This window comes from Phyllobates terribilis, unplaced genomic scaffold, assembly GCF_046119375.1.
Source record: "Phyllobates terribilis strain yellow unplaced genomic scaffold, ASM4611937v1 Scaffold_2__4_contigs__length_985480577, whole genome shotgun sequence".
Classification (NCBI taxonomy): domain Eukaryota; kingdom Metazoa; phylum Chordata; class Amphibia; order Anura; family Dendrobatidae; genus Phyllobates; species Phyllobates terribilis.
Window position 1 is genome coordinate 114,003,895 of NW_027362762.1, and position 144,179 is coordinate 114,148,073.

General features: G+C 45.5%; 1 protein-coding gene across 2 annotated transcripts; it reads right to left on the reverse strand.

The window, feature by feature from the left end:
* Positions 1-551: 551 nt before the first annotated feature.
* Positions 552-47,134, reverse strand: LOC141195822 (uncharacterized). Of its 2 annotated transcripts, XM_073662514.1 has the most exons (9): positions 46,998-47,134; positions 40,007-41,331; positions 33,151-33,275; positions 31,716-31,804; positions 31,518-31,594; positions 28,566-28,706; positions 7,023-8,266; positions 5,717-5,802; positions 552-797 (listed from the first exon to the last, which is right to left on the reverse strand). In XM_073662514.1, exons 1-9 carry the CDS (start codon positions 47,040-47,042, stop codon positions 768-770), a joined length of 3,162 nt encoding a protein of 1,053 aa, XP_073518615.1. In that variant the 5' UTR covers positions 47,043-47,134; the 3' UTR covers positions 552-767. The 2 variants fall into 2 exon arrangements, with proteins under 2 accessions (XP_073518615.1, XP_073518616.1); XM_073662515.1 differs by lacking the exon at positions 28,566-28,706 and having other exon boundaries at positions 744-797.
* Between the last annotated feature and the right edge of the window lie 97,045 nt (positions 47,135-144,179).

Genomic DNA, 144,179 nt, shown 5'->3' on the forward strand with positions numbered 1-144,179 from the left:
GTTGTTACATCGCATAAGACCTGTGCCCAATCAGGGTAGTGTACAACCCTTTTAAAGGCAGAAAGACCCCCAAACAGGGAATAGCTGAAGTCAGCTGCAGTAAAGGCCGGAAAAGCATCACAAAGGAGGAATTAAAAGCATTTGGTTACATCCATGGCTTCCAGACTTCAGGCAGTCATTGCCTGCAAAGGATTCTCTACAAAGTATTAAGAATTAACATTATATTTATGGTAAATTTAATGTCTGCAATTACTTTTGAGTCCCTGAAATGAGGAGGCTTTCACGTTTCACATGATATTTTTGTTCAACACGTTTAATTAAACCTGAAAGCCTCCACTTCAGTTACATCTCAGTTGTTTGATTTTGAATCCAAAATAGTGGCCTGCAGAGCTGAAATCGCGAAGATTCGGTCACTGTCCAAATATTTCTGGACCTAATTGTATATTTAAAAAAAAACACAAAACCACTTTTTGTATTGCATTTTCCTATTTACTACCAGCTAAAATCTGGCCACACTGCTTTATAAGTGAACAGGGTGATCTATATTCTATGTACGCAGCGGTGCATGATATACTGGACAGTAAAGTGAAGAATCGGTCCAGGCGTAGTGGAATTGCTACAGATTTGCAGTGACTATTTCACACCGCATGGCAATGCATCTCACAAAACATATATCCGGAGGAGCAATGAGGGCCTCTGTGATTTATCTCCAGTAAGGGAGGCAGAAGCTTTATACATTGTTTTATAGACTTTATTATTCTTTGTCTTTACTTTGCGGGAACAAACTCGTACTTCACCTGTAAGGAATACAGAATAAAAGTTTGCTAAATTACAGAAAATATTTCCTACTGCTATTATAGGAATTGTGTCGTCAGAAAAATATTCCAGTGTTTGAATGGAATTTATGTTAAACATACCTTATTTTTTATTTTCCAAGTCACTAAAAAAAATACATCCAGCAGTTTTTACTCTCATCACTAAACTAGTCTGGCACTTCTTGTTCTGTAGTGTTCGCTTTCTTAGCAGTCTCATTACAGGCAGGATTATTACAATTGGTATCACGTGTGTGTATATGTGTGATATTATATATATATATATATATATATATATATATATATATATATATATATATATATATATATATATATATATAAACACACACATACAGTACAGACCAAAAGTTTGGACACATCTTCTCATTTAAAGATTTTTCTGTATTTTCATGACTATGAAAATTGTACATTCACACTGAAGGCATCAAAACTATGAATTAACACATATGGAATTATATACTTAACAAAAAAGTGTGAAACAACTGAAAATATGTCTTATATTCTAGGTTCTTCAAAGTAGCCACCTTTTGCTTTGATGACTGCTTTGCACACTCTTGGCATTCTCTTGATGAGCTTCAGTGTGAATGTACAATTCTCAAAGTCATGAAAATACAGAAAAAAAATCTTTAAATGATAAGGTGTGTCCAAACTTTTGGCCTGTACTATATTATATATATATATATATATATATATATATATATATATATATATATATATATATATATATATATATATATATATATATATATATATATATATATATATATTATAATACAGGATCAGTTCACAATAGCTGATGGTCACCTTCTCCTTCTTCCCAACCTCCATTTTATCAGCTTTGGGCCAGATTTCACAGTCGGTATAGGGATCAGAATGCACAGACTGACCGCGGGTCCTTTCTTGAAGTTGCAGCCTCATAAATTCCCACTAAGTCAGAGTCAGGCGGCTGTATAAATCGGACAGAGATCGGACCGCAATGCACAGACTGGAAGGTGGCTACTCTAACTCGAGCGGCACAGCTTCATATATTTCTATGAAGTGGTCAGGCTTGGGTCGGGAGAGCTGCCGGCCGATCTCTGTCAGATTTATACAGCCGTCTGGCTGCACCTGTAGGCCATATGTTATGGTAATTTTGTGTTTCACGGACGGTGAAATAAAGCCGGCTGAATCCGGCCTAACTCAGGTGAGCCAAGTAAAGGAAAAGCTGATAAGAGTTAAAGGGTTGGTCCCAATTTGGCACGAAAGTATATGTGACTGCAGACTTGTAAATCCTCACAGTGCGCATAGCGTGCACTGTCAGGATTTTCTATCCGCGAGACCGCAAGTACATTATATTTGTATAGTCCTGGAAACATTCCAACTAGATATGCGCAGCCTCACTCAATTCACTAGTATTGAATGAGGTCGCACATTTCTAGTCAGAAAGTTCTCAGGAATATGCATATTGCATACTTGTAGTCACACGACCTCCCGGCAGCAGAGAATCCTGACAGCATGTGTTGTGCGAACTGAGGATTCACAAATCTGCAGTCACATAAAGTGACTTTTGTGCCAAACCTGGACAACCCCTTTAAAAGATTCTACGTGCCCTAACAAGCATTTTAGCAGCTTTATGGCTTGGGACTTTAACTGAAGAAGATATCGGAAACATTTCTTTGTAAACTTATCAGTACTGATGTCTAGACAATTCCAAGAGCCACACTGTGAAAGTGGTAGGGTTTAGCAAAAGGGGATATTTTGGCGGACATTCTTAGGCATCCAGAATTTGGTAAGTATTCTCTATGACAGCTGATCAGTTTTCCATAACGGCATATAGACTTCAAAGTTATACAAACCATCAAACCTCATTTTGTCGGTGCCCATTACCTCCACATGTTCCGTAGACGGCTGCACCTTTATAGGGCTCTCACCTGTCCCATGTTCCAAATCCGATCAGTAGAATAGCTATTGTTTTCCTCTCCAAAAACTGGATGCATGTATTAAAAATCGAGATGGGTGGATCAATTTGTGAGACTCCGGTCCCCTTCTGTCAGGAAGGGGGCCTCGTGAGTCCCCATCTTTATATTAGCCAGGCTGGCATTTCGACATCATCTGTGCGTCAGGCTGCAATGATGACGTTGTGCCAGTCCTGGCTGTTCAAAAGCCGCATCGGAGCTCCTAGAAGGTTCCTAAGCCGTCCAGTGGCCAGACACTACCGACTTGACCAATGGACCATAGCCCAGCGAATAGATCTGCCTATCTCTAATTAAAATACCCTGCAACAACGCGGGCACAGAACTGCATACAATACAATGCCACAGGAGCAGCCTCCTATGGCCAAGTTTACACTGCACAGTTGTGACGCTTCGCAATTCATGTGGGGAAAAAAAATATTATACACACACACACACACACCTTTTACATTTATAAATTTACCTTTTCCAAAATGTGGTTGGTTTTAAAGCAGATTTCTTAACAAAATTCACAATACAAGCTGCATATATTAGATGTAATGAGACTGGTGTAATTACTCTGAAAATCCATACAGGAAAAATATATCTTTGTACCGTGTTAGCCAGTAGATAGAAAAATATTAAAGTTTGAGCGTCCTCAGTGGTTGATACCTTTTAATGGCTAGCTGAATCAGATTTTCTGTTATACTATGCCTGATGGAGTAGTCTCGAAAGCTTGCTATTTATTACCATCTTTTCAGTTAAAAAGGTATCAACTTTTTGAGGACTCACTTTTTAATATTTTTCTGAAAATCCATATATCAGAATGGCTGTATAATCCAGAGATTCTAGGAGTCTAATTATAAAGAGTGAAAAAGCTCATGAGTCTAAATGTATACAGTGGCTTGTGAAATAATTCACCCCCTTTGCTTTTTACCTATTTTGTTACATTACAACCTGTGTTTAAATATTTTTATAATCCAATTTGTGTGTGATGCATCCAGTATTAAATAGTCTAAGTTGGTGAAGTGAAGTGAGAAAAATATAGGCAAAAATTAAATTTATGGGATCAAATAACTAAAAATTGGCATGTGTATATGTATTCACCCCTTTTGCTATGAAGCCCCTACACATTTCTGGTACAAGTAATTCCCTTCATAAGTCACATGCTTAGTGAAAGATTGCACGAAGGTGGACTTTCTAAGTGTTACATGGTCTGTCAGTATATACACACCTTTTCAGAAAGGCCACAGAGACTGCAACACCATTAAGGAAAAGGCACCACCAACCAAACAACACCATGAAGACGAAGGAGATCTCCAAACAAGTCAGAAACAAAGTTGTTGAGAAGTACAAGTCAGGGTTGGGTTATAAAAAATATCCCAATCTTTGATGATCCCCCGGAGCACAATCAAATCTACTATCATCAAATGGAAAGCACATGGTACCACAACCCACCTGCCAAGAGAGGGCCACCCACCAAAACTCTCAGCCCGAGCAAGATGGGAATTAATCAGAGAGGCAGCACAGAGACCAAAGGTAACCCTGAAGGAGCTGCAGAGTTCCCAAGCAGAGACTGGATTATCTGTCGATATGACCACAATAAGCTAGCTGTACACTCCATAGAGTTGGCCTTTATAGAAGAGTGGGCAGAAAAAAAGTATTTACTTACACACAGATGAGGCCAAAATGTAACTTTTTGGCCACCAAGGTAAACACTATGTCTGGCGCCAAACCAACACAGCTCATCACCCCAAGGACACCATCCCCACAGTGAAACATGGTGGTGGCAGCATCATGCTGCGGGCATGTTTTTAGGCAACAGGGAGAGGAAAAATGGTCGGAGGCGAGGGGAAGATGGATGGTACGAAATACAGGGATATTCTTAAGGAAAACCTGTTTCAGTCTGTCAGTGATTTGAGACTGGGATGGAGTTTCACCTTCCAACAAGACAAAGACCCAAAGCATACTGCTAAACAACACTCGAGTGGTTTAAGGGCAAATGTGTAAATGTTTTGGAATGGCCCAGTCAAAGTCCAGACCTTAATCCAATTGAGAATCTGTGGTCAGACTTGAAGATTGCCGTTCACCAGAGGAAACCATCTAACTTGAAGGAGCTGGAGCAATTTTGCCTTGATGAATGGGCAAATACCCCAGTGGCAAGTTGTGGAAAGCTCATAGAGACTTATCCAAAGAGACATGCAGCTGTAATTGACGCAAAAGGAGGCTCTACAAAGTACTGACTTCAGAGGGTGAGAAGTTATGCACACTGAAGTTTTCAGTTATTTTGTCCTATTTGTTGTTTGCTTCACAATAAAATGAAAACCAAATGTTCACAGTTGTAGGCATGTTCTGTACATGAACTGATAGAAACCCTAAAAAAACAAAACAAATTCCAGGCTGTGAGGTAGCAAAACATGAAAAATGCCAAGGGGGTGAATACTTTTGCAAGCCACAGTACAGGCTCAGTCCACCCAGCGTGACTGACAGCTGCAGCTTGTACTGAGGAATGGCAGATCTCAGCAGAAGCAGGGAGGAAAGATGCTGAGGAGCTGTTAATCAGGCTAGATGGGCGGAGATTTAATATTTCAAAAGGATTATACAGGCATTCTAACCTGCATTGTCAAGGTAAGTATACAAGTCTCATTAGGTATAAGATTAATGTAATAATGTATATAGTTTTTATTGTGAAATCTAGTGTTTGAATTTGGAAAAGAATGCAATAAGCATATTTTGGGCACTTTGTAATAGTTTCATTTTTTTTTTCATTACGTTACTGCAAAAACCTTGGGTGCACCTAACAAATGTGCATTGTTTGATGCATCTTTATGAGCCAGAGCCAGAAGTGGATTAAGTTGGAAGCAGAAGACCCTCCTCTAGATTTCCCATACTTTTAAATCTATCTCTGGATTTTGTTTGATAAAAAAAATTCCAATAAAAAAAAAAAATTACCTGCAATGACTTCTTCCATTGAAGATATATTCTTTGGGCCAGGTCATATCCAAGGAGCAGAATGAAGTCCTTTGCTTCCAATGAATCTGTAGTATTAAAATAAAAGGTTTAGTCTTTTGGATGACTGTCTTGATCTGCTAATCAAACAAGCACAAAAAGCAACAGCACACCGCAGGCGACAAGAGACATGGAAATAATCACTATTAAATGGCATTACTAGTATATATGTATTCTATACATCATTTGTGAGCTTCTAGGTCCGTGTTTCGATCTCATAGTCAGCACAAATAAAACTGCATAATTCACTGCAGAGTTCGTGTTGATCTAAAAACAAAAATGATGCTCTGAACACTATGTCAGACATTTTAAGAAATTACCATGCACATAATTTTTTAAGTGTTAAAAATAAGACTAACTAAGGACAGGCGCTCGGTGCTTCACGGCAGGGTCAAACATTTAAATCCACCTTCCCATCAGCTTCTTTTCCCTCCATCTCCACCCACTCTTCTTTGATTGACAGCTCTGGCTTCATAGAGTCAGAGAAGGGCAGAGATAGATGGGAACCAAGCATGTGGGAAGGTGGATTTAAAATGATTGGCCACATCATGGAGCACTGAGCGCCCGTCCTTGGTCTGAACAGTCATTCTGTGCTGACGGAGTCCCTTTAAAGGAGCTTCCTATTCGTGTAAAAAAAAATTACATATGGACCCAGTTTGATTGATTTGTGGTCACTGCAGCTGTCAAGCATCAACCACACCAGGAGAAGGAGAGGAGACTGAAAGGGGGACACTGCTAGTGACGGGCGATCAAATGGTGACTATGGTTTTTGTTTTGTTTTTTTTGCCAAGGAGAGATTAATGCCGCACTCTCAGTATAGTAAGAAGTGACGTAATCACTCCCCTGCACTGCCCAGGTGACTCGGAGAGAGCTCCTACACTGAATAAAACTTCATTTTCTTGGTGTACTTAATCAGCCAGCTACACTGGGTTTTAAAGCTATTTATCTGCAGATTAATCCCAAATTTTATCTCAAGTAAATAGAGTTTTTGGTGATTTTAGATTCCCTCTAAGCTCGTTGCCTTATGCAGGGGTTTTGGTAATGCAATTTGTGTTATTGGTAATGATCACATGGAGCAAAATAAAATAATGTCTTATAGTCTAGATTTTAAATCAGACATGTCACTCTTTCTCACCCACGGCTTTATTTAGCTGGGATTTCACTTGGATCGAATCCCCATTTTTCACTACAAAGTGAAGTAGCTGCTTGTTAGTAAGAAGAAACTAAAAATATTCGTTAAAACCTTTACCTAATTCTACACCCGGGCATCCAAATAGTTCCACCAACTGTCTGGCAAATTGCTCTGGTAACCCGAATCCGGCACAAAACTGGGTCCTTGGAAGGAAACTTGAATAACTTCTTGTTACTGAAATCTGACCATAGGAGCAAATAGAGGTAATTTTATAGAGGTCATCTTCAGAAATAGCGGTTTCGCCTACACTTGTATCTTTTGACCTACAACTTGTACGTCTTCTGGTTAAATCATCGTTACATTCATCAGTGACTGATCCTTTTATATCATTATCTTCTAGTGCATTCTGCATTAGCAATGTTGCATCAGTCCCTTTATAAATAAGGTTTGCTCCATCTCCATACTCGTTTTCCCAAGTTGCTGAGAACATTCTTGGATGCCAAAACGTTGGCGCCAATTTGTAGGTTTTCCTGTGACACTTATGGTATCCTGGCGTTGTCCTCTTAGTTTCCACATGAAGAATGGTATTGTACATAATCTGAAGACACTCATGTTCACTTATCTCCGTCATCAGATCGGGCTCTTCCAGTCTTTTGCACTCTAAGATGTTTTGCTTAAATTTTACAACTTGGTTTTCTTTTATATTTTTGGTAAGTTGATGCTTTGGGAAGTTACAATTTTGAAGCTTGAAACATTTCATAAAATAGAGGCGCAAAGTTTGTGCTGCTAAATCATTAATAAGACTACTGTACAGTTTATAGCCGGAGTTAAGGAAGTCCTGGCCTCTAGAATGGGCCTGGTCTGTAACATGAAACATGGAACCTTTGGAACATGCATGGAGCCAACTGGAAAAAGGTCTTACATGGTTTGTTCTTTTACATAACATACCACTGACCACCAGAAAAAGCAGATAGAAAGAAAGCAAATACTGTCTATGGGTACCTAAAATTTGCACCTCATGTATAGTTTGAGTCTTAGGACTGTCCATAAGGTCTGCAAATCTGGAAATCGATTCAAATAATACAGGCGTGCGAAGAATTGAGCAGCACGACAGTAACGCTGCTAGAGAATCTGATAAATAGGTTTCTTTTTCAAAATAAATATTCTTCACTTGTACTTTTCCAATTTCCTCAGCATCTGTTAGACAATCCCTCATATTATAGTCACTTCTGGTCTCTTCTGCTGCCAGGTTCTCTAGTTCTTCATCCTCTTGAGACGACAAATCATGTTTCTTACTCATGACTTTCCTTCCATTCTTCCGATACCTTCTCCTGTGATGTTTCTCTTTCAGCTTGTAGGTCCTTTAAGAGATGAAAAGAAAAAGCTTAAGAAAAAGGAGAAAACAAAATCCAAGAAGCCAAGGAAAAGATCTCACTCCTCAAGCGAATTGAGTGAAGACAGTTCTAAATCAAAGAAGGAAACGTCACAAAAAAAGTAAAAAAACAAAACACCACAAGAAAGGAAAAACAAAAGGAAAGCGAGAACGTCACTCTCCCTCATCCAGCAGTTCAGAGTCCTCCAGCAATGACTGATCTAACTCGTGCTGATCTAATTGTGCTTTCCATAAATATATGCAAAATCTACGTATTCCACAAGGAACCAAGTCCGAGGATCAAGGTTAGAATTACGCACAATGCAATGTTAAGACGCTGGAAGGATCAGTGGGAACCCCAGCACAGTTATGATTTGCTATATTTTTTATGTTTTTCCCTCAAAAAATTAAAGAAATCAGTAAAAAAAGGAAGAGTAAAGTACTTTTTTTTCGTAAATGTTCAGAAGACTTTTTGCATAATTAGGTTATACAATTCAATTTCTTTACACCTATGATTCAATAGACATCTTTTCTCCTGGACGAGGAGAAAAGATGGCTGGAAAAAAACAAACCCATTCCTTAGACCATCTGTAAGAATTATGACTAGCAGGACAGAACCCCACCGATTACAGAAGCAGCTTCCTTACACAAATACTTCTGGTCATTAGTTGTTCGGTACTGTTCTACCACAGGTCAAGAACGGTCATGAGGACATCAAAATCTACAACTTCTGCAATGTGCCTACAATAAGGAAGAGCTCATGACTCCCAATGGAACTATGTAACTGGGCCATTCACCATTTATACTACTGCGGTCTTGTGCCTCCTCATTCACCGGGGCCCATGTGGCCACTGCTACTTTCTTCCATATGTCTACACCCCAGATTAGGATGTAGATAGTTATTTTGACAAAGGGGTCTTCTGCAACAAAACTAATCATTAAGACCAGACTCACTAAAGTGATTTTTTTGCCTTTGTATTCTCTGCTCAAAGAGGTGTGAATTACCTCTATGACGGACTCCTTGCCAGAGACGGACTACACCTCAACAAACCCGGGAAACACACATTCGCCAGGAGACTCGCAACACTCATCAGGAGGGCGTTAAACTAGAAGAAGAGGGGATGGGAAGAAAAACGCCGGACACGAACATGCAACCAGAGAACATACTAATGAAAGATATGAAGTGCGACAAAGAAGGTCCAAGACAAGATGCTTGGAAGGGAGGTAAGAAAATTTCTAATACAATCCACAGGGAGAAGATTGGAACAAAACAAAATCGTGTAAACTGCATGCTAGCAAATGCCAGGAGCCTGACAAACAAGATGGATGAACTGGAAGCAGAAATATCTACAGGTAACTATGACATAGTGGGAATAACCGAGACATGGTTAGATGAAAGCTATGACTGGGCAGTTAACTTACAGGGTTACAGTCTGTTTAGAAGGGATCGAAGAAGTCGGAAAGGGGGTGGAGTCTGTCTATATGTAAAGACGTGTCTAAAGCCTACAATACGGGAGGATGTATGGGAGGGAAATGAGGAGGTCGAGTCCTTATGGGTGGAGGAGATACATGGGGCAAAAAACAATAATAAAATTATCATAGGAGTCTGTTATAAACCACCAAATATAGCAGAAGCCACGGAAAGTCTATTAATGAGACAAATAGACGAAGTAGCAAAAAATAACGAGGTGATTATTATGGGGGACTTCAACTACCCCGATATAGACTGGGAAACCGAAAGCTGTAGATCTCAGAAAGGAAACAGGTTTCTGTCAATTATCAAAGACAATTATTTGTCACAACTTGTGCAGGAACCAACTAGAGGGACGGCCCTTTTAGACTTAATATTAACTAACAGGCCAGACAGAATAACTGAGGTGCAGGTCGGGGGTCACCTGGGAAATAGTGACCACAACATTATACAATTCCACATGTGCTTCAGTAGGGTGCCCAGCAAGGGAGTCACAAAAACACTGAACTTCAGGAGGGCAAAGTTTGATCAGCTAAGAGATGCCCTTCACCTTATAGACTGGGATAGTATCTTTAGTAATAGGAGCACGGATAGAAAATGGGAAATTTTCAAAACAGTCCTACATAGTCACTGTAGAAGGTACATACCTTATGGGAATAAAAGGGCTAGGAATAGGAGGAAGCCAATGTGGCTAAATAAGGAAGTCAAGAGGGCAATGAAAACCAAAAAAAGGGCTTTCGGTAAACTTAAACAAGAAGGCAGCGTGGAAGCGCTAATATCTTATAGGGAAAAAAACAAAATCTGTAAGAAACAAATAAGAATAGCAAAAGAGGAGACAGAGAGACTAATTGCCAAGGAAAGTAAAACGAATCCCAAACTGTTCTTTAACTATATAAACAGTAAAAGGATTAAAACAGATGGAGTTGGCCCATTGAAAAATAACCTGGGTAAAATCATAGAGGGCGATGAGGGTAAAGCAAACCTACTCAATAGCTTCTTCTCCACTGTTTTCACGAAAGAAAACAATTTATCGGAGGAAATGCAGAGTGATAAAGTAAACCCTCCGCTAAATATCACCCACCTAACCCAGGAGGAAGTTCAGAAACGCCTAAATAATATCAAAATAGACAAGTCACCAGGCCCAGATGACATACTCCCCCGGGTACTAAAAGAATTAAGTAATGTGATAGACAGACCGCTGTATCTTATATTCAAGCACTCTTTATGGACAGGGACTGTCCCACTTGACTGGCGCCAAGCAAATGTGGTACCAATATTCAAAAAGGGGTCTAAAAGTGACCCTGGGAACTATAGACCAGTCAGCTTAACGTCTGTTGTGGGTAAATTGTTTGAAGGATTTCTTAGAGATTCTATTGTAGAATATCTTAATGATAATAACTGTCTAACTCCATATCAACATGGATTCATGAGGGATCGCTCCTGCCAAACAAACCTAATGGCCTTCTACGAGGAGGTGAGCTCACAGCTGGACCGGGGAGAGTCAGTGGATGTTGTATACCTTGACTTCTCCAAAGCGTTTGATACCGTGCCACACAAAAGGTTGGTATATAAAATGAGAATGCTTGGTCTGGGGGATAATGTGTGCAAGTGGGTAAATAGCTGGCTGAGTGATAGAAAGCAGAGGGTGGTTATCAATGGAGTAAGCTCAGGGGGTGTCAGGGTTACTAGCGGGGTGCCTCAAGGGTCTGTCTTGGGCCCTATATTATTTAATATATTTATTAATGATCTAGTGGAAGGGTTGCATAGTAAAATAGCAATATTTGCAGATGATACTAAACTTTGTAAAGTAGTTAATACAGATGAGGATAGGGCACAGCTACAGGAGGATTTAGATAAATTGGGGAGTTGGGCCAAAAAATGGCAAATGGGGTTCAATGCCGATAAATGTAAGGTCATGCACATGGGAAAGAAAAACAGCAGTCACCCATACATATTAAATGGGAAACCGTTGGGGAAATCTGACATGGAGAAGGACCTGGGCGTCTTGGTTAATAGCAAATTAAATTGGAGTGCCCAGTGTCAGGCAGCAGCTGCAAAGGCAAATAGAGTCATGGCATGCATCAGAAGAGGAATAGGGGCATATGATGAGAACATTGTTCTTCCTCTGTATAAAGCGCTGGTAAGGCCGCACTTAGAATATTGTGCACAGTTCTGGGCTCCGGTGCTCAGGAAAGACATATTGGAGCTAGAGAGGGTACAAAGGAGGGCGACTAAGGTAATAAAGGGAATGGAGGGACTAGAATACCCAGAGAGGTTGTCAAAATTAGGCCTATTTACGTTGGAAAAGAGAAGGCTTAGGGGAGACCTCATAAACATGTATAAATACATCAGGGGGCAGTACAGAGATCTCTCCCATGACCTGTTTATACCAAGGATGGTGACAAAGACGAGGGGGCACACTATGCGTCTGGAGGAAAGGAGGTTCCTGCACCAGCATAGAAGGGGATTCTTTGCGGTCAGAGCCGTGAGACTCTGGAACTCTCTGGGAGAGGAAGTGGTGATGTCCAACTCACTTAATGAGTTTAAGAGAGGCCTGGACGCCTTTCTTGAGAACAATAAAATTACATCTTATGCTTAGTGATAGTTAATTAATCCAGGGATTTAATCTGACTGCCAGATTGGAGTCGGGAAGTGAATTTTTCCTCAATGATGTAAATTGGCCTATACCGCATGGTTTTTTTTTTGCCTTCCCCTGGATCAACGCTGCGGAATAGCTGCAGTGCACAAGAAATAGGCTGAACTCGATGGACGCTTGTCTTTTTTCGGCCTTATAAACTATGTAACTATGTATGTAACTATGTAAGCTGATATTTAAGGCTATGTTCACACATAGCGTTTTTGCTGCGTTTTTTTTTCTGCAGCAAAACCTGCTCTCTTGGCAGTGAAGAAGCAACGTAAAAAAAAACAGGTTTCGCTGATTTTTTCGTCTCACTTTTGCTGCGTTTTTTACTGCGGTTTTGTAAGTCTTCCTTTGTCTCTTGTACATGCTGCTAACTTTTAGTGCAGAAAAAAATAACGTAATTCAACTTCCTCAGGTTTCGGCAACAAAAACGCAGCAAAACCTGATACCCGCGTTTTTGCACTATCCATTGCTTTCTATGGGTGAAAAACGCTGCAAAAAGCTGAAAGAACGCTGAAAGAAGTGATATGCTGCATTTAGCAAAAACAATGGTAAAAAAAAAACAAAAACCTATGTGCTTGAAATTTCTGAAATCTCAGACTTTACTGGTACTGCAAAAAAAGCAGCAGAAAATTAGCATAAAAAAATGCCACTTGTGAACATAGCCTAAGCGGTCGCTTGGGTTTCTTGGCTATTTAGGACCCCCAATAGAAGTTAATGGAAAGAGCAGCGCAGATGTCTGTGGACGGTGCACATGTCTATTCTCAAGTTACTGTGTGTGTAGGTCACATAGGTGGGATTGGCATCTACTAGACATTTATGGTACATTCTGTAGATAGTGCATAAATCTAAGATAAGAGAAATATTAAAAGGATCGTGGTTCGTTAGCAATGCTGCCATGTCTTCCGCTGTTAGTTTTAAATAAAAACTGTGCTAACCTGTCATCAGGATTGTGCTAAGTAAACTACATGCAGTGTCAGGTTGGCGCCGTTACACTGATTAAAATGATATTTGGCTTGATGAAATCCGTCCTGTGGTTCTTGTGTAATCTTTATTTGCAGTTTGGAGATAATGATATGCTTGTGCTCCGGGGCGGCCTATGTGCAGGGTGGCCTGTGCCAGAGCACCAAAGAAAGCTCCGCCCACAGACCGCCCTGGAGAACAAGCATATCATTATCTCCAAACTGTAAAAGGGTAAACAATAACCACAGGATGGATTTCATCAACCCAGATATAATTTTAATTAGTTTAACGGCGCCAACCTGACAGTGTAGGTAGTTTACTTAACCCAATCCTGATGACAGGTTCCCTTTAATTATTTAGAAAGTATTAAAGCAATACAGTTTTCCAAGTACTATATAAACTATCACAATGTAATAAAAGAGCAGAGTTCCGGTTACTGCTCAGCAGCCAGCCATGTGGTACTGAACAAAATTTGTTTGTAGCAGGTTCAGGATAAACAGTAGGTTATAGCCCAAAAGCATGTGATTAGGCAACATATAAACTCCAAGCCCTGGAAGATAACAGAGCAACCAGTTTCCTTCAACATTTTAATAACTACAGTATAATGATAATCTTTTTATTTACATAGCGCCAACATATTCCGTAGCGCTTTACAATTCAGACAATTTACAGACATTATCGGCAGTGTCCCCATTGGGGCTCACAATCTACATTTCCAATCAGTATGTCTTTGCAGTGTGGGAGGAAACCGGAGAACCCGGAGGAAACCCACGCAAACACGGGGAGAACATACAAACTCCTTGCAGATGTTGTCCTTGGTGGCATTTGAACCCAGGACCCCAGCGTTGCAAGGCTGCAGTGCTAACCACTGAGCCACAGTGCTGCCCATGAAGTTTCTACTAGTAAGTGTACCCGAGATATTGAAATTAGACTGTAAGCCTCACTTAGAACAGGTTAAATAGGCTTTCCCACAATTGACATACAGGTGCTTCTCACAAAATTAGAATATCATCAAAAACTTAATTTCAGTTCTTCAATCCAAAAAGTGAAACTCATATATTATATAGAGTCATTACAAACATAGTTATCTATTTCCAGTATTTATTTCTGTTAATGTTGATGATTATGGCTTACAGCCAATGAAAACACAAAAGTCATTATCTCAGTAAACTAGAATAATTAACAAAAAACATCTGCAAAGGCTTCCCAAGCATTTAAAAAGGTTTCTTATTCTGCTTCAGTAGGCTCCACAATCATGGGGAAGACTGCTGACTTGACAGATGTCCAGAAGGCAGTCATTGACACGCTCCACAAGGAGGGTAAGCCACAAAAGGTCATTGCTAAAGAAGCTGACTGTTCACAGAGTGCTGTATCCAAGCATATTAATGGAAAGTTGAGTGGAAGGAAAAAGTGTGGTAGAAAAGGGTGCACAAGAAAGCGGGATAACCGCAGCCTTGAAAGTATTAAGTATTCAAAAATTTGGGGGAGATTCACAAGAAGTGGACTGCTGCTGGAGTCATTGCTTCAAGAGCCACCACACTCAAGACGTATCCAGGACATGGGCTACAAGTGTCTCATTCCTTGTGTCAAGCCACTGATGACCAATAGACAACGCCAGAAGCGTCTTACCTTGGCCAAGGAGAAAAAGACCTGGACTCTCAGTGCTCCAAGGTATTGTGTTAAGATGAAAGTAAATGTTGCATTTAATTTGGAAATCAAGGTCCCAGACTCTGGAGGAAGAGTGGAGAGGCCACAATCCAAGCTGCTTGAGGTCTAGTGTGAAGTTTCCACAATCAGTGATGGTCTGGGGAGCCATATCATCTACTGGTGTAGGTCCACTGTGTTTTATCAAGACCAAAGTCAGCACAGCCGCCTACCAGGAAATTTTAGAGCACTTCATGCTTCCCTATGCCGACAAGCTTTTTGGAGATGGGAATTTCATTCTCCAGCAGGATTTGGCACCTGTCCACACTGCCAAAAGTACCTATACCTGGTTTATATACAACAGTATCACTGTGCTTGATTGGCAGCAAACTCGCCTGACCTTAACCCCATAGAGAATCTATTATAGAGAATCTATGAGGTATTGTCAAGAGGAAGATGAGAGACACCAGACCCAACAATGCAGACGAGTTGAAGGCTGCTATCAAAGCAACCTGGGCTTCCATAACACCTCAGCAGTGCCACAGGCTGATCGCCTCCATGCCACGCCGCATTGATGCAGTAATTGATGCAAAAGGAGCCCGACCAAGTATTGAGTGCATTTACTGAACATACATTTCAGTAAGCCAACATTTCGGATTTTAAAATCATTTTTCAAGCTGTTGTTCTAAAGTATTCTAATTTACTGAGATAATGACTTTTGTGTTTTCATTGGCTGTAAGCCATAATCATCAACATTAACAGAAATAAACACTTGAAATAGATCACTGTCTGTAATGACTCTATATAATATGAGTTTCACTTTTTGTATTGAAGAACTGAAATAAATAAACTTTTTGATGATATTCTAATTTTGGGAGAAACACCTGTATATGCAGTGGGGAAAATAAGTATTTGATACACTGCCGATTTTGCAAGTTTTCCAACCTACAAAGAATGGAGAGGTCTGTAATTTTTATCGTAGGTACACTTCACCTGTGAGAGACAGAATCTAAAAATAAAAGCCAGAAAATCACATTGTATGATTTTTAAATAATTAAATTGCATTTTTTTGCATGAAATAAGTATTTGATCACCTACCAACCAGCAAGAATTCTGGCTCTCACAGACCTGTTAGTTTTTCTTTAAGAAGCCCTCCTACTCTGCACTCATTACCTGAATTAATTGCACCTGTTTGAACTCGTTACCTGTACTAAAGACACCTGTCTGCACACTCAATCACACTCTAACCTCTCCACCATGGCCAAGACCAAGAGCTGTCTAAGGACACCAGGCACAAAATCATATAATGTGATTTTCTGGTTTTTATTTTTAGATTCTGTCTCTCACAATTGAAGTGTACCTACGATAAAAATTATAGACCTCTCCATTCTTTGTAGGTGAGAAAACTTGCAAAATCGTCAGTGTAGCAAATATTTATTTTGCCCACTGTAACCTACTCACAGGATACACAGCGATAAATGTCTGATAAGTGGAGTGCACTTTGATCACTAGAAAGGGGTTCCAAGCTGCTGGTTGGTCCCTGCTCCCTCCATGAACGAGAATGGGGGATGCAGTTCTTATATGGGACAGGTGAATACAGCGCTCAGCTGTTTCCAGCCTAATAAATTAATCAATGTAATGAAGTTGCAGGCTGCATCCCTGAGCACCACTCCATTCACACTCCACCTCACTTCAGTTGTGTAGCGAGGAGGAACAGGTTTCTATGGACGCAGCAGATCATTCCAGCAATCAAACATTGCCCGCCCCATAGTCATGTGGTAAAAGTAAAATTGTGGGATAATATTCTGTATTACAAGGTTTTCCACCCATTCCTTTTATTTTACATATGGCCAAAGTCCAAATATTTTTTACTTTGTGCATTTGAGGGGAGGAGGAGCAGCCGCTCGATGGGCCATGCACCCTCTTACCCTGTTCTCTTCATAGGGATTTAATCAGAACTAAGCTGGATCCTCTCTCTTCCCTAGTACATGATGGTTCAGACAAAGGCGAGTCAATACAGCTAGGATCTGCCTGGGACATACTGTAGTGTTCAAAAGATTAACAGTGTGTTCAAAAACATGAGTTAAGTACAAATTCTTTACACCAGTTTTTATTTCCATGCATTGGGAACATTGCACACTATTTTCTAATTCAAAACATGAAGAGAAATGTATATAATTTTTAACTATTTTACAGAAAATAACAAAAAATGAACATTGGGCTGTTCTAAAAAATAGTGTCTGTATTTGCCTTTACAAACTCACAATGTGTACTCTTTTTTTGAGGATTTAGCATTCCTGTGAATCACTAACCTAATAAACCAATACATAACCTAATCAACCAACTTCTGGCACCTGTCAACTGTTATTCCAGCCCAGTATGCTTAGACTACATCCCACAATTTTATATACAGTTGTGCGCTGCTCAAGGTGTGCCGAGAGTCTCCCTCCTGAGCCCTAAAGTACAGACCCCCATCACCAACCTAAGCGCTGACGATCTGGCCACTTATTTCCTACAAAAAAATCAATCATATCCGGCAAGACATTCTTGCACAATCCCCTCAGAGTCTGGATTCCCTTCCCTCGGTCACCTCAAGTTCACTTTCCATTTTCGAGCCGGTCACAGAAGAAGAAGTGACCAGACTCCTCGCTTCTACTTGCCCTACAACCTGCAACAGTGACCTTATTCCCTCACATCTCCTTCAGCTCCTTTCCCCTGCTGTCACTACCCACCTAACTAAATATTTAACCTCTCTCTTTCTTCGGGTACCTTTCACTCTTCATTCAAACATGCCATCATAACCCCTTTACTTAAAAAGCCATTCATGGACGAGAACTGAACTGCTAACTACAGACCTGTCTCTTATCTTCCCTTCATCTCTAAACTCCTGGAATGCTTGGTCCACTCCCATCTAATCCACTCTTTCTCAGATAACTCTGTCCTCGACCCTCTACAATCTGGTTTCCGCTCCTTACACTCCACTGAAACTGCCCTCACTAAAATCTCTAATGATCTACTAACAGCTAAATCTAATGGTCACTACTCCCTGCTGTTTCTCTTGGATTTCTCTGCAGCATTCAACACTGTGGATCACCATCTCCTCCTCACTATGCTCTGCTCTATAGGCCTCAAGGACACCATTCTCTACTGGTTCTCCTCCTATCTCTCTGACCGCTCTTCTTCCTCTAATCTTCCTCTTACTATCGGGGTTCCACAAGGATCAGTCATAGGTCCCCTCCTCTTCTCCTTGTATACTGCCCCTATTGGACAAACCATCAGCAGATTTGGTTTCCAGTATCATCTCTATGCTGATGACACCCAAATATACACCTTCATCTGAGATCACCCCCACCCTAATACAAAATACCAGTGATTGTCTGTCCACTGTCTCTAACATCATGTCTTCCCTCTATCTGAAACTGAATCTCTCCAAAACTGAACTCCTTGGTTTTCCTCCTTCTACTAACTTACCTATACCTGACTTTTCAATTTCCTTGCGTGGCGCCACCATATCCCCCAAGCAGCAAGCTCGCTGTCTTGGAGTCATATTTGGCACACAACTTTCCTTTATTCCCCATATACAATCACTCGCTCATGTCACCTGCACCTCAAAAACATCTCCAGAATCCGACCTTTTCTCACCTTTGACTCTGCAAAAAACTCTTACTGTCGCTCTTATTCACTCTCGTCTGGACTACTGAAACTCTCTTCTAATCGGTCTCCCTCTAAACAAACTAACTGTCTCCTCTCCAATTCATTCTGAATGCAGGAGCCAGGGTCGTATTTCTATCAAGCCGCTTCACCGACGCCTCTACCCTGTGCCAGTCATTATACTGGTTACCTATTCACTACAAAATACAATACAAACTCATCTCTCTCACCCACAAAGCTCTCCACAATTCTGCACCGCTCTACATCTCATCCCTCATTTCTGTCTATCGCCCCTCCCGTGCCCTCCGTTCTGCAATTGATCTAAAACTAGCATCCTCCTTAATCCGAACCTCACACCTCCGTCTCCAAGACGTGCCACCCCAGTTTTCTGGAATGCACTGCCCCAAACGATCCGACTGATATCTAGCCTCCATATCTTCAAACATGCTTTAAAAACGGATCCGTTTAGACAAGCCTATCACCTCAACTTACCAACCTAACTCTCCAGTTTCCTCCTAAATGTTAATCTTAATCTGCCCCTGTTTATTCATCTGTCTCCACATCCTCCATGCACCAAATACCACACGGTGACTGCACTTAGACAGATACTGGCTGATGACCATGTTCTACCTATTGTGTCCCCCCATTTCCATGTAGTTTGTAAACTTGCGAGCAGGGCCCTCACTCCACCTGTAACTGTTGAAATATGATACATTGTATTGCATTGTCTGTACATGTCCCTACTTAATTGTAAAGTGCTGCGGAATATGTTGGCGCTATATAAATAAAAATTGTTATTATTATTATTAATGGTTTCAAGGTAAACTACTGATTTACTGATCTGGCAGTAGACAGAGACCTACTTTGTTGTGCTAAGCTTATTATTAGGGTATGTGCACACGATGCAGAAATGAAGCAGAAAATTTCTGCATCTCCCTAGCAGAAAAAACGCATGCAGATTGTGCATGTGTTTTTCCTGCAGAATACATGCGGATCCACATGCGTTTCCGCATGTGGATTGACAAGCGCTTTCCAGGCGATTTTAGCATCACTTGGAAAGTGCTTGACAACTAGGTCACACTGTATAAATCCATGCAACCGGCATGGATTTATATAGTGTGACCCGAGAGAATGGTAAAAATAAAAAATAAATGTATACTTACCCTCTGATGACCCGCGCTGTCCTGCTCAATCTGTTCTCCCTCGCCAGCAACTTTGAATTGAAAGACCTGCCGATGTCAGCGTCAAATGACCCGTCACATGACTCTGACGTCAGCGCAGGTCCTTCACTGCAAAGTGCCGGGAACCAAGCAGGAGCGCTGCGTGGGCCGACAGAAGGTAATTATACATTTATTTTTTATTTTATTCTTGTTTTACAGCTTTTTTTAATGGTACCTGGGTGTGGATGAGACTCTCCTCTCATCTACACCCGGGTACCATCCGCACATTAGAATGCGCCAATAACGCAAGTACAGATGCAGTCTTGCGGAATTGGCGTGTTCTAATGCAAGTCAATGGCGGCGAAAACGCCGCGTTTACACAAAATTAATTGACATGCTGTGGATTTTTGAGCGCAGCGTTTACGCTGCGGAAAAATCCGCATCATGGGCTGCCCTTCTACCATGCGTTTTTAATGTGTTTCCGCGGCGTTTACGCAACTGCAAAAACGCCGCGGAAACGCATTAAAAACGCATCGTGTGAACTCAGCCTTAGTCAACAATGTGGTGGGTGGAGATTGACACCCCCACCACCACCTCAAAAATTGAAGGTCTATTGTAAGAATCCAATAAACCCACTTAAATATGACCTACAAGTTCTTATTATTATTATTTTTTTTTTTAAAACAGAGATTAACCCCTTAAGGACTCCTTTTGTTTTCCCTCCCCTTATTGCAAGAGCCATAACTTTTTTAATTTTCTGTCCACATGGCCGTATGAGGGCTTGTTTTTTGTGGGACCAGTAGTACTTTTGAATGACACCATTCATTTTATCATGTGATGTACTGTAAAGTGGGAAAAAATTACAAGTGTGACAAAATAGAAAAAAAAAAAAAAAAAAATCACAATTCAGCAATTTTTTTTTTTTTTTTTTCATTTACAGCATTCATTTTACTGTAAAACTGACCAGGCAATATGATTCTCCAGGTCAGTAGTATTACAGCGATACCAAACATGCATTACTTTTTGTTTTATTTAAGTGATAAAAAAAAAATCTGAAATTTGTGAAGAAGAAATTCATGTTTCACATTTTCAGGATATGGAGCTGTAGGAGGGTTTGGTTTTTGCTCAATGAGATGATGTTTTCATTAATATCATTTTGGGGTAAATACAATCTTATGATCACCTTTTATTACTTTTTCTGTGTTGTTGTGACAACCAAAAAAACCGCAATTCTGGTGTTTTCTTTTTCTCGTCACGCAGTTTACCAATTGGATTAATTTATTTTGTATTTTGATAGATCGGACTTTTATGAAAGTAGCAATACCAAATATGTGTATTTTTTAATTTGTTTTCTTAATTTTTTTAATGGTGGAGGGAAAAGGAGGGCAATTTGAACTTTTATTTATTTTTTTAACTTTTCACTATATTTCTTAATTCACTTATGGCACTTGAACCTGCGACCATCCAATTGGTTGTGGTACACACAGCAGTGCTACAGTACTGCTGTGTATAGAGAAAAAAACACAGCCTATGAATGCCAGCTAAACGCTGGCTATCACAGAAGAACAGACACGACAAGCATGGAGGTCTTCAGCAGATCCCCAGCTGTTATTAGTGTCCTATGATTGCGTTGCAGAAGCGCCGATCAGTAGTTAGAACAGCGTACCCTCCTATCAACGCGCGCTTAATGCCACGGTCGTAGATTGACAGTAGCATTTAGCAGGTTAACAGGCTGTTAAAGGCAGATGATGGCTGATCACACCTATCATCTGCTGGGAAATGTGGGCTCAGCTTGCAAGCCCGTATCGGAAGTAGAAAAACGACATATGGCGGTCATAGTACATCATATGTCATTTAGGGGTTAAATTATAAGACTTTTCTCAAATATGTATCACTTTACTAGAGTGAGAGCAAAATCTGGTGAGATTCTCTTCCCTTGGACGTATGAACTGTGAGGGGAAAATCTGATCTTATTCAGCATCTGAATGGTGAAATGGAGCCTTGTGCACAAATCTGGCAGGTTATGGACAGTTTTTCCGACTTTTGGTCCAAAGAATGTAAGTGGACAATTCACCTATTTTTTTCTTATAAATTCACCTAAAGTAAATCCATGAAATGCAAATCATAAAATATTCAGTTGAAGATGAGAAAAATTGTATCAGCTGTGAATTAAGATATCCCTGTGTAATGTAGAAAATAAGTTATCAGCTGCCTGTAAAGGATTAATCTGAGTATCAACCTACATACAGGACAGTCACAGCACTGCAGCTGCTGATACTATCCGCCTTCTCCTCCTGCTGCTCCATAACACACAGGAATCCATCTTACATCTCTTATTATCCAACTACATCAATTATGAAAAAAGATGCCAGGCGCCACCCCTGTGCATAAAGACGATAGTGCCTCCCCTCTGTTTACATGATGAACACTCTCATTCATCCGCCCTACACATTGGTATCTTTTAGCTGAGCAACAGAAAGTTTCACACAGCTGTCTAATAGTGAGACAGGAAAGATCCCTGACTTGAGCATCTCTTTAAAGTGGCAAAAATATATCACCAAGAAAATTGGATGATGAATTGTGTAAGCAAGAGTGAGAAGTAAGCCAGCCTGAGAGTTAAACTGAAAACCAGTAGAATCTTAAGAAATACATAAAGCATTCTGTACCACATGATCAATATATAAGGAGTTGAAGGATTTGTTCTGAACAAGAAGCCACGCTTGTCCATAAGCTGTATCTGGTGTTTGAGCTCACCATCCATAAAATGAATAGAGTTGGACTGAGCCAATCACAATCCATACCCAAGAGTGCTGAACCTTTTCCATTAATCTAGAACAGACAGAACAGGATAGGCCACAAGTGTCCAATAGATGTACAGTTGGGTCCAGAAATATTTGGACAGTGACAGAATCTTCGTGATTTGGGCTCTGCATGCCATTTTTTTTGTTTAAACTAAAACAACTGAGATGCAATTGAATTGGAGACTTTCAGGTTTAATTAAAGGGATTGAACAAAAATATGTGAAACATTTAGGAATTGCAACCATTTTTTTCTACAAAGCCTCCTCATTTCAGGGGCAGAAAAATAATGGGACAAATTAACCTTTACCACAAATAAAATGTTCATTTTTAACACTTTGTAGAGAATCCTTTGCAATGAGGGCCTGAAGTCTGGAAGCCATGGCGTCACCAAACTCTGGGTTTCTTCCTGTGATGCTTTGCAGCCTTTAAAGCAGCTGAATTCAGTTGTTGCTTGTTTGTGGGTCTTTCTGCCTTAAGTTTTGTCTTAAGCATGTGAAATGCTGCTCGATGGGGTTGAGATCTGGTGATTGACTCAGCTATTGCAGAATATTCCACTTCTTTGTCTGGGTTGCTTTCGCAGTATGTTTTGGGTCACTGTCCATCTGTACTGTGAAGCCTCGTCAAATCAATCTTGCGGCATTTGGTTGAATCTGAGCAGAAATTATTACCCTGTACACTTCAGAATTCATCCTGCTGCTTCTGTCAGTCACATCATCGGTAAACACTTGTGACCAAGTGTCATTGAAACCATGCATGCCCATGCCATCACACTGCCTACAACATGTTTTACAGAACATGTAGTAAGCTTTGGATCATCATGAGCCGTTGCAAGCCTTCTCCATACTTTCCTCTTCTCATTGTTCTGGTACAAATTGATTTTCGTTTCATCTGTCCAAAGAATGCTTTTTCCAGACCTGGGCTGACTTATTTAGATGTTTTTTTGGCAAAGTCTAATCTGGCCTATTTTTTAAGGCTGATTAATGGTTTGCACCTTGTGGTGAACCCCCCGTTTTTGCTCTCATGAAGTCTTCTCTGTATGGTAGACAGATACTGAAACATCTTACTGAAGATTGTTCTTCACTTGGGTTGATGTTATGAAGGGGTTTTTCTTCACCATGGAAATAATTCTGTGATCATTCTCAACTATTGTCTTCTGTGGACGTCCAGGCATTTTTGCGTTCCCAATCTCACCCGGGTGTGCCTTTTTTTTTTCCCAGAATGTACCAAACTGTTGATTTCGCCACTCCTAAGATTTTTGCTATCTCACTGATGGATTTATTTATTTTTCTCCAGTTTAATGATGGTTTGTTTCTCTTCCATTGAGAGCTCCTTTGACCACATGTTGTTGTTCACAGCAACAGCTTCCAAATGCAAACGCCACACCTGGAATCAGCTCCAGACCTTTTACCTGCTGCTTAACTGATAATGGATTAAAGAGGGAAAAGCCCATGCAGCTCATTTAAGAGCTTTTGAGATAAATTGTCCAATTACCTTTGGTCACATTAAAAAGAGGCAGCTATATATTAAATAGCTGTAATTCCTAACCTCTTAGGGCCCCGTCACACTAAGCGATGCAGCAGCGATCCCGACAACGATACGACCTGTCAGGGATCGTTGCTGCATCGCTAATACATCGCTGGTGAGCTGTCAAACAGGCAGGCTCACCAGCGATCAGGGGAGCAGCGACATCGTGGAAAGAATCGTTCCACGATGTCCTGCTCCCGTTACCAGCCTGCTGCAAGCAGGAGCAGGCTGGTAACTATGGTAAACATCGGGTTACTAAGTGCGCGTGTGCCCCTAGTAACCCGCTGTTTACCATGGATACCACTCTGCTACGGTGCGCCGGGAGCCTCCGCGCACCGTAGCAGAGTGGTATCCATGGTAAACAGCGGGTTACTAAGTGCGCGCGTGCCCCTAGTAACCCGATGTTTACCATAGTTACCAGCTAGATCGTTGGTCCCGCTGGTCACACACAGCGATGTGTGCTGGCCAGCGGGAGGCCAACGACCAAAAAATGGTCCAGGACACTTTGCAGCGATCAGCGACCTCACAGCAGGGGCCTGATCGTTGCAAAGTGTCACACACAGCGACATCGCTGGTGAGGTCGCTGGTGAGTCACCAAAACCGTGACACAGCAGCAATATCGCTAGCGATATCGCAATGTGAGACGGGGGCTTTACTCCAATTAGAATGTGAATAGCCTAAAATTAAAGCTGTGGGTCTGCACTTTCAGCCCATAATGATTATATAACTGTATCTTGTGTTTTGGTAAACCGCTAAAATGCCAATGCTTGTGTCACTGCCAATTATTTCTGGACCTAACTGTGGGTCCCAGAGGCAAGACTCTGCAACTGGTGGATTTTTATGGCCTATTCTGTGGACAGGCCATAAATGTCACAAATAGAAAAACTCCTTTATTCACAAAATTAGTAACCCTTTGTAGTGATTCATGCTGTAAGGTAGGCATTGGGTAGTGTTCACACAGGAAATGTGTGAACGTGCAGTTTTATTGCTTTCATAAAACTCCAAGGGGCTCAAAACAAAAACAACAACTTCTGAGCACAAAGGTATCACAGCAAATAAACAGTTCATTTAGCAAGCACATACAGAGGCATGTAAAAGTGTGGACATCCCTGGACAAAATTACTGTTATTGTGAACAGTTAAGAAAGTTAAAGATTAAATGATCTCTAAAAAGGTCTAAAAGTTAAAAAGGACACATTTGCTTTGAATTTTAGACAAAAAATATACATATTTTCTCATCTTTTACATTTTAAAAAGTACATAAAATGAAAATGGCAGATGCAAACGTTTAGGCACCCAGCATGGATAGTACCAAGTAGCACCCCCTTTTTGAAAAATTTCACAGCTCAAACGCTTTTTGTAGCCAGACAAGAGTCTTTCAATTCTTGTTTGAGTGATTTTTATCCATTCTTACTTAGAAAATTCTTCCAGTTTTGTTAGATTCCTTGGTCATTTTGCATGCACTGCTATTTTGAGGTCTAGCCACAGATTTTCAATGATGTTTAGATCAGGCGACTCTGAGGGCCATTGTAAAACCTTCAGCTTGCGCCTTTTGAGGTAGTCTATTGTGGATTCTGATGTGTGTTTAGGATCATTATCCATTTGTAGAAGCCATCCTCTTTTCAACTTCAGTTCAGATGGAGTTATGTTTGCATCAAGAATTTGTTGAAATTTCATTGAATCCATGCATTTCCATCCCAAGAAATCTTCCCTGTGCCATTGGCTGCAACACAACCCAAAGCACGATTCATCCACCCCCATACTTAATGGTTGGCGAGATGCTCTTTTCATTAAATTGTGTTCCTTTTTTTCCGCCACACATCCCTTTGATCATTGTGGCCAAAGAGTTCTATTTAGACCACATTGGTCCACAGGACTTGTTTCCAAAGTGCATCAGGCTTGTTTAGATGTTCTTTTGCATACTTCTGATACTTTATGGTGTGGATGCAGGAGGTTTTCTTCTGATGACTCTTCCATGAAGGTCACATTTGTCTCTGAACAATGTACCTCAACTACAGAGTCTGCTGAATTTTTCTGAAGGTTTTTTGCAGTCTAATGCGGGTTCAGATTTGCCCCCCTAGCAATCCTACGAGCAGCTCTCACTCAAATTTTTCTTGATCTTCCAGACCTCCACTGTTCCTGGTAACTGCCATTTCTTAAGTACATTTCGAATTGAGGAAAGGGCAACTTGAAAATGCTTTTCTATCTTCTTATAGCCTTCTCCTGCTTTTTGGGCCTTCACCATTTTCATTTTCAGAGTGCTAGGCAGCTGCTTAGAAGAACCCACAGCTGCTGTTTTTTGGCCCAAGGTTAGAGGAGGCTGAGTTTTATAAAGCTGGGAAATTTGCATCACCTGGCCTTTCCTAACGATGATAGTGAACAAGCTATAACCCCAACAGGCTAATTAAGGTCTGAAACCTTGGTCAACGTGATCTGAGCACACATATCTCCAAGGGTACCTAAACTTTTGCATCAGCCCATTTTCCTTTTTGTAATTTTTAAAATGAAAACAAAATGACAATATATACTTTTTTTTTTGAATATACAAAGGAAATGTGTCATCTTTAATTTTAGCCCTCTTAGAGATCATTTTATCTTCAAGCTGCTTAACTGTTCACAATAACAGTAAATTTGACCAGGGTGCCTAAGCTTTTACATGCCACTGTATATGTCAGTGTGTTCTCACCCGAACAGATTACAGTCTTGTCTCCCAGAGCAAACTTTATACACAGAAGCGAGTGCGGTCCTACTAGTCTAGGCATCACCTGCAGCCTTCCTTCTAGCACTTTAAAGCAAGAAACTGAAGCGTTCAACTCCAAGACAGTTCACAATGAATAGACTGCTGCTTCCACACGTTACTCTGCAGTTCGAACTGACAGACTGATCAGCTTTCCTAGCTGACCCATGCAGTCTCCATTCAGACAGAGATCCAGGCTTGTCTCTCTCCCAGCTACAGCTCACATTTTGGCTTGTCATTCAGCAGATTCAGTGCACTCGACTCTGCTAGACATCCAGCAGACTGACACAAGGTGAGCCCATTTCCTGGTTCTTGGTTAAAACTGCCAGAAGCATCTAATTAAGACCTGCAGTGCTAGGATTTAACCCAATCCTACCTAACTTTGCTACACGCTATAAAAAAAACGTTGCTAAATATGAAAAAAAAATTCACACAAACATAGTATATATGTGGCACTACATAATGCAGTTCTGATATTATATGTTGAAAGGGAAGTGGGTAATGAGAGCAGTGCTAGATACTTGGAAGCCTCTTGGTCCGAAGTTTTGACCAGATTCCTGAAGAGAGTGTAGTCATCTGCATCGTGTACTACCACATAGACTGTATTTAAAAAAAAGTTTTATATATTTTGAAAAATATGTCTTTTGAAGACTGTTGATCAACTTCTATAAACTATAAAATAAAGTGCAAAAGGTAGAACTATGGATCAATGATAAATATATATCTTGGGAAAACTCCTCTAAGGGGGTTGTCCAGTCCAAATCGATAAGCCTGCAGACTTATGAATCCCTCCCCCAGCCCATGCACTCTGGGGATTCGCCGGTTTCTGAGCTGGGACTGGAGGATATGTATGCGTCATACATACTCCCAGCCAGAGGACGCGGCATCGCTTCCATACACTTGTATGGAGTGAGGCCGCGACATCTAGTCGGCCCTGGCTTGCGGTCCCGGCTCAGAAACCAGCGAATCCCCGTAGCGCGAGATTCATAAGTCTGTAGTCACACAGAGTGACTTGCAGGCTTATCGATTCGGACCAGACAATCCCTTTAAGGGGAATTTACAGGGAATGTCCAGCAAGTACCTTACCATTATATATTTGCATGGCATAAGACGTCTTAAAAGTGCAAAGAATTTATTTTCAATAAGTAAAATAAATTAGTATACATTTCATATAAAGCCAAGTACTAAATATATTATCAGGGGCTCCTTTTATTGTTTTTTGTTGTTGTTGTTTTTTTAAAACAAAGAAAACGTTTACGGAAAAGTAATCTTTAAAATCCTGCGCCGTTTTCCAAAACGTAGGAAATAAAAAACAGTTACTGATAAAAATAAGTCGTATTTCGTGAACACGGGAGACAAAAGGGAACTCGCCCTGAGAGTCTTATTAAAATACATTTTTACAGAATAGAGTTTGGCTTGCACCATAATGATCATCTAAAATAAAAAGGTTAGTAGCATAAAATCTGCCAGACAACGCTTCTGTGCATCTGTAAATTCATAAATTAAAAAAAAAAAAAGTTTGTGGGGATATGGGGTGTGCACTTTTGGGAAGGAGTCATATGCTAGCAGAAAAAAAAAAAAGTGATCTGACTTCTGGAATTTCATGCTGTTTACTGCTAGCGCAATTGCAGACTGCTGACTGTTATCTGCTAAGGAATGATGAGCTGTTGTGTGAACAGTCAACAGAGGCTCCCCACCTCGGCGGGGCCTCCAGAGGTGGGCGATTGTGAACGTGACGGGGCTCCACAGAGTTCATGACCACAGGGACAGTCATATCATGCTCATATCGTTTCAACATTTGGGAAATTTTGTCTCGTGGGACACTGTGCGTGTTCCTCCTGAAAAAGAGAGAAATTCCAAGTATTTACTTCAACCACTAAGCAGAATTGTGAACGCAGCTATGGATTGTACAGTTGTCTGTAACTCAGGATCAATACAAAATAATCAATGCAATGTATTTAGAGATATAAACCCAATATAAATTGTGTCTCTTTTAATATTGACTACCCCAGGCCATTTGTCACAAGTCAGGATTCATAAACCCACAGCAGTGACAGCTAAAGTTTTGGCTGATCGTACATTTTCTGGCTCCAGTGGTTATGTGTCAGCTACTTAGAAACAAAGGCTGCGGAGACCACAGGAGAACTGAAAGGGAAGTAATTTTTTTGTGGCTTTTATTTTTTTTTTTCATAGTGTCTTTTTTTTAAACTCCTTCCAAAAGTGTGAGGTACATGTAAGTCAAACTATGGGTGCAGGTGTGTGGAGCTCCATTATACAGCCAAACCCTGCCTCTATCAGCAGCGATTAGAGCGGCTTTCTAACCAACTTAATGTCACTCTCAATCTGTAACAGGGGCATTTAAGTGGAGCGATTGTGTCATGCAACTATTCGGCCACCCATCACTGCCACCCCTTCAATGCGATCGCGGGGTGCCAATGGGGTACCGTGGCAGCTGGAGGCCATCACTGCCATCTTTCTTCTCCCATTTTTCTACTCTCATAAAGTTCAGCTACAGAGATAAATAAATGAAGTACAATTGAACAAAAACCAAATATATAATAAAAACTTAAAATAAAAAATGCTTTGAATCACTTTTTCCAGTTTAAAAATAAATGAAAATTACAATATCGGGCATCACCATATCAGTAATATTCCCATCTATAAAAAATAATTCTTATGTTAACTGAAGAGAGGAAAAAAAATCAAAGTGCCAAGACTGTTTTGTTTTGTTTCTAACCCACCTCAATCCCAAAAAAATAAATAAAAAATGAAAATTTTATAGCGATCATCATGTCATATGTACCAAGAAATGTCAGCTAGGCACACAAAAACAAGGCCATAGAGAACTCTATAAAGATAAAAATAACGTTACGCATCTCAGAAATTGACACAAAACTTTTTTTTCACTAGGTTTTGAATTTAGTGTTCACTAAATGGAAAAATAAAAATAATAGAGACTATAATATATACAGGGTGGTCCAATAGTAGGTGGACAGAAAGTGTTATAGAATATTCCTGTGCTGAGATAATCTTATAAATGTGCCCCTGCTGTGTACTGTGTAATGGCTGTGTCTGACCGTACAGGAACATGGTCTGATCATACCACATCTCCTGGGCAGGGGGGAAGCAAAAGAGTATACAGATATTACAGCACGGGATCACAGATGATTCTTTTTGTGAGGTAAAACATTTCCCTGCCTGTTTTTAAACAATATTTTTCTTCAAAGAAAGAATCAGCTGTGATCCCCTGCTGTAATGTCTGTATACTCTTTTGCTTCCTCCCCTGCCCAGGAGCTGTGGTATGATCAGACCATGTTCCTGCACGGTCAGACACAGCCATTACACAGTACACAGCAGGGGCACATGTATAAGATTATCTCAGCACAGGAACATTTTATAACACTTTCTGTCCACCTACTATTGGACCACCCTGTATATACACACACACATACATATGGTACAGTGCGATAGGTTTCCCTGAGGCTGTTGGCGTCACTGAACTAAAACCATTAAAATTCCCTCCAGCATGAGGCATTCAGAGGTCAATGTGTGGAGAAGTAAGCTCCATGTTTGCTGAACCCTGGGAAGTTGCTCAACTCCCAGCAGGCAAAGCCCTGCTACTACAAGGACTGTGTTCTTTGCATTACCACTTTTCCTTTTGTTTCCCTGTTTTTCCCAGTAGGCTGTGTTTATTTTTACAGACTAAAGGTTGGTTTATGCCACACTATTAAGAAACCAACCAAAGATTTAAAGAGACAGCGTACCTGTGTCTACCACAATATATATATATACGCTACAAGTTTACTATTGTAGTAATTGTACAGGCCTGAAGAATAATGTTGTTGGGTCACTTTTACCACTCAACATAAAAAAAGACATAAAATGAAACACAAAAAACGTGGTGGAATTGCGTTGTTTTTATCCACCATGTCACCCACCTTGTATTTTTTTTTCACAGTACATTAATGATGTTGTCCAGTGAAAAATTAGTTCACTCCTATCCACAAGAGTCGAAAACTTGTTAATCTGTGGGGGTCCGATCTTTTTTTCACTGGCCAACCCCTTTTAATGTTAAAGTGAATAGTAAAACTACACCTCATCCACAAAAAAAAATAAAAATAAATCAAGCCCTCATATATGTGCTGAGGCGAAAATAAAAAAATGTTATGAGACATGGAAAAAGCAGAGAAAAACAAAGACACAAGGATGAACAATTTGGAGTTCACTTCCTCCCAAGATTGTGTGCCATGGCTCAGTATATGCACAGTTCTTGTCAGACACTTGATCCCAGTCTAACTAGGAGCGAGCCAGACATGATCAGCTTTTCCTCCAGAGCTGTGCTCCTGACCAAGCACTGTGCATGAAACCGCACCATGCCCCTATTCAAGTGAAGGTGGCCGACTGCAGTTCCCTGCGGAGCTGAGTGGCCAAGCGCATCAATCCCCAACATGTCAATTAAACGCTGCTTTGGCTTGCCTTAGCCCTGAGGATCAGCAAAAAGAAGCAGAATCTGGCTAAACATTTGTAAGATTACCAGACTTTCAAATATGGCATGAATAAGCCAGGACCACCAGACCAGAAGCCACTATCCATTTTGGCTCACAGAGAGGAGTCCCAAGTGTTGTTTATTGCTATAAACAAAATCTTACTTTTCCAGTTCTTGAGCATCTTCTTTCCACCAATTATCTGGCTCCAAAAATTCTACATCATAGCCCCGGTCTACAGCCTAGAATATAAAAAAAAAAAAAAAAAAAAAAAAAAAAAAAGAGGTTAACGTTCAACGAGTGGAGTTGTTATCTGCATATCCGTGTATTCTTATCTGTAACCTAACAGCCCAGGATCCTCACCATCTGTACGTACGGCTTCATTTCCCAGCCCTGGATATTCGTGTTATCGATAACAACAGGAGACCGTCCATCATCCATCGCCCTTCTGGCTGCAGTACAAGTAATTTCAAGCTTACAATAGAAAAGACTTTTCACATTACAGCATAATACAGTGGATATGATGGGCAACATTTTTCTTTGTCTAAAAGATCAAGTGAACAAGGAGAAATTCCAGCTCTACGGTGTGCAGAAAAATGTTATAGAAATCTAAGGGTAAAATTCAGACATCAAATGTCATGTACAAAATCCACAAAAACAATGTAGTGCTATGCGTTTCAGATGAGGATGGTTTTCATCTGAAACGCGTAGATCTACATTGTTTTTGTGGATTTTGTACATGACATTTGACGTCTGAATTTTACACTTGGATTCCTAGGAAATAAATTTTTCTGCACACCGAAGAGCTGGAATTCCTCCTTGTTTGCTATCCACTATGTCTGAACAGCAAATTTTCCTTGCTCCGGAGTGTCATTTTGAGGGCGAGCTAGACTCTTTCTATATATCACTAAAGCGTAAAGTGCCAGAAAAGAGGTATCAAGACTGGAAATGTCTCAGTGCAGCACTTAGGGCACTGAGATTTCCAGGAAGAATACTGTATTAATGTTCCAATGACTCTGAGAACAAAACCAATTCTTCAGTATAGCTGTAAGATTTTCAGCCAAAATACAATAGAAGAGGGAACACCTCATTACCTTTCCCAATCAACTGATAGGGGCCGAAGAGGTCCTGAGCACAACAGCCTCCTCTGCTCCGTTTCCCAGCATGCTCTCTGCTTAGTAGCAGATGTGATGGGTAATTCAACGCCATCCTATTGTAGTATAGGACATCAATATTCGGAATCCCTTTCCTATAGCATTTGGTCATTTTTGTATCAGGGGAAAAAAAGAACTTACTGCTTCAATGGACTTCACTGTGTAATGAGCAGACATAGATGGGAGAACGCCCACCTAAATATTGATATATCGAGCTGTCAAAATAGTTCTCAAAACATAAAAACTGCAGGTTGGGCTACAGTACTGGTCTTAGCTACAGGACACCCTACAGGATGGGGCTACCCAGTGACTATGGCTATGGTACTGGTCACATTGCAAAAGATTGGTGCAGTGCAGCATTGTGACCAGTACGTCGCAAAAAATCCAACTGGTTCAGACTTTAGCAAATTATCTCCCCAGCCATATAGTTGTCAATGTTCACCATCAGCTTTCATCTTCTGCCAGGGGATAGCAAGTGCCACCAGCGCCTCTACAGTAGACGTCTGCTGTAGGCTTCACAGGCGACACCTATACAGCTGTCATTACTAGCATAAAGTACAGGATCCATACTAAACACAGTATCTAGATCTCTACACAATTACTAAAGGGTTCCTCTACGTCTAGCCCTAGTGTATGTCACCTACCTCTGTTCTGATTCCAGCTATGGGCATCCCCGAGCAATTTAACATGGTATGTGTATCCATTTTCCTTGCAGAAGTAATCGTCAGTGCTGAGGACAATACCGTCTGGAGACTGGTGGAGCAGAGTACTATGAAATTGGAAACAATAACAGCTGGATCACGCTGAAGCCTCAACAATACAGGGTGTAACAAGAAATAAGGCGGCTTTGAATTTAACGGAAACCAGCCTCCAACATTTGACCCCATAAACTGGACATATAGTCCAGGAGAACGTCAGAAATCACGCTCTAGCAATCACCATCTTTGTCAAAACTTTTCTTGCACCATATAGCATTGGGAGAGAGGCGTCCACTAGGCGTTGTGCCACAGAGAAGAGTCCGGCGTAGTCCCTGTCCCTCCTGACAGCTCGCACCAGCAGCTATACACACCAGATCCGGGGTCAGTGCTTGGAGCTCAGAGCGCTGGGCAGATGCAGCATTGAGACCTTTCCTGCTCTCTGGCCGCACCGTTGGCCTGCATACAATAGGCAGGCTCAGGGTTTCATACGAGATTCAGGTGATGTCAGGACTGACACATGTCACAGTCTGGGATCCATCAAATTTTCTGGTCAGCATCTGTGGCTAGATTATATTGGAGCTCTGTAGTAGGGGACGTTCCTCCAAATAGCGCAACATACCACAGCACTCACTTAAATACACAATTAGAGTTTTACTGATAAGTCAACATGTGGAAATACAAAGGACGACCAATGTTTCGGTCTGCACTAGATCTTGATCATGGACTTTCTGGAAAAAGAAAGGACGTCCTATGGTTCATAGCAGATATAGAGGCCGACTCATAGTCCGGGAGGCAGGCTTAGAGACTGTAGCGAGCCGCCTCGCTGAGGTATTACTTCTAGTTACCATATAGTATGGGAGATTTTACATGAAGGCTACATAGAAACATGACAGACCCTTTTAGGGGGTAAGGGTATGTGCACACGTTAAATATTTGGTGCAGAAATTTCTGCATCTCGTCAGAAAAAAAAAAAAAAAACAGCAGCAAAAACGCATGTTTTTTGCCACATTTTTTACTTGCGTTTTTGGTGCAGATATTTTACCACTCATTAGTATTTATTATTATAGCGCCATTTATTCCATGGCGCTTTACATGTGAAAAGGGGTATGCATAGCAAATAACAAGTACAATAATTTAAATAAGAAAGTCAGCGACTGGTACAGGAGGAGAGAGAACCCTGCCCGCGAGGTGAGGATACAGTAGGTGAGGGTACAGCTGGTAGTGCAGCGGTATGGTGGAGCGAGGGTTTCTGCAGGTTGCAGGCTTGTTGGAAGAGGTGGGTCTTCAGGTTCCTTTTGAAGGTTTCCACGGTAGGCGGGAGTCTGATATGTTGGGGTAGAGAGTTCCAGAGTAGGGGGAATGCACGGGAGAAATCTTTTATACGATTGTAGGAAAAGGAGATAAGAGGGGAGTAGAGCAGGAGATCTTGTGAGGATCGGAGGTTGCGTGCAGGTAAGTACCAGGAGACTAGGTCACAGATGTATGGAGGAGACAGGTTGTGGATGGCTTTGTATGCCATGGTTGTGGTTTTGAACTGGAGTCTCTGGTTAATGGGGAGCCAGTGAAGAGATTGGCAGAGAGGAGAGGCCGGGGAGTAGCGGGGGGACAGGTGGATTAGTCGGGCAGCAGAGTTTAGGTGCTAGAAGCGAGGCCACAGAGTAGGAGGTAGCAGTAGTGAAGGCGGGAGATGATGAGGGCGTACACCAGTGTTTTTGCAGATTTGTGGTTGAGGAATGTGCGGATCCGGGAGATATTTTTGAGCTGGAGTCGGCAGGAAGTGGAAAGGGCTTGGATATGTGGTTTGAAGGAGATAGAGTCAAGGGATACCCCGAGGCAGCGAGCTTGCGGGACTGGGGAGAGTGGGCAGCCATTGACTTTGATGGATAGTTGGGAGGTTTGAATGAGATGGGGGAAAGATGAGGAATTTGGTTTTATCCATGTTAGGTTTTAGAAATCTAGCAGAGAAGAAAGATGAAATAGCAGACACACATTGTGGGATTCTGGTTAGTAAGGAGGTGATATCAGGTCCAGAGAGATGTGTGTGTGAGTGTATGGGTGAAATCTGCAGCAAAAACACTGAAAGAATTGACATGCTGCATATTTAAATCTGCACCAATTCTGCAAGTCACAAATAAGCAACGTGTGCATGAGACTTCAGGATTCTCATTCACTTTCCTAGCAGATTTTGTGACAAATCTGCACTGAAACAGAAAAAAAAGCAGCAAAAATGCAATGTGTGCACACAGCCTAATAGTATTTTATGTGGTTAAATGGTGCAGACAGGTCCCCTTTAACGTTAGATCAAATAAATGAACATATTACAACGGGTGGCGTCCAACCAATATAATTAGGGCATATTATAGCATCACACAGAAGTTTCATTATCCCATCGTTATCCAATATGCCGGTGAGTTTTCCCAAGTGAAGCCGTTTCAGGAAAAAAATGGTCATTTTCCTGAAGCAACTTTGATGGTGGTTTTGCCGTTGTTCTTGTGGCAGCTCTGCTGCCGGAATCTTTTGCTTTGCGCAACATAGTCTTGATGAGAATGTAGTATTATACCAATGGTCTCCAGTCGCAACCAGCATGTAACACCAGACTACATCTGAGCAGTTGCATGCTTATAATATGAGCAGATTGCTGTCTCGTGCGGAAAAGAGGTCATCCCGCTGGACATACTCTTCAGACCTGGAAAAAAGAGGGGGTGTGCAATATACAGTCATGGCTGAAAGCGTTGGCACCCTTGAAATTGTTCCAGAAAATGTAGTATTTCTCCTAGAAAGTTATTGTAATTACACGTTTTCTGATACATGTTTATTTCCTTTCTGTGTATTGGAACAACTGAAAAAAAAAAGAGAAAAAAAGGCAAATTGGGCATAATTTCACACAGAACCCCCAAAATGGGCAGGACAAAATTGTTGGAACCTTTCCAAAATTGCGAGTAAACAACTTTGTTTCAAGCATGTGATGCTCGTTCAAACTCACCTGTGGCAAGTAACAGGTGGGGGCAATATGAAAATCACACCTGAAACCAGATAAAAAGGGGAGGAGTTGACTCAATCTTTGCATTGTGTGTCTGTGTGTGCCACACTAAGCAAGGAGAATAGAAAGAGAAGAAGAGAACTGTGAGGATCGGAGAACCAAAATTGTTGAAAAATATCAACAATCTCCAGAGAGCTTGATGTTCCTTTGTCCACGGTGCGCAACATAATAAATTAGTTTACAACCCATGGCACTGTAGCTAATCTCCCTGGACGTGGACAACAGAGAAAAATTGATGAAAGGTTACAATGCAGGATAATCTGGATGGTGGATAAGCAGCCTCAATCAAGTTACAAAGAAATTCAAGCTGTCCTGCAGGCTCAGGGTGCATCAGTGCCGGCATGAACTATCCGTCAACATTTGAATGAAATTAAATGCTATGGGAGGAGGCACAGGAGAAACCCACTGCTAACACCAGTGCTGTGGAGTTGGAGTGGGTGTCCATTTTGGTGGAGTTGGAGTCTATATAAAATGGACCGACTCATAAAATATATAATAAATTGGATACAGTAGTTCAATGAATATGTGCTAAATATTGTTTTTATAAGAATTTGGGAAAGTTATGAAATGGCCTATAAATGTCTGTTCTGTTCCTGATCTAAGGATCTTGGCTTTTAGTGGAGATGAATCTGTGCTGCACTTTATATACATACTCAGTAGTGAAGCTCCTGCTCCAGTGCTTTGGAGTCAGGAAAATTGAGGAGTCGAAGGTTTGGCTTGCCGACTCCACAGCCCTGGCTGATAGAGACATAAAAAAGCTAGACAGCAGATTTCCAAAATGTATGCAAGGCAAAATCCTTCTGGGAAAGGGTTTTATGGACAGATGAGACCAAGACAGAGCTTTTTGGTAAAGCACATCATTCTACTGTTTACCGAAAACAGAATGAGGCCTACAAAGAGAAGAACACAGTCAAATATGGTGGAGGTTCAGGGATGTTTATGGGTTGTTTTGCCGCCTCTGGCACTAGGTGCCTCGACTGTGTGCAAGGCAAATGAAATCTGAAGGTTAGCAAAGGATTTTGGGTTGCAATGTAGTGCCTAATGTCAGAAAGCTGGGTTTGCGTTCTAGGTCATGAGTCTTCTAGCAGGACAATGACCCCAAACATACTTCAAGAAGCACCCAGAAATGGATAGAAACAAAGAGCTGGAGAGCTCTTAAGTAGCCAGCAATGAGTCTGGATCTAAATCCCATTGAACACCTGTGGAGAGATCTTAAAATTGCAGTTGGGAGAAGGCGCCTTCAAATATGAGAGACCTGGAGCAGTTTGCCAAAGAGGAGTGGTCCAAAATTCAAGTTGAGAGGTGTAAGAAGCTTGTTGATGGTTATAGGAAGCGATTGATTGCAGTTATGTATTCCAAAGGGTGTGCAACCAAATATTAAGTAGAGGGTGCCCACAATTTTGTCAGGCCTATTTTTGGGGTTGTGTGTGAAATTATGTCCAATTTGCCTTTTTTGTGTTGTTCCAATACACACAAAGGAAATAAACATGTTTAAGAAAACATACAGTACGTAATTGCAATAATTTTCTGCGAGAAATACTTAATTTTCTGGAACAATTTCAAGGGAGCCAACACTTTTGGCCATGACTGTATAAAATCACACTGGGGCATTAAAGGGATATTTCTCCACTTTTAAAGTGACGACATATTACTGGCTTATTGTAGTCGATATCTAGGACTTTTAGATGTGGACATACCAGAGGTTACTGCACATTACCATTAACAGAAGAAATGTACTTAGCTTTTAAGTACAAAAAACATGGCTGCTTCCTTGTAAAACACAGGTTGTGTGTAGCATGGCAGCTCAACCCCATTCACTTCAAAAGAACCATAGCTGCAATACCAGGCACAACCCGAGGACAGGTGTGGTGTCGTTTTATGGAAGACACTATTTTTCCATTTCTACAAGGGGCTCCTTTAACTCCTTTTCTAACCAGGTAATTTTCCAATTTTTTGCGTTTTTTTTTTCCTACACTTTTTAAAAAGAGCTATTACTTTATTTTTCCATGGCCATACAAGGGATTGATTTTTGCGGAACAAGTTTTTATTTTATGATACCATTCCTGTTCTCATTAGATGTAGTATAAAATGCAAAAAAAAAAAAAAAAAAAACTGTCAAGTGCGATAGAATGCAGGATAGAGCAAAAATGCTATTCAGTTATTGTTTTTTTGGCTTTTGTTCCTACGGTATTTATTGTGTTGCAAAAATTTCCTTACAACATGATTCTCCAGATTGCACAATTATGGCACTACATATTTTGAATTTTTTTTGGTTTGCGTTCTACTTTCCGAGACCTGTAACAGTTTCATTTTTTGCATTGATGCAGCTGTGTGAGGGTTTGTTTTTTGCATGGTGAACCGACGTTTTATTTATACCATTTTAGGGTGGATACAACGTTTTGATCACTTTCTATAAGTATACTGCAGAGGAATGGCATGCATCGGCGTGGTCCCCGAAGGAAGCCCCTCCTAAAGCCCACGTACAAAAAGCCTGCCTACAATTCGCTAGGGCCCATGCTAAAAATGATGAAGACTCCATACTCTAGTGTGAGGAGACCAAGATAAATGGTTTTGGGACTCATGGCTTCAAAATTGTGTGGGGTCTCAAAGATGAAAAGTACAAAGAAAAATGCCTGGCACCTATAGTGAAACAGGGTGATGGCAGTATCCTTACGTAGGGCTTAATAAGTGCTGAAAGTCAGTGTTGTCAACATTTTGGAAATTGTTTTTGTGTTCAGCGAGATATTAAAATCTTACTTTTCAAAAGGTGTACCAATTTATACCGAGCACTGTATGTTTTTATTTTTAATGCGGGAAAGATGGGTTATTTTAATTTTTATACATTTCTTTAAATTTTTTTTTTTTTTTTTAGTCACCTTAGGGAACTTTAAACCCGCGATCGTCTGATCATATACTACATATTACAATACCGTAGTATTGCAATATATTGTGAAAAATAACTACCTCCTAGGAAGGCCAGCCACAAGCTGGTCTCCACATGAGCACAGTTATGGCAGTCACTGGAGCCTTGAACAGGTGGGCCGTTCGGAGCGTGGATCAGTACACTATCTGGACCGAGTGCATTAAGTGCCATTTTCACAAACTGACAGCAGCTCTTAAGTGGTTCAAGGGGCTGCTGATAAAGGCAGATGATGGCTATGTACCTCAGCCAGCATCTGCTGGGCATAACACAGGCTCAGGTTCTGAGCCTGCATCAAAGATATAGTTCTGACATTGGATGTACCAATATGCCCAATATCAGTAAGTGCTTAACGCTGATCGCTGGAGGGTTGGATATCCACAATCCTGAGAACAGGACTCTGGAGTTCCCTGTTTGTAAGAAGTGATGGTCAAGCACCACCACTACATTCATTAGCTAAGAAAGTAATGGAGACAACGGAGTACAATGCACGGCTATCTCCGTCAGTTTCACAGACAATGAGTGGAGCGATGGTTGAGATTGTGAGTGTGTAAGCAATTAAATCCCCAGCAATTAGCAACTTATTACCTATCATGTGTATAGATAAGTCGTTATAGTGGGCCCAGTGACTGTGGCATCCCATCATGTGTATAGATGATAAATTGCTATGGTGGGCCCAGTGGCTGTCGTATCCAGGAAGGTCATGAATGCAAAAGTAGCCCCCCTACGTGTGTGGATATTTCCATAAAGGTTAAAGTATACATATATAAAAAAAAAAAAAAACACAACATCTTTTCCAGTTTCAATGTCCACCTACAGATCATGGTCTTGATGATACTAACCGAGCCAGCGTACTTTTACCCGAGCCAGGAACTCCTCTTAACAGCACCATTCTTCTTTTACCGCTATCCCTGAATCTGTCAAGATGCTGTTGATGCAACAAAATGCCCGTATGCGGTAATATCCTTTCACCCAACTGTCCGTCTTCCGGTCTACAATGATCATTCTGCTGAGGTTCTTGCCAAGTCCTCTTACTTGTGCTTTGTGAAAATGGTTTGCCATCAGGCATCCCCTGAGAGGTGAAGCGGCTTTCAGGAGGTGCAGGTGCCCCATGCCAAGGAGGAGGTTCATTTCTAGTAATGTAACTAAAATTTGAAGTAGGTGGTGGGGGTAGTGTGTTACTTGGTCTTTGAAAAGTCACTGGATAATTAAATCGTGGTGGGGGAGGGCCATAAGGAACTATGAATGTAGGAGGGTGGCAACTATCAAACACTGTCGGTCCCCTTGGAGGCGGTACAGCATAGCTTGCAAGCAAAGAGATTGCTGGACGATATGGAGCTTGACCATAACAAGAAAACTGATTATTAGGAGGTAGTGGAGATCTTTCAAGTTGTGGCCTTGGTTCTTCTCTAGCATGGCAGGTAAGCGACAGAAAATGTGAAGATGCGCTGGGGAAAGGCCCGAATGGCAGTGAGGTAGGCACATGGCCATGGTTCGGAGGGTACATAGGTGGTATCTTGTCAGGGTAAGGACTGGTATCTTGCTTACCATCCACTTCTGTGCAGGTGGCCTTCTTAGCTTGGTCATCAGCCACGGTTTCAATCTCACCTAACTCTTTGTAAAACTGGCGAAGCTCATAGTCCATGCCATCCTGGCCTTTCGATTGACTGGCCAGTTTACCCAGCTCCACAGTGTCAATTCTGAAAGAAGAAGCAGCATTTCCATTTCTTGGCTCTTCAGCTAGAGGTTTCACTAGAGGTGACGGCTTACAAAGTGGCCCGATAAAAGAAGTGCTGGTTCCTGAAAACGTCACATCCGAGTTATATTCCGGTTTCTCGCCTTTAGGAAGTAGAAATGAATGCTGGTTGGTTTTATTGCAATCTCGCTCACTTGGATATTCCTTACCCGAGCGATAACTTTGAGTGTCCGACTCATATTTTACATGTATACCACCGCTACCTCCTTCACTTTCACATCTGTTTGGCTGATGGCATCTTTCCTCAGTGCCGGTGGAGAAGTCCCATTTCTGGGACTTTGCTTCCTGTTCCTTGCACAGAGCAGGATCTCTCCTCTCCCATGAGGAGGAGTCTGAACGGGACTTTTTCAAGCAAGGTTCAATGGATGAATCAGGTACGTGGTATGATAAGTTCTTTTCAGCATGAGGCATCTAAAAAAGGATGAATATGCACACAATTGTAATTAGTAAGGACGATCCACATCTCAAGAACATTATCAAAAATCTCCAACGCATCTATATTCCACAGTGGGGGAGTCTATAAAGTGGCAATACAAACCTAATATAAGATCTACAGGTACCACAGAAACGCAAATCAGACCAGGGAATTTATTTTAGACGTGGACAAACTTAGGCTCAATGAATGAAAATTATATTAATTGGCAAGAGCATGTTCAGATTCTGCTCACCATAAAAGTCTACTAGTCACAAAAGATCTAATATACGGATTAGGCTATGTGCCCACGATGCAGGAATGCTGCAGATTTTTTCCGCTTCTCCCTGGCAGAAAAAACGCATGCGGATTGTACATGCGGATTGTACATGCGTTTTTCCTGCCAGGGACTTGCGGATGTGAACCGTTCTTCACTTTCATTTCCGCATGCGGGTTGACAAGCGCTTTCCAAGCGATTTTAGCATCACTTGGAAAGCGCTTGACAACTTGGTCACACTATATAAATCCATGCAACCGGCATGGATTTATATAGTGTGACCGTAAAAGAATGGTAAAAAATAATTATTATACTTACCTTCTGATGGCCCGCGGTGTCCTTATCCGATTCGTCCTGCTTGCCGGCAGCTCGCGATGGTCTAAAACAGTGTTTCCCAAACCCCATCCTCACGGCCCCACACAGGTCATGTTTTCAGGATCTCCTTAGTATTACACAGGTGACTGAAGTATCATCAAGGCCTCAGGAATTCTCTCACCTGTGCAATACCAAGGAGATCCTGAAAACATGACCTGTGGGGGGCCGTGAGGATGGGGTTTGGGAAACACTGGTCTAAAAGGACCTGCCATGACGTCATTTAGTCATGTGACGGGTCATGCGACCGCTGACGTCGGCGGTCGCGTGACCCGTCACATGACTAAATGACATCATGGCAGGTCCTTTTAGACCATCGCGAGCTGCCGGCAAGCCAGGACGAATCGGATAAGGAGACCGGGGACCATCAGAAGGTGAGCATAATGTATATTTTTTATTTTATTCTTTTTTTTACAGGTTCTATGATACCCGGGTCCGGAGGAGAGTCTCCTCTTCTCCAAACCCGGGTACCATCCGCACATTGAACCGCATGATATCTGCATGTGCATATGTAGTGATGCGGATGTCATGCGGTCCAATGCAAGTCAATGGCGATGAAAACGCCACGATTCCGCAAAATAATTGGTAGTGCTGCGGATTTTTCCGCAATGATAATCCGCAGTGTAAATTTCCGCAGCATGTGCACAGCACATGCGGATTATCATTGGGGAACATGGCAGGCCTTCTACCATGTGTTTTTTTAAGCGTTTCTGCAGCGGAATTGCCACTGCGGAAACGCTTAGAAAGAGCATAGTGGGCACACAGCCTTAATCCCATGAAGCTCATGTTCTGACTCTTACCAGGTCAGTGCTGGTCTCCATTCACTTGTCCCATACAGATACACAGTTAGGCTATGTGCCCAAAAATGCAGGTGTCAGTTTTTTCAGCGTTTTTATGCCAAAACCAGAATGAGATTTTTTTTTCACTGAACTTTATGTACATGCATAAAAGAGACAAAAGGACAGTGAAAAAAAAAAAAAACCTAGCAGAATCTTGAACAATCTCCTGGCAAGAGATCAGGTTTTGCTGCAGACAAAAAAAAAAAAAGCTGAAAAAAACCATGATGTGTGAACAAAGCCTAAGAATTCAATGAAAATAGGGACCACTGTCACTTTGATGGAACCAAAAGTTGCATTTTTTTTTGGGGACCCATCTAACAAATAGCGAACAATGTAAATAATGAAGAACGAACAGACAGATATTTTCGTTCTTGTGCACATCATTTTGTCAAAACTCCTATATACAGAAAAGAGGGATATGTGAACATAGATTGTTCTCAGGAGTGGTCACCATTTAAGTTCACATATAGTTTATGCCCTCTGTTCAGTGCAACCACAGGAACTCCACCCAACAGAGGATAAAGGGGTCTCCTTCTGGTATATGTGACTATACCTTTGGGTAACCATACATGTAGATGTTTTCAAGACAGAATATGTGCAATGGATGTGACTGTAAACCCTCTGTGAACAGATTACATACACATGATTGATCATAGAGAAGTAAAACATAGTAGAGCCTGTACTTTATAGCTGAGAGGTCGCGTCTAGGGACACGTAGGGCGTCACTGGCTGACTTCAGTCTCGGATGTTCCTGAGGATGTCAGTTAAACGGACGGTCATCCGTGAGCCGCCAGCATATACCGTTATGTCCGTGCCACACAGCTCCTTGTGCCGTGTGATGCCAGCCATAACTCCAAAAACACCAATCTGAAAGTTTTTTTGTATTAATCTACAGTTCAATAAAAGTCAATAACTGAAAGTGTCGAATATCTCAGAGGAGACTCAGAAGGTCTGGACACTGAGACCCCAACTAATAAAGCTGGTCTCACATATCCGTCATTAATAACCCACATGTGGACTGCAATGTTCGAACTAGCACAGGGTTTCCTAATCCGAAGCTGATGACCTCATTATTTGTCCATGATGTAGCAGTCGAGTTTGGGTCAGGCGACCCAGAGCTGGTCCGGACATCACGGCCACACATGGACCATAAATGACAGGTGTGAAACTGGTCTAAATAGAATGGTGCGATTTAGCTTATTTGGGAGAGGTGAAAACTGCAGTTTATGATTAGTCCACCCCTCTCCAAAATGAACCCAAAAATCTCTAATGCTCAGATGCCCACGCTTGAGAACTTCTGGAACATGACACTAAAAGGGGAATTGTAGCCTAATCAAGTTATCACCTATCCACTAAATAGGTGAGAATTGTAGGGATCTCCACTGATCGTTCCTCTAGTCACAAGACCCCGGCAGGAGCTGAATGGCGCAGCAGGTACACACGAATCCTACCACTATAGTCAGATCTATGATACTATAGAAATATACGAAAGCCATTTCATAGTCGGCATCATAGACATGAATAGAGCAGCAGGGAACATGAGTTCCCCATATTTCTATCTAATAAATACTATCATTTGCCATGAGGAATAACAGAGAAGCAGCACAACACTGTTATAACAGTTCTGGATCAGGTTTTTTTCCTTTTACTGTAATGGAAAAAGCTATAACACACCAGGAGAGGTGACAAGTCATCTGGAGAGGGTATCCCCATTACATGATTTATTGCTTATCTGCAGGATCCCCCTCCACTACTCTGTGGACAATGTAGTCTCCAGGAACTCAACGGAGTTGTCTATAGGAGCAGTCTGTAGAGACGGTAGTAGTCGTTAATGGGTCATTAAAAATTTAAAGGGAATCTGTCAGCAGGATTTCATGCCCCAAACTATTTATATGCAAATGTAGTTCTTGCAATGACAAGTCCAGCAATACCTTTTCCTAATCAGTCTGTTCTCAACAAATCCCCATTTTAATCAATATGCAAATGAGGCTGAAGTGCTTTGGAAGTGGTGAAGCACTTCCCAAGCCTCTGCTTTGTCCTGATGAAAAGCGTCGACCAATAAACCTTATTTCTATAATTCTTGTCTCCTGCTTATCACTGAATTACTAGCAGCTCAGATTTTAACCCACTCGTCTCCAGTGTCGCATGTTTCTCCTGCTTGACTGACTGCTCCCTAACTGCTTTGCTGCTGACGTCAAGCCAGTGAGCTGTCAATCAAGGAGGAGAAGGCTGAAGTAGAGCCAGAGGTTTAGGAAGTGCTTGGTCATGTCCAAAGCACTCAAGCCTCATTTACATATTGATTCAAATGCCAATTTCTCAGTAACAGAGAAACAGACTGTAATAGCTAAGACCATGGCCGCACTAACAGTATTTGGTCATTAATTTTTCTCAGGAGTTGGAGCCAAAACCAGGTGAGGAACAATCAGAGAAAAAGAGATAATAGAAACAAGTCACCAATTCTGCATTTATCACCCACTCCTGGTTTTGGCTCCCACTCCTGAGAAAAAAATACTGACCAAATACTGATAGTGGGGCCGTGGCCTAATAGTAAGGATGGACTTGTCTTTTCAAGAGCTTTGTGCATATGTAAACAGCTTGGGGGATGAAATTCTGCTGATGGATTATTCTCATCTTAAATCGGTGAAATTGCAAAGTGTTTGTAAAATCAAGCAACTTGTTACAAAAAAAAAAAGTCTTCTCCATAGGGAATTGTTCATGAGTACTTGTACTGTCTAGACTGCAAAGGTGGCTGGTGACCCATCAGCGGACTCATAGACAAGGAGTGCAGTGCTTACAGCTTCTCTGCTACAGAGCTTGCACTCGCTGCTCTGAAGCTGAAGATTGCTGGAGCCAGCCCTCTGCGGTGCAGAGACAAAGCTTCCTCTGCTAACAACCTGAGAGAGCACATAATCCAAGAAAACATCACACATAGTCCGAACCAACCATCAATCAATCATGAATGCAGGAAGCAGGGGAGTGGGGCGCTCCTAGTCAACAAGGTGAGAGAGTCCAGACCTGGTTCAATAGGAAAAGCTATGATGTGAAATTACCTTGATTTTCCTCTAACATATCAGTGGGGGGTCCAACCCTTGGGATTCCCAGGAATTATAAGATCAGGACCTCCAGGACCCAGCTCTGAGGCTCCTTAAATGGAGAGGAGGTGCACATGCTCCTCTCCACTGAGCATCGTGTGGGCTCTCTCATCTTGTTGACCAGGAGCCCCCCACTCCTCTGCCCCCATGATTGATTGACAGTTTACACCAGCAGTCTTAATAGAACACAGCCCTGAATTATGCACTCCCTCAGACTACAGAGCCGGGGTCTTGTATCTCAAAGCCCTGATATCAGGGGTCCCAGCTGTCAGACTCCCAGAAATCAGTAAGTGATCCCATATATGATGGACAGGTAATAACTTACTATCTAACGAAAACCCCTATAAAGGAAACCTGTCACCTGAAAAAACACTTAACCTGCAGGTATGGGGTTAATCTGCAGGTTAATAGTGCTGTGAACCTGCCTGGCACCTGCACTTAGACCCCCGCTGCCGGTAGGAAATTAACTTTATTGCCCCCTGCAGCGTTCCAGGACCAGTCACAGCTCAGTGTATAGAGACTGGTGGCTGTAACCGCACCCCCATCACTGACTGACAGCCAGACCTAATGCTGAGCTGCTGTCAGTCAGTGCCAGGGGTGCCGTTACAGCCGCCGCGCTCTATACACGGAGATGTCACTGAACCTGCGTCGGCGCCGCCCTTGTGACTGAAACCGGAACGCTGCTGGGGGGCAATAATGTTCAGAGGGGGTCTAAGTGCAGGTGCCGGACAGGTTTGCAGCACTAACATGCAGATTAACCCCGTATCTGCAGGTTAATAGCGGTTTCTCAGGTGACAGGTTCCCTTTAAGATCGGCGTCTTTTAACAAAATTCTGCAATTTCTATGCGCGACAAAGATGGCGACCAACACAGCAGTCACCCAGCTTTCCTGTATACACCCCAGAGACCATGAGCAAGACTGGGAAAAGCAGAGTGACAACCACTGAGCGTGATGGGTAATGTAAAGCCGAGCTCGAGGGCTGTCAGCCATATTATATATATACACACGTGAAGGAATGGCGACACACAGTTATCTGTACTGCCCGGAGCGCAGTGTGGCTGCAGCCGCACTATATGCACCATTACCTCAGGGGAAGAGTCCAGGAAAAGGCCCCAGAGTGCCCGCACCATCCATACACAAGGCCCAGCGCATAGAACTCCATACACGGCCACCGTCGCAGGGTGACGTCATCACATACGGACGCGAGGGGTGCCGGGAAATGTAGTCCAGCAGTGGCGCAGGCGGTACCTGCTGTGTGTGACGGGTGACTGGAGGGTAGTTATGATTGCTGCACCATGGAGCAGCCCTGCAATAACCTGAAGCTTGTGGAAACTGTCCCTGCAGTAACCTGGTGTCATAATCAGAAGCTTGTGTAAACTGTGTCCCTGCACTGACAAATATATATATATATATATATGTATATCTCTATCTCTCATGTGATTATTAATATTCATCTATTGTACAGAATGTTGCACTGAATGGATGAGATTAAATACACCCAAGCTTCTTGGTACTGAAGTATTGGTACTTTAGTATGGACTAAAATATTTTTATTATTTTTTATTTATTTTTTATTTTATTCTTAACCCCTTTGCGGCCAGGTAAAGTGAGTATACAGCCTCACTGATGAAAAAAAGAAATAACATTTCAGAAACTGCCAAGTTTTTTTTTTCTTTATAAAGTTCTGATTTTTTTTTTCGAACAATAAAATAAAAAAAAAGCTATAAAAATTTTGGCTCCACTGTAATAATGCCGACCTGGAGAATCAATTTACTAGGTCATCCTTACTGGGCCGTAATAACAAAACACAAAAAGCAATGGCAGAATTTCTTTTTTTTAATTGTTTTCCAGATTTAAAATGAACACGTGTGAACATGGCTTAATGTGTTGCCAAGTTAAAGCGCTTGTCTGCTACCAGTTTTGAATGCCCCCAATATGCTGAATAAAAAAAAAAATTCTTACCTCCCAGACTAGCGCCGCTCCACCGCTCCAGGCCCTAGTGATCTGGTAACATAGTGTATAGCCATGTACACAGAGTATAAGGGCTGATGCAGGTGGCAGATTTATGCCCTATTTTTTACAGAACCCTATTGTTTTACAGGGCTACCATCGTTACACCCCTACTCTACCCCCATATACCTCTGATTTCATACTGTGACTTTTGGCAAAAATCATTGCACCAGTATGTTCAAAGGTATTCTCTAAAACAGGAGTGGGCAATTAATTTTCCCAAGGGACCACATAAAAGACCATGACTATTGTGGAGGGCCAATCCAACCGGCCGAACTTAATTCTGAACATTATTATTGTTTTATATCAATTTTTATAACTAAATCTTGAGCAGAATTAAGTCTGGTGACTCGCTGCTAGTGTAGATACATGTAAACTGTTCTTCCCTGTAGCAGCTAATAAAAAAACATATACAGATGCTTCTCACAAAATTAGAATATCATCAAAAAGTTAATTTATTTCAGTTCTTCAATACAAAAAGTGAAACTCATAATATATAGAGTCATTACAAACAGAGTGATCTATTTCAAGTGTTTATTTCTGTTAATGTTGATGATTATGGCTTACAGCCAATGAAAACACAAAAGTCATTATCTCAGTAAATTAGAATAATTAACAAAAAACATCTGCAAAGGCTTCATACGCGTTTAAAAAGGTTTCTTAGTCTGTTTCAGTAGGCTCATCATGGGGAAGACTGCTGACTTGACAGATGTCCAGAAGGCAGTCATTGACACACTCCACAAGGAGGGTAAGCCACAAAAGGTCATTGCTAAAGAAGCTGGCTGATCACAGAGTTCTGTAGCCAAGCATATTAATGGATAGTTGAGTGGAAGGAAAAAGTGTGGTCGAAAAAGGTGCACAAGCAACAGGGATAACTGCAGCCTTGAAAGGATTGTTAAGAAAAGGCCATTCAAAAATTTGGGGGAGATTCACAAGGAATGGACTGCTGCTGGAGTCATTGCTTCAAGAGCCACCACACACAGAAGTATCCAGGACATGGGCTACAAGTGTCGCATTCCTTGTGTCAAGCCACTCATGACCTATAGACAACGCCAGAAGCGTCTTACCTGGGCCAAGGAGAAAAAGACCTGGACTGTTGCTCAGTGGTCCAAGGTGTTGTTTTCAGATGAAAGTAAATTTTGCATTTCATTTGGAAATGAAGGTCCTAGAGTCTGGAGGAAGAGTGGAGAGGCCACAATCCAAGCTGCTTGAGGTCTAGTGTGAAGTTTCCACAATCAGTGATGGTTTGGGGAGCCATGTCATCTGCTGGTGTAGGTCCACTATGTTTTATCAAGACCAAAGTCAGCGCAGCCGTCTATCAGGAAATTTTACAGCACTTCATGCTTCCCTCTGCCGACAAGCTTTTTGGAGATGGAAATTTCATTCTCCAGCAGAACTTGGCACCTGTCCACACTGCCAAAAGTACGAATACCTGGTTTAAAAACAACAGCATCACTGTGCTTGATTGGCCAGTAAACTTGCCTGACCTTAACCCCATAGAGAATCTATGAGGAAGATGAGAGATACCAGACCCAACAATGCAGACGAGCTGAAGGCGGCTATCAAAGCAACCTGGGCTTCCATAACACCTCAGCAGTGCCACAGGCTGATCGCCTCCATGCCACGCCGCATTGATGCAGTAATTGATGCAAAAGGAGCCCCGACCAAATATTGAGTGCATTTACTGAACATACATTTCACTAGGCCAACATTTCGGATTTTAAAAAACATTTTTCACGCTGTTGTTATAAAGTATTATAATTTACTGAGATAATGACTTTTGTGTTTTCATTGGCTGTAAGCCATAATCATCAACATTAACAGAAATAAACACTTGAAATAGATCACTCTGTTTGTAATGACTCTATAAAATACAGTACAGACCAAAAGTTTGGACACACCTTCTCATTTAAAAATTGTTCTGTATTTTCATGACTATGAAAATTGTACATTCACTCTGAAGGCATCAAAACTATGAATTAACACATGTGGAATTATATACTTAACAAAAAAGTGTGAAACAACTGAAAATATGTCTTATATTCTAGGTTCTTCAAAGTAGCCACCTTTTGCTCTGATGACTGCTTTGCACACTCTTGGCATTCTCTTGATGAGCTTCAAGAGGTAGTCACCGCAAATGGTCTTCCAACAGTCTTGAAGGAGTTCCCAGAGATGCTTAGCACTTGTTGGCCCTTTCGCCTTCACTCTGCGGTCCAGCTCACCCCAAACCATCTCGATTGGGTTCAGGTCTGGTGACTGTGGAGGCCAGGTCATCTGGCGTAGCACTACATCACTCTCCTTCTTGGTCAAATAGCCCTTACACAGCCTGGAGGTGTGTTTGGGGTCATTGTCCTGTTGAAAAATAAATGATGGTCCAACTAAACGCAAACCGGATGGAATAGCAGTATGATATCCCCACATAGCCCCGTTACACAATATGTCCCCACAAAGCCCCCCCTACAGAGTATGATGTCCCCACAGTATGATGTCTCCACAGAACCTCCCAAGCAGTATGATATCCTCACACAGGCCCCTACACAGTATGTCCCTACAAAACCCCCCTACACAGTATGATATCCCTTCAGAGCCACCCACACAGCATGATGTCCCCAAAAAGCCCCCCTACACAATATGATGTCCCCATAGAGCAACCCACACAGTATGATATCCCACACAGTCTCCTACACAGTATGTCCCAACAAAGCCCCCCTACACAGTATGATATCCCACAAAGCGCCTTTACACAATATGTCCCCACAAAGCCCCCCTACTACACAGTATGATACCCCACACAACGCCTTTACACAATATGTCCCCACAAAGCCCCCCTACACAATATGATATCCCCACAGAGCCACCTACACAATATGTTGTCCCCACAAAGCCCCCTACACAGTATGATGTCCCCACAGAGCCACCCACAGTATGATGTCCCCGCAAAGCCCCCCTACACAGTATGATGTCCCAAACAGGCCCCTACACAGTATGTCCCCACAAATCCCCCCTACATAGTATGATGAGCCTACAGAGTCACCCACACAGTATGATGTCCCACACAAGCCCATACACAGTATGTCCCCACAAAGCATGATGTCCCCACAGAGCCCCCTATACTGGATGTCCCCAGGCAGTATAATGTCCTTCACACAGTATGTCACCACAGAGCCCTCCTCCCCCCATACATTATGATATCCCCACACTGCCCCTTTACATAGTATACTATCCCCACACATGCCCCATTCCCCTGCTGCTCCGGTCTATGCTGTGTATGGAGGCACAGCTGACCGATGCACAGTAATGAGGTCATCGCGCCTGCCGCACTCTAAGTTTAAAAAAATACAAGCATACAAGTGCACTGACTGCATTCAGCTTTTCTACTACAGCAGAGTACATCGTGGACCCATTACATGCTGACTTTCACTGCATCAGACCACCAGCAATGCACAGGGCTACTAACAGATTTTTTCTAGTAATTTTAATATTTAAAATGGAAGTGGTCACTGAGATCAAAATATAAAAATACCAGTACAGAAATTTGGCGTTTAGCCTTTGTCTTACCCTTCGTCTACCCTAGACTACAAGAGATAATGACAGTATTATTCTTTTTACTGCCTAAATGATCAAGTATTTAAGGCCTATTACCATTATAAAAACTGATGGCATAAAACCTTTAGGGTACATGCACACGATCAGTGTTCACTGCGGATTGGACGCAGCGCAAGTGTGCTGCGTGCAATCCGGGGCTGCCGGATTGCGAGTCATGGCACTGGCGGAGGTTGCTGGCGGAGCAGTCAGACTGTCCAGGCGAGTATTGACATTCCGCAGGTGACCCAGGATGGACTCCTGTTGGGACCTTTGACGGGACAGTTCATGACACAGGTCCGAGACCGAGGGAGCTTGGGTGCCACCGGGTTCCATGGCCCGAGCAAACTGTAACGGGTCTGGGAGGCGGAACCTCTGAGCTACTATACAAGGGGGCAGTCCTTGTAAGGGAGCGGGTGGCAACCAGGGAAGACGGGCAGGAGGTCACAGCAGGTGACCGGGACAGTCTCTGAGTGAACGGGCTGGAGATCACGGCAAGTGACCGGGGCAGTCTCTGGATGAACGGGCTGATGGTCACGGCAAGTGACCGGGGCAGTCTCTGAATGAACGGGCAGATGGTCACGGCAAGTGACCGGGGCAGTCTCTGGATGAACGGGCAGATGGTCACGGCAAGTGACCGGGGCAGTCTCCAGGAAGACCAACAGACAGGCGGCAGATGAGCGCTCCCAGGTGAGCGGGCAGAAGTCTCTGGACAGGCGGGTGGTCACAGCACGTGACGGCAGAGCCTCCAGGTAGGCTAGCAGACAGGCAGCAGATGAGCGCTCCCAGGTGAGCGAGCAGGAGTCATTGGACAGGCAGGTGGTCACAGCACGTGACGGCGGAGCCTCCAGGTAGACTAGCAGGCAGGTAGCAGGTGTGTGCTCCCAGGTGAGCGGGCAAGCTGGTCCTTAGACAGATTGACAGGAGTTGGAAGGCAGACCGTCGGACCTCAGGCAAGCAGGCAGGTGGCTGATGTGCGCTCCCAGGTGAGCGGGCAGGCTGGTCCTTAGACAGACTGACAGGAGTAGTAAGGCAGACCGTCGGACCTCAGACTAGCAGGCAGGTAGCAGATAATCAGGCAGGAATCTGGCAGGTAACTGGCAGGTAACTGGCAACGGGACCTGAGGGCTGAAGCAGAGTAGTGAACAGTGCAACAACATTGCTCGGGCACCTCCATTTTGGAGGAGGTGCCTTATATATGGTGAAGTCCTCCGGCCATTGGCCGGGGACTCCTTAGGACGGCGCGCGCGGCCCCTTTAAGAGGGAGGGAGAGCGCGCGCGTGCGCCCTAAGCACAGTGGCCGGGAAGGAGCGCGCGCTGCCAGCAGAGCGGGAGGAGGACGCCGGGCACGGAGCAGGGAGGTGAGGGGAACAGCGTCCCTGCCTAGCAGAGGGCAGGGACGCCGGCACTACAGTACCCCCCCCTTTAGGCCCCCCCTTTTTTAGGCCAGACAGAAATTTAGCTAGGATAAGAGGGGCATGGATGTTCTCCCGGGGCTCCCACGTTCTCTCCTCAGGACCAAACCCCCTCCAATCTACTAGAAAAAAGGTCTTTCCTCTTACCCTTTTGGTGGCAAGAATGTTCTCTACCTCAAACTCGTCCTCAGCAGAAACCGGAGCAGGAGGCGTACCTGTAGACTTGGAAAAAGAGTTAAGTACCACAGGTTTGAGGAGAGATACATGGAAGGAGTTAGGGATCCGTAAGTTGGCCGGGAGTTTTAATTTATAGGCCACCGGGTTGATCTGACTGATGACCTCCAGAGGACCGATGAACCGAGGCCCTAACTTGTAAGAAGGTATCTTGAGTCGGACATATTTAGATGAGAGCCAGACTTTATCTCCAGGACGAAATTGTGGAGGATCCAGGCGTTTTTTGTCAGCGTGTCTTTTCATCCGTTCGGACGACTGAAGGAGTGCGGATCGGGTACTCTCCCAAATGGAGGAAAATTTGCTAACGAGAGATTCCGCAGCCGGGTTGTCCACAGAGGTGGAGACAGGAAAAGGAATCCGAGGATGCTGACCGAAGACTACAAAAAACGGGGATTTGGAGGAGGATTCGCTCTCGTGATTGTTATAGGAGAACTCGGCCCATGGTAGGAGATCCACCCAGTCAGAATGATGGGCATTAACGAAGTGCCAGAGGTAACTGGTCAGGTTCTGATTGATCCGCTCCACTTGACCATTGGACTGTGGGTGGTAAGCGGAAGAGAAGTCCAGGGTGACGTCTAGCAGTTTACAAGTGGCTCTCCAGAAACGTGAGGTGAACTGTACCCCACGATCCGACACGATGTGGAGGGGCAGGCCATGAAGACGGAAGATGTGGCGGATAAAGTCTTTAGCCAGCTCGGGTGCAGACGGGAGGCCAGGCAGGGGAATAAAGTGAGCCATCTTGGAAAAGCGGTCAGCGACCACCCAGATGACCGTACAACCGGCAGAGACGGGGAGATCAGTTATGAAGTCCATAGCAATATGCTGCCAGGGGGCAGCAGGCACAGGAAGCGGAAGAAGGCGACCGGCTGGCAGGTGTCTCGGGACTTTGTTGCGGGCGCAGGACACACAGGCAGAAACAAAGTCTATTACGTCCTTGTGCAGGGTAGGCCACCAGTAGTGCCGGGCAATAAGCTGGAGGGTCTTTTTCTGACCGGCGTGGCCAGCTAGTTTAGACGAGTGACCCCAGTGTAGGATCTTCTCCCGATCAGGTACTGATACGAACGTCTTACCGGGAGGGAGACGATTTAGGCTCACGGGAGCCACCTGCATTACTCTGGCGGGATCGATGATATGTTTAGGTTCTTCCTCGAGATCGGACACCAGAAAGGATCGGGACAAGGCATCTGCTTTGACGTTTTTGTCAGCCGGGCGAAAATGAAGAACAAAATCAAAGCGAGCAAAAAACAAGGACCACCGGGCTTGGCGCGGGTTAAGTCTCTGGGCATGCTGGAGGTAAGCCAAGTTCTTGTGGTCAGTGTAAATTATTACCGGGTGAAGAGCCCCCTCGAGTAGGTAACGCCACTCCTCCAATGCCAGTTTGATGGCCAATAACTCTCGGTCTCCTATAGAATAGTTGCGCTCAGAAGAGGAGAAGAGTTTGGAGAAGAAGCCACAAGTTACCATTCTCCCGGAAGATGATTTTTGAGTAAGTACCGCTCCGGCTCCAGAGGAGGAGGCGTCAACTTCCAGGAAGAACTGCTTGTTGCCGTCCGGGCGATGCAGCACCGGGGCGGAAGAGAAGGCCTGTTTTAGGGAAAGAAAGGCCTCCTCTGCTTCGGGCGGCCACTCTTTGGGATTAGTACCCTTACGGGTGAGCGCGGAAATTGGGGCAGTCCGGGAAGAGAAGTGTGGTATGAAGAGGCGTAGTAGTTGGCGAAGCCCAGGAATCGCTGAATGGCCTTCAACCCCTCCGGTCGAGGCCATTTCTCGATGGCAGACAGTTTCTCTGGATCCATTCGTAGGCCGGTCTGAGAAATAATGTAGCCCAAAAACGGAAGAGAGGTCTGCTCAAAGAGGCACTTCTCGTATTTAGCGAAGAGGTGATTCTGCCTGAGCCTGAGCAGGACCTGACGAACGTCCCTCCGGTGAGTCTGGAGATCCGGAGAGAAGACCAAGATGTCGTCCAGGTACACCACTACGCAGGAGTAGAAAAGGTCCCGGAAGATGTCATTGACCAACTCTTGAAAGACGGCAGGAGCGTTACAGAGACCAAAGGGCATTACCAGATATTCATAGTGGCCGTCCCGGGTGTTGAATGCCGTCTTCCATTCATCCCCTTGACGGATACGAACCAGGTTGTACGCCCCACGGAGGTCCAGTTTGGTGAAGATTCTAGCCCCCCTCAGACGATCAAATAACTCCGGAATGAGCGGAAGGGGGTACTTATTCTTCACCGTGATCTGGTTAAGGCCTCTATAGTCTATACAGGGACGGAGAGAGCCGTCCTTCTTTTTGACGAAAAAGAAGCCTGCTCCCGCCGGGGAGGTAGATTTCCGGATGAATCCCCTGGCCAGATTCTCCTCAATATATTCGGACATGGACCGGGTCTCAGCAGCGGATAAAGGATAAATACGCCCACGGGGAGGAGTAGTACCAGGTAACAGGTCGATAGGGCAGTCGTATGGTCTATGAGGAGGTAGTGTCTCTGCTTCCTTTTTATTAAAGACATCAGCATAAGACCAATAAGGAATCGGAAGTCCAGGTAGATTAGCTGGGGTAGGAGAAGGACGGACGGGATGGACGGGAACCAGACAGGTCTTATGGCAGTCCTGTCCCCAGCGAAGGACTTCTCCGGTCTGCCAGTCAAGCACGGGTGCATGTCTCTGGAGCCAAGGTAGGCCTAGCAAGAGGGCGTGAGAGAGTCCAGGCAGAACATGAAAGGAGATACTCTCAAAATGCAGCATTCCCACCTGCAGAGTAATGGATTCGGTGATGAGTTGGATGGGGCGTGGTAAGAGGCCCCCATCCACGGCAGCAACAGACAAGGGTACAGCCAGAGGTTTGGTGGGGATGCGGTATTTCTCTACCAGGGACTGTGAAATAAGATTCCCGGCTGCTCCAGAGTCAAGTTGGGCAAGTACGAAATAACGGTTCTCCCCGCAGACGATTGAGACTGACAGCAGCAGAGATGGAGAGGATTTATTCTTGTCTAGGTCGACCTCTCTGAGCGAACCTAGACACAGGCGTTTCCCGACCTCTCCGGACAGGCACGGATCCGGTGCTCCTTACTGCCACAGTAGAAGCAGCTCCCCTCGGCACGGCGTAAGTCCTGACGGGTTTTGACCATCTTGGTCTGGTCGACCTGCATAGACTCAGGAGAGTGTACCTGGGTAGAGACGGAGGTAGTGACGGGTTTCTGAAAAGTAGGAGCTAGACGTGGTAACCTCCTCTCACGGGTGACCTCTTTGGCACGCTCCTGGAACCGTAGGTCAATCCGGGTGGCAAGAATTATTAGGTCATCGAGAGTGGTAGGAATGTCCCGACCGGCAAGTTCATCTTTAATACGGCCGGACAGACCCTCCCAGAAGACGGATACCAGAGCGTCGTTATCCCAGGCCAGCTCCGAGGCAAGGGTACGGAACCGTATGGCATATTGGCCCACGGTGAGACTTCCCTGACGGAGGCGTAGCAGTGATGATGCGGATGAGGTCTTCCGTCCGGGTTCGTCGAAGACTTTCCGGAAAGCCGTGAGAAAAGCAGGCAAGTTGGACACCAGGGGGTCTCCTCTCTCCCATAGAGGATTTAGCCAGGCCAGGGCCTCCCCGGTGAGATGGGACATGATGAATGCAATTTTGGCCCGGTCGGAGTTAAACTGGTAGGACAATAGTTCAAAGTGCAGGGTGCACTGATTTATGAAGCCCCGAGCCTGGGCGGAGTCGCCTCCGAAGCGAGGAGGTGCAGAAAGCCGGGGTCCGGGGTAGGATACCATGGTATTAGTGGGCAGCGGGGCTGCCGGATTGCGAGTCATGGCACTGGCGGAGGTTGCTGGCGGAGCAGTCAGAGTGTCCAGGCGAGTATTGACATTCCGCAGGTGACCCAGGATGGACTCCTGTTGGGACCTTTGACGGGACAGTTCATGACACAGGTCCGAGAGCGAGGGAGCTTGGGTGCCACCGGGTTCCATGGCCCGAGCAAACTGTAACGGGTCTGGGAGGCGGAACCTCTGAGCTACTATACAAGGGGGCAGTCCTTGTAAGGGAGCGGGTGGCAACCAGGGAAGACGGGCAGGAGGTCACAGCAGGTGACCGGGACAGTCTCTGAGTGAACGGGCTGGAGATCACGGCAAGTGACCGGGGCAGTCTCTGGATGAACGGGCTGATGGTCACGGCAAGTGACCGGGGCAGTCTCTGAATGAACGGGCAGATGGTCACGGCAAGTGACCGGGGCAGTCTCTGAATGAACGGGCAGATGGTCACGGCAAGTGACCGGGGCAGTCTCCAGGAAGACCAACAGACAGGCGGCAGATGAGCGCTCCCAGATGAGCGGGCAGAAGTCTCTGGACAGGCGGGTGGTCACAGCACGTGACGGCAGAGCCTCCAGGTAGGCTAGCAGACAGGCAGTAGATGAGCGCTCCCAGGTGAGCGAGCAGGAGTCACTGGACAGGCAGGTGGTCACAGCACGTGACGGCGGAGCCTCCAGGTAGACTAGCAGGCAGGTAGCAGGTGTGTGCTCCCAGGTGAGCGGGCAAGCTGGTCCTTAGACAGACTGACAGGAGTTGGAAGGCAGACCGTCGGACCTCAGGCAAGCAGGCAGGTGGCTGATGTGCGCTCCCAGGTGAGCGGGCAGGCTGGTCCTTAGACAGACTGACAGGAGTAGTAAGGCAGACCGTCGGACCTCAGACTAGCAGGCAGGTAGCAGATAATCAGGCAGGAATCTGGCAGGTAACTGGCAACGGGACCTGAGGGCTGAAGCAGAGTAGTGAACAGTGCAACAACATTGCTCGGGCACCTCCATTTTGGAGGAGGTGCCTTATATATGGTGAAGTCCTCCGGCCATTGGCCGGGGACTCCTTAGGACGGCGCGCGCGGCCCCTTTAAGAGGGAGGGAGAGCGCGCGCGCGCGCCCTAAGCACAGTGGCCGGGAAGGAGCGCGCGCTGCCAGCAGAGCGGGAGGAGGACGCCGGGCACGGAGCAGGGAGGTGAGGGGAACAGCGTCCCTGCCTAGCAGAGGGCAGGGACGCCGGCGCTACAGTGACGTTTAGCTTCTTCCGCCCCAACCGTTCTCCTCCCAACCTGAGTACCTAAACCCAACTGGCCAAGGTACCGTGAGTGAACAGTAGAAGTCACGGCCCTGTTCACGTATGCAGCTTCTCTGCTTTCACTGGCGTGACTTTCCTGGCTCAGCCGTCTCCCAACTACTCTCTTCCTGGCCGTTGGAGGCAGTCTCTCAAGCTTTGGATAGGAGGGTCCAGACCTCTTCTGTCGGCGGGCGACGTCGGGTTCCTCGAACTCACTCAGCACCGCAAGTAGGTTCCGACTCTCTTCAGTAGGCACAGCACTCGGGGCACATCTGTGAGGGATCTGGAGCTCATCCACCGGTGTCCAGCTGTGTCACCTCACAAGCCTCTGGCTTAGAAAAAAAGAGAGGGGTCGCTCACTGGTCTATTTGGGTGCTCTGAAGAAAAAAGTAATCTCAATTGCAAAAAGAACTTCGGCACTCCATACATGAAAATATAAGAAATATTGTATCTGGACTAATGTCACTTTGAAAAATGAAAGTTTTTTGCGCATAATTTGGCCAATTTATGTGTGCCCATCAACCACGACAAGGTCACCTTCGTATGATGGGAAACTACGCTACACTACCACTGGATATGCCACTCTTGGGCTGTAAGCCTGTATGGACAATATGTCTCTGCTTGGGCTTATAACCTACAATGTATGGGCTGGTAGAGCTAGTTAAAACCACCTGTGACTGAATGGGAGGGACACATGGTCAGAAAAAAGGCTGTCAAACTTCTAATAGTGTGAACACGTACCTGCTGCAATGCTCCAGGAGCGGGATCCCAAAAATGATTAATAGAAAAAAAGAGAGGGGTCGCTCACTGGTCTATTCGGGTGCTCTGAAGAAAAAAGTAATCTCAATTGCAAAAAGAACTTCGGCACTCCATACATGAAAATATAAGAAATATTGTATCTGGACTAATGTCACTTTGAAAAATGAAGGTTTTTTGCGCATAATTTGGCCAATTTATGTGTGCCCATCAACCACGACAAGGTCACCTTCGTATGATGGGAAACTACGCTACACTACCACTGGATATGCCACTCTTGGGCTGTAAGCCTGTATGGACAATATGTCTCTGCTTGGGCTTTTAACCTACAATGTATGGGCTGGCAGAGCTAGTTAAAACCACCTGTGACTGAATGGGAGGGACACATGGTCAGAAAAAAGGCTGTCAAACTTCTAATAGTGTGAACACGTACCTGCTGCAATGCTCCAGGAGCGGGATCCCAAAAATGATTAATAGAAAAAAAGAGAGGGGTCGCTCACTGGTCTATTCGGGTGCTCTGAAGAAAAAAGTAATCTCAATTGCAAAAAGAACTTCGGCACTCCATACATGAAAATATAAGAAATATTGTATCTGGACTAATGTCACTTTGAAAAATGAAGGTTTTTTGCGCATAATTTGGCCAATTTATGTGTGCCCATCAACCATGACAAGGTCACCTTCGTATGATGGGAATAAATTGGCCAAATTATGCGCAAAAAAACTTCATTTTTCAAAGTGACATTAGTCCAGATACAATATTTCTTATATTTTCATGTATGGAGTGCCGAAGTTCTTTTTGCAATTGAGATTACTTTTTTCTTCAGAGCACCCGAATAGACCAGTGAGCGACCCCTCTCTTTTTTTCTATTAATCATTTTTGGGATCCCGCTCCTGGAGCATTGCAGCAGGTACGTGTTCACACTATTAGAAGTTTGACAGCCTTTTTTCTGACCATGTGTCCCTCCCATTCAGTCACAGGTGGTTTTAACTAGCTCTACCAGCCCATACATTGTAGGTTAAAAGCCCAAGCAGAGACATATTGTCCATACAGGCTTACAGCCCAAGAGTGGCATATCCAGTGGTAGTGTAGCGTAGTTTCCCATCATACGAAGGTGACCTTGTCGTGGTTGATGGGCACACATAAATTGGCCAAATTATGCGCAAAAAACCTTCATTTTTCAAAGTGACATTAGTCCAGATACAATATTTCTTATATTTTCATGTATGGAGTGCCGAAGTTCTTTTTGCAATTGAGATTACTTTTTTCTTCAGAGCACCCGAATAGACCAGTGAGCGACCCCTCTCTTTTTTTCTATTAATCATTTTTGGGATCCCGCTCCTGGAGCAATGCAGCAGGTACGTGTTCACACTATTAGAAGTTTGACAGCCTTTTTTCTGACCATGTGTCCCTCCCATTCAGTCACAGGTGGTTTTAACTAGCTCTACCAGCCCATACATTGTAGGTTAAAAGCCCAAGCAGAGACATATTGTCCATACAGGCTTACAGCCCAAGAGTGGCATATCCAGTGGTAGTGTAGCGTAGTTTCCCATCATACGAAGGTGACCTTGTCGTGGTTGATGGGCACACATAAATTGGCCAAATTATGCGCAAAAAACCTTCATTTTTCAAAGTGACATTAGTCCAGATACAATATTTCTTATATTTTCATGTATGGAGTGCCGAAGTTCTTTTTGCAATTAAGCCTCTGGCTTAGGCCTGCCATGCGGGGCTTCTCAGCAAGTAGGGAGCACGTCTGCTCCTCTCTGCTGTTTGGCGCCAAAACCCCTTCAGGCTTGGCGCGCTGGCCTCTTATATCCAGGAACTCCTTCCTGGAAGTCACCTGACTGGGTCCAGCGTCTAAATCTGCTCCCCCTTCAACTTCCCTTGTACATCTTAGTTCCACTTGACTGTGCCTGTCCAGCAGATGGCAATCTCTCTCCATCTTTGAAGCATCCTGTAAGAATTCTCTTAAAGGCTCTATTGCCTCCATTACATTCCTCCCTCCTTTTTGTTCTCCAGTCCTTGGACGACTGGATTTCTTGCGGGATTGATGTCTCTTTCCAGGCAGTGCAAGTTCAGAGTTGGGCATACTCCTCCATTTTCTTTTGGATCTGAGATCAGATAAACTGCGGAGGTGACTCCGGGATATCCGACGAATCAACCACTGGGGATTGCAGGTCACTTCTTGATTCATTCTGGGTCCCACTCGGGGTTGGCATCGACAGTTCTGACGGGCCCAACTGCATTGTGGCCCATCCTTCTTCATCCCCCAAGGTTCCTGTATGTGGCACTTCAGCCAATTCGTTTGAAGGCCCAACTCCGTTATAGGCCTCTGTTTCAGAGGAGCAAGGTGGCAGCATATTGCAGTGCAACACCCTGGGTGTCGCGGCGTCATCCCCTTCGGGCTTAACCTCGTAGACTGGGTTGTCTGGGTGAATCTTCTTCACTACCCGATATGGTATCGCCTCCCAACGATGGTCCAGTTTACTCCCAAATCATTTGACCCTTACCAGCACACGGTCTCCTGGCTGGGGTTGGGGGCCGATCTGCATGCTCTACTTCCTGAAACTTCTTCGCAACCAATCTTCTCACTGTATGAAGCCGGCGCTTGTGTTCTCGAATCCAGGTGCTCGGGCTGCTATCCGGGCCGGAGTCTTCTGAGTTCAGCTCTAGTTCAGTAATTTCTCGCCCACTCCTTCCAAACAGCAACATGTAAGGGGTGTAGTCAGTAGTCGCATGAACTCGATTATTATACACCCACACCAGCTCAGACACAAATTCGGGCCATTTCATCTTTTTATCCGCTTCCAGCGTTCGCAACATTTGCAACAGGGTTCGGTTAAAGCGCTCGCATGCACCGTTCCCTTGCGGGTGGTAGGGTGTTGTTCGGGATCGGTCGATCCCATAAATACGGTATAGTTCATCCATCACTCGTCCTTGGAAGCAGGCCCCCTGGTCAGAATGTATTTGTGGCACCCCAGGGGTCTGGTTACCACAGTAATAGAAATATTATGTCTGAGAGCAGGTGGGAGGTTTCTCTGGTCAGGAGCCCTAAGCATGCAACACCGCCCGCCCAGACCTGGGAGGGGAGGAATCTGCCCTTATAAACTGGGTCTGGGGCGGGATTAGGAGAGAGAGTCCCAGACAGAGACGCAGTCTGGTCTGGAGGACAGCAGACACAGGGAAAGGAAGAACCAGGAGCTCTGTAGGAGCAGGAGCGAGTGCCAGGGGCTGGAAGCTAGATAGCTCGCCCTGGCTGGAGACACTAATACCGGACACGGAGTCCGAAGCTGTGGGGACATCCAGGTCCAGCAGCAGAATCCAACCGGCAGGGCATTCCAGGTCCTCTGGCCATAGAAGCCCGGAGGCACGGTCACAAGCAAGGGACCAGCACCGCCGTCGTGGAGCGGAGGCTAACAGAAGGCCCCAAGTCACCGGCCATACGGGTGAGCACCACACGGTATACTCAGGGACGTGGGCTACTTCTACCCACATACAGCAAGGTAGCCAGGAAAGAGTGCAGATAGACGGGGAGGCCTACAACTCCACCTGGCCAGGGGAGATCCTACTTGCTCACAGACTGACCAGGCCCCTACTGCTAACCAGTACTCCCGGGAGGGTCTACCTTATAACACCAGTAAAGACCCTGAACTGCGCTGCACGGACTCTGAGTTATTCCTGCTGCGCTCATGCACCATCACTCCCATCATCCACACTAACTGCCCTGAGGCTATACTCCTCCCGTGGGGAGTCATCCCATTCTAAGCTGCACACATAATACCAGCCTCAGCGGTCTGCCCTGCAGCGGCGGTCCCCACTGACCGCAATCCACGGGTGGCGTAGTCGAACAATTATCACAATACTAAAACTGCCACTGAATTGACCACCCTGGGCACGGACCGGGTCAGCGCCACGGAGACTACAACCCCCAGCGATCCGGCTCCGGGTATCCCCTGCACAACACAGGCCCAGGGGGTGCGTCATATTCGCTTCGGGCATCCATAAATCCGGATGAAATCCTGACAGATGGCCTTAGCTGCGGCTTCTGCTGTCTGGTCTTGGGTAGGCGTCACTAATGCGAACTTGGTGAAGAGATCAGTCATTATAAAACAGTGTTTCCGTAACCATTGTATGAAGTTCCGATCATCAGGTAGTCAATCATCAGAACTTCCAATGGTGCAGAAGTTCGGATGGTCTGAATGGGAGCTCTTTGTTCCGGGAGCTTGTTCAACTCACACTGGCGACATGTTCAGCAGACCCCTTCGACTTCTTGCCGCAGTTGAGGCGAATACACCAGCCGTTGTAACCACGGAAAGGTCTTCTCCACACCGAAGTGAGCACCTCTTCTGTGAGCTTCCTGGGCTAGCTGCGTTACCAGCGCTTCTGGAACTACTACTTGTCAGGTAACATCAAACTCTCGAGGTAGCTGGATTCTTCAGCATAGCAAGCCATCCTTCAGGAAGAGCCTCTCCCACTGGCCTAGGATTTGTAGGGTAGTTGGAAGTGAAGCGGCCCTGGCTTCCTGGTCGGGTCTTTGACCCAGGGCGACCCATTCTCTCAGCTTGGCCAGCTCTGGGTCGGATTGTTGCAGATGTATCCACTTGTCTCTTGAGTGGCCCAGAATTTGAGTGGGCCTCGGCTCCTCTCTGGTCTCCTGGTCGTCGACCATGGCAGCGGCGAACTGGCTAAAATCCGGAATCTCGTCACCTTAGGGCTCCTCATCTCTGTCCCTCTTCGGCCCGTCTGAGTGACCCGGGACAGGGCATCTGCATGAGTGTTCAGGGACTTGGACCGATAGGCAATTTTATACTGGTATTTGGACATCCTTGCGACCCACTGCTGTTCTAACGCGCCCAGCTTGGCGTTCTCCAAGTGGGACAAAGGGTTGTTATCTGTCCGCACTTGCACTTATGACCCCGACAAGTACTCAGCAAATTTCTCGGTCACGGCCCACACCAGTGCCAGTAGCTCCAGCTTGAACGAACTCCGTATCTTGGATCGACCTGCTGGCGTACGCGATCACCCACTCTTTTCCTCCTTGCACTTGAGCCAGCACTGCTCCCAGTCCATGCAAGCTTCCATCAGTGTACAACACGAAAGGCTGCAAAAAGTCAGTTTATGCCAGAATTGGGGCATCTGTTAGCGCCATTTTTAATGCTCGGAATGCCTCTTCTTGTCATGGGCCCCACTGAATGGGCTGCCGCTTGGCTCCCCCAGCCGTTCCTCTCAGCAATTCATTGAGCGGGATTGCAATCTTAGCGAAGTCTTTAATGAATCTGCGGTAGTATTCAGCGAGCCCCAGGAATGCCCTCAATTCTCTTAGATTGGCAGGTGTGGGCCACTTCTGCACGGCAGCTACTTTCTCCGCAGTGGGGTGCCCTCCCGCACTGGACACAGTGTGCCCCAGATATTCAATTTCTTGCTTGAAGAGACGACACTTACGAGGCTTAATTTTCATGTCGTGCCTCTGAAGCCATTCTAACACTTGCTCCAGTCAGCGGAGATGATCTTCAAACGTAGCGGAATAGATAATTATATCGTCCAGATATATTAAAGTGGCTTCAAAATTGAGGTCCCCCAAGCATCTCTCCATCAGTCTTTGGAAGGTTCCCGGTACATTTGTTAGCCCGAACAGCATCCGATTGAACTCAAACAAGCCCATAGTGAGGACAAAAGCTGTCTTCGGACGATCCTTCTCAGCTACTGGGACCTGCCAATAGCCACTGGCCAGGTCGAGGGAAGAGAAGAACTTGGCACTTCCTAGTGCAGATAGAGACTCTTCAATTCAGGGGAGTGGATAGGAGTCCCGCACTGTACATGCATTCAGCTTCCGATAGTCTACACAAAATCTCAGGGTACCATCCTTCTTCCGGACCAGCAAGATAGGAGCCGCCCAAGGTCTCTGACTTTCGCAGATCACACCGTTCCGCAACATGTGGGCCAACAGTTCTTTCACCTCCTGGTACATTTGAGGTGGGATCTGCCGATAACTCTCTCGAATGGAAGCAGAATTTCAGGTGGGTATTTCGTGCTGAATGTCCTGAGTGCACCCGAAATCGTCTTCATGTTGTGCAAACACTCCCTGATACCGCGGTAGAAGTTGTTCGATCTGTCTGACTTGTCCAGCAGAAAATTCAGTAAGATTAGCCTCCACTTTCTCCAAGAGATGGTGCCCAGCCAACGGTTCTCTTCAATTCTCATGGCTGTTGAGGGATACCTCCAGGGTCCATGGCTCTCCTTCCACAGGTGCCAGCCCTATAGGGTCAGCTTTGGTAAGGGCCTCTGGCATTATGCAAACTCGCGCCACCTCTTGTCGGGGCAACAACTGTAAACTCGTGCCACTTAGATTGATGCAGCGCACGGGCACTCGACCCTGCCGCACGGTGGCCAAGGTCTGAGAAACCAGGAGTCCAGAGGGCGCTTCCTCTCCCTCCATTGGTTCAATCTGAATGTCCACGCCCTCTAAGGACACATGTGCCAGTACAGGTAAAGTGAGTACAGTCTGTCCCACTGGCAGTGTCATTTTGGCTTCGAGTGGTATCGATACCTTACCAAGGTACTGAGAGGTAGCGGGCAATTTTTGAATTTGACTGACTCGCACGAGATGCTGGAATACTCTCTTGTTAGCTGGGTCATGAGTCGGGGAGGTCCAGTTGCTTTTGTTAGAGCACTCAGCCAGGAACTGTCTGACTTCCTTCAGCACATTCATGCCCAGGGTTACAATGGGCCCATCGCCTCCGGGCCCTGTGGTCAGTAGTATCCCTTTCCGACCGAGGTCCTTTCCGCATGCCCGGACAGACATCCATACTACTCCCGCTACTGGGAGAGGTAGTTGATTAGCTGCCACCAGTTTGACAGTGGGTTCCCGCCAGGAACGAGCAACTTCAGGAAAGTGACTTTGGAAATACGTCTCAGGCATAGTGGTCACCTGAGACCCAGTGTCCATTGGACAGCGGATCCGCTGCCCCTTAAATTCAGCCTAGATAATGGGCCTCTCGGAGACAAAGTCTTCAGAGCTCCCTCTGCCACTCTCTGAAGCTCGAGACCCCACAGTATGCTCCACAACCATGGGGTATCTTAGTTTAACGGCTACCCCCACCTCCTCCTTTCTCGGTTTGGACAGTCTTTGAAGATATGCCCCCTACCGCGGCAGGTCCAACACTCTGGTTCTCGTTCTACCGATAGGTCGGGTACATGACGTGCTGGGGCCTGGTAGGAACGTCTTTTTCACTCTGGTCTCCGTCAACGTGGTGCAGTACGGTCCATCGGCAAGGGGGCAGCAGGGGTCGTTCTAATAGTGTTCAGCTCACCCCGAATATCTCGAATTTCCTGAGGCATCTACCATACCCAATGTAGCATCGGCGTCTCTGCCCCCTACCAGGCAGAGACGCCGTCCTTCTCACCTTCCCGCTCCCCGTGCGGCATCCTCCTGCACTCCTCTTCCTGCTGCTGCCTGTGCGCGCAGCTTCCTGGGCACTGTGCTTAGGGCGCTCGAGCGCGCGCGCTCCCTCCCTCTTAAAGGGGCCGCAAGCGCCGTCCTAAGGAGTCCCCGGCCAATAGCCGAGGGTCCTCCCATATATAAGGCACCTCCTCCAAAATGGAGGTACCCGAGCAAAAGTTGATGCACAGTATACTTACCTCTGCTTCAGCCCTCAGGTCCAGTTGCCAGCCTGACTACTGTTCCAGTCCGCCAGTCTGACTACTCTCCAGCCCGACAGTCTGCCTTCCATTCTACCCGCCATTCTGTCTATGGGCAAGTCCGCCTGCTTACCAGGAAGCACCTGCCAGTTACCTGCCAGCTACCTGCCGTGCCTGCTAGCCCGCTCACCTGGGAGCACTCGCCTGTTACCTGCCTGTTCCTGCCCGTTACCTGCCTGCTACTTGCCGTGCCTGCTAGTCCTCTCACCTGGGAACACTCGCCTGTTACCTGCCTGTTACCTGATAGCCTACCTGGAGGCTCCTGTGGTCACTTGACGTGATCACCCGCCTGCTAACCTAGAGACTTCGGCCTGCTTGGCCGTCACTCGCCGTAGCCTACCTGGAGGCTCCTGCTGTCACTTGCCGTGACCACCTGTCTGCTACCTAGAGACTTCAACCTGCTCTGCCGTCACGTGCCGTGACCACCTGTCAACTATCCAGAGACTTCTGCCTGCCTGTTGTGTCCATCCGCTATACCGGTCAATCCCAGTCTGCTGACCCGTGGGAGCCACCTGCTCTCTCACAAGGTCGTCCCCAGAGTAGCACCTGGTCCCTCTGCTCGGTCCCTCCCTGGTCACGGAGTCGTTAGCCGCCGTACGACCAGGGTCGGTCTGAGTTGATACTTAGTTACGCCCCTCTGGGTCCCTCCTTGCACCGCAGCACAGAGGTTCCACCACCCGGATCCGTAACAGTTTGCTCGGGCCATGGAACCCGGTGGCGCCCAGACCCCCGCAATTTCCGACCTGCACCAGGAGGTCTTACGTCAGAGAGCGCAACAGGAGTAGGTCCTGTCCTACCTGCGGTCTGTTAAGTCTCGCCTAGGTGCATTATCCGATCCGTCTGTGTCCTTCTCTGGTCAGGCAGCGCCTACTTCCGCGGCACCACAACCTAGTCCTATTATGGCGTCCGGCTATGGACCCCGGCTCTCGGCACCTCCACGTTTTGCTGGCAACCCCACCTTAGCTCGGGGTTTCATAAACCAGTGCACCCTGCACTTTGAACTCTTGGCACATCAGTTCATCTCCGACCGGGCCAAGGTGGCATTCATCATGTCCCATATCACTGGGGAAGTACTGGCATGGCTAAATCCCCTGTGGGAGAGAGGGGATCCCCTGGTGTCCGACCTATTGTCTTTCCTCGCTGCTTTTCGGAAAGTCTTCGATGAACCAGGACGAAAATCCTCTTCAGCCTCCTCTCTGCTACGTCTCCGCCAAGAGAGTCTCACCGTGGGCCAATATGCCATACGGTTCCGTACCCTCGCTTCTGAGCTTGCCTGGGATAACGAGGCTCTGGTGTCCGTCTTCTGGGAGGGCCTTTCTGGCCAGATTAAGGATGAGCTAGCCGGTTGGGACATTCCTACCACCCTGGATGACCTGGTTTCACTCGCTACCCGGATTGACATCCGGTTCCAAGAACGCACCAAAGAGACCACCCGGGAGAGAAAATTCCTCCGCCTTGCTCCTACTTTCCAGAGACCCGCCTCTCAACCAGTCACTCCCCGGGCGCACTCGCCCGAACCCATGCAGATCGACCAGACCAAGATGGTCAAATCTCGCCAAGAGTCACGTCGAGCCGAGGGGAGCTGTTTCTATTGTGGCAGTAAAGAACACCTGATCTGTTCCTGCCCGGAGAGGCCGGGAAACTTCAGTGTCTAGGACCGCTCGGAGAGGTCGTTCTAGGCAAAAGTAAGCCCTCTCCATCTCTGACTTTGTCTGTCTCTATCTCCTGGGGAGAGAACCGTCTCTTTGAAATTGCTCATCTGGATTCTGGAGCTGCTGGAAACCTCATTTCCCAGTCCCTGGTAGAGAGATACCGAATTCCCACCAAACCTCTGGCGGAACCATTGTCCGTCGCCTCCGTGGATGGAAGACTCCTTCCGGTGACCATCCTGCTCGTCACTGAGCCCCTAACCCTGCAGGTGGGAATGCTGCACTCGGAGAAAATCTCCTTCCATGTGCTGTCCGGACTCTCTCACTCCCTATTGCTAGGTCTACCCTGGCTCCAGACACATGAACCCGTGCTGAACTCGCAATCCGGAGAAGTACTCCGGTGGGGGGCAGGACTGCCATAGGACCTGCCTGATTCCGGTTCGCCTGACTCGTCCTCTACCTACCCCAGCTAATTTACCCGGTCTACCGGCTCCTTACTGGCCCTACGCGGATGTCTTCGATAAAAAGGAAGCAGAGACACTGCCACCTCATAGGCCATATGATTGCCCCATCGACCTGGTACCTGGCGCCACTCCACCCCGTGGGCGTATTTGCCCGTTGTCGGCGGCCGAAACCCAGACCATGTCTGAGTACATTGAGGAGAATCTGGCTAGGGGATTCATCCGGAAATCTACCTCCCCGGCTGGAGCCGGATTCTTCTTTGTCAAAAAGAAGGATGGTTCGCTACGCCCCTGTATTGATTATAGAGGACTCAATCAGATCACGGTAAAAAACAAATACCCCCTGCCGCTCATCTCCGAGTTGTTTGATCGCCTTAAGGGCGCTAGGATCTTTTCCAAGCTGGATCTACGTGGAGCGTATAACCTGGTCTGAATCCGTCAAGGAGATGAGTGGAAGACGGCATTCAATACCCGGGACGGTCACTATGAGTACCGTGTGATGCCCTTCGGTCTCTGCAATGCTCCCGCTGTCTTCCAAGAATTGGTCAACGACATCTTCCGTGATCTTCTTTACTCCTGCGTGGTGGTATACCTGGACGATATCTTGGTCTTCTCTCCGGATCTTCCCACACACCGGAGGGATGTTCGTCAGGTCCTGCTTAGGCTCAGGCAGAACCACCTCTATGCAAAATACGAGAAGTGCCTCTTCGAGCAGACCTCTCTTCCATTCCTGGGCTATGTTATCTCCCAGACAGGCCTACGAATGGATCCTGAGAAGCTCTCTGCTGTCCTAAAGTGGCCCCTTCCGGAGGGGTTGAAGGCGATTCAGCAATTCCTGGGCTTCGCCAACTACTATCGTCTCTTCATCCCGCACTTCTCTTCTCGGACTGCTCCCATATCTGCGCTCACCCGTAAGGGAGCAAGTCCCAAGGAATGGTCACCCGAAGCTGAGGAGGCCTTCCTTTCCTTAAAGCAAGCCTTCTCCTCGGCCCCAGAGCTGCACCGTCCGGATTGTAACAAACAGTTCTACCTGGAGTTTGATGCTTCCTCCTCCGGAGCCGGAGCGGTGCTCACCCAAAAGTCTTCATCCAGGAGAATGGTAACCTGCGGCTTCTTCTCCAAACTCTTCTCCTCGTCTGAGCGCAACTACTCCATTGGAGACCGAGAATTGTTAGCCATCAAGTTGGCACTGGGGGAGTGGCGTTACCTGCTTGAGGGGGCTTTATACCCGGTGATCATCTATACAGATCACAAAAATCTGGCATATCTCCAAAATGCCCAAAGACTCAATCCGCGTCAGGCCCGGTGGTCTTTGTTTTTTGCCCGCTTCGACTTCGTCCTACACTTCCGCCCGGCGGACAAGAATGTCAAAGCCGACGCCTTGTCCCAATCCTTCCTGTCCTCCAATCAAGAGGAGGAGCCTATGCACATCATCGACCCCTCCAAAGTGATGAATGTAGCCCCCTTGGATCTGACTCGTCTTCCACCCGGTAAGACGTTTGTAGCAGTACCAGATCGTGTGAAGGTTCTTCGCTGGGGTCATTCATCTAAACTAGCCGGCCATGCTGGCCAAAAGAAGACCTTCCTGCTCTTCGCCCGGCATTACTGGTGGCCTACCCTGCGCAAAGATGTGGTAGACTTCGTCTCAGCCTGTTTGTCTTGTGCCCGCAACAAAGTTCCCAGACATCTACCAGCTGGTCATCTCCTGCCTCTTCCGTACCTGATGCCCCGTGGCAACACATTGCTATGGACTTTATCACAGATCTCCCTGTCTCTGCCGGTTGTACAGTCATTTGGGTGGTCGCCGACCGCTTTTCTAAAATGGCTCACTTCATTCCCCTGCCTGGTCTCCCGTCTGCTTCAGTGCTAGCTAAGGACTTCTTCTTCCACATCTTCCGTCTCCATGGCCTATCCCTCCACATCGTGTCGGATCGAGGGGTTCAGTTCACCTCTCGTTTCTGGCGAGCTACGTGCAAGCTGCTGGATGTCACCCTGGATTTCTCCTCCGCTTATCATCCACAGTCCAATGGTCAAGTGGAGCGGATCAACCATATTCTTACCAGCTACCTCCGGTACTTTGTTAACGCTCACCATACTGATTGGGTGGATCTCCTGCCATGGGCCGAATTCTCCAACAACAACCATGAGAGCGAATCATCTTCCAAGTCTCTGTTCTTTATAGTCTATGGTCAACATCCCAGGATTCCGTTTCCCGTCTCCGCTTCTGTGGACAACCCTGCCGCTGAGTCTCTGGTCAGCGAATTTTCCACCATTTGGGAGAGTACTAGGTCCACACTTCTTCAGTCCTCCGAGCTGATGAAGAGACATGCTGACAAGAGACGTCTGGATCCGCCTCAATTCCGTCCGGGAGACAAGGTTTGGCTCTCCTCCAAACATGTTCGGCTCAAAATACCCTCCTATAAGTTGGGTCCTCGGTTCATCGGTCCATTTGAAGTCCTTAAGCAAATCAATCCAGTGGCCTACAAGTTAAAACTACCGGCCACCTTACGGATTCCCAACTCCTTCCACGTATCTCTCCTCAAACCAGTTGTCTTTAACTCTTTTTCCAACAATCCAGGTTCTTCCCCTGCTCCGGTTTCTGCTGAGGACGTGTTTGAGGTAGAGAATATCCTGGCCACCAAGAGGGTAAGAAGAAAAACCTTTTTTCTGGTGGATTAGAAGGGGTTTGGCCCAGAGGAGAGAACTTGGGAACCCAGGGAGAACATTCATGCCTCGCTTCTCCTTGAAAAATTTCTTTCTGGCCTAAAAAAGAGGGGGCGTAAAGGGGGGGTACTGTAGCATCGGCGTCTCTGCCACCTACCAGGCAGAGACGCCGTCCTTCTCACCTCCCCGCTCCCCGCGCGGCGTCCTCCTGTGCTCCTCTTCCTGCTGCTGCCTGTGCGCGCAACTTCCTGGGCACTGTGCTTAGGGCGCACGCTCCCTCTCTCTTAAAGGGGCCGCGCGCGCCGTCCTAAGGAGTCCCCGGCCAATAGCCGAGGGTCCTCCCATATATAAGGCACCTCCTCCAAAATGGAGGTGCCCGAGCAAAAGTTGATGCACAGTATACTTACCTCTGCTTCAGCCCTCAAGTCCAGTTGCCAGCCTGACTACTGTTCCAGTCTGCCAGTCTGACTACTCTCCAGCCCGACAGTCTGCCTTCCATTCTACCCGCCATTCTGTCTATGGGCAAGTCCGCCTGCTTACCAGGAAGCACCTGCCAGTTACCTGCCAGCTACTTGCCGTGCCTGCTAGCCCGCTCACCTGGGAGCACTCGCCTGTTACCTGCCTGTTACCTGATAGCCTACCTGGAGGCTCCTGCGGTCACTTGCCGTGACCACCCGCCTGCTAACCTAGAGACTTCGGCCTGCTCTGCCGTCACGTGCCGTGACCACCCGTCAACTATCCAGAGACTTCTGCCTGCCTGTTGTGTCCATCCGCTATACTCGTCAGTCCCAGTCTGCTGACCCGTGGGAGCCACCTGCTCTCTTACAAGGTCGTCCCCAGAGTAGCACCTGGTCCCTCTGCTCGGTCCCTCCCTGGTCACGGAGTCGTTAGCCGCCGTACGACCAGGGTCAGTCTGAGTTGATACTTAGTCACGTCCCTCTGGGTCCCTTCTTGCAACGCGGAACAGAGGTTCCACCACCCGGATCCGTAACACCCAATCAGGCTCTTTGTGGGTGAATCCAGGGTTAATTGCCTCATGACTTCTAAGAGAAGTCTTTGAGAAGGCTTTGAGAACAGGAACTTCTTTCTCCAGGACTCTAGCTTCAGCCCCAACCTCCAGGAAGCCCAGATCGGGGCTCAAACACAGCCGCTCCTTCAAGATCTGCCTCAGGAAAGGGTCTTTTAAGCCAGCAATCAGTTGGTCACGCAACACTTCATCCAGTGGTCCCAGTCCTCGGTTCTCATCTCAAACCTTCTTAACGATATGGGCCGTCACTTCCTGTAATGCATTAACATACTGATTTATGGTCTCATTTTCCCCTTGGACCCGCTGAAATAACCATAGGCGCAAGGGTCCCAGATCCGTGGTGTCACCGTGCATGTCCTCTAGAATTTTTATCACTTCATGGTGTCACGGTCCCCAGGTGGGTGGTACATCACAGTTTGCCGGGCCTCTCCATCAAGGGTTAGGAGGGCCAGTTCCGCCTGGGCTATGGGATTGAGGGGATACATACGTAGCATACTTCTCAGTCTTTCTACCCAGTCCCACAGTGACATGCCATACCCCGTAAACTTGGGAAGATGGCTGAGCATAGCCCCCAGGGGTATATGGCTCCGGCCGGAGCCAGCCGCAGACTGATCCGCCATCTCTGCGTCTGAATGTTGCATCCTGCCGACTATGCCAAATGTAATGCAGGTGCAACACACAGAAACACAAGGCGAGGACAGTCAGAGATGAATATAAACAGTTTATATATAGATACAACAGGTATTCTGAACAAGGTAATTTGAAATATTAACAAAATACAAAGTTTCTCAAGGTAGTGTGGTGCACCCAATCATGGGAGTCGCCACGTCAGTTGTTTAACTCTGTATATGGCCCTAGCGGGGGTCACCGGTTATTCCCGCTAGGCCGAAAGTCTTTTTCGGACAAAGTCAATTAAATCACATTTAGCTTCTTCTGCCCCAACCGTTCCCTCCCAACCCGAGTACCTAAACCCAACTGGCCCCGGGACCGTGAGTGAACAATAGAAGTGACGGCCCTGTTCACGTATGCAGCTCCTTTGCTTTCACTGGCGTGACTTTCCTGGCTCAGCCATCTCTCAACCCCTCTCTTCCTGGCTGTTGGAGGCAGTCTCTCAAGCCGTGGATAGGGGGGTTCAGACCTCTTCTGTCGGCAGGCGACGTCGGGTTACGCGAACTCATTCAACACCGCAAGCAGGTTCCGACTCTCTTGAGCACTCGGGGCACATCTTTTAGGGATCCGGAGCTCATCCACCAGTGTCCGGCTGTGGCACCTCGCAAGCCTCTGGCTTAGGCCTGCCACGCGGGACCTCTTCTCAGCACGCAGGGAGCACGTCTGCTCCTCTCTGCTGTTTGGCGCCAAAACCCCCTCAGGCTTGGCGCGCTGGCCTCTTATATCCAGGAACTCCTTCCTGGAAGTAGCCTGACTGAATTCAGCATCTAAATCTGCTCCCCCTTCAACTTCCCTTGTACATTTTGGTTCCGCTTGACTGTGCCTGACAAGCAGATGGCAATCTCTCTCCATCTTTGAAGCATCCTGTAAGAATTCTCTTAAAGGCTCTATTGCCTCCATTACAGCAGCATCTTTTTAAGGTCGATATCGCGTACAATCAGCCTGAAAAAGCGCTTAATAATAACATGAACATATTGCACTGCAATGTCAAAACGACTTATGTATTTATATATGAACTTCCGGCTCTCCTGCTGCTGCTGCCGGCGCGCGCAGATTCCCGGGCACTGTGCTTAGGGCACACGTGCGCGTGCTCCCTCCCTCTTAAAGGGCCCGCTCGCGCCGTCCTAAGGAGTCCCCGGCCAATGGCCGGAGGACTTCTCATATAAAAGGCACCTCCTCCAAAATGGAGGTGCCCGTGCAAGGTTGTAGCTCTGTGTACTAACTCTGCTTCAGCCCTCAGGTCCCGCTGCTAGCCTGACTACCAGTCCAGTCTGCCAGCCTGACTACCAGTCCGCCAGCCTGAATACCAGTCCAGTCCGCCAGCCTGACTACCAGTCCGCCAGCCTGACTACCAGTCCAGTCCGCCAGCCTGACTACCAGTCCAGTCCGCCAGCCTGACTACCAGTCCGCCAGCCTGACTACCAGTCCGCCAGCCTGACTACCAGTCCAGCCCAACAGTCTGTTTACGGTCCAAACCCGCCAGTCTGTCTATGGGCCAGGCTTGCCTGCCTACCCGGAGAACGTACTAGTTGCCTGCCGTGCCTACCAGCCAGCCTACCTGGAGGCTCCTGCCAGTTACCCGTGGTGTCTGCCAGTCCGTCTACCCGGGTCACCCGTCAGCCTGCCTGCAGTGCTCATCTGCTGCAGTGCTCATCTGCTGTAACGGTCAGTCCCTGCCTTCTGACCTGTGGGAGTCACCTGCTCTCATACAAGGACTGGTCCAGAGTAGCATCTGGTCTCTCTGCTCGATCCTTCCCTGGTTCACGGAGTCGATTGAGCCGCCGTGCGACCTTGGTCAGTCCGAGTTGATACCTAGTTACGCCCCTCTGGTCCCTCCTTGCACTGCAGCACAGAGGTTCCACCACCCGGATCCGTAACACTTATCAGGGTAAATCTGTGAAAGGTCCAATCACAAAGTGATAGTATATCCTATTGATGGGCTATTCTTGTTATGAGAATACAGCTTTAAAAGGATTTTCCACCACTAAGGTATTGATAACCTATCCATCAGCTGGATGTAAATGGTGTACGGTATTGCGGAACAATACAGCTCCATCACACTGTTTAGCGGCTGCTGCAAGGTACGACATATCAGCTGCTATTCTCTTCAGTAGGAGCTGGTCTGCAGTACTTGGCAGCAGCCACTACACAGTGTATGTAGCAGTGATGTACCACTCCTTACACTGTTTACACTCGTCCGCTACTGGAGAGAATGACAGCAGCCGATCCATGGTGGAGCTGAGTGTCAAAGCCCCAACAATCTTATATTCAGGGGCAGATTAATGGTAGCCAGTGGACCCAGGAAGTTTGGGCCATGTGTCCCCTCCTCAGACACCTGATAAATCATGTGACATGTCACATGATGATGGGGGCATCAGATAGGTCATGGAATAAACCCACAGGTACTCTGGGGTACATTTTCAGATAAAAAAGGACAGAGAGTGGCACATTTAACATGCAGTGCAATTTTTTTCTTTTATGGACAGCACTATACATAACAAGAGAGGACACTATATAAGAAGGGATTGTGATATACATAACAAGAGTGGACGCAATGTAATAAGGGTCATCATTATACCTAATAAGGGAGGACATTATGTAGTAAGGGACAGCACTATTCATATAAATAGAGGATGCTATGTAATAAGGGCTGGCACCACGCAAGAAAGAACTCTATATATTAAAGGGACGGTGATCTATATAACAAGAGTGGACAATGTAATAAGGGAAGGCACTATACATTATCAGAGAGAACGCTATACAATAAGGTACAGCAGTATATATAACAAGAGAGGATGCTATGTAATAAGAGGTAGTACTATACATAACAAGAGAGGATGGTATGCAATAAAAGACAGTGCAATACATAAGAAGGGAAGACGCTATGTAATAAGGGATGGAGTTAAGCATAACAAAAGAGGACACTGTGTAATAAAGGACAGCACTATACATAATAGGAGAAGATGTTATGTAATAAGGCAAGACATTATAGATAAAAAGAGATAACACTGTGTAATAAGGGATGGCAATATACATAATAAGAGAGGACACTGTGAAATAAGGGAAAGAGCTATACATAATACCAGAGGAGCCTATGTATTAAATCATGGCACTATACATAATAAAAGAGGATATTAAGTAATATAGGCTGTGCTTTACAAAATAAGAAAGAATGCTATGTATTAAGGTATAGTGCTATAAATAATAAGAGTATTCACTATTTAATAAGGGATGGCGCTATACACAATAAGAGAAAATGCTATTACATAAGGAATTGCATTACAAATATGAATTGACACTATGTAGTAAGGGACATATTACATAATAAGAGAGGACACTATGCAATAAGCGACAACGCTATACATAGCAAGAGAGGGCACTATGTAATAATGGACAGTACTTTATGCTATATAAATAAATAATGATAAGAGAGAACTCAATATAATAAGAGATGGGTCTATACATAATAAGAGAGGTTATTATACAATAAGAGACAGCGCTATACATAACAAGAGGGGACACTATGTAATAACAGACAACGCTATACATAAGAGCTGATGTTATGTTATAATGGACAGGGCTACACATATTAAGAGAGGACGCTATGCAGTAACGTGATGGCACTATGCATAACAAGAGAGTACACTATACATTACGGGATGGTGCACTACCAAATAAGAGATGACACTATATACTATGGACTAATGCTATACATAAGGGAGTTTCTTTTACAAACAAAAGTATTACTCCCATCATCTCTCTGCAAGTTATACAGTGTAGCTCCAGAATAAAGATTTAAACCCAGTAACTTCTCGCTGACGTCTCATCTGATTAGAGTAATTTTCTTTCGTTTATTCTCTATCAGACCTTCATGTCAACATCTTCCAGTCATGACTCGGTCAATGCAGAGTTTGCCGCACAGATCACCGCGCCTCTGAATATAATAACACGTCACATACAGTACATCTTCATTTGTCTCCTCCATAAACTATTCCCCACACTGTGCCCCTGAATACCAATATGCACAACACCATTAATATACAATTAGCCACTGTGCAACCCACCGTTCAAAATATAAATTGATAAGCCAGCACTGTGCCCCGCATTAACTATAATTAGCCACTTTTCCTCCACCCAATAAAAGTATAAAATTCATTGGTCACTGTGCCTCTCCCCACCCCAATTCACTACAAGTCCCTTTCCTGTGTACTATCCTCCCCAATTCATTGTAATTCAATGTCCTTTCTCCCAGTTCCCACCCCAAATTCATTGCAATTACTTGTCCTCTCTCCACCACAATTCATTGCAATTACATGTCCTCTCTCCACCACAATTCATTGCAATTACTTGTCCTCTCTCCACCACAATTCATTGCAACTACATGTCCTCTCTCCACCACAATTCATTGCAATTCCCTGTCTTCCCTTAGCCCCCAGTTCATTAAAACTACATATCCTTTGTCCCCTTACCCATTTCATTACAATTATGTGTGTTTCACATACAGCTTTATCGAGGGGTAATCTGGCTATAGTATCCTGTGTTTTTATATACATATCTTTAACACACAGGATATCATAGCCAGATTACCCCTCAAAAAAGTTACATGCGAAACGTGTGTCGGGGGTAGACGAAGGTTGCAGTTTTCACTGCATTCATGGGTACGCACTTGCTTTGCATTTACATCTAATCATGCCTATTTTTCCTGCCAGTTAACTATAGGGATCATGTATTAACTTTATTCATACATCATTAATGATAGTGACGCTCCCCCTGGGCCGTGGGGTACTCGGTGCCGGGCCGGTCGTTGCTAGGGGAGATGTCACAGTGGCGGTGACCCGGTCCGTGACCCAGGGCGGTCAATCCAAAGGGGAATATTTACAGGGGATTTATAGTTTTTATATACAGTTCGTAACGCCACCTGTGGTATGCGGCTATATGGAGCTGCCGCTGCGGTGCAGAACCTCTGGAGCTGATGTAAATGCAGCAGAGTTGGTTTAGCTCTCCACAGGCAGAGCTTAGCTCCAGGGCAGTGTAGGTGTTGCTGTTATGGTGTAGTGCAGAGGATGGCGCAGATAATGATCACAGAGACAGTAAGGTGCAGTCCTCAGGGTTTACTCACGGTTTCTTAGATTACCAGTTACCAGTACTAGAGTAACTTCCCACAGCGTTCTGTGCTCACTCAGGCAGGGGTTCAGCAAACTCCCAGGTCTCTCCAGAGTACGTAACGGGACCCCCTTCTGTGTGTTCCTTCTGGCCGTCTCCCTGCACCTCACACCTAGTGTCTCAGGCCAGTGGCCGCAGACCTTGCCGGGCGACGTCTTCTCTGTCTCCTGGGTCCTCTATGGCCACCTTTCTGGTGATTAGATGTGGCTTTTGGCTGCAGTACCTGAAATACTGCAGCCTCCGGTTTCCTAGTTGAGGCTTAAAGAACTCAGCTTGTTTAGGGACTGGTCACCTCTGTGCGACCTGACCCCTCCACCTCCTGGTAGATTCGGGCGTACGGGTGGCCTCCAGCACTTCCAGTACCCCTGGGGTCCCTTCCACATTCCTGGAGCCCTTCCTGCTCCTCTCTCTCTCTCTTTCTCCAGTCTTGGGCCTCACTGGCTAGGCCCTCTTCCTGATCAGAGCTCCTACAGAGCTCCTGCTCCTCTCTCTGTCCTCCTCTGACTGATCTGTCCTTTCAAGATGGCTTCTCTCTATATACTATCCCTAACAAGTGCTCCCCTGATTTATTTCCTCCACCCACACCCACTACATGGTTCCCTCTACTTTGGTTCCCCCCCCACTCCAGCCAGGGACAGGGCTCAGCAGCCCCTCCTGCTGGTCTGGAGTAGTGTAATGTTGGATGCAGGTGTTAGGGTCCCGGGCAGTACTCCATCCTTACCCGAGAGTGAGATACCACACCTCTGGGTGAGATGCAGTACCTCTGTGGCGACTGAACCCTCAGGGGTGCCACAATAGCGTGACCCTCTATATATTGTTCATGGGCACTTCACAGTAACATTTTATTATGTTTTAGCTGCATCATTACGCTCTTACTATTTTGGATCATTCTATGTGATTGATGCATTTGATGATGCTTAGATTAATGTATTTATAATGACAGTGATTGTCATTTATCATCTTTGCAACTTTTTAGTGATCATGGTTTTTACTCTGGCCTTTAGATGATTTATGAATTTGTATTGGCCTAAATTGATATACTCTTTTGAATCATATCACTTTTGTGAAAACCATATTCCTTCTTACCTTCTAATTTTTCCTGTTGACCTCTTATTAGCTAGTTAATTGTAATCATATTTCAATAAAATTATGTTTTTATTATTTGGGGAGTGATTTTTTAGTTACTCCGATTGTTCTTTTTTTTGCAATCTTTACTTCAATATAAATGTAGATGAAAACCTTTTTAACTCCTTTTCTACCCTAAAAAACAGGGTTGGCATTAACCTCTTCAATGTCCTCTACCTCTTATCCTATTACTTTTATTAATTTCATCCCCCACAGACAAAAATGCATTACTTTGTTCTGGGAGGTTTTGTGTACCATGAAAATGCTAAATCATAAAATGTAGCCAGACAGTAACAGATGTGGGAGCCAAGAGTCTGTTGAGTCAGATATAAAACAAGAAGCTTTTAGAAGACAGTTTTGCCTTAAATAAATGAACATTAATATCAAACATCAGTAGCTAATTTCAGGGTCTTGCATTGTTGGAAATTATATGAGAGGAGGTTGATGTGTTTTATGGGTCAATCAAACATTTGCATCAGACAGGTTGTAAAAATAACATACTGTAGTTTAAAAATGGCAACAAGTAAAAAAGGCAAGTATACTTTATGTCCAGCAGCTATGTGCCGTTTCCATTCATTTAAAAGCAGGTTTCCGAGCTAATGCACATAGGAGAATTTATAACAGCTTGTAAAGCAAACACCAATGGCAGATGTTACATTTATTTCTACTTTCACATGCTACAAATTATGATCATAAATGATAAAATCTCCCAATTACTGACTAGCGAACCAGCTAGAGTGCTTAGTTTTGAACTAAAAATGCCCTAAACCAGAGGTGGGGAATCCTTTTTCTGCCAAAGGCCATTTGGATGTTATTTGTATCATCATTCGCGGGCCATACAAAATTATCAACTTAAAAATTAGCCTGTGAAATTTGGTCAAACATTTAATTAACTCACCCCAATTGTGATGGCTGGAGCTGCTTCTCTTTGGTGAGGCTGTGATGTTAGGTGGTATGGAGGATGTTGCTACTCACAACCGCTTCTCCAAGTCTCCATTGGAGACTCTTTGCAACGTTAAGTTTTGCAAAGAAATGCTTGCAGCAATAAGCTGTTCCGAACACAGATGCACTCAATCAGTGCAAGATCTGCTGTATACCTCACATAGGAGACACTGAGACTGCTGTATATACACCACATAGGTCACACTGAAACTCTGTATATACATCACGTAGGAGATACCGAGACTGCTGTATATACATTACATAGGATACACTGTGACTGCTATATACATTACATAGTAGACACCAAGACTGCTGAATATATATATCACATATAATACAGAGTTTCTGCTGTATAAATCACATAGAAGATAACAAGACCACTGTAACTGTAAATCTGTATTTACATGTAGTATACACTGTGACTGCTCTCAAATAGAAGGCACTGATACTGCTGTATATATATTACATAGGATACACTGAAACTACTGTATATATCACACAGGAGACAGTGAGACTGCTGTATACATTACATTGTAGACACTGAAACTGCTGTATACAACAAGAAGGATACACTGAGACTGCTGTATACGTCACAAAGGAGATATTGCAACTGCTGAAAACATCACATAGCTTACACTGACACTGCTGCATATACATCACATAGGGTACACTAAGACTGTTATATATATCAGATAAGAGACAGTGACGCTGCTGTATACTTCCTAAAGGAGACATCAAGACTGCTGTATATTCATTAAGTATATACATTAATTAGAATACACTGCGACTGCTTTATATACATCACATAGGATACACTGCAACTGCTTTTTATATCATATAGGATAGTGATGGCGAACCTTTTACAGACCGAGTGCCCAAACTGCAACCCAAAACCCACTTATTTATAGCCAAGTGACAACACAGCAAATTAACCCGAATACTGAGGTTTTAGTTTAGAAAAAACAACTCATACAGAGAGGAGGCGAGGGCAGCATAGAGCAGCCACAGACAGGTGCAGGGGTATGAGACTGCAGAAATAAAGAATGTGCTCACCCCCATCTTGGTATATGCCCCAATCCATGTATATATGCTGCCCCCCCCCCACTAATCCATGTATTTATGCTGCCCCCCCCACCAATCCATGTATATATGCTGCCCCCCCCACCGATCCATGTATTTATGTTGCCTCCCCCCCACCAATCCATGTATATATGCTGCCTTCCCCCAGTCCATGTATATATGCAGCCTTTCCCCCAATCCATGTATATATGCTTCCTTCCCCCCCAATCCATGTATATATGTTGCCTTTCCCCCTCAATCCATGTATATATGTTGCCTTTCCCCCCCCAATCCATGTATACATGCTGCCTTTCCCCCCAATCCATGTATATATGCTGCCTCTCCCCCCAATCCATGTATATATGCTTCCCCCCCAATCCATGTAAATATGCTTCCTTTCCTCCTCCAATCCATGTATATATGCTGCCTTTCCTCCCCCAATCCATGTATATATGTTGCCTTCCCTCCCCAATCCATGTATATATGCTGCCTTTCCTCCCCCAATCCATGTATATATGCTGCCTTTCTCCCCCAATCCATGTATATATGCTGCCTTCCCCCCTATCCATGTATATATGCTGCCTTTCTCCCACCTAATCCATGTATATATGCTGCCTCCCCAATCCATGTATATATGCTGCCTTTCCCCCAATCCATGTATATATGCTGCCTCCCCCCAATCCATGTATATATGCTGCCTCCCCAATCCATGTATATATGCTGCCTTTCCCCCCAATCCGTGTATATATGTTCCCCCCAATCCATGTATATATGCTGCCCCCCCCCCCTATCCATGTATATATGCTGCCCCCCCCCCCATCCTGCTGGTGCTGCTGTTCATCGCATACAAAAAAAAAAACATAACAAACACTCCTACTCACCTTCCTTCCTCTCCCGTGCAGCGTCCTAGCGAAGGGGCGCGTGACGTCACTGCCATGAGCCCAGTAGCGTGTAAGCTGATGTCGGCTGCTGGCAGCGTGTATTGCAGTGCACGGGCTGGCAAGTTTGTGCGCTTCAATACACTTCAGCTAGATGTGTGTCAGAGAACGCACATCTAGCTAAAGTAGAGGCTGGCGTCGGGGGCTCAGAGTCCAGGAGCGCAAGTGCTGCGGAGATGGCGCGCATGCCCTTAGGGAGGGCTCTGCGCGCCCCCACTGGCACGCGTGCCATAGGTTCGCCAGCACTGATATAGGAGATTCTGAGACTGCTGTATATACATCACATAGAATACACTGAGACTGCTATATATACATCACATAACATGCACTGACACTGCAGTTTGTATAGCACATAGGAGACTCTGAGGCTGCTTATACATTACAATGGAAATACTGCGACTGAGGAATATATCACATAGGAGACAATGCAACTGCATCATCGGAGGCAGGAGCAGAATAGGTCAGAGCGCTAACTCCTCCCACAAAGGACGTCCTGGCACTGGCCAATGTGAGGACGTAATCCATCATGGCACGCAACAGAAAAATTAAATGTTACAGCAAGCATTTATAAAACAAACCATTTTCTTAAGTGCCATTGTCATTTTCCTAAACATGTTATACTTACCTATAATATGTTTTACATGGTCATTGTCTTTTCAACAATCTTTAGTGTGTGCAAAATTATTGACTTTCTATGAGCTCACACTGTTCCAGTGATTAATTGGGGTATCAGCACCCAGACACCATCCAATAGACATGGTTTGTCTTAATTATACTTTCATGCGTACAAAAGAACTAGACTTGTCCAATATGTACTGGTTGATACAGCTATTTCCCAATGTTCTACTAATGGATTGGCTTCTTTTATGGGTAACAGAGAATATTCCCTGCCATGTCTCTGCAGGCATGTTTAGCATAATACAGTGGCCACCTAAATCAGCCTGAATAAACTGTGTAGAGGAGCATTTCAAGTCTGTTGATCAGGGTTGTAACTATAGTGGGTACAGGGTTTGCCATCACATCCTAGCCCTTTTGCCAACGGGGGGGCTAAAAGGTCCCTTTGGCCAATGTGAGAAGACCAATACTGTTGAAGACCAGTGATAGTTGGTAGCCCTGTTTGAGGTTTTGCATTGGGGCCCACAAGCTTCAGGTTACACCACTGGTGCTGACTGACAATTAACTAAGCACCATAGCACTTGCACACTAATATCTTAGAAGAACCAAAGGATGCAAGGATTATAAATGGCACATTTGGTGGACATTGGTACTTTGCATTGGTACATAAACCTTTACAGCCATCCTTCCAGCTCATTCCAATAAGAGAATAAAAGCTGCTTTTATATTCTGCCGGTACCATTTATCAATCTATGTTATGTGCTTATCTCCATTGGTCATTCCCATGGCAGTATGATTCACAATTAAAAGATATGTTTGCACTAGAAGTCATGGGCGAGTGTCGTGGGCGCGTGTCATGGGCAAGTGTCGTGGGCTTGCTACAGACTGCACAGCTGCCGTGAATCAAATGGGCATGACAAGTTCCAAAGTGGCAGGTAAATTCTGTTAATCCAGCATAGGCCATTTTTTTGCATGCTGGATTAGCAGGATGTTGAAGTTAAAGGGGTTCCTGGAGAAAAAAAAATGTCTCTTCGTTGTTAGCATTTTTTAAAAATTCCAAAAAATAAAAACAATTTATGTTGAATATTTTTTAGGCTGAGCCGTAACAATTCTGTAGAATACACTTTAACATTGCTGCCATATATAATCAGACTTAAAAGAAAACTCTGCAGGGATGAAGAATGCGCATAGGAATAATGCCTGACATTTGTTTAGTCTGTTGAGCACGCTGTCAGCCAGGCATTAGACATTGGAATTGCAGTAACATTAAATCAGCGAGCCGTGTATTGTAACGGCCTTTACACCGTTTCCAGTGTGTGAATCACATTATAGCAGCGAGGAGCCAAATGATGAACACCATTGATAAATCATACATATTGCTGCAACTTACAGGACCATTGCTTCTAGAACAAAATTAGTACTTGTAAAACAAGGGCTGTCTCTGCTTGAAATTAAAAAAAAAAAGTTTTGGTGCAGTATAGACAAGTATAATAAAATAATCGGCATCACTTCCTTTACTAATCCTGTTATTTTCTAAGATCCAATGTTAGGAGGCAAAATATATGTGAATAAATAATACATTTCCAAAATATTTGTGTATGTAGACATGGCATTATTTAGATGCTGGTGCAGCCACTGAGTTTTCCCAGGGAAACACCAGCGGTTGTTCTCCTAGGGTGGCTCTACTGTCATTTTTGTGGCAGCTCCACTGGTGGCAGATTTCACTGTATACTATTAAGTATATAGAGCGGGCGGCTTCTCAGCGGGAGCTGCCAGAAGAATGAGCATGTTACTTCTTCTCTGTTCAGAAATTCTGAAGTTAAAGGGATTATCCAGGACTAATTATTTTTTTTACTATAGGCCTAAGAACTAACAGGCAGGTACTTGGTAACTACTTGCCTCATCTGCCCGCCGTTGATCTTTGCTGGCTCAGACCTGCCGGTAATTCTGCAGCTTCCTTGACGTCATGTCGACAGAGCAATGTCATGCTGATTGACAGCCGGCTCCCAGCTGCCTAACTGCGGGAAGTCAGCTGTCATTTAGCATGACACCGGCAGTCACGCCCTGTCGACAGAGCAGCCCGGAAGAAGAAGAGCTGCTCTGAGCCAGCACTTAGCAGAACAGGTAGTTAGTTAGGTAGCAACTACCTGCCTGTTAGTTCTTAGGCCCATAATAAAATAAAATAGACACGGAAAACCCCTCTAAAAGAAGCGACATAAGACTGAACTTGTACACAGCTATGTCGTTTTGACGTTGCTGAGCATGACTTCTGGATATGGGATGGACCCTCATTTATTAGCACATGACCCAAACTACATAGCCCAATAATAATAATAATAATAATAATTTTTATTTATATAGCGCCAACATATTCTGCAGCACTTTAGAATTAACCGGGGACATATACAAACAATTCAATACAAGGTAAGACAGTTTAAACAGTTACATTAGGAGTGAGGTCCCTGCTCGCAAGCTTACATTCTACAAGGAAATAGGTGGACACAATAGGTGAAAAGTGCTTGTTATTTCAGGTCTTGCAATTATAATAAATAGGGATTTTCATATAAGACTGCATGATCCGGTTATCAGCTCGTATGTTTAAGTGCAATAATCAAGTATCGAGTGCAGTTATCTTGTGCATGGAGGGTGTGGAGACAGATGAATAGTAGGGAACAGATTCTGAATAATATTTAGAAGGAGGGAACAGGGGAAAGTTAGTTTACTGAGTAGTTGAGGTGGTAGGCTTGTTTAAAGAGATAGGTTTTTAAAGCACACTTGAAGAGGTGGTGGTGAGGCATCATTCAGATCGTCTGGGGTAGAGCATTCCAGAGAACTGGTGCAGCACGAGAGAAGTCTTGGAGACGGAGGTGCGAGGTTCGGATTATGAGGGATGTTAGTCTTAGGTCAATTGTAGAACGGAGGGCTTGTGTAGGGCGATAGACAGAGATGGGAGAGGAGATATAAGGCGGTGCATAACTGTGGCGAGCTTTGTGGGTGACAGCGATGAGTTTATATTGGACCCTGTAGTGAATGGGTAACCAGTGTAATGACTGGCACAAGTTGGAGGCATCGGAGAAGCGGCTGGACAGAAATACGACCTTGGCTGCCGCATTCAGGACGGACTGGAGAGGGGAAAGTTTGGTAAGAGTGAGACCGATCAGAAGAGAGTTGCAGTAGTCCAGATGAGAGTGAATAAGAGTGACAGTAAGAGATTTAGCAGTTTCAAAGGCGAGAAAAGGTAGGATTCTGGAGATGGTGTCAAAAGGCCACAGCTTTTATTTAAAATCACGCGCGTATAGTGTAGCATCGGCGTCTCTGCCTTCTGCCAGGCAGAGATGCCGTCCCTCTCACCGCCGCGCTTCCTGCCCGGCGTCCTCCAGCGCTCCTCTTCCTGCTTCTGCTGCCAGCGCGCGCAGCTTCCCAGGAACTGTGCTTAGGGCACGCGCGCGCTCCCTTCCTCTTAAAGGGGCCTCGTGCGCCGCCCTAAGGAGTCCCTGGCCAATTGCCAGAGGTCCTCCCATATATAAGGCACCTCCTCCAAAATGGAGGTGCCCGAGCAACAGTTGATGCACAGTGTTCTAACCTCTGCTTCAGCCCTCAGGTCCCGCTGCTAGCCTGACTACTAGTCCTGCCCGCCAGCCTGACTATCAGTCCAGTCCGCCAGCCTGACTACTCTCCAGCCCGACAGTCTGTCTTCCCTTCAGTCCGCTAGTCTGTCTATGGGCTTCACCCGCCTGCTTACCTGGAAGCACATGCCTATTACCTGTCAGCCTACCTGGAGGCTCCTGCCTGTCACTTGCCATGACCACCTGTTTGCTTACCCGGAGGCTCCTGCCCGTCACTTGCCGTGACCACCTGACAGCCTACCTAGAGGCTTCCGCCTGTCACTTGCCGTGACCACCTGTCTGCCTACCCAGAGGCTCCTGCCTGTCACTAGCCGTGACCACCTGACAGCCTACCTAGAGACTTCTGCCTGTCGCCTGCTGTCTCTGCCAGTTCATCTACCCGGACCTCTCGTCAGCCTGCCTGCTGTGCCCATCTGCAGTATCGGTCAGTCTCAGCCATCTGACCCATGGGAGTCACCTGCTCCCTTACAAGGTCATCCCCAGAGTAGCACCTGGTCTCTCTGCTCGGTCCCTCCCTGGTCACGGAGTCGTTAGCCGCCGTATGACCACGGTCGGTCTGAGTTGATACTTAGTTACGCCCCTCTGGGTCCCTCCTTGCACCGCAGCACAGAGGTTCCACCACCCGGATCCGTAACATATAGTAAGAATCAGGTGAAATGCTAGGCAAGTATATTCTGAGATTCACGGATACCGTGAGATCCCTGAGCTGCCTGCCATACAGCAATTGGCAGGCTACAATCCAGTAGCAAAGCCAGTTCACTTCAAGGGCTTCAATGAACCTACCAAAGATCTTTGTTCCTGTGCGTAACAGCTAAGTCAACCCCTGGGTGATGTTACCATTATCACATCCTTTAGGCTGGTCACCAAAGCTCAGCCTATTCACCACCATTGCATAACAGCTTCTCTTAAATTAAAATAAGTCCACCATAACTTGCCACCCACTTCCACCTGACTCCTCAACTGCAGTATCAGTGACAGTAATATACCAATCTTATTTGATTTAAATTGCCTTTTATTCTGACTTTTAAATTTGTTTCTTTATTTTTATTTATTTATTTTTAAATAAAACCAGGCTAAAATCTATAAGACATCAAATTCCCTAGTCACTAGGAGTCATCCTTCAGCACTCAGGAGAGGAAAAAAAACCTGTGGAGGAAACCTCTAGGGAACCATTCATGGCTGGAGGATTGCCCTTCCCTTGGGCTTAGAGGGTTGATGCCAAAAATACCAATCAACATGTTTTTTTTTTTTTAATTATATGATAACATGTACAAAGGAAGTTTACAGATAAAGGATGCAATAATACATAAAGTTAACCTAAACAGGGTAAGCAGTCAAGTAAGATGTCACATATACAATTTCACAGTAACACAAAGTAAAAGGGAGAGAGTGGGCAGGAAATGCTTCTGTCATCTCTTTTGGTAGGAAAAAGAGAAAGACAGTAAGTTATATTCTTCCTAAACTCCTCCCTCCCAACAGTAATAAGAAACCAGGCACACAAATGGACTCCCATTTCTTAAAGGGGAAACACCCAGCCTAATACAATCAATATAAATATAGATAAAACTCCAGGATTTGATGGACTCCCCCTTCCTACAGTCATGCGTCCCCTTTGCCTAGTACTACGGGGAGTTTACCATGTTTATTTTATGGGGTGCTTTTGCGCCTCTTCTTTAGGAGGATTCTGGGTGGAATCCACCTGACAAAAACTGTACATAGCCTTAAAGAGTTTTTTTTTTTTTTACTACAACAACTACTTTCCATATGCCTTATTTGAGCTAATAGACTTCATAGACGGGTTTCCTGCTGAGGACCATTCACTGTTGACCAAAATGGAAAGCCTCTGATTGGCTGCAGCAGTCAGGTGACTTGAGTAATGTGTCACTGGATTTTTTTTAACCTATTAAGGATCGAGCAATTTTTCATTTTTGTGCTTTCGTATTTTTCCTACCCTTATTCCAAGAGCCACGTTTTTATTTTTCTGTCACCATAGTCACGTAAGCGCTTGATTTTTGCAGGATGAGTTGTACATTTGAATGACACCATTCATCTTATCATATGATGCAATGGAAAGCAGGAAAAAAATTTCAAGTGTGGCCAAATAGCAAAAAAGTGCAATTCAGCAATTGTTTACTGGGTTTTTTATTTACAGCTTTCATTTTACTGTAAAAATAACCCAACAAAATGATTCTCCAGGTCAGTATGATTGCACAGATACCAAGCATGCATAGTTTTTGTTTTATTTAAGTGGTGAAAAAAAAATCAGAAATTTGTAAAAGGAAAAAAAATTTGCTTATGTTGCCACTTTCTGACTTTTTTACATTTTAAATTCTAGGGATATGGACCTGTGTGAGGGCTTTCTTTTTTGCGCCCTGAGCCGATGTTTTTATTAATATAATTTTGGGGTAGATACGATGTTTTGATCTCCTCTTATTGTATTCTTTTCTGTTGTGAACGCAGAAAAACCACAATTCTAGTGATTCGATTTTTTTCTTGTTACGCTGTTTACCGATCAGATTAATTTACCGTATTTTTCGGACTATAAGACGCACCGGACCATAAGACGCACCTAGATTTTAGAGGAGGAAAATAGGAAAAAAAAAATGTAAGCAGAAAATGTGGTCATGATGCCCTGTTATGGGGGAGGGGGTCTGCTGCTGACACTGGTATTGGGGTAATGTCCCCCAATTCTGTTAATATCCTTCATCCTGGTATGTATGGCTCCTCCTTCCTGGTATACGTGGCCCCTATCCCATCCTGGTGTACCTGGCCCTCATCCCCATCCTGGTATGCATGGTACCCCTTGATCCCCCATCCTGGTATGCATGGCACCCCTTGGTTCCCCATCCTGGTATGCATGGCACCCTCTGAGCCCCCATCCTGGGATGTATGGCACCCCTTGAGCCCCTCTCCTGGTATGCATGGCACCCCTTGAGCCCCCATCCTGGTATGCTTGGCACCCTTTGAGCCCCCATCCTGGTATCCCTGGCACCCCTTGAGCCCCCCTCCTGGTATCCCTGGCACCCCTTGATCAGCCATCCTGGTTTGCATGACACCCCTTGAGCCCCCAGCCTGGTATGCATGGCGTGTGAGACACTGTGCTGGAATAGAAAGACAAAAAGAGACAGGAGAGCAATGTAAGGACACCTGAGATTAAAGGAAAAGTAATTGAGGGCCAAAAGGCCACTCACCCCGAAGGTTGCGCACCCTTGCACAACTGCGGTGAAAGCCTGAATGCCGTGCTGTCTGGCTGGAGATGCAAAGGAGCCCAGCCGGTTGATGTGCCACTCTCCAAACACTTCTTGGTTTGTCACGTGAGTTGTCATGTGATGCAGGTCCTAGACGACGTGCAGGCAGGTCTTTGCAACAGCGGTGAATGGAAATGTCACTTAGCTCCTCCAAAATAGTAAGTGATATTAAACAAAACCCAAAGCAGCTCCACCAGCGTTCCCAAAGGGACAAACAGTAGAAAGAGATGCGAATATGCCAGTGATCTTAAGCGCTAGGGTGATGGATGGGGATAAAAAAGCGCTGAATAAGACAGGGGTAAATGGTCAATTGAGACCTTTTATTAGAAATCCTGATGATGACGGCCTGCGTGCTGTCGAAACGCGTTGTGGATTATACAAGGATTTCTAATAAAAGGTCTCAATTGACCATTTACCCCTGTCTTATTCAGCGCTTTTTTATCCCCATCCATCACCCTAGCGCTTAAGATAACTGGCATATTCGCATTTCTTTCTACTGTGCTGGAATAGTCACTGCTCCCCACGCCGGGACTCTGTGCGTGGGGAGCAGTGACCATTCAGTCTGTTCAATAGCTGGCACATTGTACAGCAGTGCGGCTCCTGCTGCGGCCGGCGGTCAGTGTGCCCGCTATTAAAGACCATGAATATTCACTACAATCCATGGGAGTGGGTTGTAGGGAATATTCATGAGCTTTAACAGCGGGCACACAGACCGCAGAGCGGCAGCAGGAGCTGCACTGCGGCTACAGTGTGCTGGCTATTAAGAAAAATGAATATTCATTGCTCTCCACGCCCATAATCATTTTCTTTAGTAGTGGGCACAGCGTAGGCTGCAGCAGTTTTCTGCTGCCTCCTGTGCCACACTGATCCCCCCGCTGCCACAGCCCCACACCCAACACCACGCACAGCCATGTATATAGTATTCGGACTATATGACGCACCCCCCACTTTCCTCCAAAGTTTTGAAGGAAAAAAGTGCGTCTTATAGTCCGAAAAATACGGTACTTTGTACTTTGATAGATCGGACTTTTACGAACACAGCCATACCAAACATGTGTATTTTTTTAAACAAATTTATTTCTTAATTTTTAATGTGGTGAAAGTGGGGGGGTTTCAAGTGTTATATTTTTTATTTTTTTTATATTTTTTAAAACTTTTTTTTACTTTTCACTGACTTTATTAGTCCACTTAGGAGACTTGAAGCTGCGAACATCTGATCACTTGTGCTATACATAGCAGTACATCAGCTAAAATCACAGTCTCCTGTGAACGCCAGCCACAGATTGGTTTTCTTTTTTTTAAATCAAATGTTTTTTATTGATTTTATAAAGATTTTCGCAAAGGTAAAAATAGGAAAAACAACAACAACAAGACAAAAATTGGAGAAACACAGGTCTCCACCCCCCAACCTTAAGAAGCATTAAACATTAGTTATTGATACATCCTGGCTCTGCAAAACCAGCATAATTAGATGAACAAATTTTTGAACATAGTAACAATAGTCAATAATAATAATAATCTTTATTTTTTATATAGCGCTAACATATTCCGCAGCGCTTTACATACATTATCGTCAATCCAATTACATATAATTTGTGGAAGGACTAATAACATTTTTATTAATTTTCAAAGAAGTTTGATTTGATGCATCATATCCTCAGTTCCCTAGAGGTCAAACCAGAGCCATCAATCCATGGACCCCATATCTTGTCAAATTTAGAGACAGCATCTACAGATTGGTTTTCACAGGAGTCTTCAGCAGACCCCTGGTTGTCATGGCAACTGATCAGGTCGCAGGCACGCCAGTGAGCAGCTCACGCAGCGTGGCCCCCTTCCCATGTGTGTTAAATGCCACCGGGGACGGATAGAGGCAGACGATGGCTGACTAAATCAACCATTAAAAGATGCGGGCTCACACGCTGAGACGACTTATGACGGACATTCTGTAGTACGTCATAAGTCATTAAGGGGTTAAACAAAAATTCTTATAATTTGCCTTCAATTACAAAACATTGAAAATTTGATATTAAACCAATACAGTAACAAATTTTATTTGTATTACAAATCTTCTATTTCATCCTTTTTTTATTTTTATTATTGCATCAAATATTATAGTATGTAAAACTGTAATCCAATAAAATGCAACAAGAACATTAGCCTCATATTAGAGAGAAAAAAAAACAAACTCTTTTCACCTAAGTAATCTTTTCATCTCCCAGTCTCCTACTTTTCTTACAACTTAAAGGGAACTTGTCCATGTCCCAAAGTGCTATTAATCTGCAGATATGAAGTTAATCTGCAGATTAGTAGCATTCTAAAGCTGTGTGACTGCCACACTGAAGACCCAGCTACCGGGAGGAAATGAACTTTATTCCTCCCGGCAGCCTTCGGCTTTCAGTTATGGAGGAGTGGCCAATGTGGCTTTAGTCACAGCTTAGTACATAGTGAGCAGTGGCTGTAACCACGCCCCGGCACTGACTGACAGCCACCTCTGTACTGATGCACTGATCTTGGACAATAGTTTTAAATCTCGGTTGATTAGTGATATAGGTCTATGTGACTCTGGATTCGTTGGATCTCTCCCCTGTTTATTTAGGACTTTGATATAACCTGTGTTATACAGTGGTGGCCAAAAGTATTGGCACCCCTGCAATTCTGTCAGATAATACTCAGTTTCTTCCTGAAAATGATTGCAATCACAAATTCTTTGGTATTATTATCTTCATTTAATTTGCTTGCAAGGAAAAAACACAAAAGAGAATGAAGCAAAAATCAAATCATTGATCATTTCACACAAAACTCCAAAAATGGGCCAGACAAAAGTATTGGCACCCTCAGCCTAATACTTGGTTGCACAACCTTTAGCCAAAATAACTGCGAACAACCGCTTCCGGTAACCATCAATGAGTTTCTTACAATGCTCTGCTGGAATTGTAGACCATTCTTCTTTGGCAAACTGCTCCAGGTCACTGATATTTGAAGGGTGCCTTCTCCAAACTGCCATTTTGAGATCTCTCCACAGGTGTTCTATGGGATTCAGGTCTGGACTCATTGCTGGCCACCTTAGAAGTCTCCAGTGCTTTCTCTCAAACCATTTTATAGTGCTTTTGGAAGTGTGTTTTGGGTCATTGTCCTGCTGGAAGACCCATGACCTCTGAGGAAGACCCAGCTTTCTCACACTGGGTCCTACATTATGCTGCAAAATTTGTTGGTAGTCCTCAGACTTCATAAATAATGCCATGCACACGGTCAAGCAGTCCAGTGCCAGAGGCAGCAAATCAACCCCAAAACATCAGGGAACCTCCGCCATGTTTGACTGTAGGGACCGTGTTCTTTTCTTTGAATGGCTCTTTATTTTGCTGTACACTCTATGTTGATGCTTTTTCCCAAAAAGCTCTACTTTTGTCTCATCTGACCAGAGAACATTCTTCCAAAAAGTTTTAGGCTTACTCAGGTAAGTTTTGGCAAACTCCAGCCTGCTTTTTTATGTCTTGCGTTGAAATCTCTCGTCAATTTTTCTTTTCCGTCCACATCTAGGGAGGTTAGCCACAGTGCCATGGGCTTTAAACTTTTTGATGACACTGCGCACAGAAGACACAGGAACATTCAGGTCTTTGGAGATGGACTTGTAGCCTTGAGATTGCTCATGCTTCCTCACAATTTGGTTTCTCAAGTTCTCAGACAGTTCTTTGGTCTTCTTTCTTTTCTCCATGCTCAATGTGGTACACACAAGAACACAGGACAGAGATTGAGTCAACTTTAATCCATGTTAACTGGCTGCAAGTATGATTTAGTTATTGCCAACACCTGAATTAGAGAAGCATCACATGATTTTTCAAACAGTGCCAATACTTTTGTCCACCCCCTTTTTTAGGTTTGGTGTGGAATGATATCCAATTTGGCTTTAGGACAATTCTTTTTGTGTTTTTCATTGAAGACAAATTAAATGAAGATAATAATGCCAAAGAATTTGTGATTGCAATCATTTTCAGGAAGAAACTGAGTATTATCTGCCAGAATTGCAGGGGTGCCAATACTTTCGGCCACCACTGTATGATTGTAAAAATACTTCTCTTAAAATATAATTAAAATACTAGCGGTCTAGAGATCTCCTCTATCTTCTAGAACGCCACCGATAACCCATGTGGGCCAGGGGCTTTTTTGCATATTGGAATTTTTATTGATGCCATTACTTCTTCTTTATAAACTAAGGAATCCTCTCTTTCCATCTCTGTTAAAGATGGCAAGGATAAAGTTTCCAAAAAAATTTTCCTTTTTCTTCCTTGATTGACTCTTGTCCATATAAAGTTTTGTAATATTTATAGAGAATGTCAATTATTTTTTTTTAAGTTTTTGGAGAACCCCTCATATCGTCTTGAAGACTATCAATATACACTGCTCAAAACAATAAAGGGAACACTTAAACAACACAATGTAACTCCAAGTCAATAACACTTCTGTGAAATCTACCTGTCCAGTTATGAAGCAACACTGTGAATCAATTTCTCCTGCTGTTGTGCAAATGGAGCAGACAACTGGTAGAAATGATAGGCAATTAGCAAGATACCCCCTATAAAGGAGCGGTTCTGCAGGTGGTGACCACAGACCATTTCTCTGTTCTCATCCTTTTTGGCTGTTGTTTTGGTCACTTTTTCATTTTGCCATTGCTCTCACCCCTAGAGGTACAGTAGAATGAGGCGGTGTCTACAGTACAACCCACAGAAGTTGCTCAGGTAGTGCAGTTCATCCAGGATAGCACATCAGTGCGTGCTGTGGCAAGAAAGGTAGCTGTGTCTGTCAGCCCAGTGTCCAGAGCATGGAGCAGATACCAGGAGATGTGGAGGGAACCATAGGAGGTCAACATCCCAGAAGCAGGACCGATACCTCCTCTTTTGTGCAAGGAGGAACAGGAGGAGCACTGCCAGAGCCCTGCAAAATGACCGCCAGCAGGCCACAAATGTGCATGTGTCTGCACAAATGGTTAGAAACTGACTCCATGAGGGTGGCATGAGGGCCCGACGTCCACAGATAGGGGTTGTGCTCACAGCCCAACACCGTGCTGGACGCTTGGCATTTGCCACAAAACACCAGGATTGGCAAAGTCGCCACTGGCAACCTGTGGTCTTCACAGATGAAAGCAGGTTCACACTGAGCACATGTGACAGATGTGACAGAGTCTGGAGACACCGTGGAGAGCGATATGCTGCCTGCAACATCCTTCAGCATGACCGATTTGGCAGTGGGTCAGTAATGATGTGGGGTTACATTTCTTTGGAGGGCCGCACATCCCTCCATGTGCTCGCCAGAGGTAGCCTGACTGCCATTAGGTTCCAAGATGAGATCCTCAGACCCCTTGTGAGACCATGTGCTGGTGCGGTTGGACCTGGGTTCCTCCTAATGCAGGACAATGCCATACCTCATGTGGCTGGAGTGCAGGGCCGGCTCCAGGTTTTTCTGGGCCCCGGGCAAAAGAGTCTCAGTGGGCCCCTTTAATACATACCACGATTCATGATGCACAGATACCGCAGAGAAATATATATATATAGTACAATGCAAAGATTTCGCTTCTTACATTACATGAGCGATATCTATTGTAAATTCCACAATAGCTCAGAAACCAGCGAATCGCTCCACACAGAATACTGGCCCCCATATAAGGCCCCATATGGAATACAGGCCCCCATATAAGGCCCCATACGGAATACTGGCCCCCATATAAGGCCCCATACGGAATACTGGCCCCCATATAAGGCTCCATACGGAATACTTGGCCCCCATACAGAATACTGGCCTCCATATAAGGCTCCATACGGAATACTGGCCCCCATATAAGGCTCCATACAGAATACTGGTCCCCATATAACGCTCCATACAGGATACTGGTCCCCTTATAAAGCTCCATACAGGACACTGGCCCCCATATAACGCTCCATACAGGATACTGGTCCCCTTATAACGCTCCATACAGGATACTGGCCCCCATATAATGCTGCATGCAGGCTGTTACCCCCCCACATAATGCCCCATACAGGCTGTCGTCCCCCCTTATAATGCTCCATGCAGGCTGTTCCCCCCATATAATGCACTATACAGGCTGTCCCCCCCCCCTTATAATGCCCCATGCAGGCTGTTCCCCACCTTATAATGCCCCATGCAGGCTGTCACCCCTCCTCTTTATAATGCCCCATGCAGGATGTACCCTCCCCTCTTTATAAGGCCCCATGCAGGATGTCACCCCCCCTCTTTATAAGGCCCCATGCAGGATGTCACCCCCCCTCTTTATAATTCCCCATGCAGGATGTCACCCCCTCTCTTTATAATGCCCCATGCAGGATGTCACCCCCCTCTCTTTATAATGCCCCATGAAGGATGTCACCCCCCCTCTTTATAATGCCCCATGCAGGATGTCACCCCCTCTCTTTATAATGCCCCATGCAGGATGTCACCCCCTCTATTTATAATGCCCCATGCAGGATGTACCCTCCCTCTTTATAAGGCCTCATGCAGGATGTCACCCCCTCTCTCTATAATGCCCCATGCAGGATGTCACCCCCTCTCTCTATAATGCCCCATGCAGGATGTCACCCCCTCTCTCTATAATGCCCCATGCAGGATGTCACCCCCTCTCTTTATAATGCCCCATGCAGGATGTACCCCCCTCTTTATAATGCCCCATGCAGGCTGTCACCCCTCTCTCTATAATGCCCCATGCAGGATGTCACCACCCCCTCTCTTTATAATGCCCCATGCAGGATGTCACAACCCCTGTCTTTATAATGCCCCATGCAGGATGTCACCCCCCTCTCTTTATAATGCCCCATGCAGGATGTACCCCCCTCTTTATAATGCCCCATGAAGGCTGTCACCCCCTCTCTCTATAATGCCCCATGCAGGATGTACCCCCCCTCTTTATAATTCCCCATGCAGGCTGTCACCCCCTCTCTCTATAATGCCCCATGCAGGATGTCAACCCCCCCTCTCTCTATAATGCCCTATGCAGGATGTCACCCCCCCTCTCTATAATGCCCCATGCAGGATGTCACCCCCCCTCTCTCTATAATGCCCCATGTAGGATGTCACCCCCCCTCTCTTTATAATGCCCCATGCAAGATGTCACCCCCCCATATTATGCCCCATGCAGGATGTCATCCCCCCCCATATTATGCCCCATGCCTCCATACATTAAAAGAAAAAAAAAAAATCAAATACTCACCTCCCTCCTCCTCACCTGCTGCCCGCTGCTCGGGTCCGGACTCCAGCGTTGCCGGCGTCGTCCCGCTCTGCGCTCCCTGTGATGGCTCAGGGGAGCGCGCGGTCGAAAGACGTCACCGCGCCCTCTGACCTGAGTCGTCACAGGGAGCGCAGAGCAGGAAGACAGCGAATCTGCAGAGGCACGGGGAGAGGTAAGTATCCGGCTGCCGGGGCCCTGAGCAAGCGGCGGAGAAGGGCGGGCGCTGACACCGCTCTCTTCCGCCCATAGCCCAGCGGGGTGCGCGACCGCCAGTGGGCCCCCCTGCCTGCTCAGGGCCCCGGCACTTGCCCGGGTGCGCCGGGTGCTGACGCCGGCCCTGCTGGAGTGTGTCAGCAGTTCCTGCAAGATGAAGGCACTGAAGCCCGCTTGTTCCCCAGAACTGAATCCGACTTAGCACATCTGGGACATCATGTCTCGCTCCATCCACCAACGTCACGTTGCACCACAGACTGTCCAGGAGTTGGCGGATGCTTTAGTCCAGGTCTGGGAGGAGATCCCACAGGAGACCATCTGAAACCTCATCAGGAGCATGCCCAGGCGTTGTAGGGAGTTCATACCGGCACGTGGAGGCCACACACAATACTGAGCCTCATTTTGACTTGTTTTAAGGACATTACATCAAAGTTGGATCAGCCTGTAGTGTGTTTTTCCACTTTAATTTTGGGGAAATTTGATTTCCATTGATGATTTTTGTGTGATTTTGTTGTCAGCACATTCAACTTTGTACAGTACAAAGTATTCAATGAGAATATTTCATTCATTCAGATCTAGGATGTGTTATTTGAGTGTTCCCTTTATTTTTTTGAGCAGTGTATGTTGTGAGTATTTAACCCATGGCTAGGTGTGCCAACAATGAACCTACTTTGTTTCCTTATCTAAAAAAACTGTAGATATTTGATTCCATTTAATCCTCTCCAGTCTGACTAACCAGAGGTCCAATTCTGATTTCACTTTTATTTTCTTTGGTTATCCTGTTGGAGTCCGCTATATTTTGTATATAAAGATGTAACCTCTTTACTTGCTTCATTAAAAGATTTCAATGTTTTAGCATTCAGACTCTTAACATAAACCATAATCTATCACCTGATTACTGCGTTCTCTGCATCCCAATATAAGTGAGAATTTTCCTTCTGTTCTGTGTTATCAATACTATATTCCAACCACTAAGGCTTCAATAGTTGGTGACAATTCTCATCTTGGGTTAAGAAAGTAGGGAATCTACAAATAATATTCGATCTCCTGGGAAATATGTCAGTTAGAGACATCAATACTGATGCATGATCCAAAATAATTAGATTTTTTATGACAATATTCTCAAATCTGTTAAGCAACTCTTGAGATGTTCGAAAGTGACCTATTCTAGACCAAGTGTTATGTGCATGGAAAAAATGTGTGTTCTTGTCCTAACGGAAAAATACTGCACCAAGCATCTTTTAAGTTAATTATCTAGAAATGGAGCCAATTCCTTGTCATGTGTCCTTTCTATACCAGTTCTCCCCTATTCCATCTTCTATCTTTTGCTACATTTAAGATTGTGTTAAAATCCTTTTTTTCATCATCTTCAAGTACCATTCATTCAAGGTTCTAAAAAAAAAGACTTGTTTCATTTGATGCATATATATTATACAGACTAATCCATCCTCCTGGTGTATCTATCACAGTTTTCAATAATCTACCCACCTCCTCTTTTTCTATCGATAAGACTTTATAATTTGCTTGTTTTTTTTTATCAGCAACAATACCCCTGCTTTCCTATTAACTGCTAGAGATCCGTAGACCTCACCCATCCATAGTTTCTTCATCCTTTTAAAATTGTGTTCACTTAAATATGTTTCTTATAACAATGCCAGAACTACCTGAAGTTTCTTTAGGTGTCTTAATATCACGATTCTTTTATGAGGAGATTACAAACCGCAGCTCTCACTTCCTTCAGATTTCAAGGGTGTGACAGAAACTGTCGTGTACCTGCTCCTGAAGGCAACAATTTGCTAAGTGTGTCACGATTCCTGCACTCAGTGTGGGATTGCTATGCCATCCTATTGAAACTGGTTCATGCTGTGTTTTGAAGGACAGTTTGGCTGTCCAATCCTGTGAGTGGCAAGCCGGGCTGTTGGTGCCTTGATTGACAGCTCGGTTGTCCAATCTTTGACTGGGATGTGATGGACCTTCTCCAGGTGTTCTGTGTTCTGGAGATTGCCCAAGCTATTTAACTGAGCTGACTGCCCCTGTTCCTTGCCAGACGTAGTTTGTGCTTCCTGGTGAGTGTTTGCCTCATGCTGTTGTTCTGAGTTCTGATCTTCTGCTGCCTGACCCTTTGGACCGTGTTCTGACTACCCCCTTGTCCTGTCCTTTGGCTTTGTTCCGCTTTCTCTTGGTACTTACCCTGGACTGTGACCTGACATGAATAAGGTTTTGCGGTTTTATTGCATTTTATTGTGTAATGTGAAATGCGTTAAGTGTAATGTGATTAATGCAAAGTGTTTTAAGTACTGATGCTGCTGTGTGGGTACTGTAAGGAAACACCTAAGGTAACTCTGGTACATTCAGCCTAGGAGTAGGGAAAGTATAGAGTATAGGCCAGTATTTAGGTAGTGTTAGTTAGGATAGATAAGACAGTGGCGGGCCTTCTTAATGTACAGTGATAGGAAAAGTGTAGGATACAGTTAAATGTTTGGGACCAGCCCAGCATGGGAGCAGAAAAGGTAAAGTAAAAAGGGGAATCACTTCCTAGTTTAGTTAGTCTGAGTTAGAGAAAGTGTGAGGTTCTTGTTAAGTTCAAGTTGTAGTGGGCTGGAGACAAATAGAGTACATTTAGTTTTGGCAGCAATAGGTCATACGAGATTTCCTGCGGACATTCCTGTAATGCCCAGTGCCTATGGCCCGAACTAGGCACTGAGGAGTGTGCCTTAATCCATTCCATAGAGAGGAAACCAAACGGGGAAATGCGTGAGGGAAATATAACGGATCTCGGGAGTGCGGTGGTGCCGGAAGGGAAATCCCTGGGGCTGACAGGAGGATTAAGCATAGAGATAGTCCGAGCTGAATGTAAGCAAGAGCTTGAAATGTATAGTGTTTATGGGACTGGCGGATGCTGTGCCCAATACTGCTTGTTGAAGACTGATGTACTTGAATTGTCCAATAAAGTTCAACATGTTATAGCAAACCAGGTGTCCCCTGATGTGTGTGCGGCTGATCCTGGACCTAAGGACGTGGATACAGCAGAGGCCTCCGGCCTGCAAGTGAGTACAGTGCAATGTACACAGCACAACACTAATGGACTGGGACACTGTTTGTTTGTAAAGTGCCAGAGTGTGGAGAAGCATCAACTTGCCCACGGCTACAGCCTTGGGCACCTTACAAGATGTTCGATTTGTCCGAAGGAGGAGACAGTGAAGCCATTGGCCGCAGAGATTGTGTGACATAACAATGTCAAGAAAGCTGCGGGAGAACCAGTGCCAACACTGCAGGAACAGATCTGAGTATGGGTTATTATTTTACTGGAGGAAACATACAGATTCAGAAATGGTTGTCCCAGTAGTGGACAGCCCCTATAATACATAATCACAGTAAGCAAATCTAAGAATTGGGAAACTGCCATACCTCTCCCACATGTTGCTGATAATAGTAATAAACTCTTATGAAGTAAAAATGTAATACCCTTAACTATATTTTGCTGTAATTTAATTTTCTTATCTCCCACTTTTTGTTGTACAGACCTCCCACATTTCTTTAGCAATCATATATCATAGGATTTCAACTGAAAAAGTTCTCAACCTTATGATGATCGTTTTTCTTATTATTTCTCGTCATCCCTGGATGGAGCATTGCTCAAATAGTAACAAATCAAAAAGTTTCTTCATCCATCCTGAATACAGTCTTCTTCTCTCCCATTTTCTACACTTTTGCCCACAAAGCTGTTAATGAATTCTGCCTCTCGTTCCGACGCTATAAAAGTCTCTGTTCCTCCTCCTGGTGACAACACTTTAAGCATGGCAAGAAATGGAAGTATAAAACGGATAATCTTTTTAACTAGTTTGAAGCAGATTTCACTGAATGCGTGACATAAAGACGTAGTGACTTCTACTAAGCATTCACTGAAAATTAGTACTTTGCATCCATGGAACATCAGAGGTGGAGAAGACTTTCTGTAACTCTGGCTAACATTGGCTTTGACTGCATAGTCCAGGTGTCTCTGGAAGTTTTTCTGATGATGAGCTGCTCAAGTTACCTGACCCCTGCGGCCAGTCACAGGTGGGAGATGAACAGCTGTTGGTGGAACGGTGATGTCTCCTCTTCCTGTGTCAGCGCAGAGGACAGAGTTGCCTTTGCCGGATTCAGTTGTGTGCCGGTAGGGGAGTATCAATTAGTTTGGTCTATTTTTTACAGATCTGAGATCCTGGGAAACGTTTCTTTATGCCGAGCATTCCAAAGCTTTATTGACTGTCAGTAATAAACTGAAAGGCAACATATTGGGCTGCGTATTTGTCATTGCCTGATAACAGGCCTTTGTTAGACCCGTGGCTGTCATGGCAACTCATTGGCATGTTGAGGAACCGGTGATGAATGTTTGATGGGGCCCCATCGCTGGAACCTTCACTGATGATGAGAACGGAGGTCTCAATCCCTGTCCTGTGCATAAGTGACAAACTGTTGTTTTTTTTGTGTGGAAGAAATCATTTAATCCCTTTATGACGTATGCCGTAATCGTACGACACACACCATATCCCTGCCGGAGCTTATCTATACAGCTGACATGTGCCTGCAACAGCCACAGGTGGAATCGCGATCCACCCACGGCTCTTAACTAGTTAAATGCCGCTGACAGTGGTTGTCATTACCAGATTGCTATGAGCGCCGCCCAACGGTCGGCACTCATACCAAGTGAGAAGTTTAGCTACACATAGGCGATCTGATGGTGTAACACAGGCGATCAGACAACTGCAGCTTCATGTCTATTGAAGCATGCAAAAAGTGAAAAAAAAAAAGTTTTTAAAAAAATAAAAAAAAATATATAAAAGTTTATATCACCCCCTTTCGCCCCATTCAAAATAAAACAATAAAAAAAATCCCACATACACATAATTGGTATCGCTGCATTTAGAATCGCCCGATCTATCAATATAAATAAAGAATTAATCTGATCGTAACGAGGAAAAAATGCAAAATGCCAGAATTACGTTTTTTTGGTCGACGCAACATTGCAATAAAATGCAATAACGGACGATCAAAACATTGGATCTACCCCAAAATTGTATCAATAAAAATGTCTGCACCGCGCGCAAAAAATAAGCCCTTGCCCGGCCCTAGATCCCAAAAAATGGAGATGCTACGGGTCTTGGAAAATAGCTCCATTTTTTTTTTTTTTTTTTTTGACAAATTTTGGAATTTTTTTCACCACTTAAATAAAAAAGTACCTATACATGTTTGGTGTCTACAAACTCGTAATGACCTGGAGAATAATAATGGCAGGTCACTTATAGCAGTCAGTGAACATGGTAAAAAAAAAAAAAAAAAAAACAACTGTGCAATTGCACTTTTTTTGCAATTTCATAGCACTTGTATTTTTTTTTCCCATTTTCCAGTACACGATATGGTAAAACCAGTGATGTCGTTCAAAAGTACAACTTGTCCCACAAAAAATAAGCCATATTGGCCAAAAAATATAAAAGGTTTGGCTCTGGGAAGAAGGGGAGCAAAAAACAGAAAATGGCCCGTTCGTTAAGGGGTTAAACATTACACAGTACCCACTTAAAGGGGTTCTCCACTACTAGGACAACCCCTTCTTCAACTAAATGTTTGGCCCCAATAAAATAAAAATAACCTATACTCACCTCCCGTGCTGGTGCCATTCCAGCGGTGTCAGCACTCCAGGTCTGGGAGCTCTGGTGCGGTGGAATGACACATGGTACCTGGCGCCCACTCAACACCTGTGTCATTGTCTCTGCCTTCGTACGGATTGAACATAAAGAGGAAGTAGGAGATCAGCTGCAGCGCGGACTTTCTCTTCATATTCAAAACGTACGAAGGCGGGGACAGTGATGCAGGTGCTGATTGGGCACCGGGTACCACATGTCATTCCGCTGCACCAGAGCTCCGGGACCGCAAGTGCTGACACCGCTGGAACTGCGCCGGCACGGGAGGTGAGTATAGCCTTTTTTATTTTATCGGGGCCAAACATTTAGCTGAAGAAGGGGTTGTCCTAGTAGTGGACAACCCCTTTAAATCAGTAGCCTCTCCATGTAGTACATGTTGGGTCTTCAAGAGTGAGAGACTATCTTTGAAGCTGGTCACTCCCACAGGTATCATCTATTAACTCAACCCCCTTACATACTGTATATCCGAGAAATTTGAGAATATCAGGAATGCGAAACTCCTTTTGGGACAAATGAAACAAACATTATTTCGGGCTAAATTGGTAAACTTTTGTTATAGCCGTATCTGGGCAAGCTAATGCAATATCAGCTTCTGTTTCCAGGTGCCGTTGTCTCCAGGCACTGGTGACTGAAGAAACATCATGGTCAATATCACTATGTCACGCAGGTACTATCCAGAGAGGGATACAGGTGTGGTTGGGACTTGTTGTACTACCCAGACAAGAAGAATGGTTGTGTGATGTCCACCAGCTCAGCAGGTAGGTATAATCATTACCCTGCTGCAGCCAATGGGGCAGCACCACATCCTACTTAAACTCCTAGCAAATTGCTGGGAGTTGACAGTTAATGTGTTTGGTTATCTCATACATCTCTGGTGCTATATTTAATGATATCCTGATTGTGATCCAGGTTGATTCTGACCTTGTCTGTCCTGTAATCTCTCCTGACTTTGAACCCAGCTAGACTTACTTCACTTTTGACTGACCTCTTGGTTTCTGACCACGGTTATTACTCGAACTACAATTTTGTCTCCTGATTCTGTCCCTTTATTCAATGACCTGGCTACTTTGACTATTCTTGCTTCAGGCTTGTGTGGCACCCCAGGGTTCTGGTTACCACAGTAATAGCAATATTACGTCTGTGAGCAGGTGGGAGGTCTCCTGGTCAGGAACCCTAAGCATGCCACACCTCCTGCCCAGTCCTGGGAGGGGAAGGACTTCCCCTATATAAACTGGGGCTGAGGTGGGGTTAGGAAAAAAAAAGAAAAAGAAGAGAAGAAGAGGAGTCCCAGACAGAGACACAGTCTGGTCTGGAGTGGAGCAGATGCAGGGAGAGCAAGATCAGGAGCTCTGTGGGAGCAGTGATAAAAGGGGTCCAGGACTGGAAGCTGTAGAGCTCGTCCTGACTGAAGAGATCTCACCGGACTGTTCCATACCCAGCAGCAGAAACCGTCCGGCAGGGGATTTCAGGTCCTCTGGCCAAGAAACCCGAAGGCACGGTCACACGCAAGGGACCAGCACCGCCGTCGTGGAGCGGAGGCTACCAGAAGGCCTCGAGTCACCGGCCATACGGGTGAGCACCACACGGTACACTCAGGGACGTGGGCTACTTTTACCCGCTTCTAGCAAGGTAGCCAGGAAGAGTACAATTAGTTGGGGAGGCCTACAACTCCGCCTGGCCGGGGGAGATCCTATCTGCTCACGGACTGACCAGGCCCCGATCGCTAGCCAGTACTCCCGGGAGGGTCTACCTTTGCCACCAGTAAAGACCCTGAACTACACCGCACCGTCTCTGAGTGGTTCCTGGTGCCTGCGTGCAATTCTGCTATCCCCATCATCCACGTCTGCTGCCCTGAGGCCATACCCCTCCCGTTGGGGGTTATACTACCCACGCTGCACAACTGTACCACCGGCCTCAGCGGTCTGCCCTGCAGCGGCGGCTTCATAACCGCATTCAACGGGTGGCGTAGTCGAACACTATAACATCTTCTGCTAAATTCCGCCACTTAGTTTGACACCCTGGGCACGGACCGGGTCACCGCCACGAGGACTACTAACCCCGACAGATCCGGCTCCGGGTATTCCCCGCGTGCGCAACGCTACACAACACAGGCCCAGGGGGCGCGTCAACTTTGGCGTAGTCGGCAGGATCTCGTGCCCGCAACCACCGGGTACTGCGTGCCTGAAAAAGACTGTTAAACTTACCTGTGGTGAAGATTCCCGCCATCCGACGCCATCTTTTGCCTTCTTCCCGCCATCCGTGGAGTTTTCACGCCATCTTTTGCCTTCTTCCCGCCATCCGTGGAGTTTTCCCGCCATTGGACGCCATCTCGAGGACGCCGCGCGAGAAGAAGAGGGGCGTGGACTCCGAAAGCGCGCGAGAACTGAAGCCCCGCCTCACGTCCGGACGTTGCGTAAGGTCCTGGAAGGAGCCCAGCAGACGCCGACGTCACAGGAGCGCGACGGAAGGTCCTCAACCCTGACGATCCACTGCGGAGCCGCGGCCTACGGAAGAGGATCATCGCAAGGTAGGCCACGGTCCACTAGGGGGGAGGAGGATGTCGGATACGGAGGAGAGCTTCACTGCTACAGCCACCGCCAGCACCACCGCTGCTGCGGTCATGCCTTTCACCATGCCCTACATCCCGGGGGCAGCCTGGCTACCCCAGTACTCAGGGGAGTCCCATACCCTAAATGACTTCAGAGAAAGGCAGGATAGCCTCTTCCAGGTGTACCCCCTCACAGAAGAGCAAAAAGTGAGCATCCTGGTGGCTCAATTAACAGGGGCAGCCCAAAGGGAGGTAAAGTCCTGGCCACTTGGGAGGAGGAGGACTGTCGCAGAGATACTAGCCCGGCTGAAGGACACCTTTGATACCCGTACCTCAGCCGAGATCAAGCTTAGATTCTACGGGTGCAAGCAGCGAGCACATGAGAATATAAGGGACTATGCACTAAACCTACAAGAGGCCCTGAGAGCCATTAAGCAGGCCGACCCTGACGGCGTGGGAAACGAAGACAAGTTGTTGACTGAACAATTTATAGAGGGTCTACATTGCAATGCCCACCGAACTCAGTTGCGAGCAATGGCCTTACAGGACCCTCATCTGGACTTTGCACAGTTCAAGGACAGAGCCATCCGGGTGCTCCGAGAACCGGCACCAGGTGGCGCTGTGACCCACAAACGCCCTGCTACCATTTACCACCAGGAGACGGCGCCCTTGTCGGCAGGGCCTGTGGGAGCTGATGCGCAGGCTTTAAACAATGACCCGGCTACAGACCTGCACCATCAGGTCCAAGAGCTAACTAAAAGCGTTGCCGCGCTAACCCGAACTGTGCAGTCTTTACAGGTTTCTACTCCAGGGAAGATCCAGCTGGCATCCGGACCGGAGGATATCCCGTGGCGCCGACCAAGGAGGACCCCACCAGCCAGAGGAAGACCCAGCGACCGATACAACGAGGACGGACAACCCATCTGCCGCCGCTGCAATCAACCCGGACATATGGCAAGGTACTGTCCTTTAAACTGGCACAACCTGGGGTAGAGGGCCAACCCCTAGGAATAAGATCACCAGGCCCATCGAACTGGCGTGACAAATACGTGGGAGGACGTCCAGTCTTGCCTGTAGTACTGGATGGCATTCCTATGAGTGCCCTACTTGACACCGGGTCACAGGTCACCACCATCCCGTACGCGCTCTTCAAGCAGTACTGGAATGACTCGGATATAACCTGCTACCCAGACGACAACTTGAGTATCATCGCCAGCAATGGTCAGCCCGTGCCACAGATCGGATTTAAAGAGATGACCATTAAAATCGGTAAAGTCGAACTGGCAGCACAGGGACTGATCATTGTAGACATTGACAAGCGCGAGAGTCACCCAAAGATAACTCTAGGAACTAATGTGATTGAAAATTGTCTTGCAGAGGTGATTCTCATTTTACAGCAGGTTGCCAAGAACGCCAGCTCCGGCCAGCAGCGAGTGCTCCAAAAAGAGATCCGGGCACTGATGCGACGGCAACAGGTGGAACTCTCCGGTGGTGAGATTGGTAGCGTGAGAATGTGTGACCCTTTCCCTATTGCCATGCCCCCGAAAAGTGAAATGATGATTTGGTGCCGGGCAGCTATTGGTCTGAGAGGTAGAGATTACCAGGCAATGGTAGAACCAGTCTACTCAGCTAGTAGGCCCACCATTTTGACGGCACGGGGGGTGGTTGATGTACGCCATGGGAGGGTGCCCGTTCGCATAATAAATATCGGGAAGAGGGAAGTGTACCTGCCCCGGTATGCTACGCTAGCCAAATTGTATACCATCAACCAAAATTCTGTACATGCCGTGGAACCCTTGCCTCCATCTCATCCAGAGGAAGGTAACGGCTCTAAGCAACAAATGGAGGACTGGTGTCAGCAACTGCATTTGGGTACTGACTCCACACCTGCTCACCAAAAGCAGGGAGTCTACCGGGTGATCCAGGAATACGAGAGAGTGTTCAGTAAACACCCGCTGGACTTCGGGCGAGTAAAGGGAGTGGAACATCACATCCCCACGGGAGATCATCCTCCCATAAAGGAAAGGTATCGTCCCGTACCCCCTGCACACTACCAACACGCCAAGGGGATGCTTAGAGACATGAAGGAGGCTGGGGTAATCAGGGATAGCTGTAGCCCCTGGGCAGCTCCACTAGTCTTGGTTAAAAAGAGAGACAACACCATGAGAATGTGTGTAGATTACCGGAAAATCAACCGTATTCACACACAAAGATGCGTACCCCTTACCAAGGATAGAGGAGTCTTTGGCTGCTTTAAAATCTGCTAACTTCTTCTCCACTTTGGATCTCACTAGCGGGTACTGGCAGGTTCCTGTCGCAGAGGCGGACCGGGAGAAGACCGCATTCACCACCCCGATGGGACTTAGCGAGTTTACCTGCATGCCGTTCGGACTCTGCAACGCACCAGGAACCTTCCAACGATTGATGGAATGCTGTCTGGGACACCGGAACTTTGAGACGGTCCTGCTGTACCTGGACGATGTTATAGTTTATTCCAAAACCTACGAGGACCACCTGAAACACCTGGCGGAAGTGTTCGAAGCCCTGGCAAACTACGGTCTGAAGGTGAAACATTCGAAGTGTCACCTGCTAAAACCAAAAGTGCAGTACCTGGGACACGTGGTGAGTGCTGACGGAGTGGCTCCCGACCCTGATAAGATCACCGCGATTAAGGAATGGCCAAGACCCTCCAGCGTAAAGGAAGTGCGGCAGTTCCTCGGGTTGGTAGGCTACTACCGAAGATTCATTCCCGGTTTCACCAAAAAGGCAGCTCCTATGCAGGACCTCCTGATAGGCCAGTCCAGGAAGGCCAAGAACCAGAAGCCGCCCTTCAGATGGGAGAAGCTGGAAGAAGAGTCCTTCCGCCAGCTGAAGATGGCCCTCACGGGGGATGAAATCCTGGCGTACCCTGATTACAGCCAGCCCTTTATCCTCTACACCGACGCAAGTAACATCGGGCTAGGAGCCGTACTGTCCCAGATCCAGCAGGGGAGAGAACGGGTAATTGCTTACGCCAGCCGAAAACTGCGACCCACCGAAAGAAACCCTGAGAATTACAGCTCATTTAAGCTAGAGTTCCTGGCAGTGGTGTGGGCAGTCACCGAACGCTTTAAGCACTACCTCGCCTCTTCGCGGTTCACCATGTACACGGATAACAACCCGTTGACACACCTGGACACTGCAAGACTCGGTGCCCTGGAGCAGAGATGGATGGCCCGCCTGTCCAACTATGAGTTCACGATCAAATACCGGGCAGGACGCTCCAATACCAACGCGGATGCCTTGTCCAGAATGCCAAACCTACCGGACGTAGGGGAAGATCCAGAGGAACTGGAAGAAGTTGAACTCCCCGCGTTTCACTGTCATGGGACTACCCAGTATTCCCACCGTGTAAGGGGTAAGCAATCCGCTACGTTCAACCCCTTACCTCATTACAACTGGGCGGAAACACAAGACAGTGACCCCGCCGTCCGACTAGTGAAGGAGATGCTGACTCGGCCAGATGCCCGCCTTGACCCAGACGCTCCGGAGGAGACCAAGCAACTGTGGGCTGAGAAGAGTCGACTGTTTCTTTACTAGGGGAAGTTGTGCCGCAGAATGGTTAACTCCCGGACGCATGAACTGATCTGGCAAGTAGTGGTGCCAAGAAGAGACGCGGCTATGGTACTGGAGGCATACCACGATGGAGCTGGGCACTTCGGATGGAAGAAGCTGGAGTTCCTGCTGCGCGGGCGGTTCCACTGGGTAGGCATGAGAGGGACCATCGAGAGGTGGTGCAGAGACTGTGGCCCATGCAACCTAAGAAGGAAGGACCGTGCCAGCCAGAAGACTCCCCTGCAGTCCATCGTCACCAGGCAGCCGTTGGAACTGGTAGCCTTGTGTTATGCACACGCCCGGGCTGAGCGGCGTGTGCGTGTGATTGTAGTGATTCCACTGGACCATGAACCGGAGAGTGCCTGGAGGGGCGTGACTAAGTATCTGGCCGATCCGACCAAGATGGCACGACGGCATACGACGCCAGTGCACCAGGGAGAAACCGGGCAGAGGGACCAGGTGCTACTCCAGGTCAAACTCCGGACACGGGGGTTGACCCACACAGGGATTACTGGATCAGGCTGGTTAGGCTGGCGCACAGACTGGAGGGTATAGGCAGGCACGACTGGTATGCAGGCAGGCGGGTAAAGGCAAGCGCAGCTAGAGTGCAGACAGGGAGGCACTAGCAGGTAGGAACACAGGCGGGATAGGACCCAGTACACACTGGGACTCAGGAACAATACAGGTAGAGGGGTACAGGCAAGCACAGCTAGAGTGCAGACAGGGAGGCACTAGCAGGTAGGAACACAGGCGGGATAGGACCCAGTACACACTGGGACTCAGGAACAGGCAGGTTAGGCTGGCACAGACTGGTGGATATAAGCAAACACGGCAGGTATGCAGATGGGTGGATACAGGCGAGTATGCAGGCAGGGAGGTACTGGCCGAAAGGATGGGCTGGAGCACAGAAAGGTTAAGACCCAGTACAGACTGGGTCACAGAACCGCAGATGCGGTAGACAACCACAGCAGAGAGGGAACGCCCGAAGCGGTGGGCAAGAACAGAGCAGGACGGGGCTGCAGGAGCAGCGAGCACAAGCAGGGCAGGACAGGACTGCCGGAGCAGCGGGCAGAAGCAGGGCAGGACAGGACTGCCGGAGCAGCGGGCAGAAGCAGGGCAGGACAGGACTGCCGGAGCAGCGGGCAGAAGCAGGGCAGGACAGGACTGCCGGAGCAGTGGGCAGAAGCAGGGCAGGACAGGACTGCCGGTGCGGTGAGCAAAGGAGTCAGAGCAGGCTAGGCTGAGTAGGGGGGACAGGGCTCTGTTCACACGGAACAGACAGAAAGGGAAAGGCAGAGCCAGACACCCACAGGGTACTAGCAGAGAAGTAGCGAGTGGACCACAAACTCACAAACGGGAGTACAGAGACAACAAGCAGGAGTTAGGTACGAGTTCAGACTCTGCAGAAAAAGGAAGGGAACGGACATAGAGGCAAAACAGGTAAAGGATAGGAGAGAGTTCAGACTGGAACTGAGTGTACGGAGGAGACCGACACTGCAGCGGAATACAGGAGCGGGTCTTGGAATACGGCCCCCAGAGAGGCAGGACGAACAGGCAAGGTGCGTGTTCAGACAGGACAGACAAGATACAGGAGCAGGTCTAGGTAATCAGCCCCTAGAAGGCAGGAGGAACAGGCTAGGAGCGTGTTCAGACAGGTCAGACAAGATACAGGAACGGGTCTAGGTAATCGGCCCCTAGAAGGCAGGAGGAACAGGCTAGGAGCGTGTTCAGACAGGCCTGGAAATACAGCCTCCAGGATAGGCAGACAAGAGAACACAGAACGGGACCTGGCACCTTCAGAGTGCAAGCACACACTGAATGAAACACTATGCTCAGGCGGGAATAGATGGGAGCAGCTGAGCTATATACCAGGTGACAAACAGCAATAGGCTGAGGACGCACAAGGGGTGTGACCCACAGCAGGTACAAAAAGCAGGAAGTGATCGGGCGCCGCCCTTAAGCAGCAGAAACAGACACAAACAGACAGCATGGAGGGAAGCCAGAGAGACATTCTGGACAGGAGATCAAGTGCGCGCTCTTGCACAGTGGGAGATGGACCACTATGCAAGGACGCCGCCAGGTATGTTACAGTACCCCCCCCCTTACGCCCCCTCTTCTTCAGGCCTGCCAGAATCTTCCGCAGGGAATTCGAGGGCCAATTCTTCACTTCGAAGAGATCACTTCCCCTGTCCACCGGAAAAACTGGTCTCCTCTGGGTAGCTAGGATGCTACCTCCCATCCAGCCACCCTTAGCAACAGACGAAACGGGTGGAGTACCAGGAACAGCACACAAGGAAGTCTCTCTCCACATATTTTCAGGTGGCACCCCAGAGGGTACAGGAGACAACTGGAAGTCCTCCACCGGGTTGGAGGGGGACAGAGACTTGGGGGTAATCTCTGCTTCGAGGTACATCTTGTCAAGCTCACAGGAAGAAATAGACGGGTTATCAGGTACATAATGAGGAAAAGTCACTGTCTCTTTGTTTTCTGGTGGTACCCCGGAGGATTCAGGAAACAACTGGAGGTCCTCCGCCGGGTCAGAAGAGTGCAGAGGCTCAGAGAAAACATCTGCTTCAGAGTACACTAGGTCGGACTCACTGGACGAAGCAGGCGAGGTATCGGGTACCGAGTATAGGAAAGTCTCTGTCCATTCTCCAGCAGGTGGCACCCCAAAGGGTTCTGGAGACAACTGGCGGTCCTCCGCCTGGTCAGAGGGGTGTAGAGACTCACGGGTAACCTCTGCTTCAGAGTACACTAGGTCGGACTCACTGGACGAAGCAAGCGAGGTATCAGATCCAGGATATAGGAAAGTCTCTGTCCATTTACCACCAGGTGGCACCCCGAAGGGTTCTGGAGACAACTGGAGGTCCTCCGCCTGGTCAGAGGAGTGTAGAGACTCGGGAGTAACCACTGCTTCAGAGTACACTAGGTTGGACTCACTGGACGAAGCGAGCGAGGTATCAGGTACAGAGTATAGGAGAGTCTCTGTCCTTTCGCTACCAGGTAGCACCCCGAAGGGTTCAGGAGACAACTGGAGGTCCTCCGCCTGGTCGGAGGGGTGTAGAGACTCGGGAGTAACCTCTGCTTCGGAGTACACTAGGTTGGACTCACTGGACGAAGCGAGCAAGGTATCAGGTACAGAGTATAGGAGAGTCTCTGTCCTTTCGCTACCAGGTAGCACCCCGAAGGGTTCAGGAGACAACTGGAGGTCCTCCGCCGGGTCGGAGGGGTGTAGAGACTCGGGGGTAACTACCACTTTGGGGTACCCATTGTCAGGCTCACAGGACGAAGCGGACAAAGTATCGAGTACCGGGTGTAGAGAATTCTCTCTCCATTTGTCATCGAGTGGTATCCCGGAGGATTCAGGAGGCAACAGGGGGTCCTCCGCCAGGTAGTAGAGGTGCACAGACTCTGAGGTAACCACAGCTTTGGAGCATCCTTGGACATGCACACCGGTTAAAGTGGGTGAAGCATCTGATGCCGGGTGCAGGAAGTTCTCCTGTGTGGAGTCTGGATGGGCAGAAGTCTCTTCGGGCAGGAGAACTGGTGCACTACCCACGCACATTACCCGTTGGGGCTTCTCCGGGATACAGGGAGATGAAGCTTCAGTAGGGACTTCAAGGTTGGGGTCAGGAGGTCTCAGGGAGGACAGACCCTGGCGTGACGGCTTGCCTCTACGTCTAGCACGTCTGGACTGCCTCTTGAGGTTGGGAGAAGTATTCCGGAAAGCGTAGTCACCCTGTGAGGATTCTGGGTGGGCAGTAGTCTCATTGGGCTGGAGGACTATTGCGCTACCCACACACATTACCCATTGGGGCTGCTCCGGGATATTGGGAAGTGAAGCTTCAGCAGGAGCCTCCGGGTTAGGATCATCGAAGACCATTAGAAAGGCCACCAGGAAGGCCATTAGGTCCAGGAGGATCGGATCCTGTGTTTCATATAGGGGGTTGATCCATTCCAAGGCATCACCCGCCAGGTAAGACATAATGAATGCCACCTTAACCCGATCGGTGGGAAAACATAGAGGGTAGAACTTGAAGTGTAGCATGCATTGCTCCACAAATGCACGACTTTGTCTAGGATCCCCATAATAACGTAGCGGATCCGCGGGAACGAGAGCAGATAGATCCATCTGGACGGGTGCGTAATTCGCCTGGAACTCAGCTAAAGGAAAAAAAAAATATTTATTTATTTATTTTAATGCATGTATTCGCTGGAAAACTTCTCAGAGAGCGAAGGCCGTGGGGCTCAACGGGAACCATGGCCTGAGCATGCTGTTATGCACACGCCCGGGCTGAGCGGCGTGTGCGTGTGATTGTAGTGATTCCACTGGACCATGAACCGGAGAGTGCCTGGAGGGGCGTGACTAAGTATCTGGCCGATCCGACCAAGATGGCACGACGGCATACGACGCCAGTGCACCAGGGAGAAACCGGGCAGAGGGACCAGGTGCTACTCCAGGTCAAACTCCGGACACGGGGGTTGACCCACACAGGGATTACTGGATCAGGCTGGTTAGGCTGGCACACAGACTGGAGGGTATAGGCAGGCACGACTGGTATGCAGGCAGGCGGGTAAAGGCAAGCGCAGCTAGAGTGCAGACAGGGAGGCACTAGCAGGTAGGAACACAGGCGGGATAGGACCCAGTACACACTGGGACTCAGGAACAATACAGGTAGAGGGGTACAGGCAAGCACAGCTAGAGTGCAGACAGGGAGGCACTAGCAGGTAGGAACACAGGCGGGATAGGACCCAGTACACACTGGGACTCAGGAACAGGCAGGTTAGGCTGGCACAGACTGGTGGATATAAGCAAACACGGCAGGTATGCAGATGGGTGGATACAGGCGAGTATGCAGGCAGGGAGGTACTGGCCGAAAGGACGGGCTGGAGCACAGAAAGGTTAAGACCCAGTACAGACTGGGTCACAGAACCGCAGATGCGGTAGACAACCACAGCAGAGAGGGAACGCCCGAAGCGGTGGGCAAGAACAGAGCAGGACGGGGCTGCAGGAGCAGCGAGCACAAGCAGGGCAGGACAGGACTGCCGGAGCAGCGGGCAGAAGCAGGGCAGGACAGGACTGCCGGAGCAGCGGGCAGAAGCAGGGCAGGACAGGACTGCCGGAGCAGCGGGCAGAAGCAGGGCAGGACAGGACTGCCGGAGCAGTGGGCAGAAGCAGGGCAGGACAGGACTGCCGGTGCGGTGAGCAAAGGAGTCAGAGCAGGCTAGGCTGAGTAGGGGGGACAGGGCTCTGTTCACACGGAACAGACAGGAAGGGAAAGGCAGAGCCAGACACCCACAGGGTACTAGCAGAGAAGTAGCGAGTGGACCACAAACTCACAAACGGGAGTACAGAGACAACAAGCAGGAGTTAGGTACGAGTTCAGACTCTGCAGAAAAAGGAAGGGAACGGACATAGAGGCAAAACAGGTAAAGGATAGGAGAGAGTTCAGACTGGAACTGAGTGTACGGAGGAGACCGACACTGCAGCGGAATACAGGAGCGGGTCTGGGAATACGGCCCCCAGAGAGGCAGGACGAACAGGCAAGGTGCGTGTTCAGACAGGACAGACAAGATACAGGAGCAGGTCTAGGTAATCAGCCCCTAGAAGGCAGGAGGAACAGGCTAGGAGCGTGTTCAGACAGGTCAGACAAGATACAGGAACGGGTCTAGGTAATCGGCCCCTAGAAGGCAGGAGGAACAGGCTAGGAGCGTGTTCAGACAGGCCTGGAAATACAGCCTCCAGGATAGGCAGACAAGAGAACACAGAACGGGACCTGGCACCTTCAGAGTGCAAGCACACACTGAATGAAACACTATGCTCAGGCGGGAATAGATGGGAGCAGCTGAGCTATATACCAGGTGACAAACAGCAATAGGCTGAGGACGCACAAGGGGTGTGACCCACAGCAGGTACAAAAAGCAGGAAGTGATCGGGCGCCGCCCTTAAGCAGCAGAAACAGACACAAACAGACAGCATGGAGGGAAGCCAGAGAGACATTCTGGACAGGAGATCAAGTGCGCGCTCTTGCACAGTGGGAGATGGACCACTATGCAAGGACGCCGCCAGGTATGTTACACCTTGGACCATGTAAAACTGACCCCCAGCAGAAGTGGCTACGTCTATGCGTTAACCATCGTGGATCACTACTCCCGGTTCTTGGTTGTAGTCCCCGTCAAGGACTTAACGGCTCAAACAGCAGCTAGAGCCTTCCAGCAGCACTTCTGTCGTCCACACGGATACCCAGAGCAGGTGCTGACGGACCAAGGACCTGCCTTTGAAGCGGAAGTCTTCCAGGAGTTCTGCACTCTGTATGGCTGCCGGAAGATAAGAACAACACCCTATCATCCGCAAACCAATGGACTTTGCGAGAAGATGAACCAGGTGGTGATAGACCTTCTGAAAACATTGCCCCTGGAAGAACGCAGTCTGTGGCCTGAGAAACTGCCTGATCTGGTGGACCTATACAACCGCATCCCTGTAGGTTCTACCAACTGTACCCCGGCTTACCTAATGAGAGCAAGACCTGGTAAGCTGCCTGTTGATCTGGATATGGGAGTCCTGACACCCGAGGACACTTCACCAGAAGCAGACTGGGACACAGAGAGGCAGCAGCAGTACCGGAAAGTACAGGAGAGCGTTGAGCGAAGTCTCCGTCAAGCAAGAGAAAGACAGGAGAAGACTTACAACCAGTGTGCTCCCGCTGTTCCCCTGGTACCTGGAGAGCAGGTCTTGAAGAGGAAAAGACGGCTCCACAAGTTGGATGACCAGTGGGAGAAGGACCCGTACACCGTACTGCCATCAAGCCATGAAAACCCAAAAATCTGCACAATCAGTAAGGATGGAGGAGAAACCACAGCCATTGTCTCCCGAGATCACCTGAAGAAGTGTCCCGAGCAGCTACGAAACCCTGAAGAAGATCAAGAAAACCCTCGACCCGCAGAGGAAAGGGAAGAGATGGTCAGTACTGTACTCGGAGACTTCCCTCGGTCTTGGACACAGGTAAATGGCGCTGTTGTGGTACCCGTCCTCACCTTCCTCCAGCCAGCATCCCAAGTGCCTACGGAAAAACAGGTAGAGCTGGAAGAGCAGCCGGTCCAGGAGGCAGAAGACCCCACACAAGCAGACCAGGAGAATCGACCCTGTGCTTATAGTGAGCCTGCCGTACCCCTAGTGAGCCAAAGAGTCCGTAGACAGCTGCCCAGCTTACCTTTGACAGCTCCTACACCCTGTAGCTCAGGACCGGTCAGTAAGCTCCGTAGGTCTACTAGGGCCAATAGAGGCCAGTTGCCCGTACGTTGGAGGATCTAAAGTGTTCAGACTGTCTTATTGGTATTTACCTGTTTACTGTTGCTTGTAAATAATTATGTTTTTCCAGTTATTTTATAGGTGTTTTTGTGGATTAACCGGAACTCTGTTGTATATATGTTTGGAGCGTAACCCAGGAACGGACTATAGACTGTTAAAGACTCGGGGCAGGACAGACCCCTACCTGGTTACGGCTCCCCGTTCTTTGGTGAAATGGACACCCTTTTTGCTTCAAAAATTGCACCCGGTTGCGGACACTCCGTGACCACCCTAACGTGTTTTTCCTTATTGTATTGTTCCTGTTTATACCCTGTTATGTTTTCAAAAATATGTTTAGTCCCGGAGTACTAAATTTTACTAGGGGGGAATGTGGCACCCCAGGGTTCTGGTTACCACAGTAATAGCAATATTACGTCTGTGAACAGGTGGGAGGTCTCCTGGTCAGGAACCCTAAGCATGCCACACCTCCTGCCCAGTCCTGGGAGGGGAAGGACTTCCCCTATATAAACTGGGGCTGAGGTGGGGTTAGGAAAAAAAAAGAAAAAGAAGAGAAGAAGAGGAGTCCCAGACAGAGACACAGTCTGGTCTGGAGTGGAGCAGATGCAGGGAGAGCAAGATCAGGAGCTCTGTGGGAGCAGTGATAAAAGGGGTCCAGGACTGGAAGCTGTAGAGCTCGTCCTGACTGAAGAGATCTCACCGGACACGGAGTCCGAGGCTGTGGGGACTGTTCCATACCCAGCAGCAGAAACCGTCCGGCAGGGGATTTCAGGTCCTCTGGCCAAGAAACCCGAAGGCACGGTCACACGCAAGGGACCAGCACCGCCGTCGTGGAGCGGAGGCTACCAGAAGGCCCCGAGTCACCGGCCATACGGGTGAGCACCACACGGTACACTCAGGGACGTGGGCTACTTTTACCCGCTTCTAGCAAGGTAGCCAGGAAGAGTACAATTAGTTGGGGAGGCCTACAACTCCGCCTGGCCGGGGGAGATCCTATCTGCTCACGGACTGACCAGGCCCCGATCGCTAGCCAGTACTCCCGGGAGGGTCTACCTTTGCCACCAGTAAAGACCCTGAACTACACCGCACCGTCTCTGAGTGGTTCCTGGTGCCTGCGTGCAATTCTGCTATCCCCATCATCCACGTCTGCTGCCCTGAGGCCATACCCCTCCCGTTGGGGGTTATACTACCCACGCTGCACAACTGTACCACCGGCCTCAGCGGTCTGCCCTGCAGCGGCGGCTTCATAACCGCATTCAACGGGTGGCGTAGTCGAACACTATAACATCTTCTGCTAAATTCCGCCACTTAGTTTGACACCCTGGGCACGGACCGGGTCACCGCCACGAGGACTACTAACCCCGACAGATCCGGCTCCGGGTATTCCCCGCGTGCGCAACGCTACACAACACAGGCCCAGGGGGCGCGTCACTTGCTTCCCCGGTCAGCATTTACTCCATGGATACAAATCAAAGGACCCTGTTGTAAGCCCAGATCCTTGCATAGCGGTTGAAGGGTAAAAGCCAGGTTTGCTCTGGGATCTGTAGATGGAGTGGATAGCAGCAAGTCTATCTAAGATTACCTTTTTGAGCTGACGGCCTCTCACAGACTTTACATTTATAATCCATTTATAGCTGTTAAGTAGCATCATACTTATATACTAATATTAACACATTGACATTATTTAATGTGAACTATAAAATGCTGAATAATATGATCATACAATCATGCACAAGATCCTACAGCTTCATAAAATATTTTTTTTTTCTTGTTATAGACACTAAATAAATCTTCTATTCCCACCACAGACTCTCCATAAATTTGCAGATGGTCGACAATCCTGCTGGATATAGACAGAAGCACGTGCTAAATAGATTTTTAAGCAATGCGAACAAGAAAAAGAACAGTGCTGGAGTCGCTGGGAAGAATGAGCAGTATGATCGTTCAAGGATTACAAAAAAAATGCAGGATAAATAGAACTGGAAAAGTAGAACAACACGCATGCTGAAATTGGAATTCATTGTATGCAGCAATCTCCTACACAGAGAGGTAATTGAAACACATGATCTGCCTTGCCTGCCATGTATTATTTATTCTATTTATTGATGTCTCTTTTAACGTTAATGCCGGCATCTCCGCATGTCTCTCCTCCTTCCCCCATGCAGGGACGGTGACATACTCACCGCAGCAGCCGCCCTGTCACCTCCCTGTCTGCTGGCGTGCCTCCTGCTTGTGCAAACTGCACCGCCTGGCGGTGTGCCTAGTGTGTGCACGCACGCTCCCCTGTTCTTAAAGGGGCAGAGAGGGTACATAGTAAAATGCCACCAGCTAATAGCTGGGAGGCATTTAGTATCAGAGCACAACTGCAAGATGGCTCCCAGCCAATTGCTGGGAGGTATCTTGTATAAAAGACTCCCTTCCCTTTAGGGAGTCACTGAAGCAACAGTATTCATTAGTGTGTAGTTTCTCCCACTAGTGAGTTGTTAGGTCCCTTGGTCCTTGCGTGGCCAGTGTCCTGAACCCAAACCCCTGGTCCTTGCATGGCCAGTCTTGAACCCAAACCCCTGGTCTTTGCGTGGCCAGACTTGAACCCGAATCCCTGGTCCTTATGTGGCCAGTGCCTGAACCTCATTCCCCGGTCCGTGTGCTGCCGGTGCCAGTAACAGTATTCGAGACCCGTGTGTCTGTACGTGTGCCTAAGAATATTTCCTGTATCCGGACTGCTAACACCAGTCTCCGAATCAGCTCAGTCTGAATGTAACCCAAGTCCGTGTCAGCAAACCTGACCCCTGGGGTCAACAGCTGCAGTATCGGGGACTGCCTAAGAGTGGTACCTGGTGGCTACCTTCAGCCCAGCCTGTCTCCACCATCAGGAGCTCCAGTGTACCAGGTAGCCTCTCGGCTACGCCCTCTCCTATGGCACAGTGGGTCCATGAACCACGTGCGCCACCTAGAGGAATGACATCTCTTATCACATGGTTACTCTTCTTGGCATACAGAAACATTTTACTGATTGTCATATACCTGGATAGACTGTAGGTGATAAGTGTAGGGGATCCCTTAGTCTGGACTTAGCTATGGACTGTTCCAAGAGGATCCCCAGGTTATGCTTTCATGAAAAGTCATTTACCAGCTGCAGTGGAACTGATGCATTCGTAGCGTTGTCAGGAACAGAGCCAAGGGTCATCATCAGAATAGCAGTTATGTTCACTGGCATAAACTATCCAGAGTAAAGCATAAAGAGTAAAGCTAAGGATCAGATGGAAAAAAAAAAGGGACCAAACAATACAGAGAGCGCACACAGCTAAGGTGAGGAACAGCAGCATGAGGTAATAAGAGAAAGGATAGGGTATGAACCTCAATCCACAAGTAATGATTATTTCCTAACTTTAAAAGTTAGGAAGGAGGGAGACATACTCCAGAGTGCGTAGCTCGCAATGGCAAAATTTATTTTACGCCAAGCCACTTCCCTAACCTCACACAATCCTTTATCTGTGCCCACGCAGAAATATTGCTCCTAGCAAAACCCATTAATGTTCCCACACATTATATTGGTGCTTTCATGGCCCTCTAAAGTGCCCACCTCAAATAGTATGATACCCCCACATTCCCCCACATAGGGCTTGATGATTTTGGCAAAAATTATACTGTATTGGATTTTTTTTTCATTATGGATGATTTTTATGATGACGAACCATGGACAGCATGTATCAGGCATAGGCTCCATGATTTCAGCCATGTATGTTTAACTCTGAGATATTTTAAAAGTCGCACTGGAGAATAGCAAAAAGGCCGGTTATCAGCATTTTCTGCCCGCTTGTTTCCCTTGAGTGACAAGTCTCTCCCTGCATGCATGTATAAAGAGAGAGTCATCACTCCAACAAAGCAGGCAGGGAAAAGCAACCGGGAACCAGTCTTTTCGACTAGTCTCCCATGCAGCTTGGTCCAAAATGGCTTTAAAGCATGTGTTTCTCTGAAACACGGCCAATGGCTGATACATGCTGCCTGTGGATCGGGCAGCATATATTTGCTGTCAGGTTCCCTGTAAAATAAATTTAAAAAATACTGTAATCACCTGCCTCGAGGCTTCTGCGACAATGTTTCCTCACGGTCTCTGTATCTTGGCCTAACACCAGTGTTTCCCAAACTCCAGTCCTCATGGCCCCCAACAGGTCATGTTTTCAGGATTTCCATAGTGTTGCACAGGTGAGAGAATTCCTGATGCCTAGATGATACTTCCACCACCTGTGCGTGCGATACTAAGGAACTTCTGAAAACATGATCTGTTGCTAGCATAGATTAATAATATATTGATATAAGGACTCCTTCACATGTACGTGTCTCCGGTATGTGTAGCATCCATTTTTACACGTACCGGATAAATGTATCCACATGTACCTATTAAATCAGGTGAGGTTCACAAGTCCATGTTTTCACTCGGACCGTGTGTCCATGTGAACCACACAGAGACATGTCCGTTTTTTTCCGGCCACATGGATGACAATGGGCAATACAAGACAATGGGTCTGTGTAAATATGTACAGCACACGGATGACATCCATGTGACATCCGTGTACCGTCCGTGTGACACATACTGGAATAAAATGCATTCAAGAAATTACTGTTTTTATTGTGTTAAAGATGTGCAAAGATAATAGATAATGGATATCAGTCAGATATATACGGTAATTTGTGCCTTGCATATGGAACTTAGTACATCTGTTAACCTCATAAATAAATGCAGAAAAAAATGAAGTAGAGTCCTCCCTATTTTTGGTAACCAGCAAAGGTAAAGCCAACAGCTTGGAGCTGATATTATCAGTCTGGGTAGGTCATTGGTTATTGGGCACTTCCCAACCTAAAAATACCAGCCCGCAGCCGCCCCAGAAGTGGAATATCACATGAGATGCTCAAATTTTGGCACTTTGCCTCGGCTCTTCCCGATGCCCTGGTGCGTTGGCAATCGGGAAGAGCTTGGGGTTGATGTCAGTTGTTAAGTATACAAAAACACAGCTGACATCAAGCCCTGGTGCTAGTAATGGAGAAGTGTCTATCAGACACCCCCATTACTAACCCAGTAATAAAAAAAAAAACACGCAAAAAAATACTTTATTGAAATAAACACTCCACAACGCTTTTTGTGGTTCACCTCTTTAGTAAAAAAAGAAAAAAAATTCCATGCAGGTCCAACATAGTACAGCGAATCCGGTCCTGGTAAGCAGGAAGATGGGAGGATAGGGAGTGGAGCACTTCCGAAAAAACATCCTGAGACAATCCCTTTAAGGAACGATGAGAAAAAATAACTAGAAATGTAAATATGAATTAGTTAGAGGGAATCTGTCACCAGGTCTTTGCTATGTAATCTGAGCGCACCATAATATTGGAACAGAGACCCTGATCCCAGTAATGTGTCACTTATTGGTTTGTGTTTTGCTGTTTCGAAAAATCGGTGTTTTATCAGCAGGAGATTATCACTACAGAACTAGGTGTCTCATTCCTCCTCGTCAAACCCTGCCCTGACGTGAATCTGTCAATCAGTGGTGGGGACAGGGTCTAGCTCTGCTAGACCTGCAGCAGACAAAACTGTGATTATTCAATAACTGCTGCACCCAGTAAAGTAAGTTACACATAGCTGGAATCAGGGTCTCTGTCCTTACATCATGCTGCTGTCAGATTACATAGCAAAAACCTGCTGACAGATTCATTTTAATACACAGAAGCATCCTTTGCTTGTTTAGCCACAGTATAATCATCTGCACGGCCGCATCGTGGGTATTATTATTGCTTTACATTTGGTTTATAATCTTTTGAGGATGTAAATGCAGAACATTGTATTTTATATCTTCAACTGCACAAACATAAAAGAGTCTGCAGTCGTGTCATAAAGCAAACCTCAGGCTCGCTCCGCTCATACAGGAATACTAAACATTTCCAGCTTCACTGAAAGTAAGCCAATGGGCAGAAAATGAAAACATATATCATTGGCTGCAAGATAAAGTTAAGTACATTTTTATAGACTACAAAATATCAGCTACATAAGACAGTAATTCAACAACAGCACAGCTGGAAATAACAAGAAACTCACATACAGCAGATGAAGGAGTGGAGTCCATAGACTTACACAATGCTAGAAAACACCAAAACCTGCATTTTTCACCCCCCCATATTGTTGCTGTCATCCTGTTAAGCTGTTACAAATTCCATTTCATTCTACCAATACTTAGAGTATGTTCACACGTTGAGTTTTTGCAGCTTTTGTGTGCTGAAAACGCTGCTTCCTGACAGGAGAAACTCCGTATATATAATACATGCATTTTAGCTGAATTTTTTAGTTACATTTTCTTTGCATTTTTTTATGCATTCATTTCACTGGGTAAAAGGCTGTAAAAAATGCTGAAAGAACTGACATACTGCAGATTTGAAACAAACGCATTGATTGTTAACCTCTTCACGACCTTTGACGTATTTATACGTCATGGTCAGGTAGTGGTTCCCGACCCTTGACGAATAGGTACATCATCACGATTGTACACGGCACAAAAGCTGTGCCCGTATGATCGCCGCCGGGAGCTCGGCTTACATGATAGCCGGGCCCCGGTTGTCACAGCCTGGAGCGGTGCCAACACTGCCTTTGGCTGTTTATCCCCCTAAATGCTGCGATCAATATCGATCGCAGCATTTGGGAGACTAGGAGAGGGAGGTGGCTCCCTCTCCCTTCCGATCAGTGCCCCCTATGACGTCATCACGAGGGCCCGATCATTGTCATTGCAACCCATCATGATGACCTCTCGTTCTGCCAGCTATGGTGGCCTGTTTAAACCATGCCAGCAGAACGGTCTAAGAGATTTCTGTCAGCGCAAAACGACAGGTATAATGCATTGCAATGCTGGTGCATTGCAATGCATTATACCAGCTATCAGAGTAATAAAATTCAAAGTCCCATAGAGGGACTGAGTAAAAAAGTTTAAAAAAAGTTAGTAAAAATATATATATATAAAAAAAAATCACAAGTATTATACCAATAAATAGGTATATTTATGTAAAAACAAAAATAAACCAAAAAAGTACACATATTTGGTATCACCATGTCTGGAATTACCTGATCTATAAAACTAAAAGATAGTAGACATCATCCAGGTGTGGGTGATACAAAAAAATAGCCTCTTTTATTCTGCAATACAGGATGCAACGTTTCAACCTAATACAGGGCTTTATCAAGCATGCAATAATGGTACAAACAACAGGTTTAAATAGCATAGATCAGGGGTGGGGAACCTTATTTCTGCCAAGGGCCATTTGGATATTTATACCATCCTTGGGGGGCCGCACAAATTGTGCGCTAACTCCGCCCTCAAAGTCCGTCCTGACGCTGGCACTGGTGTCAGTACATAATCTTTCATTGCACGAGCCTCAGCATTCAGTAGTGAACACTGCGTGCCTGTGCTCACAGAGCAAGGAGAAATTAAAAAGCTAGTGGCCGTCAAAATACAGCTGCGGGCCCAAGAATTGCGGTGCCCGAGAATTTGCCTGGGGGCCGTAAATGGCCCTTGGGACAGAGGTTCACCACCCCTGGCATAGATAATCAAGAGAACACCAATCATGACTTTAGTTTCTGCCCCCTCTCTGGAATTCCACCCCTTGTACCCATCAAAAATACATACATAACACATAATTACATAGTGCATATCATACAACAAATCATTATGTCGCCAAGATATTCCACCATACATATAACATTACCGTAAATATTACAAAGACACAGATAGCAAAACCGGGAACTCCGAAAGTGGCCGTGTCCCAGCACTCCAATGGTGTACAGGCATCTTCATCGTCTAGGCAACCGTTTATCCAATAGAAGAAACGCTGTGTGCCGTAACCCAAGGTGCATGCACAATCCTTGACTAAGCCGCGCCACCTCATTCAGCCGCGGTCACATAATCAAGGCCGCGAGACACATATACAGCCCAATGCACACGAGAGCGAGTGCCGTCCAATCCTGGATTATGCCTCACGTCTCAGTACCATAGGGATCACAATCACATAATCAAGGCCGCGAGACACATATACAGCCCAATGCACACGAGAGCGAGTGCCGTCCAATCCTGGATTATGCCTCACGTCTCAGACCAGAGGGACCACGATCACATAATCGTGAAAACACTGTGATATGCAACAATAGAGATGGCGGTCACATTGTCTCCTCTTTCTCTTTCCTCTCTGTTTGTTTTGTTTTTTCCCCCCATTTTTCTTTTGTATTTTCTTTTTTTCTTTTCTCCTTTCCCCTTTCCTTTTCATTGTTCTAGTATTTGATGTTTAACATTGCTGTGCAGTCATGTGACCGCCATCTCTATGGTGACAGATCGCTGTGTCTTTGTGATTGTCCGCAAACTATTTTACGATAATTTGTTCTCCGTCCCTCCCGAGGCTCGCCGTGTGGCTTAGCAGTACTGCACAGCCACATATGGGGTATTTCCATGTTCAGCAGAAACCGTGAGACAAATTTTGGTGCCATTTTTACCCATTTCCCAGTGTGAAAATGTAAAATCTGGGGCTAAAATAAAATTTTGGTTGTAAAATGTAATTATTTTTTCCTCACCGCCCAATGGTGTAAAATTCTGTGACTTACTCGTAGGGTCAATATGATCACCAAACCCTTGGATGAATTCATTCAGAGGTGTAGTTTGAAAAATGGGGTCACTTATGGGGGTTCTGCTGTTCTGGCACCTCAGGGGCTCTTCCAGTGGGTCATGGCAGTCAAAAACCAGATTCCCTTCTTAGCTTTGCACTGTGCCTGAAAAGTAGTTCCCGATTACATATAGGTTATTGGCGCACTCAGGAGAAATTGCACAACAAACTATGTGGTCCATTTTTTTCTATTGGCCCTTATAAAAATTAAATACTTGGGGCTAAAACCACATTTTAGTGGTAAAAATGTTATTATTTTTTCTTCACCTCTTCACCGCCCAATGGTATAAAATTCTATGAGGCACATGTGGTGTCAACATGCTCACTGCACCCCTAGTGGAATTCATTGAGAGGTGTAGTTTGTAAAATAGGGTCACTTATGGAGGGTTTCTGTTGTTCTGGCACCTCAGGGGTTCTGCCAATGTGACATGACACCTTCAAATCATTCCAGCAAAATATATCAACTCCAATATGGCGCTCCTTCCCTTCTGAGCTTTGTATTGTGCCTCAAAAGTAGTTTTCGACCACATATGGGGTATTTGCGTACTCAAGAGAAATTGCGTAACAAATTGTATGGTCCATTTTTTCCTATTATCCCTTTTGAAAATTGAAAACTTGGGGTCAAAGTAAAATTTTAGTGGAAAAAATAGTAATTTTTCATTGACACACCCAATGTTATACAATACTTTGAATCATCTGTGGGTCCAAAATGCTCGCTACACCCCTAGATGAATCCCTCAAGAGGTATAGTTTCCAAAATAGGGTCACTTGGGGGGGTTTCTGCTGTTTTGTCATGTCAGGGTCTCTTCAAATGTGATATGGCATCCGCAATCTATTACAGCCAAAATTGCACTCCAGAATCAAATTGGCACTCCTTCCCTTCTGAGCCCTGCCGTGTGCTCAAACAGTAGTTTTCAACCAAATATGGAGTATCAGAGAAATCGCACAACAGATTAAGGGGTCCATTTTCTCCTGTTACCCTTGTGAAAAGGAAAAATTTGGGGCTATAGTAACATTTTTAAAAAAAATTGCCCTGGTCAGGAAGATGAAAACAGGCTGGGGGATCAAGGGGTTAAAAAAATGCGAGGGAAAAAAAGTAACATGTGCATGATATTTCAGAAATCTTATTCATTTTGCTGGTACTGTAAAACACAGCATTTTTTTATGCATGAAAAAACACAATGAAAAAAATGCTCCAAAAATGGTATTTCAAAATGGCCTTAAAGTAATTGTCCACTATATTTTGTTTACTTTGTGCAGCATTTAAAGGGGTTGTCCACTTCACAGGCAACCCCTTCTCAATCATCATATTTCCCCCATGTAAAACATAACAGTTGCCTTTCCACTGATGTCGGCGCTTGTTGTCCTGGGTCTCGCGCGACATTATGTCACCCGGAGCCCTGTGGCTAATCAGTGGCTGCTTTACTCTCACCACCTTTGGACATAAATGACATCTGGAGGAAATCAGAGAACAGCAGGAGCTCTCATTTCTTCTGGGTGTCAGTTTCATTCGAAAGAGGTGAGGGTGAAGCGGCTGTTGATTGGCTGCAGGACTCACGTGACACTATGTCACGTGAGACTTGGGAGAGCATGTTCCGATTTAGCTGGAACACCGCCCGCACCGGAGGTGAATTTACCTGTTATTATCTTACATGGGGGAAAGATGGTGCTTAAAAGGTGTTGTCCGAGTAGTAGATAACTTCTTTAGTAAGAGGTTGTCCAATAGTAGACAACCCCTTGAATTGTTTTTGCAGCTGGGAAACATGGGTGACAACTTTTTCATCCGGCCCAGACAACCATAACAACTTCTTTCCAGCCACAATTCATGCCTGCAGAGATTGCTTTCCAGACATATTTGACTCCTCACTTTTCCAACTCTCTTCCTAATTTCTCCTAATATACTCACAAGTTTCCAAGTCTGATGCTCCACTCAGGTCTGTTTTTTTTTGTTGATGCTCTTTTTGCCCCTTTTACTGTACCTGCTGTGCCACACTATATTTATGTTATTAGTATGCCGCGACAGAGTGGGCCCAGAAGATCGCGGCATCTGGTTACACGTACATCTGCGCTGGTTAGAACTGCTTTACCTTCCTATTAGCAGTTCAGGTTTCATCACTTCCCTCTGATTTAAATACTCTCCTCTAAGCTTTAGTTGTTGCCAGTGATAGCTTGCAACTACCTGGTTTGGAGCTGGAGGAATGAGCACAAAAATTTTGCTATTCACTTTTGGTGTAATTGCTTTTATGAATCTGTGCTTTACTGTCTATATGGTACCCCAGATGGTAGTAGTGTACCACACAGTAAAGGTGCACCTGTTTGTGTCTCACAAGTAATAGTGCCTGTTTACAGGAATAGTGATTTTTCAGAGTGCAAACAATAATAAGGCTCCTTTTAGGTTCCACACCTTAATAATACACCATTTTTACCCAAAAATGGAGAGTATAATGTGTCATTGACGGCAATAATCAAGAAAGGTAGGCGAGAACACTTATAGTTGCTTCACCCATCCAGGGTGTAGATCCTTAACAGGGTCCAGCTGCAGATTCAGCCTGTACTCATTAATGCTATTGCTGCTCCACATCATCAGATCCTAGCGCAGAGAGAAGTGACCAAAAGAACAGAGTAATCGATAGGAGACGGGTCCTGGGTCAGGACGCCTAGAACTACGGCCTAGAGTTCATAACTCATAAAGATAACGGGCAAAGACGGGACAGAGTGCGTAAGACGAAGAGAGTGCCCGGGCCAATTTTCCAGAGCATCAGAGAACATATTCAAATGTTCTTGAAAAGTTAGATCAATTAATTCCAAGACTTGATTACTCACATAAACATTTTGACTATTTATCTTCGTTTGACTGTTTTTACGACTACGTCTTGGTACACAAAATTTTTCTTTGCATTTATATTACTTATATTGGTGATATGGGCATGATAATTTTATTGGAGGATGTCTAATAATGAGGCTGTTCAGAATTTATACACTATTGGCTTTACTGCATGGTTCTTGCTGAACCTCCTATACGAGACAATACTTTTAGAACTCTGTAGAGGATTGGTTGTTTTGTGCACATAGCGGTTCCTACCTTGGCGGGCCGGAGCCTGCTATCATGTACCATGTCACTTGGCACTTTGGTCCCTTAGGCTGTGTGCCCACGATGCGTATTTCATGCGTTTTTGTTGCGGAAATTTCCGCAGCGTAAACGCATGATAAACACATGGTAAGCCTTCTGCCATGGTCCCCTATGCAATTCCGCACTTTCAATGCCCATGCTGCGGATTTTTCCATAGCGTTTATGCTGCGCTTAAAAATCCGCAGCATGTTCATTAATTTTGCGGACACGCAGCGTAATCGCCGCCATTGACTTGCATTGAGACGCACATAATCCGTGTCAGTACATTTGTACTCATGGATTATATGCGTTTCAATGTGCGGATGATACCCAAGTCTGGAGGAGAGGAGACTCTCATCCAGACCTGGGTACCATTGTACCTGTAAAAAAATGAATAAAATAAAAAATAAAGATTATATTCCGACGGCCCCTGGTCTCCTTCCCTGTGCTTGCGGGCAGGACTGAAGGACCTGCGGTGACATCACAGTCATGTGACCCCAGGCCCTTCAGTGCAGTGTCCCGCGATCAGCTGGCAGCCAGGAACGAGCGCAGCAACACACGCCGGGCCATCGGAAGGTAAGTATAGGTTTATTTTTTTATTTTTAAACATTCTTTTACGGTCACACTATATAAATCCATGCTGTTTGCATGGATTTATATAGTGTGACCTAGTTGTCAAGCACTTTTCAAGTGATGCTAAAATCGCCTGGAAAGCTCTTGTCAATCCGCATGCGGAAACGCATGTGAATAACGCTTCAAATCCGCACGTATTTGGCAGGAAAAACGCATGTACAATCTGCACGTGGAAACGCATGTGAATCCGCATGTATTCCGCATGTATTCTGCAGGAAAAACGCATGAACAATCTGCATGCGTTTTTCTGCCAGGGAGATGCAGAAATGCTGCAGAAATTTTCTGCTTCATTTCTGCATCGTGGGCACATAGCCTTATATAGGGATTGATGGAACTAAACAGATGTTGTACAACCAATCTCTGAAAGATAAACCTGTCACTCTAGCCCTGCTGGTGTTCTTTCATCTTTGGAACAAACTCAGGTTTGCCACATAGTTGGCTGCATTTTCCTCCACATTTTGCCCTTCACTCCGGTACAGTTTATTCTTCCTGCTACAATATATGTAATTGTGGGACAACTGTTTTGTTTGCAAGACCAAGTTTTATAATCAGCAAAAGTATTTTTAGGGCATGCCTCCCTTTGTAATAATTCCTGGACTGATTTTCTTGTTTGGTAGCTTAATATCCCTGTAAGCTTTGAATGGGTCCTGTAATTCCATCAATTTTACCCTAAAGACCAAATGGTGCACCATCTATTATTATAGGCACAGCCATGTGTCCAGTACTCACGTTGGTGCCATATTGCATGGATTTCTGAACACTAAAAAACAAGTGCAATAAAATTTGAGGTGTGTTCCTCAGAACGTACAAAAAAAGATTAATGAAAGTGACAGTGAAAAAAATGCAAATTGTAATGTTTCAAACTTGTGGTGCATCAAGCTAATCACTACCTCAATAGATAAATACATTAGAGGATATAATTTACAAAAAATACATTTATTAGGGTATGTGCACACGATGCAGAAATGAAGCAGAAAATTTCTGCATCATTTCTGCATCTCCCTGGCAGAAAAAACGCATGCAGATTGTGCATGCGTTTTTCCTGCAGAATACATGCGGATCCACATGCAGATTCACATGCGTTTCCGCATGCAGATTGACAAGCGCTTTCCAGGCGATGTTAGCATCACCTGGAAAGTGCTTGATAACTAGGTCACACTATATAAATCCATGCAAACAGCATGGATTTATACAGTGTGAACCGAGAGAGTGTATATACTTACCTCCGATGGCCCGCGCTGTCCTGCTCAATCTGTTCTCCCTCGCCGGCAACTTTGAATTGAAAGACCTGCCGACGTCAGCGTCACGTGACCCGTCACATGACTCTGACGTCACCGCAGGTCCTACAACTCACTGCAAGTGCCGGGAACCAAGCGGGAGCGCTGCGCGGGCCGACAGAAGGTAAGAATACATTTATTTTTTATTTTATTCTTCTTTTACAGATTTTTTAATGGTACCTGGGTGTGGATGAGACTCTCCTCTCCTCTACACCCGGGTACCATCCGCACATTAGAACGCACCAATTACGCAAGTACAAATGCTGTCTTGCGGAATTGGTGCGTTCTAATGCAAGTCAATGGCGGCGAAATCGCCGCGTTTCCGCAAAATTAATTGACATGCTGCGGATTTTTGACCGCAGCGTTAACGCTGCGGAAAAATCCGCATCATGGGCACAGCACATGCGGATTTCCATTGGGGAACATTGCTTCCCTTCTACCATGCGTTTTTCATGCGTTTCCGCGGCGTTTACGCAACTGCAAAAACGCCGCGGAAACGCATGAAATACGCATCGTGTGAACACAGCCTTAGGGGGATTTTCTGTTAATCTTGAACCACACAGGCTCTGTAAATATGACAAACTATTCCAAATAGAGCCAAATTTGTGTTCCAAATTTCATTGCTCATTCCATTCCTAGCCCTGCAGTTTGTCCAAACAGAATATTTTGAATACATGTTGGGTATCGCCACGCTCATAAGAAAGTGGGTAACAAACTGTGGTGTCCACTTTTTGGTGTTACCTCTAGCAAAGTGAGAAATTTGGGGCTAAAGCAACATTCTGGTGAAAAAAATAAAAAGTTTTCAATATGATGACCTAATTTTATTGAATTCTATGTACTACTTGTGGGTTCAAAATGCTCACTATACCCCTGGATAAAGTCCTTTAGGAGTATAGTTTCCAAAATGGGGGTCACTTTTGGTGAGTTTCTGCTGTTCAGGCACCTTAGGGTCTGTGCATATGAAACATGGTGCCCACAATCTATTTCAGCCAAATTTGTGTCCCAAAATAAAAATGGTGCTCCTTCACTTCTGAGCCCTGCCATTTGTTCAGAGGATTCTGCCCACATATAGGGTATTAATACCTGTGTATCACTTGAAGGGTTAAAAAATTTCCTGACAGCAGTTTTTAAGTATTTGAGGTGTGCGTTTTTTAAAATGGTATCACTCTTGGGGAATTTCCAATATATAGGCCTTTCAAAGTCCATATCTGAATAGGTCCTAAAGAAACAGGTTTTGTAAAATTAGAAATGGCTGCTAAACTTTTAATCCCTCTAACATCCTAACAAAATAAAATTACATTTGAAAAATGAAGCAGATGTAAAGTAGACATATGGGAAATGTTATTTATTAATTATTTTGTACAGTATGACTAACTGCTTTAAGGATATCAAAATTAAACGTTTGAAAATTGCAATTTTTTTGCCAAAATTGCGATATTTTCACAAATATAAACAAAAAATATCAACCTAAATTTACCACTAGCATAAAGTACAATGTGTCATGAAAAAATATTCTCAGAATCACTTTACGTTGAAGCATTCCAGAGTTAATACCACATTAAGTGATACTGGTCAGATTTCTAAAATTTGACTTGGTCATTAAGGTCAAAATTAGCTCGATCACTAAGGGGTTAATTTTCCCTTTTGTGTCTCGTCTTGTATTATTGTATTGTTTTACCAATTGTTTTTGTAATTTTCTTATATTACTACAAAGTTATTAATTTCTACTCTTGATTATATATGTAAGGATATTGCAATGATTCAACGATGTTTTATGCTTGTATTTGTGAAGCATATCAATAAAAACACAGTTAATTAAAAAAAAGACTGGGCCAAGAAATATCTGAAGACAGATTTTTCAAAGATTTTAATATGCAAATTGCCTCTTCAGAGAAAAAGAGAACTTGAACTCTATAGCGCCACCTATTGGAAGCAGCAATCCTACAAGTCACAATCAACCCTTTAACGAGTCGTGCAATATGACTTAGGATAAAAGCCAAATCAGAATATTAATTTGCAGATACGGTGTTTCGGGCTGTTGGTCAAAGGTTTTATGGACTGAGGAGAGGAGAGTGACTCTTGACGGACCAGATGGATGGGATCGTGGCTGGATCAGTAACAGGCACAAATCTTCACTTTGACTCAGACGCCAGCAAGGTGGAGGTGAGGCACTGCTATGGGCTGGTATTATTAAAGATGAGCTAGTTGGACCTTTTTGGGTTGAAAATGGACTCAAAATCAACTCCCAAACCTACTGCCAGTTTTTAGAAGACATTTTTTTTAAGTAGTGACACAGGAAAAAGCCTGTATCTTTCAAGAAAACCATGACAATACTCCATCGCAGCATCAAAGTCCTCCACTGGTTGACTGGCAGTAAAGGCCTCAAAGATTAAAGAAATTACATGGCCCCTTCCAACCCTGACCTAAATCCTAAAAGTTGTAAGCCCTTCGTATACTGAAAATATATGTTGAAGTAAAACAGTCACCTCTCTGATCAGTGTTGTGGAGGCTGTCATTGATGCAGCCCAAAAAGTTGTTCGTCAACAGATTAAAAAACTGACAGACTCCATGTCACGCAAGGTGTTGGAAAGACTAAGTGCAACACGAAGGGAAGATGGGAAGGGAGCCCAAATACTAGGGAAAGGGGGAGTGGAGACCTCCTAGGCTTATCTGATATCAATCTGTCTCCCCTAATGTCCCTATATTGGTTCCTCACCAATCACCACACAGGAACCTAAACCCGGTATTTTCTTAGAGCACTAGTCAGTCCCCACTAACAACTAAAGACAACAAGGGATACAAACACGGGGGAAAGTAACTTAACTTGAGCCGACTTCAGAGAGATTACACCACACGTCCTCCTAGGCACCAGAGAGGAAGTAAACAGACTGCAATAGCTTCAAGCCTTCACAAGGGAACATGTGAATATCATCGGCACCTCCCTGTAGCAAACAGAAAGTATTTAATCACCCAGGCCTGGGTGTCAATTAGCAGGAGGGAGGTAGCTGCTGGGTCCTAGAGCTAAGAAGGTGTCTGTAATGCCAAACGAAGAGATATCCTGCAACCAATTGCAGGGTGACTGTCTATCACATCTGAAACACCCGTGACACTCCATGGATGGAAGACTTATAGACTTGTTCACACATCATGTTTATACTGTCTTTTAAAACACAGCATTTTACTATTCCAGCAAAATGAATGATATTTCTGAAATCTGAAAATTTTTTCCTTGCAAATTTTAAGCAGTTTCAACCCTGCAGCATGTAAATTCTTTCACCCATTCTAATGAATTGAAAAAAAAAGCATGAAAAACACATGCGAAAAAGTATAAAAAATGTGTGTATTTTAAGCAGCATTTCTCCTGCCAACACATCAGTATTTGCTGCAGATTTTTCTGCTGCAAATACTTACTGTAATGTGCATATTCCCTTTGACAGTTATAACAAAACTAGTTATGTTGGCCACCGATATTTTTTTTAAATGTCAGAAATATATTTTGGTACATTTTGAGTTGTTTGGTTATTATTCTCACTTTAACAGATGAAAATAAACAATTGAGATGGGAAAATTTAAATTTTTTCATTAAGTTGCAACTTCTTTAAGTTGTAATAATTCTGCACACATAGATAATCTTGTAAGAAAGACAAATCCTCTCTTTTTTTTCTTACACATTCATGTTTCTGGGTTATTAACCATCTGGATTGACAGACAGCCCTGCAGTTGTTCAACAAGTAATCATCAAAAATACAAATTGCCTAATAATTGTGCGCAAAGTAGATACAATATGAAATAGTGGATAACAAATGCATAACTACACAATAGAGGAACTTATAGGAAAGGGCAACTCACTTCTTAGAGTAATACAGTGGGTAGCAAGTGTGGCTCAGTGGTTAGCATTGTTGTATCGCAGCACTGGGCCAACAGTTCACTTCGGTCTAACCAGATCAACATCAAATTTGTATGTTTTTCTGATAGAGGCAAAGTATGGAAGTCTAAGGCCACGGCCCCACTATCAGTATTTGGTCAGTATCCGGTCAGTATTTTTTCTCAGGAGTGGGAGCCAAAACCAGGAGTGGGTGATAAATACAGAATTGGTGACTTGTTTCTATTATACCTTTTCTCTGATTGTTCCTCACCTTTTTGGCTTCCACTCCTGAGAAAAATACTGACTAAATACTGATCACATAGTGATAGTGGGGCTGTGGCCTAATATAGAGATTTTAGATTCTGACCCCGAAAGGCGGATAGTAAGTGATGACTATTTCTGTACATTGTTGCCTAATATACAGGTGCTATACGATAACCATAAAGTAAAGTAATAGATAATATGCCATATCAAATTGAAAAATGGAAGTTGGGGAACTAACAACTAATTTATGTGTATTCCCAGCTTTATACAGTCAGACACTCTGCTACATTATTTTTCATACTCTACCTTTACTGAGTACCCTCCAAATACTGTACAGTGGGTACGGAAAGTATTCAGACCCCTTTAAATATTTCACTCTGTTTCATTGCAGCCATTTGGTAAATTCTAAAAAGTTCATTTTTTTCTCATTAAAGTACACTCTGCACCCCATCTTGACTGAAAAAAAAAATTTTTTGCAATTTTCACAAATTTCTTAAAAAAGAAAAACTGAAATGTCACATGGTCATAAGTATTCAGACCCTTTGCTCAGTATTGAGTAGAAGCACCCTTTTGACTAGTACAGCCTTGAGTCTTCTTGAGAATGATGCAACAAGTTTTTCACACCTGGAAGTGGGGATCCTCTGCCATTCTTCCTTGCAGATCCTCTCCAGTTCCGTCAGGTTGGATGGTGACCGTTGGTGGACAGCCATTTTTAGGTCTCTCCAGAGATGCTCAATTGGGTTCAGGTCAGGGCTCTGGCTGGGCCAGTCAAGAATGGTCACAGAGTTGTTCAGAAGCCACTCCTTTGTTATTTTAGCTGTGTGCTTAGGGTCATTGTCTTGTTGGAAGGTGAACCTTCAGCCAAGTCTGAGGTCCAGAGCACTCTGGATGAGGTTCTCATCCAGGATATCTCTGTACTTGGCCGCATTCATGTTTCCTTCAATTGCAACCAGTTGTCCTGTCCCTGTAGCTGATAAACACCCCATAGCATGATGCTGTCACCACCATGTTTCACTGTTGGGATTGTATTGGGCAGGTGATGAGCAGTGCCTGGTTTTCTCCACACATACCGCTTAGAATTTTCACCAAAAAGTTATATCTTTGTCTCATCAGACCATAGAATCTTATTTCTCATAGCCTGGAAGTCCTTCATATGTTTTTGAGCAAACTCTATGCGGGCTTTCATATGACTTTCACTGAGGAGAGGCTTCTGTCGGGCCACTCTGCCATAAAGGCCCGACTGGTGGAGGGCTGCAGTGATAGTTGACTTTGTGGAACTTTCTCCCATCTCCCTACTGCATCTCTGGAGCTCAGCGACAGTGATCTTGGGGTTCTTCTTTACCTCTCTCACCAAGGCTCTTCTCCCACGATTGCTCAGTTTGGCTGGACGGCCAGGTCTAGGAAGACTTCTGGTGGTCCCAAACTTCTTCCATTTAAGGATTATGGAAGCCACTGTGCTCTTAGGAACCTTGAGTAATGCAGAAATTCTTTTATAACCTTGGGCAGATCTGTGCCTTGCCACAATTCTGTCTCTGAGCTCCTTGGGCAGTTCCTTTGAGCTAATGATTCTCATTTGGTCTGACATGCACTGTGAGCTGTGAGGTGTTATATAGACAGGTGTGTGCCTTTCCAATTCAAGTCCTATCAGTTTAATTAAACACAGCTGGACTCCAATGAAGGAGTAGAACCATCTCAAGGAGGATCACAAAGAAAAGGACAGCATGTGACTTAAATATGAGTGTCTGAGCAAAGGGTCTGAATACTTATGACCATGTGATATTTCAGTTTTTCTTTTTTAAGAAATTTGCGAAAATTTCTACATTTCTGTTTTTTTTCAGTCAAGATGGGGTGCAGAGTGTACTTTAATAAGAAAAAAAATGAACTTTTTAGAATTTACCAAATGGCTGCAATGAAACAAAGAGTGAAAAATGTAAAGGGGTCTGAATACTTTCCGTACCCACTGTATATTCCAGGCCATTATCAAACTATGGATGAAACATGAAACAGGTGAGAAAGCCAGAGGGATTACTCCCGAGGAGACTGAGGCTAGGCTCACATGGCCATTTTTCTCTCATTCGAGAAAATTTGTCCAATGATGCTAATCGCACTCTGATTAGAGTTTGATCCAAGTGTGATCCGATTTTCTCAGATGAGAAGACGGGATAAAAAACTTCTCAATTCTATCAGTCCATGAAAATTGGAACGCACTTGGATGTCATCCGAGTGCAGTCCGATTTTTCCCACGGACCCATTGACTTGCATGGCTGAGTGCAATCTGAATATTTGATGCAAATCTTGCATGCTGTGTTTTTTTCCTCGGACAAACTCTGTCCAAAGGAAAAAATAAATCGGACATGTGCACAACCCCATAGAATAACATCGGATTGCAATCGGACCGAAAATACAGTCGTCTGCACGAGCCCTAATTCTGTACATCTGCTTAATACAAATGCACTGGTACAAGATATTTAGAAATGTAAAGCATTTTTTCTAAAGCGTAGTTGTACTTTATGCTGGGAACTAGATGACACAAAGATGTATTTCTTTATTTTCAGCCTCTTCGGTGCTTTTGTTTCAGTATACTTTATATTATTGTCCTGCTGAAAAATGATTCGGCTCTCCAGCTTTTTGGCATCAGTCATAGAGTTTGTGCTCAGGCATTGTCTGTAATGTAAACCATTCATCTTCCCATCGACCTGAGGAAGGCTTCCAGTCACAGCAGCTATACTTACCTTCCGATGGCCCCCGGTCTCCTCAGCGATGCATCCGGTCTCTTGTACACTCGCGATGTTCTAAAAGGACCTTCCATGACATCATTTAGTCATGTGACAGGACACACGACCGCTGATGTCAGTGGTCGCGTGACCTGTCACATGACTAAATGACGTCATGGAAGGTCCTTTTAGACCATCGTGAGCGTACAAGAAACCGGATGCATCACTGAGGGGGCCATCGGAAGGTAAGTATAATCTTCATTTTTTATTTTAAATTCTTTTTTTAACAGGTACTATGTTACCTGGGTCTGGAGGAGAGTCTCCTCTTCTCCAGACCCGGGTACCATCCGCACATTGAAACGCTTAATATCCGCATGTGCACATGTAGTCATGCGGATATTAAGTGATTCAATGCAAGTCAATGGCGGCAATTACGCTGCGTGTCCGCAAAATTAATGGACATGCTGCGTATTTTTCCGCAATGATAATCTGCAGCGGAAATTTCCGCACCATGTTCACAGCACATGCGGATTATCATTGGGGACCATGGTGCACGTATTACCAAGCGTTTTCGCTGCGGAAATTCCGCTGTAAAAACGCTTGAAAAACGCATAGTGGGCAGTCAGCCTAAAAAGGGAACCTGCCAGGGATTCATGCTGATCAAAGATACTTTGAAGGTCTGCCCGCAGACTATAGTCTGTTATGATAGGCTACAAGCACTAAGGAAAGACAGGAGATCTGTCCCTACAATAGAACTAAGCTAGATCCCTACGATGTAACGGGGAACCTGATCCTGCGATCAGACCCGCTAAAGTCCTCAGCTAGTCTGAACGAAGACCTATAGATGTGAGGGAGGGATCCCTACAAGAACTAGGGACTGGGAGAAAGATGGACACCTCCTTGCAGAAATTGTAGCAGTAAAAAGACAAACACACAACATAGAACATAAAGGTCAAAAGACCTAGCTAAACTGACTGAGAAAGGTTACAAAGCACCTGGCTAGCTTAAGAGTAGAAATTACAATGAAGTCCAGCATGGCCAGAAGGGCGGAGCCGGATTAAATAGGCAAAAAGGTCATGTGACCAGCAAAATAGCTTTTTTCTAACAGGAGAGTTCTAACATAGTCAGCCAGGGACTAGATTAGTCAGGCTCTGCCCCCGAGTGGCTCCTCCCAGCGTTGCTGCAGATGATTGACAGGTCTCTCCCTATGCACACACAAGGAAGAGACCTGACAATCACTTGATGTGCAGCGATGCTGGGAGAAACTGACCATGGGCAGCACCAGACTAGTCTGATTTTTGACTATGGTCTTGGCAGGATCAACAAAGTATATTGTCTCTGAAATGGTGGAGCATTTCGGAGAATATTGTACCTGGCAGCAATCGTGAGGCCAGGCTGTGATTCATGTTGCCTGTGGTTTGGGCAGCAGACCCTCCTGACCCTGGTCAGAGAGACCTACTTGTGATGAATGTTGTGGGAAGGGAGATTGAACATGACATTTTGCTACACCCACGCCGCTAGTTTCAGATAGGGCGAGACGGGTTTCATGAATTCTTTGGAATCCAGGGGGAACCGTTACTCAGGGCGACCCTGGGCTGCAGCGTCTCTCTGGCACACGATGGATTCAATTGCTGACCAGACACATCTGATAAGAGTCAGATACAGATAATACACTACCTTTCTCTTTGGCTTCATCCAGACTACAATAACATGTTCCCCACAATCCCCCTGGGGCTCTGCTAAAACACTCCCTGTCTCCTGTGACTGTGTTAACCCCTCTAGTTGCTGGATGCTTCTGAAGCACAACACTTCCTGTCTCCTGTGCTTGCGCTATTTCTAATAGTTACTGGAGGCTTTTGAAGCAACAGCACTACTTCTACATGTCACATTTTTATTACACCACTCTCTGGAATAATCTGCTTGGACTAAGCCTCCAGAAAGCCTTCAAAAGAGCTTTCAAACCATAAAGGCAGGATATGCAGATACAGTACTATGGGGCCCTAGCCTTGAGGGGGCCAGTTCCGACAAGTGAATGCAAAAATAGTACATTTTTCACCATGAATAAAACAGATGATTTTTTTTATCCGTATGTAATCTCTCTGGTTTTTACATCCATACGTCATCCAGTTTTTACATAAAAATTTAATAAAAGAAAAAAAATAGTTTGATACGTTGATAACGTATGGATCCATAAAGAACAGATGCCATATGAATGGAACTCCTATGTGATTAGTTTTTGACTTATAATGGGCGAGTCTGATCAGAAATACGGATCAAAGTAGTACACGTTGTGATTTTTTAACATGTAGAACATCGGTCCGAGTGTAAAAAAAAAAATGTTCAGGTTAACGATCACATTGACATTCATTAGACTTTGTGCCGTCTGTATGCGATCATCTGAACAAGATTTAAGGGTCAACAAAAAAATAGTCTGGGGGAAACATGCAGACACTTCTGGGAGGCACCATAATAGGGTCCTATTTTCATCTTTTCTCTCTTCTATCCATGTCATTAGGCATCAGGCATAGCTAAGAGGTGATTTAAAGTGCATGGTGATTTAAATTTTAATGGAGTTCTATTTGAGGGTAACAGAGTAGTGACAGAGACCCTAATTCTAGTTCTGTATTACTTTCTTTCTTGCAGCTTTTTTCATGAAATCCCTGATTATCACTTGCAGCACTGAATACCTCTCTATTATGTGCATTCACTTCTGAGTCCTCAATATTTATAAACCACAACTTCCTCTATCCAGCAGGTGGGGTAACCGCAGCTTATTAATAGTGAAGACTCCGAGGAGAGTGCACAAGATGGAGAGGACTCCAGAGCTGCAAGTGATAACCATCGATTTTGTAAACATGAGGACTTCAGAGTTGTGTAGCGCTATTGCCGGTGCCCCTGCATGGTGTCCTCTTCCATCTCCATTCAGGGATGCTGGCTTACTCACAGCCCAGGCCCTCGTCACGGTCCCTGGAGTGCTCCTGCCTCCTGCAGCTTCCTGCGCACGCTGCAGTGTGTATCGGTGGTGCACCCAGTACGCACGCTCCCCTGCTCTTAAAGGGGCTGCGTGCTACTTGGTAAATGCCCACAGCTAACAGCTGGGAGGCATTTAGTCAATGTTCTCACCTGCATTTAGTCAATGTGCTCACCCAGCCAATGTCTGGGAGACATCTTGTATATAAGGCATCCTCCAGAATTGGGAGGTGCCTGAGCAACCCTTATAGTTAATGTTAGGTAGTTTGGTGTGCAACTGTATGTTTCCAGGTACCCCATCCCTAGTCTGTTTAACTCATTCCTGTATCCCGTGTCCCATTAGTCCAGTATAGTTTTTCCATGTTCCTGTGACCGCTTCGGTGGTGTGCGTATCCTGAAATTGTATCGGCGGTACTTGCTATCTCGAGACCTGTCAGTCTGAACCTGTCCCAGTGGCCGTCCTGTCTGCACAGTCGTCCAGAGCGAGAACTCCAGTGCTTGTTCTGGAGACCCCGCGTGGTGCTTTGTTGGAGACAGCCAAGTCACAAGAGGTGGTCTGATCCCCATATGTCCTGGTCAGTCAGCAGTGTTGCCTTCTTCCCCGCAAAGTCTGCTAGTCGATGACTTGCTGTGTGCTGGAGTCTCCAAAGGAAGGGAAGCAGAGGCAATGTCCCCTCACAGTCCCGACGATTGTACCAATGATCTGCCCCCAGGAACCGCCCCGCCTCATGGACATGTCGTCTTGGAGACCAGGCTGAAGATAGACCCAAAGCAGGTCTCTTCAGTTTCTAATCGGTCTGAAGAAAACGTGAAGGTGGTGGCATCTGCCAAGTCTCTGAAGTCCACCAACCAGGAGGAGGAACTCCAGTGGGCCCTTGAATCTTCCAGGGTGGTACCTGATCTCAACGAAAGGAGAGAGACTTTCCAATGCCCAGTTCCTGGTGCTATGCACGCTTCATCATATGCTGGGGATGGCTTGATGGAGAGAAGCATCCTAGTCATGAAGATGGTGAGACATGTCACTTTTCTTCTAGTGGACAGAAGTAGCCGTGGTCCTGAAGAGAAGTCGAGGGAGTCTGGGAAGAGGTGTCGGCCTCCAACTTCTCTGCAGAGTCCTCGCGGGCTTGAAAAAGAGGGTACATAAGGTGGGACTGTAGCACTATTGCCGGTGCCCGTGCACGGTGTCCTCTTCCCTCTCCATGCAGGGACGCCGGCTTACTCACTACCCCTGCCCTCGGCGCGGTCCCAGGCGTGCTCCTGCCTCCTGCTGCTTCCTGTGCACGCCACACTGTTTCTCAGCAGCGCGCACATGGTAAATGCCCTCAGCTAACAGCTGCGAAGCAATTAGTTATGTGTTCACCTGCAAGGAGTCTCCCAGTCAATAGCTAGGAGACATCTTGTATATAAGGCACCCTCCCCTATTGGCTATGCACATAATATATATAGACTATCAGAGGATTGTATTGGAATTTATTGTGCTGACATTGAAAGTGGATCTGATATTGTATGAGGTTATTAACATAATATATATCTCATAGATATGTACAATAGTTTATGCCAATAAATAGATTGAGTAATAAAATGGAACATTGATTCGATGGCACATAGTAGGAGTAGAAGTAATTGACTCGATAACACAACTGTAATGCAGTAGTTCATTGCCCCCCTCAGATGTCTTTGTACTTTGACGAAAAATGCACCTCGACCGTTCTGCAACAGAATTTTATCAATATCACCTCCTTTTTCAGGGATGTAATAAGATCTATGCCTGTAAATCTCAAAACATGTGCTTCTCCACCATGGGTATTATTCACATGCTTTGCAAACGATGTGTCCCGACAGTTGGCTTTATCTCTTAAGTGATCACCTATCATCCTGTTAAATTCATGTGTAGTTTTTCCTACATGTTCCTCATCACAAATACAGGTGGCTGTATAGATCACTACTTTAGTTTTACAATTAATGGATTTCTTCATCTCAAAGTTTTCTTATGGTAACTGTCCCGTAAATAAACAACTTACTTGTCTTAATAAATGGGCAAGCAACACAACAGGCCCATGTGTAACAACCCTTAGGCTTTCTGGATAGCCATGTGTTCATGTTGTGATGGTAGCATCCAGGGCCGGACTGGGACTGAAAATCAGCCCTGGCACACAAACCAAAGCAGCTCACAAGCAAATCGCTGTTTTTAAATAGGAGAGTATCTTTTCTATGCAGCCTTTTCTGTACAGTTTGTGGGTGAGAACACTAAGGGAGTTCAATTGGTGAAAAATTACTGTCTTTAAGAGTTGGGAGATACGCCATTCTGTGACCGTCAGTGCATATTATTGATTTGAATAGGTGACGAATGTGCAGTACCTGGCTGCGGCCACTATACAGTAGGCGGAGCTGTGCTGTGCAGTTCTGCAACTGAGCAGTTGCTGCCGGCACTGAGAACAACTGATCTGAGGGGGTGCCAGGTGTTGCACCAACACAGATCAAATATTGATGACCAATCCTAAGGATAAGTCATCAATGTTAAAGCAGTGGACATTCCCTTTAAATTTACAAAATTTGTCTCTGGGCCGAGATAGAATACGACCTCACCCGGTGAACCTGATTGCTGCAGATTGGGGCAGGAACGACAACACACTGCGGCTGACTGCTAATCTGGAGCGGATAAGGCAGCCGCCAGGGTCGTACATAGAAATCATGGGGCCTCATAGCAAAAGTCCTAATAGTCCTACACATACTATGATGGCGCTGCATACAGTCCTGCATATAATATGATGGCCCTGCATACAGTCCTGCACATAATATGATGACCCCACACAGTATGATCCATATAATATAATATAATGGCCCCCACATAGTATAATGGCCCCCACATAGTATGATCCATATAATATAATGACCCCCACATAGTATGATGGCCCCCATATAGTATAATCCATATAATATAATGGCCCCCACATAGTATGATGGCACGCACAAAGTATGATACATATAATATAATGGCCCCCACATAGTATGAGCCATATAATATAATGGCCCCAACATAGTATGATCCATATAATATAATGGCCCCCACAAAATATGATCCATATCATATAATCACCCCCACATATAATGGCCCCCACATAGTATGATCCACATAATATAATGGCCCCCACATATAATGGCCCCCACATAGTATGATCCATATAATATAATTGCCCCCACATAGTATGATCCATATAATATAATTGCCCCCACATAGTATGATCCATATCATATAATGGCCCCCACATAGTATGATCCATATCATATAATGGCCCCCACATAGTATGATCCATATCATATAATGGCCCCCACATAGTATGATGGCCCTCACATAGTATGATCCATATAATATAATGGCCCCCACATAGTATGAGCCATATAATATAATGGCCCGCACATATAATGGCCCCCCCACATAGTATGATCCATATCATATAATGGCCCCCACATATAATGGCCCCCACATAGTATGATCCATATAATATAATGGCCCCCACATATAATGGCCCCCACATAGTATGATCCATATAATATAATGGCTCCCACATATTATGATCCATATAATATAATGGTCCCCACAAAGTATGATACATATAATATAATGGCCCCCACATAGTATTATCCATATCCTATAATGGCCCCCACATTTAATGGCCCCCACATAGTATGATCCATATCATATAATGGCCCCCACATATAATGGCCCCTACATAGTATGATCCATCTAATATAATGGCCCCCACATAGTATGATCCATATCATATAATGGCCCCCACATAGTATAATGGCCCCCCCATATAATGGCCCCCAAATAGTATGATCCATAAATATAATGGTCCCCACATAGTATGATCCATATCATATAATGACCCCACATAGTATGATCCATATCATATAATGACCCCCACATAGTATGATCCATATCATATAATGGCCCCCACATAGTATAATGGCCCCCACATATAATGGCCCCCACATAGTATGATCCATATCATATAATGACCCCACATAGTATGATCCATATCATATAATGACCCCCAACATAGTATGATCCATATCATATAATAGCCCACACATAGGATAATGGCCCCCACATATAATGGCCCCCACCTAGTATGATCCATATAATATAATGGTCCCCACATAGTATGATCCATATCATATAATGGCCCCCACATAGTATGATCCATATCATAT

Excerpts from the sequence above, each read along its gene's own strand:
- LOC141195822 (XM_073662514.1), bottom strand. The coding sequence starts at position 47,042 with ATGGTGCGGGCACTCTGGGGCCTTTTCCTGGACTCTTCCCCTGAG. Across the intron at positions 41,332-46,997 it reads TCCTGGACTCTTCCCCTGAG|ATGCCTCATGCTGAAAAGAA; the intron begins GTAATGGTGCAT and ends ATCCTTTTTTAG. Across the intron at positions 5,803-7,022 it reads ATGCCCGGGTGTAGAATTAG|ATTCATTGGAAGCAAAGGAC; the intron begins GTAAAGGTTTTA and ends TTAATACTACAG.